General features: G+C 33.8%; 9 protein-coding genes and 3 long non-coding RNA genes across 35 annotated transcripts; 5 read left to right on the top strand and 7 right to left on the bottom strand.

The window, feature by feature from the left end:
- The first annotated feature begins 5,418 nt into the window (after positions 1–5,418).
- Positions 5,419–9,398, top strand: LOC110824082 (uncharacterized). Of its 2 annotated transcripts, none has more exons than XR_002541491.2 (3): positions 5,419–5,556; positions 6,066–6,837; positions 9,256–9,398. It is a non-coding gene; the product is annotated as an uncharacterized LOC110824082 (long non-coding RNA). The 2 variants fall into 2 exon arrangements; XR_002541490.2 differs by lacking the exon at positions 9,256–9,398 and adding an exon at positions 7,309–7,517.
- A 504-nt stretch (positions 9,399–9,902) lies between these two features.
- Positions 9,903–10,335, top strand: LOC148268715 (uncharacterized). The gene is made up of 2 exons (XR_015816913.1): positions 9,903–10,041; positions 10,155–10,335. It is a non-coding gene; the product is annotated as an uncharacterized LOC148268715 (long non-coding RNA).
- A 541-nt stretch (positions 10,336–10,876) lies between these two features.
- On the bottom strand, positions 10,877–17,424 carry LOC148268714 (uncharacterized). Of its 2 annotated transcripts, none has more exons than XR_015816912.1 (3): positions 15,970–17,424; positions 12,881–15,863; positions 10,877–12,656 (listed from the first exon to the last, which is right to left on the bottom strand). It is a non-coding gene; the product is annotated as an uncharacterized LOC148268714 (long non-coding RNA). The 2 variants fall into 2 exon arrangements; XR_015816911.1 differs by having other exon boundaries at positions 10,877–15,656; positions 15,739–15,863.
- A 733-nt stretch (positions 17,425–18,157) lies between these two features.
- Positions 18,158–24,070, top strand: LOC110824048 (uncharacterized). 3 transcript variants are annotated; one of them, XM_088213033.1, is made up of 8 exons: positions 18,158–18,567; positions 18,735–18,815; positions 19,087–19,146; positions 19,624–19,683; positions 23,297–23,339; positions 23,430–23,501; positions 23,587–23,688; positions 23,775–24,070. In XM_088213033.1, exons 1-7 carry the CDS (start codon positions 18,220–18,222, stop codon positions 23,640–23,642), a joined length of 720 nt encoding a protein of 239 aa, XP_088069159.1. In that variant the 5' UTR covers positions 18,158–18,219; the 3' UTR covers positions 23,643–23,688; positions 23,775–24,070. The 3 variants fall into 3 exon arrangements, with proteins under 3 accessions (XP_088069159.1, XP_021910257.1, XP_021910256.1); XM_022054564.2 differs by having other exon boundaries at positions 18,165–18,567; positions 19,624–19,667; XM_022054565.2 differs by lacking the exon at positions 23,297–23,339 and having other exon boundaries at positions 18,160–18,567.
- A 1,181-nt stretch (positions 24,071–25,251) lies between these two features.
- AAPT1 (aminoalcoholphosphotransferase 1) lies at positions 25,252–33,211 on the bottom strand. Its single transcript, XM_022054561.2, has 20 exons — positions 33,088–33,211; positions 31,537–31,732; positions 31,093–31,102; positions 30,957–31,007; positions 30,596–30,673; positions 30,406–30,481; positions 30,288–30,310; positions 30,114–30,214; positions 29,686–29,780; positions 29,453–29,521; positions 28,183–28,252; positions 27,884–27,947; positions 27,761–27,801; positions 27,591–27,675; positions 27,127–27,189; positions 26,878–26,936; positions 26,675–26,727; positions 26,320–26,392; positions 26,009–26,051; positions 25,252–25,851 (listed from the first exon to the last, which is right to left on the bottom strand). Exons 2-19 carry the CDS (start codon positions 31,671–31,673, stop codon positions 26,030–26,032), a joined length of 1,170 nt encoding a protein of 389 aa, XP_021910253.1. The 5' UTR covers positions 31,674–31,732; positions 33,088–33,211; the 3' UTR covers positions 25,252–25,851; positions 26,009–26,029.
- A 1,702-nt stretch (positions 33,212–34,913) lies between these two features.
- ARP1 (RNA-binding (RRM/RBD/RNP motifs) family protein) lies at positions 34,914–37,481 on the bottom strand. 4 transcript variants are annotated; one of them, XM_088213031.1, is made up of 6 exons: positions 36,885–37,478; positions 36,587–36,731; positions 36,360–36,483; positions 36,225–36,267; positions 35,446–35,680; positions 34,914–35,174 (listed from the first exon to the last, which is right to left on the bottom strand). In XM_088213031.1, the coding sequence occupies exons 1-6, from the start codon at positions 37,065–37,067 to the stop codon at positions 35,149–35,151; spliced, it is 756 nt and encodes a 251-aa protein (XP_088069157.1). In that variant the 5' UTR covers positions 37,068–37,478; the 3' UTR covers positions 34,914–35,148. The 4 variants fall into 4 exon arrangements, with proteins under 4 accessions (XP_088069157.1, XP_021910465.1, XP_021910466.1 ...); XM_022054773.2 differs by having other exon boundaries at positions 34,914–35,148; XM_022054774.2 differs by having other exon boundaries at positions 34,914–35,168; positions 36,885–37,477.
- Positions 37,482–49,889: 12,408 nt separating this feature from the next.
- On the bottom strand, positions 49,890–55,688 carry LOC110824235 (nuclear transcription factor Y subunit B-1-like). Its single transcript, XM_022054811.2, has 7 exons — positions 55,443–55,688; positions 54,858–55,087; positions 54,157–54,286; positions 53,832–53,837; positions 53,659–53,742; positions 53,455–53,493; positions 49,890–50,229 (listed from the first exon to the last, which is right to left on the bottom strand). Exons 2-7 carry the CDS (start codon positions 55,073–55,075, stop codon positions 50,182–50,184), a joined length of 525 nt encoding a protein of 174 aa, XP_021910503.1. The 5' UTR covers positions 55,076–55,087; positions 55,443–55,688; the 3' UTR covers positions 49,890–50,181.
- A 979-nt stretch (positions 55,689–56,667) lies between these two features.
- LOC110824162 (D-aminoacid aminotransferase-like PLP-dependent enzymes superfamily protein) lies at positions 56,668–62,742 on the bottom strand. 6 transcript variants are annotated; one of them, XM_088213029.1, is made up of 8 exons: positions 62,589–62,742; positions 61,984–62,470; positions 61,388–61,505; positions 60,564–60,685; positions 59,870–59,955; positions 57,594–57,703; positions 57,431–57,463; positions 56,668–57,189 (listed from the first exon to the last, which is right to left on the bottom strand). In XM_088213029.1, the coding sequence occupies exons 1-8, from the start codon at positions 62,677–62,679 to the stop codon at positions 57,133–57,135; spliced, it is 1,104 nt and encodes a 367-aa protein (XP_088069155.1). In that variant the 5' UTR covers positions 62,680–62,742; the 3' UTR covers positions 56,668–57,132. The 6 variants fall into 6 exon arrangements, 1 of the variants encoding a protein (XP_088069155.1); XR_015816910.1 differs by lacking the exon at positions 56,668–57,189 and adding an exon at positions 60,295–60,353 and having other exon boundaries at positions 57,442–57,463; positions 58,729–59,955; XR_015816906.1 differs by lacking the exon at positions 56,668–57,189 and adding an exon at positions 58,729–59,473 and having other exon boundaries at positions 57,443–57,463.
- A 7,262-nt stretch (positions 62,743–70,004) lies between these two features.
- Positions 70,005–71,309, top strand: LOC148268713 (uncharacterized). Its single transcript, XM_088214640.1, has 2 exons — positions 70,005–70,995; positions 71,084–71,309. The coding sequence occupies exons 1-2, from the start codon at positions 70,049–70,051 to the stop codon at positions 71,307–71,309; spliced, it is 1,173 nt and encodes a 390-aa protein (XP_088070766.1). The 5' UTR covers positions 70,005–70,048.
- A 1,135-nt stretch (positions 71,310–72,444) lies between these two features.
- On the bottom strand, positions 72,445–82,398 carry LOC110824246 (sporulation RMD1-like protein, putative (DUF155)). Its single transcript, XM_088213028.1, has 7 exons — positions 81,972–82,398; positions 81,468–81,576; positions 79,906–80,065; positions 77,710–77,858; positions 77,473–77,624; positions 72,845–72,959; positions 72,445–72,741 (listed from the first exon to the last, which is right to left on the bottom strand). The coding sequence occupies exons 1-7, from the start codon at positions 82,352–82,354 to the stop codon at positions 72,613–72,615; spliced, it is 1,197 nt and encodes a 398-aa protein (XP_088069154.1). The 5' UTR covers positions 82,355–82,398; the 3' UTR covers positions 72,445–72,612.
- Positions 82,399–82,830: 432 nt separating this feature from the next.
- On the top strand, positions 82,831–87,892 carry LOC110823958 (Pentatricopeptide repeat (PPR) superfamily protein). 12 transcript variants are annotated; one of them, XM_088213025.1, is made up of 6 exons: positions 82,831–85,564; positions 85,659–85,793; positions 85,954–86,045; positions 86,214–86,358; positions 86,754–86,875; positions 87,471–87,892. In XM_088213025.1, exon 1 carries the CDS (start codon positions 82,898–82,900, stop codon positions 85,493–85,495), a length of 2,598 nt encoding a protein of 865 aa, XP_088069151.1. In that variant the 5' UTR covers positions 82,831–82,897; the 3' UTR covers positions 85,496–85,564; positions 85,659–85,793; positions 85,954–86,045; positions 86,214–86,358; positions 86,754–86,875; positions 87,471–87,892. The 12 variants fall into 12 exon arrangements, with proteins under 12 accessions (XP_088069151.1, XP_088069150.1, XP_088069147.1 ...); XM_088213024.1 differs by having other exon boundaries at positions 86,184–86,358; XM_088213021.1 differs by having other exon boundaries at positions 86,134–86,358.
- Positions 87,893–88,585: 693 nt separating this feature from the next.
- Positions 88,586–92,008, bottom strand: LOC110823959 (ethylene-responsive transcription factor RAP2-7-like). The gene is made up of 9 exons (XM_022054468.2): positions 90,929–92,008; positions 90,800–90,825; positions 90,648–90,678; positions 90,447–90,534; positions 90,140–90,285; positions 89,770–89,852; positions 89,563–89,678; positions 89,079–89,174; positions 88,586–88,965 (listed from the first exon to the last, which is right to left on the bottom strand). Exons 1-9 carry the CDS (start codon positions 91,516–91,518, stop codon positions 88,747–88,749), a joined length of 1,395 nt encoding a protein of 464 aa, XP_021910160.2. The 5' UTR covers positions 91,519–92,008; the 3' UTR covers positions 88,586–88,746.
- Positions 92,009–111,170: the final 19,162 nt, after the last annotated feature.

Genomic DNA, 111,170 nt, shown 5'->3' with positions numbered 1-111,170 from the left:
CCCCGTCCGGTATAAGCGCCAAATGACCAAGTCTCCATACCCCGTCTGGTATGAGACAACGTTCACGTTAGGGTTCCCTATGAACCCGGTCCGTCCACCATCTCTTAGGATATCTAGTGAGGTTGTCATCTCATCCATTTATCAAATCACATCCCATTCCTATTTGTTCTTAGTCTCCATCACCAAATCAAACATAAATACATAAACAAGTAACGTGCATCCAATAATGCAATCATATCTTAGATTTTCAAAATCAAACGGTAGTGAAGTAAGCAGTGATACATACGTTTAAAATCATATAATAGATAAATCAAATACCATAATGCATCTAAATTGTAAAATAAATCAAACAGGAATCGACAGAGAATAATGTCCGGTTCGGGCTCCATTAGCAATCTGTAATTAATTATGTATACCTATTTAATTTGTACAAAATACAGTATTAAAATTTATTCAAACTTCAATTCCATGATAGAAAATAGGGTGAGGGGTCCTTACTTGATTCGACGTCGAAAACTAAATTGTCACTGCACCTACGAGCGGTTCCTCGGTTCCCTAAATTTTTTTTCGGGAACTGAAATGCGCTTACGGTATATACACATGTCCCAAATAACCCAAAAATTAGACACAGGGCCCACTCGGTCAATTTCAAAATTCTGGCACGGCGGCTCCGCCATGCTCCGGCGATGACACTGCCGCTTGTGATGGCGATCCACCTCGGATTGGCTGTTTTCGGCAGAATTCAGCCAAACTTACATCGGTTCCCGTGAGAAAACACACTTAGGGCCATCGGTGGGCCAAAAAATGTAAAAAATCAAAACTCACCAACAGTGTGGCTCTCCGGTGTGACGGCTCATTCGGTTCACGTTGCGGTTAGGTGTTTTGCTCCGGGCAACCTGTAGAGGAGAAAACGGTGATCACAATGGTGAAAAAATCACATCGAACGGAAATCGAAAAGGGCCTCATCGGAGGCAAAAATCGAAACACCCTGCAGCGGCGCCGTTGAGCTTCAACGACGTTTTCTGGCCAATTGGCTGATGCTTTCGCTCCGATTTGGCCATAGGTGGGTTTAAAATCAAATTCTGAGCAAATGGTATAATTTTTACCTCGTTTGGCAGCCGAAAATTGCTCTGATACGGCGGCGGGTGGCGGCGGTCAGCTCCCCGGTGGCTGGGCTATCTTCTCCGGCGAGGGACTCTAGCGGCTAGGGTTAGGGTTTGGGTGCGAATGGGGTTATTTATACCCATCCGCTTTTGATCTGAGCCGTCTAAAATTTTTAATCTGGACCGTCCGATCGCGATTAAATAGGGAGTGAATCTGGGCTGTTCATCGCGATTCAATCTGGGTCGTCCGTGCGCGCAGGAACGGATCTCAGCCGTTCGATCCCGCGCACGCGGATCACGTACGTGGCTCCCTCTCGCATGGCCTCCCGCGTCAGTGTCTATGCCACTTGGCGCGTCCTGGTTGGTCGGGGCTGCTGACCGGGCAGCTGACATGACACAACTTTTCTAAATTATATTTTGACTCTATGGTTTCCAATTTTTCTTTTAAAAATACCCTTATAACCTAAATTTTTACCCAATTTTTCCAAAATTATTTTCAATTAAATCCCTAAATAATTTTTACCTTTTATTATTATTATTATTATTATTTTCAATAAAATAAAATAAAATAATGAAAATAGTTGAGTGTTACAAAACTACTGGAAGTATATCTAAAAATATAAAATTATTTCAAAAGTAGCACATTTTTCACGGGACATGATAAAACATATACTCATAGTAAAGTTAATTTCAACTTTAAGAATACTAAATATTGATATAACTTTCACTATATACAAATAACAAGAGGAGATCATCAAACATAAATTGAGATAATGCTAGTATGCAAATATAATGCGAAATAAATCATTTTTGGTTAAACATAGAACCTAAAAATAAGATAAATTTGTAATATTAATCCTTTATCTCATTTATATAAAAGAATAACATATCTTCCAATTTTACAAGAACATTTCTTGAGTGATTTGGTAGATGGTGAAACAAATTAGTTTTCCAAAACGTTGATGTTCTACCCTAACTAATAATTTCAAATACCTCACTTATATAATGTGAATTCAATTTTCTTTTAATCTCTTCTCTAATATAAGACGAAATGAAAAGATTGCTAGTATTTTCACCACTTGTTATAAGAAAAACGAACAACATCTTAGAAAATGTGGTTGAATTAAAATTCAAATAAGGTGTTGTTTCTTGAAACAACATATTAATTATTGTTTTCAACGGATTATTAGGAGAGGAGAATAGCAACATTTCATTGAAAAAACTTTAGCAATGCCTTTTTGGATGCTCACAATAAATTATTACAACACGAGGAGAATAATGTAGAAAAAATTTTATCGATCATAACCCATGTATTGAACAAAAAAATATTATAGTATGAATTTTACTTCTATCTCACAAACACGGAACAAACTCACGCATACTATAACAAGTGTGTCTTTTTCCAACTTTGTTAAAATTTATATTTCGTAATTATATTTCTACTAAGATAAATAAAATTAATGTTTTGGTTTCATATTTCTAATGATTCGTAATAAATCTTTTTAAGTTATTACATTTATTAGTTTTTTTTTTTTATATATATACATATAATTAATATAGAATTTAACATACTTATTAGAATGCGTTATATACTAAATAATTTAACGAAAACATATTCATCACTAAACTTTATTATAATAATTATATAATAAGCAGTGTATATATAGAATATATTTATTATAAGAAAAGAAAGGAGGGGAGGGGAGGGAAGTGGAAGAATTAATATTGTAGCAAAAGTGAAGCATGTGTATAGTGAAAATAATGTTTAAGGCGGCACGCTCAAGGCATGCTGGATAGAGAGGAATTCATCATTTGGGACAGATAAACAAATGTTTGTAAGGAATGTTTTTGCGAGTTTTGTCTCATTATTTATTGTGCTTTTAAAATTTTGGACTTACAATAATCATTATGTCCCTTTGTCCTCCGTATTATTTGCTATTTCTTTTAATAATTAATCTCATCTTACCCTAATTTTTTAAATATTTATTGGGATTATAAGCTGCTTCAATGAATCTAAATCTAATCAACACATTCTATAAATATAATATCATGTGGAGGACATATATTCATATTCAAATCTTTATTTACAATTTTAAAATAATTACATTTATTCTATGAATGCCAAAGAGAATAATTTTTGAAGGTGCTCATGATGGACTACATTTCTCACCCAACCCATTTCATGTCTTCACATGTTAAGCTTCCAATTACCTACTAATACGCAAGTATGTGTACATATAATTACATATATTTGAAATTCGGTGTATGCCAACAAAAAATTGTATTTAATAAGTTATTCTAAATACGAATTGCATTTAGTTTCAATCAAAATAATTATAGTTCGATTATTAATCTTACGATATTAGAATTGAAAATTTTGATTCATACGAGTTCGAATTAAAATAATTTTAAAAATTAAAAATTATATATATTATAATATTTCTTAAATGAATTGAAAAATTATCAAAAAAAAAAAAAAGAAATTCATCACTCCAACAACCTTCATCCTCTTTTTATACGTGCGAAACGCTAAAATTGAAAAATTATAAACGGCATAATCCACAATTAGTAGTTTATCTCCTTCCTCTTTCGCATAAACTATAATAAATAATGATATGGTTGAACTGAGCCTAAAATTTATATATTTTTTTTTATACGAAACGTTAAAATTTATAAATTTTTCTGCTCTCTTCATATCTAATACTAACAGGCAACAATAGTTTTCATTATTTTTTCTCATGATAAATTATCGTTCTCTTTCAAGTACACCTATATAGTCGAGTAGCAAGAAACGATTATATGAATTCTAATACCAGCCTTTCTACATGCACTTAAACCTCTCGTGTACTAAAAGATAAACAAATCTTTTAAACTTTTCATGCAATAAGTTTTCTAATTAAAATAAAAAATAAATTCATTTATCGATATAGAATTAAATAAAAAAAATTCAATACAAATTAAATCGAATTAATAATTTAAGTTAACTCTATATCGATACATACTTTAATAAATAAAAAAATTATAAATTAATATTTATAAGAATTAAAGTAATTAATTGTTAAACTATAAATACTGAATTATTGTAAAAGTTACAAATACTAAATGTGAAAAAAATAGTCAAACTATAAATGATTAAATTGTACTATATTCTCATAAAAATGGTGTGCCTAATAAGTTACAAATGGTCAAATTAGATTTGTGGAAAAATTTTACAAGGAGAATGTTAAAAATTTGAAATTTGTATGTGGTTTTTGTTTTTATTGTAGTTTGAATTTTCAAGAGTGGGTAATGATTCATTCATATTATATGTGTTTGCTTCCCTTTTGTGCTTGAGAAGATTACATTAAAATTCTTGGTATAAAGAGAAATGATGATGATGGTTTCAAATTTTTTAGAATGGAGCAAGTATCATTTCTCTATCAAGTTGTTACCAAGATTGTCATTGGGATTGCCCTAAAAAGCTTAATTCATTTATTATAATCAAATTTTTGTTGGGTAATTGTTGTGAAATTAAAAGAAATTAAACATAGTAACCACAAGATCTCATTTAAGAAAAGACATTCCAATTGACTCGTCAAAGTTACTAATTCTATCAAAATATAGACTAACACACACACACATATATATATAATAATAATAATTACATGATTAAAAATAATGGTTGGTGTGATTTACCATTTTATTTTTTTATCAATACCATAAAAATATTGTTAAGTGTCACCTTAAAATTTTAGTCACTTCATAATTTTTAAATAAAGTTTACATTTTTAAGTTTATTTCAAGAGTAACTTTACGATTTCAGAAGTAAAATTTGTAAACAAAAAATATCAACTTTCAAATCAGTCTCATATTTTAAATGAGAGATTTAATCAATCCAAATTTCATTTGATTAAATAAAAATAATTCATAAATTATTAATCTTATCGTTGATGCATCATCGCTTGCTGTTAATATTTCATTTCGCCATAAATCATCATAAATCAAGTTAAGCATTTAGTGTTTATTAATTATTGAAAAGATTCAACTTTTAAATGTCAACTCAACGTTTTATATCCAGAAAAAAACATCTCTAGAAATTTTTGTAGGAGATTAAACAAAATATTTTCAGATAAACGTGAAATTGATGGGCGCTCTGTTCATAATGATTGACAACCGGAGATTCAGCGGAAAAAAAAACATATGGCCCATGAGCACGAAGAAGAAGACGAAGAGTAATTCGATGGGCCGTGGGTTCTCGTCTTCTTGAATCTTATTTTTCAATTGCACAACCAACCTTCGCCTTTTACCATAATTACGAAATTACCCTTTCTTGACACTTCCTCTTTCTTCTTCATTTAATTTTCTCTTTCTAAACGGGATTTACAAATTATCCGGTTTGCCGGAATCGAAGCCGTATTTTGAAGCGATGAAGAAGGAGTCCACAGGAAACTCGGTAGTTTAAAAGACGCTTAAGGTTAGTAGAGTTTACGTGTTGCTGGCTGGACTATTTTATTTATTCAGCTGTTATGTCGAAATCGGATTTTCTTTTTGATGTTTCGCGCCAATTGGATATCCCCCTCTGTCGGTAATATTAGTTGTTTCTTGTTGGTCTGAAAATTTTTTAAGTGTATGGTGATTGATCGTTCATTCCTTCGTATCTGGAGTGATTTAATCGATATTGAGGATATTATTTTACCTAAACATTTCTGTCTATAATAGACTTTCTATCGACTATGAATAAGATTTTCTATCGACCTAGACAGACGAAAATGTATTTGATTATTTGTATCCTTGAATGAGTTTTGATTGTTGTTATGAATTCTGATTGGGTTTTGTTGGAAGCTGGATAGAAAAGAAAGTTAAGCTCATAAACTTTGAATTTATTTAGTAGATAATTATTTCATCATGCACTACTCAGAGGCATTAGCAGCAGCAGCACCAGGAACATTACTACTACTTGTTTGCTTTCTCATTCTCGTGCAGTTTAGCAAAGTAACCCTGTGGATTCTTCTCGAAATCCTCCCTGACAATTCGAATTTCCCCTCCCGTACCCGGAGCTACCATTGTCGCAGGCGAGCTAGCATCATTGCCCTTCTCATTCTCGTGCAGTTGGGCAAAATAAGCCTGTGGATTCTTCTCGAAATCCTCCCTGACAATTCTAACTTCACCTCCGGTACCCGGAGCAACCATTGTCTCAGGAGAGCTACCATCAACGCCCTTTTTGACTCCTTTGCTGTCCATCTTCAAGATATGTTGTTCTGCTTTCTGATATTAGAAAAGGTTAAAATGAAGAATTGAAAATAGTCTAATGGTGAAGATTTGCGGGGATGTTGTTAGTTATTTATAGGTGGGATTCAAATAGGGTAACGTAATATCTTCTCGTAAATGAGGTGAAGTCTTGCATGGATTAAGACGGAGATTATTGACTAATTAATTTTATATGGTGGTTTTTCAAGACTAATTGCTCGAGGAACAATGAGATAACATGAGTAAATTTATCTTCTCTTGAATGTATTATCTTGTTTAATTTCACAATTAATGTAGCTCGAGAAGGAAGGCGAAGCAAGGAGAGAAGCGAGCAGAAGAGACGAGCGACATGATTAATCCGGTGGGTCCGAATAAGAGATTACAGAAAACAAGGGTTTTCTTGATGGTGATTAAAGAGGAGAGAAGCAAGAATGGACTAGAAAGCTGACGCCCAACAATGTAGAAGCTGAGGGGGGAGAACGGTGGACGAACGAACAAGGTTTGGCATGTATGTGTCTCTCTGACTCTCCCCCTTCTCTTTCTATCCCTTCAACCCTTCAAATTCATTATACTTTCCATCTCTAACGCGCTCAATAAAAGACAGAAAAATGAATTTCTTTCAGAGCTTTTACTGGTTCCTTTGACATCTAGGTCCTTAGTGTGTCTAACTACTTGTCATTCTCCAGAAGAACTCTACATGTTTAGCTTCTTTTATTCTAAATTCTGTCAAAGTTACCCTGTTATGTTCTCGTGCTTATTCTTATTATGCAGTGTGTGTTTTGCTTTGAAAAACAAGTTGTTTCTCTAGCTTAATTCGTAGCTCTGGAGTTTGAATAATGATAGAAGAGCATGGTTGGTATATGGGCTCACTCCAGAATGAAAGTTGCAAATTTTTATTGTTCTTACTATGACCTGTCAAAAATTGCATTTGTTCTCTTTCTTTCTGTTTAATTTGGCATATGGATTTGCTTGCTTGCAGCTTGCGCATGGTTTGGTAGGTTTCACAATTGGCTGTTTATGGAGGCATGGGAGTATGACATGTTGTTTTGATATCAAGAAAAAACTTATCTTGTATAATGAGTATACATTAATTTACTAAACTGTATCATGCAGGTAGCATCCTTGCATGGCTGCACACACATGTTAAATTTGTTGTCATGTTAATAAACGATGGATCAAATTGACTCAGTTTGTAAGTGGATTTAAAATACCACCTAACCCAATATTAATCCACCCAAAATATTCAATTTATCCCTAACATACATGTCTTTCAATAATCTTGAATATATCAACAAATTAGAAATAAGTTAAATTTATAGTTCTTCCTTTAAATGAATATCTTCTTAGATTGCTGGAATACAATAAGATTAAGCTCTAGGTCTATGTGTGAAATCATTGGGTGAGGCTATTTTTCACTATCAAATTAGAAGAAGCAATCACAACCATTACCATTAAATGGTAATATGTAAACATATATTTTAAGACAAAGTATGGTTTGATATACTTGTGTTACATGAGCGAGTTATCTTGAAGCCCAAAATATATTTCAAGTTACCAAGATCTTTCAGCTTGAAAAGAGAAGAAACATAACCTTTTACCAATTAATATGACCAATTGGATGGTCTTATGATGACAGTGTCATCAATATACACTAGAAGGACCCAAAGGAATCCCCAAAACCCTTAATGAACAAAGAGTAGTCAGCTTTGGATTGAGCAAATCCAGAATGCACAAGGGCTTGAGAACTTAGAATTCTACAAATGAGAGGTCTATCAAGAAACATGCTTTCCTTTTCCATGATAATCAGGAGGACTTCGTCAAATAAATCTCCATTAAAAAATGTCAATTGAGTAAGATGCCAATTTTTAGATGTTGCTAATGATAAAAAAATTTAACAGTAACTATCTTAGCAATTGGAAAAAAGGTTCTCATGAAATTAATACCTTCTTGTTGGGTATATCCCTTAATTACTAAATCAGCTTTCTGGTGATCAAAGGTTCCATCATATATATAGATCATTCTTTTACTTTCTATGTTTAAATGTTATGCAATGAAGTTCTGATTTAGGGTTTAGGAAACTTACCTTCTTGTTGGAATTCCTCCCCTCTTCTTCCTTTCTGATCTTTTTTCTTTTCCTCTTAAGGTTTCAAAGTCTTTTAGTTTTAAAGTCAATTAGACAGCTACCATTTCTCCAAAACTGATGAGAGAAACACCATTTATCAGCCACACAAAACATAGACAACCGATTATCAGAAACATAATTCATTTCTGCAAGTAGAAGCACATAATATCTAATTAGCAAGCCCACTGACCATTTGGGGAAAATATAACTTCTTAAAACCTCACAATTATCACGCAGATTACCCGTGGCCTAAACCCACATTGATCATTCATTATCAGATTGTCTGTTAGGCAAACTGGTACAGCAAACATGAGTAAAATAAAGAATACAATTGAGTCCACCTCTCACCTTGAAAGCTTAAATGAAAAATCATGTGAAAACATCACCAGTCAAGATTATTTGTATTTGCACAATATGCTTTCAATTTATACCAATAAAACACTAAAGTTTAGGATCATGCACTGCACCGATGTTGCTCCATAAAATGGAACAGTCGAAAAACCAAGAGATGAAGAAAATGAAGAAAGAATCCACATAATACTCGTGGTTTAAGAGACGCTTGAGGTTAGTAGTTTGCACGTGTTGCTGCTGGACTATAATTTTTATTATTTAGCTGTTCTGTCAAAATAGTTTTCTTTTCCATAGTTCTCACCAATTTAGATATCCTCATCCTTCCATAACATGTATTTGATTGTTGTTATGAATTTTTATTTGGTTTTGGCCGGAGCTGGATAAAAAAAATGGTTAAACTCATAAACGTTCCATTTATTTAGTAGATAATTTATTACATCATGCACTACTCAGGAACATTAACAGCAGCACCAACAACATTATCACTTCTTGTTTGCTTTCTCATTCTCGCGCTGCTGAGCAAAATAAGCCCCTGGATTCTTCTCGAAATCCTCCCTGACAATTCGAACTTCACCTCCAGCCCCCGGAGCGACCATTGTTGCAGGCGAGCTGCCAGTTCCAGGATTTGAGTTGTGGGCACCTCCACCGCCCTTTTGGCCACCTCCTCCTTTGCTGTCCATCTTCAAGATATGCTGTTTTGCTTTCAGATATTTGAAAGGGCTAGAAAGAAGAATTGAAAATAGTCTAGTGGTGATGATTTACAGTGCTGTAGTTGGTTATTTATAGGTGGGATTCAAAGTAGGGTATGATATAATATCTTCTCGTAAAGGAGGTGAAGTCATGCATGGATTAAAACGGAGGTTATTGACTAATTAATTGTATATGGTGGTTTTCAAGACTAGTTACTCGAGGAACAATGAGATTATATGGATAAATTTATCTTCTCGTGAATATATTATCTTGTTTAATTTCACAATTAATGTAGCACCAGAAGGGAAGGCCACGCGAGCAGAGAAGCAAGCAGAAGAGACGAGCGACATGATTGATCCTGTCCGCGCAAATTCATTTCACTTTCCTATCTCTAATCGCCTTTTCCCACTCATTATACTACTGCTCGTCTTGATGGGGCAGTGAAAAGCTTAAACTTATTTGGTGAATCTCCGTAGTCATCAAATAAAAGGCAGAACAATGAATTTCAATCAGAGTTTTTGCTGGTTCCTTTTGACATCTATGTTTTTGGTATGTTTAACCACTTGTTATTCTCCAGAAAAACTCTACATATTAAGCTTTCTTTATTCTAAAGTCCGTCAAATTTACTCTGTTCTGTTCTTGTGCTTATTCTTATTATGCAGTGGGTGTTTTGCATTGAAAAACAAGTTCTTTCTCTGTCTTAATTCTAGTAGCTCTTGGGTTTGGGTTTGGGTTTGGATAATGATAGAAGAGCGTGGTTGGAATATGGGCTCACTCCAGAACGGAAGTTGCAATTTTATTGTTCTTACTATTCCTTTCCGAAAACTGCATTTTCTTTTTTTTTTTTTTCTTCTGGTTAATTTGGAACGCAGATTTGCTTGCTTGCAGCTTAGACATGGTTTGGTTTGTTTCACAATGGGCTCTTTATAGAGGTACGGGAGTATGACAGGTGGTTTTGATATCAAGAAAAAACTTATTTTGTATGACGAATGTACATTAATTTGCAGCCAATTAGATTAATTGAAATATTTTTCTTTCTTATGATTTTCCCGTAAATATAAAATTAACTGTATTTGATTCCCTCAAAAGAATTCTGCAACATTTCCATAATGTAAAAATCAGAATATTTGTTGACTATCAAGATTTCTAGGAATGTTAATTCAAATTTTTGATAACACCCTACACAATGTGTCTTTATGTGTGTCTCCGCTTTTGCGTGTGTGTAGTATGTTGGCTTAAAAATAAAGTAGAAGACTATTAAGAATATATATTTAAGATGAGAAAAGAGTCTGAACTTCATTCACACGTTAAAGTAAAACAAATAATCTTTATATAGGCTGTACAGGTAACTAACAAAAAAGAACATGGAGTAAAAAAACTGCAGATATCTTATTACCCACTAACAACAGATTTATAAGAACGGATTTTGACTCATTCAATTTTGGTAACTAATTTTTAATCATTTTCTACATGCCCCCTTCATTCAAAATCATATATGTCTAATTGTTGCCGAAAATAGTCACGTTTGAGTTGAGATAAAGACTTCGTAAATAAGTCTGCAACTTGATTATCTGTACCACATAATTCTAGTACTATTTCTCCACATAATGCGTGTTTCTATATGCTTCATTCTGTCATGGAAAGCTGGATTTTTTGTCATTGCAATCGTACCTTTGTTATCACAAAAAATGGTAGTTGTTGCTACTTGTTCTTGGCCCAAATCAACAAGAATTCTTCTAAGCCATACTGCTTGACAAGCTGATGATGTTGCAGCAATGTATTCAGCATCTGAAGATGATAATACAATAGTATCCTGCTTTTTTGAGCTCCAAGAGACAGCACCAAAACTTAGGCTAAAGCTGTAGCCTGATATACTTTTTCTATCATCCAAGGAACCTACTCAATCACTATCAATATAATTAAATAATTTGAAATATGATATTTTAGAGTACCAAATTCTAAAGTTAGTAGTTCTAGCAACATATCGCAGGATTCTTTTAGCTGCTCCAAGGTGATGTTTTATTGGATTATGCATAAATCTGAATAGAATACTAACAGAAAATACAATGTCGGGTCGACTGTGTGTCAAATAATTTAATATGCCTATCGACATTTGAAAATAGGTTGCATCAATCTTTCCTGTGTCATCTTTAGCTTGCAATTTTTCATTTGAATTCTTTAGAGTGGAAGTCTTGTTGCAGCTCACCATGTTGAACCTGTTGAATAGATTAATTGCATACTTTTGCTGCATAATAAAAATTCCATCTACTCCCTGTTTTGCCTCAAGCCCAAGAAATATTGCAACACGCCCAAATCTGTCATTTCAAATTTTTGCATCATAGAGGATTTAAAATTAGCAAGAAGACGTTCACTTGACCCGAAATAAATCATGTCATCAATATAGAGACAGATGACAAAAAAATCAGATTTTTCTTCTTTCTTTAAATATAAAGTGGGCTCATTATCACTTCTTTTCAACCCATTTTCACGAAAATAACCGTCTATCATACTATACCATGCTTGCGGAGCTTGCGTAAACCCATACAATGCTTTTTTTAACTTAAAGACTTCATTTTCATAGCCGGCTACAACAAAGCCTTCAGGTTGAGAAACATAAACTTCCTCTTTCAAGTCTCCATTTAAGAAAACAGATTTCACATCAAATTGAAAAACTGGAAGAGATAAATGAGCAGCTAAAGCAAACAATACTCTTATTAATTCGAAGCGAGCAATCGATGAGAATGTTTCTTCAAAATCAACGCCTTATTGCTGAGCATATCCGTTTGCTACAAGTTGAGCCTTATGCTTTTGTATACTTCCATCAGCTTGGTACTTAATTTTAAACACCCATTTAAGTCCGATAATATATTTTCCTTTAAGTAAATCAACCAATTGCCAGGTTTAATTTTTCTGGATTGCAGCAATCTTTTCATTCATAGCATTGGACCATTTTTGTATTTGTGCAGCTTCGTCGTAAAATTCTGGATATGAAAGACACAGAGCAAAAGAACCAGATGCATAAATTTTCCTCAAGTACCTGAATTTCCTTGGAAGAGTTTCACTTGATGAAGAGGAGTCAGAGTTGACTAGACTTGAGGAATTTGAGTTGACTGTGGGAGATGAACTTGTTGAATTTGAAGATGAAGAATCAGCAGCAATATCTTCTACAATTGACATTTGATCATGCTTTTGAGCACTTCTCCAATCCCATTCTGCTTCTTTGTTAAAGAATATATTTCTACTGATAATAATGTATAGCCTATACGCTTTTGACTAAGAGTTATAACCAACAAAAAATATATTTTGTAGTTTTCTCATCAAGTTTATAGCGAGTTTGAGAATTAATTAAAGCATAGGCTATACAATCAAAAAATTTTAAGTGACTTACATGTGGTTTCCTTCCATTCTATGCTTCATATGGTGTTTTGTTCATAACAACCCTTGTTGGAGAGATATTCAAAATATATACTGTTGGTGTAACTGCTTCAGCCCAAAAGGAATTTGAGAGACCTTTGGCTTTTAACAAACTTCTAACAATTTCCACCATAGTTTGATTCTTCCGTTCAACAACACCGTTTTGCTCCAGTGTATATGATGCAATAAGTTCTCTGCGAATGCCGCATTCTTCAGAAAAATATTAAATTCAGTAAAAATAAACTCATCTCTTCTATCAGTCCGAATGCACTTGATTTTCTACCAAGGTCTTAAATTTTATAAAAGTAAAAAGAGTTTCAGATGTAGATTGAAGAAAATAAACCCAATATTCATACTTCTGTAATCATCAATCAACAATAAAAAATACCAACTTCCATCAAATGATTCGGTATTTATGGGTCCACATAAATCCGCATGCACCAATTGAAGACAACTACCAGCTCTCCATGATTTTTCTACAGAAAAAGATTTTCTGCTTTGTTTTCCCAAAACACAGATGCCATAATGTAGACTCACTAATTTTTCTAACAACAAAAGCAGAATCATTAACTTGAGAACCTTCAAGTGAAAATATTTTATTTTGTGCCATGTGAACATTTACTATGACATGACCTGATTTCTTATCTTCAACACTAACGAATCATTATCAAACAAGATTCTATACCTATTATTCATCAATTGCCAAACACTTAACAAATTATAAACCAAACTAGGAACAAATTGCACATTAGTTAAAAATTTAATGTAACCATAGTTTGTCTTGATAATAATTGTACATTTACTTTCAACTTTAATCACCTTATCATCACCCAGTTGAACTGTTGATTTTTCTGCTTCATCAAATTCTCTAAATAATAATTTTAAATATGATATATGGTTTGAACATCCACTGTCCAAAAACCAAACAGCATCAACAATATTTTTATCAAAAAATTGAGCCATAAATAACATACTTTCTTCTTCTTCTGCAACACTAGCATGTTTTCATTCATCCATTTGTTTGGTCCAGCAATCAGCCTCTTTGTAACCAATTTTTTTCACAATAATAGCACTTAATATGACTATAGTTCTGCTTGAACTGTCTTTGTTCACCAGCTGGTCCTCTCCATCCTCAATTTCCAATACGATCTCTGCCGCGATAATCACCACGAGAACTACCTCTATTTGAGGCTTTGTAATCTGATTTACTATGAGAGAACTCCTTTCACTTGAAAAGCTTTTTCTTCATTTTTTAGTAGTTATCTATTCAATCTATCTTCATGAGGTTGCAAAGAACTCATTAAATCATCAAAAGAATAATCAGATAAATTTTTTGACTACTCTGTTGCAGCAACCATATTGATCAAATTTAGGAGTTAAACTCCTCAATAATTTTAAACTCACAATCTCATAAGTAATTCTTTCACCATATGCCCTCATTTGAGCGACAATTATAGAGGCTATCGACAAAAAAAGTTTGAACAAATTCAGATGTACTCATTTAAAGTATTTCAAAGGTTTTTTGAAGTGACTAAAGTTTGATAGTAATTACTTTTGATGACCTTGAAATTTTATTTTGAGAATTTGTCAAGCTTCCTTAGAAGTAATTGCTACCGACAGAAAATATCATCTGTAACTGCTTGTTGAAAAAAGAATAGAGCTCTTGCATCTTTTTTTTTTGTTTTCTCGAAGCCTTTGCTCATCATTTGGGTCATTGTACCCATTTTACACCAGCTCCTATACTTCTTGAGATACAAATAAAGTTCTTATTTTTATGCTCCAAAATTTGTAACTCTCACCATTGAACAGAGGAATTAAAGGTTTAAATGAGATTGTTGTAATATTTACTGCTGTTTTTTTTTTTTTGAGGTTTGCGTGAACCACTCTGGTGTATTAAGTTTTTTTTTTTTGTTTTGCACTCTCTCAACAGCACAAAATAATGGCTCTGATAGCAAATATGTTTCCTTAAAAATAAATTAGAAAACTATTAAGAGTATTAATTTAAGATGAGAAAAGAGTCTGATATTCATTCACACGTTAAAATAAAACAAAAAAACCTTTATATAGGTTATACAGGTAACTAACAAAAGATAATATGGAGTAAAAAACTGTAGATATCCTATTACCCACTAACAACAAATTTATAAGAACTGACTTTAACTCATTCAATTTTGGTAACCGATTTTTAATCATTTTCTACATAGTATGCATGTGCTTCCACATTTCTGTTTGTGTTTATGTATATACGTGTATGTGTATGTGTATCTTTCTATCTGTCAATCTATATGTGTTTGTAATGATATGTTTATGTCATGTATATGCAAACATGGTCACATTCGTGTATGTTACATAAATAAGTTTATGCACATGTAAATTGGTATTATGCTGGTAGCATGCATGCATGTCTGCGCACACAGTTTAAATCATATGCATGTGTCTGAACATGTTATGTATGCTATGTGCATGACTAATTATTTATTTATTGTAAGGGATAAATTTTGAAAGATCACAAGATATAACATTCACATGCCTATAATAATATGACTCCATACAAATTTTCCGGGAATATTTTGAGAATGGCATAATCCAAGTATCCTCCTCTTATTAATTATTGAAAAGAGTCCCAAAGCTTGGATGAAACCAAGTGGCGGCCTTGTAACTGGTTGCAGGTTTTGTTTTTTCATGTCTTTTCTAAACTTTCCCTTTGAAATGCGATTGGAAGGAACTTAAACGTATCTCCATTCATATAACTGGATGAGCAAAATCTCAATTCATATAACTAGAAGTATAGAAAGGCTTGCATAGGTAAATATACAATAAAATGTCACATACCAGTTGTAGCTTATATAAGCAGGGAATGGTACGCTATAACATTCTTCAAAGGCATTCAGTGATATGTAATTGTAAGATACCATGCGCCTCACGAGTTCAATTATACAGCCACCATCTCTCCAAAACTGTTGACATTTATAAGCCACACAAAATATAGACAACCCATTGTCAGAAACATAATTTATTTCTGCAAGAAAAAACATATAATATCTAATTAGTAAGCGCACTGACCATTTGGAGAAATTATAAATTTCCAAAACCTCAATTATCACGTAGATTACAAGGACTCTAAACCCATATTGATCATTCATTATCAGATTGTCAGTTAGGGCAAACTAATACAGCAAACATGAGTATTGTTACCACCAAGATATAGCACTCAACTCAAGAAAGAATACAGATGAGGTCACTACTCACGTTTTTTTATCGACCCCCCCATTAGGTATGTTTTCAGGGTATGAGCTTCCAGTAAGCTAGCGAGCTAGCTTACTTCAAGTCTATTTAGAATCTCTCTATGCTATGCACTTTCTGGCTGACTTTTTGTGCACGCCAGACGTGCTCGCTAAAGAGTAGGAAATCCGTGCATAATATCTATATCTGAAGTTTTAAAGAGAGCGGAAGTCGTGCTTCACACCCGTGCAGCACTTCCTCCCCTTCAAGCTAGTTTCAGAGAAAAAACAAATTAGCCAAAATTAAAAGAAAAATCATGTGAAATAATGAATTTATCACATAAAACTGCTAAATAATGTTTCATGGTATAGCTGCTGAAGAGCGGGACAGATAGTCAAGCATTTGAAGCAGCTTACCAACAAAGGCTGTAAAGAAGTGGCATACATATATCAATGCAAAACCCTCAGTAGGTCCATTTATAACTGGTAGTGTTTGTGTATTTGTGAAATAGTTGGATCAACAAAAGTAAGTATTAGCTTTTAAATAAATTCTAAACACCATCATAATACAAACAAATAAATAAACAGAGACAATTAGAAAGTTTGCCAAAAGAAATAAGATCAGAAACAGGCGTTCTGTCTCTAATTTTCAATGAAAAGGCTAAAATATGAACAAAAAAAGTTCATCTGAAAAGAGGTCTCTGAAACATCACCAATCAGGATTATCTGTAGTTGCGTTATATACTTTCAGTTTATACAAATAAAACATCAAAGAAAACTAAGTTTAGGATCACTAACTGCTCCCATTATGCTCCTGAAAATGGAACAATAGAAAAACCCAGAGATGAAGATGAAGATGAAGAAGAAAGACTCCGCAGAGTACTCGTCTAATTGACGCTTGAGGTTAGTAGAGCGCACGTGTTGCTGGCTGGAATATATTTTACTTATTTAGCTGTTCTCTAAAAATAGGATTTTCTTTTCGATCTTTCTCGCCTATTTAGACCAACTAGTTTTTAGGTGCCTGTTGATTGATCGTTCATCCTTTCCTACGTGGAGTTAGGTTCAGAGTTCCAAGACTTTCTATAGACTGAATAAGATTTTGTATTAACCTAGATAGATAAAGCATGTATTTGATTATTTGAATCCCTGAATGAATTTTATTGTTGTCATGAATTCTGATTTTTGAGCTGGATAGAAAAGAAAGTCAAAACTCATAAACGTTCGATTTATTTAGTAGATAATTTATTACATCAGGGACTACTCAGAAACATTAACAGCAGCACCAACAACATTATTACTTCTTGTTTGCTTTCTCATTCTCGCGCTGCTGAGCAAAATAAGCCCCTGGATTCTTCTCGAAATCCTCCCTGACAATTCGAACTTCACCTCCAGCCCCCGGAGCAACCATTGTTGCAGGCGAGCTGCCAGTTCCAGGATTTGAGTTGTGGGCACCACCACCGCCCTTTTGGCCACCTCCTCCTTTGCTGTCCATCTTCAAGATATGCTGTTTTGCTTTCAGATATTTGAAAGGGCTAGAAAGAAGAATTGAAAATAGTCAAGTGATGATGATTTAGAGCGCTGTAGTTGGTTATTTATAGGTGGGATTCAAAGTAGGGTATAATGTAATATCTTCTCGTAAATGAGGTGAAGTCATGCATGGATTAAAACGGAGGTTATTGACTAATTAATTGTATACGGTGGTTTTCAAGACTAATTACTCAGAGTAACAACGAAGATAATATGAATAAATTTATCTTCTCGTGAATGTATTATCTTGTTTAACTTCACAATTAATGTAGCACCAGAAGGGAAGGCCATGAAAAGACAGAAGAAAGCAAAAGAGACGAGCGACATGATTGATCCAGTGTGCGCGAGTACAGGGGTTTCTTGTGGTACGTAACCCAAAGCACGCGGTTAAATTTTATGGGCTCAAAGTCTTCGAGTTTCAGCCCATAAAGATTTTATCTAATATTTTTCTTCCGTTAAAAATAGTTTCCATTAAAAAATTAAAATTAAAATTAAAAAACTAAAGAAAGTATAAACTGCTAAAAATATTCACAGACGGCTGGCGGTGGGAAGAGTCTCTTCCTCCATGAGTCTCCTTCACCTTCAAATCCATAACCAACCTCTTATTTACCAAACTACCTTTCTTCCTCCATCTTCCTCACTCTCCCCTCTCAACTTTCTCTCCCTTCAACCCTTCAAATCCGTTTCAATTTCTATCTCTACCCGACTTTTCCCACTCTCCGCCGTTTCTAAAGTCCAACCCTCAATTTCCACCAATGAAGACCAACAACAAAGTGAAGAAGACACCATGGAACTCGACTACTTGGCCCCCGACGGCGTCGTTTACCAGAAGACGCTCAGATTGGTCGAGTGCTCCATGTTCGCTGCTGTCACTGGCCTAGTCTACTTCTTGAGCAATTCTCTCGCAATCGAGGTTTTTTTTCATCCTTACCCCTTGATTTTTCTTTCTCGATTTTCGCTCAATTATATCGATTCTTTTCACTGCTTGTCTGTAATTATTTCTCTTCGTTGGTTCTATGTGTTGCAACTTTACTTGTATGCCTATTTTTATCACCACAAATCTTTTATTTTGTCCTACAGAATTACTTTGGATGTTTCTTTTCGTTTCCGATAGTAATATCCTCTATAAGATGGGGAATTGCAGCTGGGAGAAAAACCATGGTTAGTAACCCTCAATTACAGAACATAAGGGAATTTTAAGGTTTTTGAAGATTTTGCAGATCATTTCTTAATCCAAACTACGGAATTCAGTTTGAAAAGTATTAACAATTTGGATACATTTGGAACTGAATTTCGGAATTTGAACGGAAGTTTAAATCTCTTTTCTGCTCTTATTTTTTGCCTTAAATGTTTGATCCATTTTATACTCTTACTCATTATTCATTTCTACCCAGTATAGCGTAAAACATTGTTTTGGTCTTTCATTTTACAGGTAGCAACAGCTCTACTATTGTTCGTATTGTCTGGTCCTGTGAAAGCCTTAACTTATTTGGTGAGTTTCCATACTTGTCAAATAAAAAATAAACAAGGAAATTCTTTTACGCTTCTTGAGGGTTTCTTTGACACCTATAGCTTTAATTTATCTACCTACCTCTGTTGTTCTTCAGAAAAGGTCGACATCTTCAGCTTTTTATTCTAAACTCCGTCAAATTTACCCTGTTCTTGTGCTTATTCTTAATATGCAGTGGGTATTTTGCATGAAAAACAAGTGGCTTACTTATAATTCCAGTAGCTTTGCAGTTTGGATAATGATAGCAAGAGCATGTTGTTGTCGTGCTGCCAAATCCTATACAAATTAAATGTCTTTTCTATTCAATTTCATTTTTTATAGTTAGAACAATTGCACGAAGAAAGAGAAATTCACTCCAGAAAAATGTTGCAATGCATATTTTTCTTACTTTGCCCTTTCAAAACTTGCATGTTCTCTTTCTTTCTGGTTAATTTGGAATATGGGCTTCCTTGCTTGCAGCTTACACATGGTTTGGTTGGTTTCACAATGGGCTCTTTATGGAGGTACGGGAGTATGACGGTTTGTAGTTTTGATATCAAGAAAAAAGTTTATTTCATATAATGAGTATACGTTAATTTGGTATCCCTTGGTTGTTATTGGCAGACTCATGACTGATACTGTGAATTTATTAGTCACTTCAGCTTTTTCTGTTAAACAATAAAAGGAAATATCGCATCAGCATATACTTGTTACACAAAATAACCTTTCTAGATAATTTTATGGATTGTTGGCTGTTCGTAATTTATTGACAAATCAATTACCTTATTATTGGCCTCTGAATTCTTTGACTTCCCCAACAATCACAATACTGAATTTCTCCTTCATCCTAAAATTTTCCCCTACTTATGAACTCTTTTGAACTTTGCTAACATAAAGTTCTTCCATTTCTTCAGTATTTGAGAAACTTTGACTAGTTGGATCCTGTATTACTGATGTTATTCTAACGTATACAAGTGCTTAGAACTTTAGTTATTACCCCTTGGGTCATAATTCTCTTTTAGGTGGATTTGATTTATCGAATATAATTCTTCTCGCTTAAGATTTTCCCCTGAATATAAGATTACTGTATTTGATTCCCTCAAATTTGTTGTGCAACATTGCCATCATGTAACATCAGTGTTTGTTGACTATTAAGATTCCTAGGAATCTTAAATAAAATTTCTGATAATACCCTGTACAATGTGTCCACATGTGTTTATGCGTGTGTATGTAGTATGCATGTGCTACCACATATCTGTTTGTGTTTATGTATGTATATGTACGTGCATGCAGTACGTTTCTGCATGTTTATTTATATGTAGATATGTCTTTCTATCTATCAATATGTATGTTTGTGATAATATGTTTACTTACATGTATAGGCTAACATGGATATGTAGGTGTATATACTCATAAATAAATTTGTAAGTGCATGCACATGTAAATTGGTATTGTGTGTAACGGCTCCGGAAATTTAAATGGAATATATGTATTAAAAATGTCAATTGCGGAAGCGTAATAAAAATTTTGATTAACATCCCTTACACAATAATCAAAACGTATTCAAAACATGAAACAACAAACTAATTAAAAGAGATACTCGAGATAAGAACTATAAATATAGCTATGGAGTCTTTAGGCGTCCCCTTCGCCGTCTTCCTGCGGAACGGGTTCGGGAACAATGTCTTCCTGATCTAAAATGGTTAAATAAGGAATGAGTTACACCAGCCCAGTAAAGACATCACACTATCTCACCGCCACAGAAGTAAAGGTGGGTAGAAAACAAAAATGACCAATGGAGCATAATTTATAACGAACTCGTTTATTAACATAAAAACCTTTACTGTCCACTTATTTCGGCGAGATCCATGAAAATAACATATAAAAATAATAACCTTATAATATCATGAAATCATACACACTTTATAACATAACATATATCACACATTTACATTTCAATCATCAGGAAACAGATTTCCTCTTTTACCAGCCTACTAGTATCCCTGAGGATCCATAAAGGGTCTCCTCTACACGTGAACCATTAACATTTACAACCTGATTCTAGGGCCGTCCCCATACCCCGTCCGGTATGGGCGCCAAACCATGAACCTCAATACCCCGTCCGGTATGAGGGTGAAACGAGCCGTCCCCATACCCCGTCCTGTATGGGCGCCAAAACACATAAGGTCTCCATACCCCGTCCGGTATGAGAGACCACGTTCCCGGTAGGGTTCCCTACAGACCCGGTTCGTCCACTATCTCTCAGAATATCTAGTCAGGCTGTCCACAATATCCACATATCAATTCACATAACTTTTTTGCTTTTTTCCTTAATCTCAATCATCCAATCATACAAAACATGTAAACCAGTAATTGACACCAAATAAGACAATATAGTATCGGGTTCACCATAATACAAATCATAATAAAAGGAACCATAGTTCATGCATACGAGACCATAACATAATTACATCAAACATCATGCTGCATTTAATACTGGAAATTAAATCAAACAATAACAGACCAATACTGTATCAGACTCGGGCTCCATTGGCAACCTCAATCAATTATACATCTATAAAGTCACACAGTACAGTTTAATTATTTATTTAGCTTTAATATCATGATAGGAAATAGGGTGAGGGGTCCTTACTTGTTTCGGGGTCTGAAATCGACTGTACAGTGCGTCTACGGGCTGTCCCTAATTTCCCTGAATTTTTCCCAGAAAACTGAAAAGCACTACCGGTATCTGCACGTGACCCAAAAAAAATCCCAAATCAGACCTAGGGCCCCTTTCGGTCAATATTGGAATTCCGGCACGGCGGCTCCGCTGTGCTCCGGCAGCGATTTGCCTCGGGTTGGGCGTTTTCGGCCACACTTGCATTGGTCCCTGTGATAAAACAACCCTAGGGCTCTCGGTGGGCAAAAAAATCACGAAAAATCGAGACTTACCGGCGGCGGTGCTCTCGGGTGCGGCGGCTCCTCCAGCGTGAGTCGCGTTTTGATGTTTGGCTCCGATCAACCTGTAGAGAAAAGAACGGTGATCACAGTGGTATAAAATTTGCATCGAACGAAGGCCGGGAAGGGCCTCATCGGAGGTAAAAATCGAGGAGAGGCGCGGCGGCGCCGCTGGGCTTCGGCTGAGTTTTTCGGCTGTTTGGCCAGTGGTTTGGCTCCGGTTTGGCCATAGGCGGACTCAGCATCGAAAAACGAGTAAGGGGGAAAAAATTTACCTCAATCGGCGGTCGGAAACTTCCCTGGTGTGGCGGCGGGTGGCGGCGGCCGGCTCCTCCGGCATCTGGTTCTTCTTCTCCGGCGAGGCACTGACGGCTAGGGTTTTTGTGGTCAGGTGTGGGTGGGGTTATTTATACCCTTTGCCTTTTAATCTCAACCGTCCATCAAAATTAAATCTGGACCGTTCGATCGCGATTTAATTGGGATGCAATCTGGGCCGTCCGTGTGCGCGGGAACGGATCTGGGCCGTCCGATCTCGCGCACGCGGATCACCCACGTGGCACGTTCTCTAGTCAGCGTTGTCTTGCCACGCGGCGGGTCCTGGTTGGCCGAGGCTGCTGACCGGGCCGCTGACATGGCTGCTGAGGTGGGTGCTGACGTGGCACAATTTTTTTAAATTACGTTTTGACTCCCAGTTTTCATTTTTTTTTAGAAAACACCCCCAGAATTTAAAATTTCACCTATTTTTTCCAAAATCAATTTCAATTAAATCCAAATAATATTTTTACCCAATTTTATCATTATTATTATTTTTATTTTCATTAAATTAAATTAAATTAAATAAAAATCAAATAAATAAAATAATAAAATAAAATTTTATTTTACTTGGGTGTTACATTGTGACAGTAGCATTGCATGCATTTCATATCATATGCATATGTATTTGAATATGTTATGTTTATTATACATGTGAGTAATTATTTATTTATTGTAAGGGATAAATTTTGGAAGATTACAAGATACAACATTCACATGCCTGTGGTAGTATGACTCCATAACATTGTCCAATAATATTTTGAGTATGCCAATAATCTAAATAACCCTCGTCTTATTAGTTATCGAAAACAGTCCCAACTCTTTGATGAAATAAAGTGTCCTTGTAACTGATTGCTGGTTTTGTTTTTTCATGACTTCTCAGGTATGGAGTGAGTTGGAACCTTTCACTTTTCTTGTGCACAATTGTACTTCCTTTGCCTTGAATTTGTTTTTCTCTGTTTGAAGCATCTTTTTTCTGGATTTCTTTTGACTTCTTTAAGGTTTGAGAAGTGCAGGTTCGATCACTTGGTGCTATGGGCTATGTTTTGACATCATCTTTCCTAATAAGAGAAAACATACTTGCTTTGGTAATTTCTTGTCCTCTGTCCTAGGCTTTTGCTTGAACTAATATCAGGAATCAATCCTCCTTTAAATGTTTCAATATGCTTGTAGATCACTATAAACATTCACGCCTCTCTCTCGTATATCTTTGCTACGGTGGGCATTAATACAGTTCCATCCATGAGCTTCATATATACCATATTCGGGACTGTGGTATGTTTACCCTCCCCTACCTTCTTTCTCGTTTAGTCATCAATTTCATGCCAGTGTAACTTTCTGCATGTTCTGCTCTTAAACAGCTGTTGCTGAATAGCATCTTCTTTGTGTTCTTGCTGCACCTCTTGTATTCCGTGTTCCTTTCCAGACTTGGAATGAAATCTTCATTGAGAATGCCAGTTTGGCTGGAGAAGGCTCTATGATTCAGTCAGCTACAATCATCTCCATGTAACACTAGATTTTTCACGCAAGCCCAAAGTTTCAAAACCTGTCCTCCATTATATGCATTAAGGCATTTCCTTTATATGCTGTTAAACTTGCAGCAAAAGTGCCGCGAAGTGCCATTCATGAATGAAAAGTCGTAATTAGCTGTAAAGAACTCTTTTTGAGTTTTTATTACCTAACTAACATATGTTTGCACGTAAAATATATATGTACTTCTTGAAAATAAATTCAAGATTTAGAAAATGGTAACAAAAATATTACAGGTATTTCACGGGAATCAAACAGTTCAATATTTTGAAAAAATCAGAGGGAACTCAAGCCACAATTTATATCGATTTCAATCAAGATCCTCGTTTTACAATAAATGAAGGAACCAATTGAAATATGCCAAAAGTAATCATTGGAAGTTTAAGCACATCAATCCATTATTTCTTAAGCAAATGATTGCCAGACAATTTTAGTTTCATTCAAGATATACAGCTCAAATAGGAATCAGTCGAGCTTAGGATTTTCCTTCAAACGAAATTTTTTCTTATATTGCTGAAATACAGTAAAGAAAAAGCACCAACTACCGCGAGAAATCTTGGGTGATGCTTTTTATCTTGGGAGGCATAATCTCTTCTTCAATTTTCACTATCAAACTAAATGAACCAATTATAACCACTGACATTAAATGATAATATACTTTTTTTTTCAATAACAAAGGGTAATATTTATGTATATATATATATATATATTTTTCTAGACACAGTATAGTTTGATGTACCGTCTTCAGATCGGCAATTTCAGCATTTTCAGTTTAACTATTTCTTCGATAATTTAAGAATATTAGTTTGACCACACGAATGACCTAGATTTTGAAAATACTCAATGCAAACTCATATTATACTTCTCATTCATTATAAGAAAAACTAAAACACACAATTTTTTTAAAGCATAAATTTAAAGATGAAATAGAATTACAAATTATTTTTTTAAAAAAAAAAAAAGCTTTGAAAAAGTACGTTCTAAAACTAATAATTTTTCACATCATGCTTTTTAAATACAGACTGACTATATACATAAACTAACAGGGTTATATTATCTTACTAGTAGCAAAACCAGAGTATTGTAACTGTTAAAAGTTAAACCATATGGGACCAAACTATACTTCACTCTATATATATATTTTTTCATTACATTAATAGAAAAACCATCCCTCAAAGACATGGTAGCATTTTCCCCTAAAAAAATGCATGCATAATGTCAATATCCATTTGAAATTCCAGCCCCATGCTGTCATTTCCAAGATGGGAAAAATGCTGAATTTATCATCACCATCTGACCTCACAATCCTTGGCAATAAAAACAAATTGTTGGAATCATTGATTTTTAACAAGTCAGATCCATCTGTAATAAATCTCAATCACTGAGTTCAAAACAATCAAAATTTCAAGAGGGTTGAATTGCTCTGATATATTGGCCTGAGAGCAAGAGCACCGCATAACTCTTCTTGGCACCAAATCTATACTCTATAACAGTTTCAACACTAGAGCTCTTACAAATGTGATCTGACTTAGCAGTTGGTTGCTCTAACAGCCTACGTCCAGCACCCCATGAGCTGGTAAAAGCTCTATTGCCACTCTTAAGAATACATGCGCAAATCTCAACCCAAACTCCTAATAAAACCAGTAAGTCTCATCATCCCTCATCACATGCTTAATAACCAAGAAATCCACAGTTTGATAGTTTTCTTCTTTTTTTTCTCAATTAATGTCTGAAAACAGTCACCAACATATGACTGCCTATTCCACTACGAAACTGAATAAACTTACTATAATAGCGGATGAACTAGGTTGTTTTGAGTGGGCCACATACAAATCCATCATCAATGTTTCAATCAAAAAAGACATTCCCATGCCACCAGTCTTGCTTGATTTGATCCCGAGCAGCCAGCTGAAAAGAAAATCAAAATGGAGAAAGAAAATCTTTATAGAACTAAAATACCCATTTGACTTCATAAAAGTTGTGTAAGCATCAGGTAGTAAAATCCAGTATGCAGAAATTAAATAGTTCAACATAAATAAGGTAATGAAAAACAGAAATGACATACCTGAAAATAATGATAGAATTTTCAGGCTTCTTTCCTAGTTATTCTGTTATTTTAACAAGATTGTTAGTTAAAATCATCAACCTTCAGTTACAGCAGAAGCTTTTGCAAGTTTAACTTTATGCTTTAGTGCCATTTAGCATAGGGGGAACAATCAACCCATCCTATAATCACATTTCCTATGGTACTCTAAGTTACAGACCTCAAGGCACATGTATTTTCATAAAACCTGTGCTCTGATTCAATAGCAAAAGACTTGAGGCCATTGAAAAACTCATAGATAGAAGCTATTGATTGGCAGCAAACAGCCTCACCTGAAGCAATTAATTCCCAGCGCTGCTGTGATTTCATGTATGACAGACGTTGCGAAGTGTAAATACAATGAAACTGGTGTCCAGAGGAAGAGAATCATCAGCCAGTAAACATGAAATATAATATTTAAAAAAAATTATGCATCTCTAAGCTGAGACTGGGAAAACAAAAAGCGGTAGCAACTATACATAGTTGCATGAAATTTCTACGTTTTTCCTTCAAATGGAACTCAATGAGTTGTCTGGCCAAACATAGAAGCAGATAATTCTAATGAGGTTCAGGAATGTGCCTCACATAAGCCGATTCCCCAACATGAGCAAACATGCATGAAAATTACAAGGCAGAGGTTATGCACACCTGTGAATACACAGTAACCAAGAACCATCCAGAACTCATTAACCAAAGGCACCCTGCAACAAAAAGCAAACAAAACTAAATACAACACGAAAAAGACTTGACTGAAGGAGGGCTGACTGACATGATCATTTGATTATCTCAGCAAGTAAAATATGAGTAACATTTACCCCAAAAACAAAAAGTAAAGTTGAAGTACCACATACCCATCATTCAATTTGGCTGTGAGCACATTTGCAATGGCAAAGGGAAGATACAACAGTGACTGCAAAAATAGAATAAAAGCATTAGTTTTGGGGGGAACTTGAAAAGAAAAAGAACAGCTCTAAGCATTTAAAGAAACCATTTGCCATGATATGGACCATACAATCAATCTACGATGAGGGGAAAAAGGGCATGTCCAAATATTTAGGAGAAAAAAGAGCGAGTACTGTTTCAAATGAGATTCAACATACCATGCACATGTTAGTTTTCAATCCTTTTGGTTCATCACAGAGATGAGCCAAAATCATCCTCCCCTGCCAAAATAAACTTATAATAAGCAACAGTATGATAAGGAAATTGATTACTTGATTATATGTAAGTGATGCTTAGTACAAAGTATTAGACTAAGAACTGCAGCACTATCTACAACAACTGTGTAAGACGGGGAACAAATAAGGTAATACCTACTAAATATTACTAGAAGAAAATATGATTTATAGAAAAACGCACAACAAATTCAACTATATACAAATGTATGTTAACTAATAAAATAAGCACATCATTTGTCAGAAACATGAACCAACAACCCATCAGTGAAGCAAAACACTATTGCTTGACAAGACCAAAAGTCATTTTTCCATCTTTTATAAAATTGAAACTCAAAAAGTTAAGCTCAAATAAAAAGAAATCCAATCAAATAAAAATGATTGCTTACCACAAGAAACCCAAATGCAAGTCCAGTTCCCAATATAACTAAATGTGGGTAGTTCCTAATTAGATCTGATGGAGATAGGTAATCCCTGTGAAAAAAAGATTCATATAGGAGGCCTCCTTGCATATTGGGGGTTAGAAAAGAAAAATCTAATCACAGGGTTTCAATCATACCAAACTAGAACTCCTGCCAGAAGCACAGCAAAAGGATAAAGCTGATGAGAAGAGAATATCCATCAGTTGTCATACTGGGAAATAAGAATTATGTTTATAAACATCAGGAGGTCATGGAATTACCATAGCTAATGCCAGTAACATGCTTCCTTTTCTTGCCTGAACCACCTTATAGACATTGGACACACTGCCAAAAAAAGAAGAAGAAAATAAAGCACCTTACCACCACCAAAGCAATACAAATGAACTTATGTTCAAAGTAACTATTCGCAGAAAGAGGTTCCAGTACTTCCAACAGTCTATCATTGTTAGTCTAAAACTGATTGGACAAGTAAGAAATTTCATTATCTTTGGATATGAATTTGCCATACATGCCAAAATGAATTGAACTTCAACCATATAGCACATAGAAAACCACTTACTTGAATGTGACCGTAGGTGTAACACCCAATGCTATCATCAAATATAATACTGCCCTGTGGGTAGGTATTTCTGGAATCGATAAAAAAACAAAATGAAGTCAAATAAAATTGGACGGACAACTGGAACTTCCTGTTCGGATTAAGCAAATGTAAGGTCCAAATTAAAAACAACTAAAAAAAAGTTAAGAGAAATGCAAGTTTGAGTAATTCAACTATAGAGATACAATATCTCACACAATCAAACATCAAGAAGTTTAAGGTAATAAATCATCAGAGTACCAGGATAAACAAAGATGAAAAATTATGTTAAGCATTTGATGGTTTTGGGAAAATCTATGCTCATTGCTGCCAATTACAAGAGATCACATGGACTTCCTTTTACCATGTTTAGTAAAATGAATATGATGAAAAATTATACATCATAAAATGATGCATAGCCAGCTATATGCTTTCTTTAACAGTAAAATAAAACAATCTTACTTGTCATGAATTATAGCTATTAAGAATGAAGGATAGCAATAATCATATTAATGTTTAAGAACATAATTTTGTATAATCATGAAGGGTAATCATTTTTTCTTCTTATTGTTGAGGATGCACCATCACTCTTTACCTGACTTGATGACTAAAGAATAGTGGTTTCCAATACGAGGTAAGATAGACAAATGTGCTAAAAGCCAAGCCAAAGTAGGAGGTAAATACATTTTCCTCAACCTCGACGAGATTACTGTAACTTTCCCTTTAACGTTTGAAATGCGATTGGGGGAACTTAAGCAATTCATATAACTAGAAGAAGCAAAATCTCAATTTGTGTAACTAGAAGAAGCAAAATATAGGGCACATTTAGTTTGAAGAACTGATACCTTATGAAATAGAGGATAGTAAAGATAAATATACAACAAAATGCCACATATCATATATAACCTATATAAGGAAGGGTGCACTATAAAATTCTTGGAAGGCATTCAATGGTACACATTTGTAAGATACCATGCGCCTCGTAATTTCAATTAGACAGTCACTATTTCCCCAAAAATGATGAGAGAAACACCCTTTATCAGTCACGCAAAACATAGACAACCAATTATCAGAAATATAATCAATTTCTACAAGTAGGAACATACATATCTCATTAGCAAGCCACTGACCATTAGGAGAAACCTCACAATTATCACACAAATTAACAGTACACTAAACCCATATTATTCATTCATTATCATATGGTAGGTATGTCAGGTCCAACTAATACAGCAACCATGAGTATTCTTACCGCTAAGAAATGGCACCCAACTCAAGAAGGACAAGGACTTTCCAAATTCCTGAGCCCACCATTCAGCACCTTAGAAAGAAAAACAGAGGGCATCAGTACTACCAAAGAAAATAACAAAAATTAACGAAAAATCAAGTGAAGATAATGAATCCATCACATAAAAATGCTAAACAATGTTTCACAGTAGAGCTGCTCAAGAGGGAGACAGATAATAAAGCATTGAAGCAGCTTACCAACAAAGCCTGTAAAGAAGTGGCATACATATATTAATGCAAGACCCTCCGTAGGTCCATTGATTACTGGTAGGATTAGTGTATTTGTGAAATAGCTGGATCAGTAGAAGTAAATATTAGCCTGCAAATAATCTCCAAACCAGCATAATAAAGAAAAATAAATAAACAAAGACAATTAGAAAGTTTCCAAAGAAAATAAGAACAGAAACAGGAGTCCCAATCTCCAATTTTAAATGAACAGGCAAAATATGACAAGGGAAAAATCATCCAGAAAGCACAAGACAACCCCTCCATTTAGGTCTTGGAAGTGGGGAAAGAAAAAGAGGAATCTGAAACATCGCCAACAAGATTACTTCTATTTGCACTAAACTGCTTTCAGTTTATAAAAATTAAAAAATAAAAGAATAGTAAAGTTTAGGATCACTCACTGCTCCCATGTTGCTCCATAAAATGGAACAGCAGAAATAACCCAGAACCAGAAAGTATCTCTTCCACACATGGCAGTGCTCCCAAAGGCCATACTCTCAAACTGCCATCATGTGAAAGAAAGTAAACCACACCAGCCATAAAATAAGATAATATAGAAGATTATTAACACATACCGCACATGCAAGTGCATCACATCCTGCAATAAAATGAGAAAACCAAATATATGCTTGTCAGTATTTAGCATAAATTACAAAGTCAATAATGAATGACAGTCATGATAAAAGATATCACCATGGTCAAAAAGCTCCCCCAATGGGCTAGAAGAATTTGTTCTTCGTGCTTGCTTCCCGTCAACAGCATCAAAAGTCTAGCATGTAGTAGTTAAGAGCTCAAACAGGGCCATACCATAATACAAAATTAAGCAGAAACAGAAGCATAGAAATTAAACCAATTGAACAGCCAGATTAAAACAGATTGAAACCTGATATAAAAATAGAAGTAATCCATGCGCGAAATGAACCCACCTTGGGGGTGGCGAATCCAAATGAGGTGAATATATCTGAAACAGAAATGAACCAGAATCAGGTGAGTTGGTCTAAAGAACATATATAAATCACCACAAATGAATAGAATTCCGTTTTCAACTCTATTGCATAACCTAATACTGAATTCACATGTCCGTTTGTAGGCATTAGTCGATGAAATTATCTATCAGATTAAAATTGAAGAACTCATAATTAACAAACAATACCAAACACTCTCTTATCTTTTTCTTTTGTCATTTATTTTTACACTCATTCTCCACAAACACCAACATCAACTATCAAGAAATTTCCACTCACATAGCCAAGCAAAGCAGATGTAACCAAGAACATAAATCCCGTAAGTGTTATCTGGAAAACCAAAAGACATGAGAAGCAGTCAAGAAGAATAAATAGAAATGTTGCAAATTAAATTCAAAAGAAAGAATTGCCATACCATGTTTGGTCTGCAGAAGATTAAGCAGCAAATGCAAACAAGAAACACAGAATAATATCAGTAAATGTCAGAGGGAACTTCATGCAGTGAGAAACACACGAAAAACCAACCTACCAATGCTTACATGAACAAACCTTAACAAATAATCTCTACTCCAATCGTCAAGTTTGCTATTTTCAGATTCTAACATTTACATTCTAGCTCTCATGTCCAGTTAACAACATTTGGGGGGTCATCTATCCCACTTTTGATCATTTTCAGCAAACTGATGTTATAAACTCGGTAATGATTATTAGCTTAAATGGAATATCTGTGATTATATGGAATTAGAAACCATAAGCTAAGTGCCGATCAAAGTTACAGACCATCTGACAAGTGGATCAGTAATCAACTTTAACTTTTTAACATGATAGACTTTAGAGACCAAACCAATAGATTACTTACGGCATCCAAAGCGGGAAGAAATTGACACAGCGACTCCAAAAGGGTTGCAGCACGTATTTGGCCAGGTAAGAGTAATCCACGCCACTATACTTGTATCTATGCAGAGCTGCTACACCACGAGCGCCTATGTAACCCATTTTTTTTGCTGATCAAATCAAGTTCTTGCCACCAAATCCTTATGAAGGATAAGTAAAACCTGCTATAATTTAATAGCTATTATGTTATTCCACTGGTTGAAGCATCTCGCTAATGTCAGTATTTTCAACAAAAAAAGAAAATAAACATGAATCACTGACCGAAATCAATGCTTTAAGTTAGCAGAGATGACATGAAACAATAGATTTACTTTTTTTATCAAACGAATAGATTCCGAAGACTTAGGTAGGATATACACTTTTCTATCACTACCAAGAAAAGTATTTTGAAAAAAAGGAGAGACAACCTAATATAAAGTGATATAAAAAGAAAGGGTTACTATCAAACCAGAAAGAATGGACCTGGAAGTCAAAATACATCAATAAATCAGCCATGAAACTGGAAGCCAAGCAGAACTGACTACTAAATCAAGACTAGAAAAACAGAGAGAACGAGAATCTATTTGTTTATTTTCTTGTAATCTATTTTTCCTGATAAAAGATCTTAGATAAAATAAAATTTTGCTCTGATAGTAAGAGTACTCGAAGTAAAAATTATATAAAGGCTCTTTGAGTTGGCTTTTGAGTTAGTGCTCGCTTTTGTACAACTTTTTTAGTTATTTCTAGTACTAAAAAGTAAACAAATAATCATGGTATTCAAAGTACAAAACAAAATTCTCCTAGAAACTTAAAATAATATATAGGACGGAATAATATGCCTTGCATTTATCATAAGTTGACTTTTTTGCTTCTTTTGGTTCCTTGGGTGTCCATCCAGTACCATTGTTCATCAACAATAAGAAGATATGCGCAATATGTTTCTTTCTCTATTTATTTCCTTGTATTATAGAGGAAGCCTCGGCTTTCTCACTAGTTTTACAAAATGTACGAGTGATTCAAGAAACATAATGTTCAATTCACTTGACTTTGATCATTAAATTTCGTTTGCTAATAACATAAAGAAATTGAATTTTCTTTTATTCACTAACAAGCCCCGTTCTAGTTTTCATCTTCACAGCAAAATATTCAATTCAATGAAATATACTAATTCAATCAAATGTAACTAATAAAATGAAAATTAAAACAAATACCTAGACACATGTTTTAACCGGAATACATCAATCACCCCTCAAATGAAGCTGCCCAGTGGCAGCTCCTATAATTCGGGTGGACCTGCCGCTGGGTAGCTCCTCTCGAAATGAAGCTTCCCAGCGGCAACTTCTCTTAAATGGATGGAGGTGCCGCTGCGCAACCCATCAAATGGATCGACCCAGAAGAGCTCTCTAAAATGGGTCTCCCGCTGGGAAGCTACTTCCATGGAGACCGATCCATTCATGAATCGACCTCCGTCAATGAGAGATTTATGTTTTTTGCAACAAAAATTAAAAAGAAAAGAGGTAAATAAGGGATCAGTTACCTATTCCGGTGAGACAGGAAAGGGAAGATGGAGAGACGGAGCAGAAATTAGAAGACAAACGAAGACAACCATGGAGGGTGTTTGGCATTAGTTAATTTTAAACAAATGACGGATCTAAAAAATATTATTTTTTAAAAAAAAATAATAATTAAAATGGGTGTTGGGAATCCAAATTTATTTAAAAATAAAATTCCAAGGCTTTTTCGTAAAACGTGCAAGGTAAAATTAAGGAGGCAGTAATAAAAAGTTTTACTGCTAGTAATCGAATAACGGAAAATAAATTAGTAAAATTTATTTAAACATATTAATTAATTATGTTACGTATATTAAATTGATATATGTGTGTGTGTGTGTGTGTGTGTGTACGTACGTATGTATAATTTTTTAAGTTAATTTATATACTTAATTCATTTTTCAAAACAATTAATTATTAATTTAAAAAAAATTAAAACCTTAATCAAAATTTTCGATCAAATAATTAGTTGGTTTTAGGATTCGAGGCAGGCAAATTAGAAGATTGGTCTTTCAGTTTCTTAATCGGTTGAAGTGATTAATTGACGTAGATGTTTAATTTTAGACGATTATTTTAGATTAAGATATATATTAAAAGAAATAAGAATGGAATTTACCATGTCATAAGAATCTTGGACTACTAGTTGCAAAAAGCCCATATTTATTCACCGGTCAACCCAGACCGAGAAAGTCAAAATTTTAATAGACCAACATGTAGCTGGTTAATTTTCTCTTGGAAATTCAGTTTGGACAAAAACAAGTTTCCAATTGTTTTGTTCTTGTTGATTTGGGCTTTCAAGTTAGATATTTGAAATAAAGTATTTTACTAAAATTTAATATTATTATAAGTTTTTTCTGTAATATATTTAATTTAAATTATCCATCTTTTATAAACAAAACATAGAATAAACATTGATTAATTTTATTTATTAGATACGAAATAAATCGAATTTATAAAATAATATAAATATTTTTTTTCAAAAATATATATTTTTAACCATTCTATTTATTTTTAAAATTTATAATTTTTTAAAGTGTATAAAAGTACAAATCAAAAAATAATTTCTGCACTTTAAAGATTTATTTATTTCAAATATAGTACAAAACTTAAAATGAAACTCGAAAAATTTAGAGAGAAAAGAAAGATCGCGTTTAAACACAAACTGTAAAAACATCAAATAAACTCGCACTGTAAGTTGGATACTTGGTGGATTAGTTCAACCCATTTCCTGTGACTAAACTCATTCTTCGGTCACCAGATAGATAATCCATACACTTATGTATATAATTTATAATATGCCTTTCTATTTTGGGATTTAACGTTCCAAGACAAACACCCAGAGCCATCTCACTACGACTTCATTATTTCACATTTCATTTCACTACTAGCATATTTACTTCACCCAAATGAATATTATTAATACATAACCCATTTATATTTGATTCGTTTGAAACCCCTTGTAAATACACAGTTGAACATATACTTTTTTTATCAACACTAAATATAATGAGAGTATAGTCTTCTCTAAGGCACTACAACTTAACCTACGAAACACATACATATGCACACATATGTTTGGCATATATATATATATATATATATGCACACGAAGAGTGAGAGAGAGAGAGAGAGAGAGAGAGTGGTATGCAACAAAGTGCAAGTAAAGCCATAAAAAGCAAACCCATAAGAGATGGGCGTTATACATGATCTCTGTTACATGTCTGTGTGTTTTTTTTTTTTTTTTTTTTTGGCTCCAAATAATTGATCACAGCTAAGGTTGAGGTGTTAGAAAGATAAAGAGAATTAAAGAATCTTATCAAACACCCAAAAAAATAATAATAAATAATAAGAAAATTAATTTAATTAATTAAAAAAAGAAGAAGAAAAAATTGGAAAAGAAAATTAGCCACAACAGAAGATGAGATCTCAATAATAATAATAGACTTGATTGGTCTGAGCAGCCTCCATTGTCTCCCCCTTTGTTATTTAATTGTTTGCCGCCACCAGCAGCAGCCGCAGCCTTAATTAACCCACCACCTTCTTTATCCCTACTCCACAGCCAAACAAACTGTCTCTGTAATATCAGTTTATTTATTTAAGAAACTAATAATTAAATATTAAAAAAAAAAAAAAAAAAAAAGGGACATATTCTTTCCATGTGGGCATTTTATGTCAAGTAAGCCACATGGTCTCCCGAGATGACTGACAACTGGAAGTGGGCCAAACACTATCAGACAACCACGTGCCACGATGATTCTTCCCTCTCTCACTCTTTTTCTTTTTAGACAGTTAAAACTAGGTTTTAAACTATCATGTGATGCATTCACACCCAAGCAATCATGTACCTGCATTCGGATGAGGACCGATTGATGCAGGTTTTGACATGATGGTGGGCACGGCGGCCATGGGTCCCGCTGGTGATGAAGGGAAACTATGGACAGGTAACCCCATTGTCTGTGATTGATGGACGTGATACAGCGGGTACATCGGCATCAATGTATTCGCACCTACCATAGCTTGTCCCGGGTACACCTGAGAGAAATGCCCGTTTACGTAGGACCCACCAGTGTAGCTTAGTTTCTGTACACCACACAACACACGATATAATAATAACATTATTATTATTTCTAAACTTTTTTTCTCTAAATTGCTTAAAGGGAAAATTATAATTTTCCAAATATTTTATTTTACTCTTTATTTTTTTATTCAGTAAAAAAATTTCCAAAAAAATAAAATTAAGCTTTAGTTTCTTTCATCCTCAGACATTGGAAATGTGGCTGATGGGGGGCCAAAAAGGAATGAATGGCGCAGCGGCGAGTTTTTGGACCACTGACAACAAAACTTCAAATCCTATTCAATACATTTGGTCGATTAATTGAATCCTAGCCGTCTGATTTTTGATTCATTCAGTTAACGAACAAACCAACAGAAATCAGTGGTCCAGATTTGGGACCACTACTACATTCACACAAACATTATTGGGCCCCGATCTACTTAGACAATCAACTAATTAAAGTACTAATCAAAGTTCCAAAAAAAAAATTATAACAATTTAATTAATTAAAATTTTATAAAATTTATATTGAATTTCAATGCTTTGATTAATTTAATTAAATAAACTTACATGGTTGTAACTGATATCAGTCGCAATGTAAGTGGGAGAATACCTGAAACAGAGAAAGAGAACGCCTTGTGTAAGATACGGTACACCTTAAAACTGTGCACCTGAGGAAATAATCAACGGTCAAAATTGGCGTACCCATAAAAAGGAACGGGCTGATGATGCTGGTGGTGAAATGGCGTCGCCGGTGTCCCCGCCGGGTAATACCACTGAACGTGATTAGCTGCCGGTACTGACGTGGCCCTCGGTCCAACGTTGGATCCTTCAAGCAAAATCAAAGTTGTAAAACGTAGAAAAAGCCCTCATGATGCTGATAATTACGAAAACGCCATCAACGACATTTTTCTTTTTAAACTTTTATATACCTTGTTGAGGAGGAGTGGTGATCGAGGCGGACCTCGGGCGGCGGGCGCCCAGCGAAGCCAGATTACAGTTGGCTCGGCGACCGTTAATGATCGGTGCGGCGTCCTCGCAAGCCTTCTTGGCCGCTTCGGCATCTTTAAATGTAACCTTTTATTTTACAGAACAACAAAACCTTATCATGTTTTTCTCTGTGTGTGATATATATATATATATATAGAGAGAGAGAGAGAGAGAGAGAGAGAGAGAAAGAGATTTGACATAAATCTGGGTGTGTGTATATATGATCGAAAAGAGACATACGAAGCCGTAGCCCTTGGATCGACCGGTGAGCTTATCGGAAATGATGACGGCTTCGAGGATCTCGCCGAACTTCTCGAAGTGCTCTCTCATGGCTTCCTTGGGAGTTTCCCAAGCCAACCCGCCAACAAACACTTTCGTGAGCGTCGTGTCACCGAACTGACCCACGTGATTGCTCATCGTCATTTCACCCTTCCTGATGAACACTGTAAATCCAATCTCCTATACAAAGAAGCCAATATAATGTGTATATATATATATATAATTGTTTATGCGGTTCCGATAAACTCAACAAAAAACCCAGAAAAGGAAAGCTTATATATACGTGTATGATAGTGTAGAGATAGTGATGAGGAGTGGGTTTTGATGGGGGAGATTGAAAGTGAAGGGTGTTTCAATGGAGTTATACTGGAGGAGGGGTGATCGAGAATGGAGAGACTGAAGACTGGGAGAGAAGAGAGAGAGGATGGAAGAGGGAAGGGTGATATAAGGGGAGAGGAAGGAATCAAGAAATGGAGGAAAAGACAGAGACAGAGAGGCAGACAGATAGATTGGACTTTTGGTTTTAGGCCCAAGTTATCAACGTGATCACACGCCTCTCTCTCACATTATATATGCGTAACCCTATATATGTGTACGTATATATGTATCTATGCGTGTAGTCAATGAATTTCATAATGTGTAATTGATTTTTATGACATTTTTTGCTATAAGTCTGAATAAAGGTTAGATTTTATTATTATAAAAAATTAATCCATTAATAAAGCTTTCGAGATCTGAAAATTGGATGGTATACAAATTTTATAAATATAAATAATTATTTATTGTTGTATATTAAATAACTTATTTTTCAAATCTTATTAACTGTAATATCAACTTGTATATATATTTTTTTGTGAAAAATCAGTGTTAATTGGTCCTATTTTATATTATATTAAAATCTATTGAACTAAAATTGTGAATCTTGCGTTAAGGTTTTAATTTTTATAAATATTAATTGGGTAATTAATTATTTCAAAATTTAATATACAATGAACAAATAAATTTTAATTATATTAATTTATACCGTAAAGTTGTTTGGTCTAATTATGTAATCCGTCTATTTTCCTTCTTTGAGAAGATACGGTCCATATATAGCGTTATAATTTAAGGTATGGTGGTTTTCAATAAAACTATATCAATTTGAATTTATTAATTATATCAACAAATAAACTGCATATATAGATTGTTATTTATTCATATATAGCTGCCCATTATTTATCCTTTTTTTATTTATGTTATCATTTATTTAATTTACTATCACAAATAAACATACTAAATTTTTTCATGTACAAAATATGCATTTATAATTTATTCATACACACACACACACGCATATGTATCACGTATATAGCAAATATAAAATTTAGATTATGATGACTTCTTACGGTACATCATTTTAATAAATCATCATATTGTCACCATAATATCTATATTATCTATCATCATTTTTAATTGATTATTTTTTTTTGTATATATTATCCTATTAAAACACAATTATATTCATTTATCGTCACATTGTCATGATCACAATATATATTGATATTATTTACTATCAATTTTATTTATTAAATACAATGGATTTTCGTTTTTTGTTAAAAAAATTAATTATTAAAATAAGATTCACAAATTTTTAAATTAATTACTAGATAATTTAGAGGGTATTTCTTATTACTGAAATAAATATACTTAAATAGTAAATTTAAAGGATGTTTTAAGTTAATTAAAGCATCCATGTTATTTATCACACGATGTTTATATAAATACTAATAATTTTAATTAAGAGAAAATTAAAGACATAATTAAATAAAATTATGTCTTTAATCCAAATTCAACACGCGGGCAAAGAGTCTCAGCAATTGTCATTCCTAAATAGTTTTATGTTTTAATCAAGCATATATCAACGGATATATATATACATATATATGTGCTCTATTACACGTTAAAATTTCTTTTTTATTGAAATCAGAGGAGCGTGATGACACGGAGGTGAGAAGCGCGTCGGGTTGGGTGGAAAATTAGAAGAGTCGAAGCATGGAAGCACGTTAACGCCGGAAGGAAGGGACAGCTTAAAAGGCGTTACGTTAAAATGAAGAGAGTGGGGCCCGCAAACGGTAACAGAAATTTAAACGCAAACTACGTGCAATCCTATGAAAAAATTTGTTTTTGTCCCAATCGTCGTTCCAATACGACAACTGGCCCCACCCCGTATTGCATTTATGCTCTTCTCCTCTAATTTATTTATTTATTTTTTACCCAATAATCGAATATTCATCTCTCCCAAAATAAAAAAAAAAAGATAAACTTTACAGTTCTTATTAAATTTAATTTTTATAATATTTAAATATTTTTATTAATTACATTTCAAAATTTTCAAAAAATTAAAATAAATTGAGATGTGTATATATATATATATATAAGTCAATGAAATAATACGGGAAGGTCAAAGCCAAAGGTTAGAGTGAAGAGTGTAGTAGACAGCTGTACTTCTCCAACTTCCTCATTATTCAGATGCTAAGATCACGTGGGTCCCAAATTTTGATGTACTCAGGTGTGCATCGTCATCATCATCATCGCCCATGCACATACACCCCCAGAAACTCTTAGCTGTCTCTCTAACAAATTAATTGCATTAATAATTATAATCCCGTTCCGTAATTAATTATTACTAATTTTCTGACAAATTTTTTTGTTAAAATATATTAAGAAAAAATAATATTTTACTGAATATAAACAATGTACTTATATAAATCATATAATTAATTATCTATAAATGTGATATACAAAATTAAATATTTTGGTTAGGAACTGTTATAATTTTAAATGATAATCTTATGCTACCTTTATATTTTTATTTTTATTTTTTGAAAAATAAACTTTATGGTTAAAACTTAGTTATTTTATTTTGATATTTTTTGTATTCATTTTAAATTCAAATATTTGTTAACAAAAAAATTAATATGAGGAATCCACTGATTATTTTTCTTTAATCCTGCTCCAGTCATTAATCTTAGTTTAATTCGGTCAAATTTACATTAAATTAATATCCCTTGTATAATCATATTATTTAATATTATTTTAAGTCTATTTATAATTTATTCAAATAAATTATTATCATATTTTTTATTAATAACTTACCGTAAATTTGGACATTTTTCACTTGAATCAATTTAAGAAAATACTAAATGGACAGTAAAAGATTTATATTATTAATTTTCAATTAATTAATTAATTGAAGAGTTGGGATTAATCAACTAATTAAGAGAATCTAAGAAACTAAATATATGAATGTATTGAAAGGTGGCGTTTGGCTTCCAAGAAAATCATGGCATAAATCATGGAGACCTAAATTACCGGCCGAATTAGTTCCTTCAAGAAGATGGTCAAACCGCGTTGCTTTTTTTTTTTTTTTCTTCTCCTTTATCGAAAATAATTTTTCTTTTTTCCAAAAAGAAATGTAAACTTATTTCAAATAATTTTAAATTTTAATAATTTAATATGAGTTAAAGAGGTCAAGATATAGAAAACTATTTGTGAAATCCTGAAAGTTTTTTAAAGAGTAAACCGAGAGTTCCTCAAAAAAATTTTCAATCTATAAAAAATTACAAGTTCAGGTCAAATTGTATTATAATAAGTATTATTGTTTGAAAATTATTTGTGTTGTATTTGGTTAGTATATTTATACTAATTAACTGATGAATATATACATTTTTTATTTACAAAAGATCTTACTCCAAGTTCATCTGACTCGAAAATTCTTATTTTTTTATTAGCCTTACAAATTAGAATGTAACACTCCGAGTCCACGATGACTAAATTTATTTAATAATAATTTTAAAAAAATTTAATTTTAATTTTTTTAAAATTTTTAAAGAAATATATATTTTGGATGTATTTAAAAATTATGGTCAAATTGTAAATAAGAGAAGAGTATATTTGAAAAAAAAAAAATCAAAAAAGAGGGATCAAATCATAAAAAAGAAAAATGCGGCCACATGACGAACATGCTAGCATGGTTCCACGCAGGAAGCCATGAGGACGATATGCGTGCTAGGCCGATCGAATGGCTCAGGGCCTCACTTGCGCGCGTGAACAATCAAGATTGATTCCCTGAATAGGCTCGATTGAACAACTTGCATGCTTATAATCGGACGATCCATATCAATTTTCTCATTAGGCACGATCGAAAGGTTCTCGCCGCTCTTCGTGTTCCATACGGACGACTCAGATCGAAACCAATGAGGTATTTAAACCCCACTGCCCGGCTCCCTAAAACCTTAGTCGTCGAGACCACCGGATAAGAAGAAGAAGGGCGGCCAGAAAGCAAATCAATCGTCGAAGAAGGGGAAGCTGATCACCGTCGTCACCTCATTGTAGACCAAGTCAAATGATGAGTTTTTTTTTTCTTTTATTTGCTATGTCTTTCCATTTTACACCACTACAAACCCTTATTGTTGCCGAAAAACAGAGGAAAAAGCTGGAAATAGAGGGCGAAGCTCGGCTAAGCCGCTGCGCCCGAAACTGAAAAATTCCTCCAGTGAGTCCGAATCCCCTTCTTGTTTTCTTTCATTTTGGACCATTGATTACCTAACGTATTTTCAGTACAGGATAAAAGAATGAGAACCGTGACTACAAGGGAGAAGTGGCGGAGCCACCGCACTAAAAACCCTAAATCGACGGTAAGTTGTGGTTTTCCTCCTTTTTCCCACTAATAAAGCCACTTAACCCTAAATCGTGCAGATTTTCACCCATAACCGACCAAAACTAACATGACCGAGAGGAGGAGTCGTTGTTGAAGGTGGAGTTGGCATCATAGCACAGTGGCGTCACTGTGCCAGAATCCTAAACCGACCCCCAGAAGAATTTGATTGGCCGTTTTTTTACATATTTCTGTGATTTTTGACGTATGTTTTGGTTTTAGCAAAAAAAATCTAAGAAATACAAGAACCAGAAATCGTCGGAAAGTGTAGTGAAAATAGTAGTATTCTGGACATCGAATCAGGGTAAGAATCTCTCACTCTTTCTCTCATTATGGTTAAATTAAAGTATAATAAATAATAAATAAAAAATTATAAATGTTGGCGATCTTTTGATTAATTAAATACGGGTCTTTGATGGAGTCAGTAACCGGTTAGTGTATAATTGCCCTAAACTTATCTATGTTTATTGTTATATCGCTTTTATTTATTTACTGTTACTTCGTATACTTCAATTTACTGATGTTGATTGTCTTTCTTGTTTATTTAGTTTATTCAACCGTTTTTATAGTTATTTGTTAATCTAGTTTAGAAACGAATGTCTTACTCACATTCTCTTGAATTATTGAGTATCAATATACATCACCCATTAAAAGATTGCCCTATTGTCCTGTAATTTTATAATGTAAGTGCTATATGTATTTGGTGGCTAGAAACAAATGTCTTACTCACGTTCTCTTTAATTATTGAGTATCAATTTATATTACCCATTAAAAGATTGTCCTATTGTCCTGTAATTTTATAATGTAAGTGTTGTATGTATTTGGTGGCTAAATGGTAGTGGGGACTAGTATTTATGTGCAACGTGCTAAAAAAAATTAAGGAACTTACCGGATGTCATGAGAAAGGGTGCATGAACCTAGTAATAGGGTGAAACTTACCGTAGACATTACCCTCAATTGGACGGGGTTAAGGAATACCATACCAAAATGGGTTGGGAATTATTTGATTACGCTTATTATTGGATGAGATATTGAAACGATGGTGTGTTTGACGCCTATTACCGGATGAGGTATAAGGGCGGCCGGTTGATTTATAGAATGGTTAATTGGTTCATATGTAGTGAGAATCCCTATAAACCCCCAGCGACATTGGTAAGTAAGTAAAAGGTTAATTACTGTTGTTTTTTTAAAATGTGTAGTGTGTATTGCTATTCTGATTTGTTTCTTTATAAACAATATCTAGAAACTTAAAATGTGAGTAAGAAATACATGTTTTTAAGTTAAATAAATTTACTTATAAGAAAAAATAAGCTTCGTTGATTGTTTATGATTTCTACAAATTTTTGATTTTTTTTTGTATCGGTAGCAAAGTATTGATATTTTTACTGAGTTAACATAACTCACATTTTTTATCATTAATTCAAATAAGAACGATCAACATCCGGATCTTGAACAGTAAGAAAATTAGTAACCTCTCGTAAAATTAGTAACCTCTCGTTGTTTTTAGTTATGCATCAAAGATTGATCACATAGATTTTCAATTTACATTTTTATTTATTTTATGTTTTTTAAGAGTTATTCTCATAACTGTATTAAACATTTCAATTAAACTGTTGAATAAATGTGACTCAAAATTTTAGATTGCTTCCGCAAAATTTATAAATTTTAATATTATTATTTAGTTAATTGTTGGCTTTTATATAGAAGATTTCATTAATATTTAAGATTTGAATTTCTCCAATACCCCAATCTATAATTGTTGATAATTAATCTTATTTATTTTTATTTTATTAATTTTATTTTACTCTCTTGATAAAAATTAACTCTTTGTTGAAATCTTACTTTAAATTTAAAAAACTTCAATCATATTGTTATCTCAAGACTCCAAAAGATCAATGTAAACAAAAAGTATTTTGTGATAATTAATTGGAACATGTTTTATTGAGTTTCTAAAAACATCTTCATAAATTCTCTATTTTTGTAGAATATAATATACTCCAGATGAATTATTTTTACAATATATTGATTATTGGTTGTCAATTTTTTAGTTTATTTATATTATTTTTATGGGTTTAATACTTAACATAAATATTAAAATCCATTGCACAAGCATACCATATTGAAATGTTATTTAAATTTAGCAGCAAATTTAGTCCTCTACCACGAATTTAGCCATGGAAAGAATTTCCAAGATCTTATTTGAATTATTTAAAAATAAAATCAAAACATTTAGTCATTTTCTTAATTTAAATTGATTAATTTACTTTATCATAATTAAATTCTTTTAAACAAGGAAAAGAAAAAAAATAAAGTAGTACCCCGCTAGTACAGATTGTTCTCTTATTTAAATAGATATGATATAGTAATATAATTATTAAAATTGATATTAATCTATTTATAATATTTAATTTAATTTTAATTTATAAAATTATAATAATTAAATTAAATTAATTTTTTAAAAAATACTCTTAGTTGCACTAGTTTTAATACATTAAAAATTCCATCTAAAGTTTTTTTTTTTTTTTCATAAAAATTGAGAGTACATATATCTATATATATATATATATATATTACATATATATAATCGTGTCCCTCACGGGGCCTACGGAGATTCATGCTTATGGCAAGTTTTTTTTTTTTTTTTTTTTTTTTTTTTTTTGTAGAGTACGTATAATATATATATATTAAAAGTGGGAGCAAAAGCTTTCGATTTGGTGAGATGCCAGTGTAAGTGTCAGGAATGGTCAATGAAAGAGGTTTGACTGCCACTGTTCATCTTCCATGCTGTTACTATAAGGGAGTCCCATACTCCGAAAGTTCCGATGCTACCTTCCCTTAAATGAAACTATAAGTTATTTATTTTTAATTTTTTTTTATTTTGTTATAAGTATGTAATTAGATAACATAACATTTTTTACTAAAACTTAATAACTCGAAATTAAGTCTCTTCACCTACTCCATATATATATATATATATATATATATACAAACACTCACAAACTTATTTATGTGTATCCATATGTTTATCTAATCATATTATTGATCTTACATACTTTAGCTAGAAAAGCTTTCGTTAGATACTTAGAGTAATCAAGTCTGTTGTGATTGTCTATAATTCAATTGATAATAAAATATACTTTTTAATTATTTATGTTTTTTGAATATTTTTTTTAAATTAAATATTTAATGCACAAATCAATTCAAAAAATAAATTTAATTTTTTAAAATAAAAATATATATTTCATTAATTAAGTAATACATATATATTTATCATAATATAATTTTATAATAAAAATATGTAGTGACATAAAACCTGAGTTGGATCCACAATCTCTTAAAAAATAAAAAGACATATGAACTATTCAGGTAAATACTTCTTAATTAATCAATTAATTATAATAAAAAAATATTAATTTCTTTTTAATATATTATAAGACTATTTTACTTTTCAAGATATTTTTATGTCATAAGACAAAATTATCTCTTAAAATAATCTTATTTTTTAAGACATTATTATTTTTTACAGTATTTTTGCTTCTTAAAAATAATACATTACTTTCAGAATAATTTCACCTCCTACGATCATTTCATATGAAGTACTTAAAATTAAGAAAAAAAGTCAGAAATAACTCTCTTTATATAGATAATGTATCCAAGAATATTTGAAGTCTTCACTTTGCTAATTGTCAATTGCCAAAGAATAAAAATTTGGCTGCTTGTGTTTGTATCACTTAGCTTAACATGACCTAAACCTCCAACTACAACTAAGTATTTCAAGTTCAAAACATGTATTCATATTTTTTCCTTACTTGTTACTTATTTTTATTTTCTATCATTATTGATTGAATGTTAAATGATTGTATTGAAAAATTTTTACCACATAATTCTCACATCCTCTTTCGTACACATTTTTGGATAAAAAATCTTTCATCGTTCCTTGAATTCTAACAAATATTTGATGCAGAAACAGATTCATCTGACAAATTTAGGAGAATAACAACTTTCTTAGTAATAAGCTAAGGAAAAAAAAAAAAGCATTTAAACAATAAAATAGTAAGATATGCTTACAATTATGTTTCTCTTAAATAAACTATCATAAAAGTTGATTGTAATATGCAGAGAAGCTCCTGCTTTATACACCCATAAGGAAGAGAGTGAGTAAGAAGAGAGCATGGAGGGCTCTGTGCGTGTGCAATGTGGTGCAGGCCTTAAAAAAAGTGTAAAAACAAAAAGCAGGTTTTTAGGGTTTTGGGTTGTGAAAAAACAAAGGCCACGTGACGTGTACTCCCAGCGTGCACTGAATTTCAATTTCTTTCTCTGCAAATGGAACGTGGCCAGCTGTATGGCATGGGGGGCATTTTTGTAAATGCAGATTATATCTTGACCACCAAAACCAACCAGAATGACAGACAGAGATATTAATAATGTACTTTTACATAATTGGGTGCTGCCTCCTTTAAAGTAGAGAGCAGAGCATGGACTCTGATCAAGGGGTTTAAGTGGCATGAGCTGTACCCTCTCATGCTCTGAGTTGGCATTATGAAGAAAAAAAAGGAAAAATTCACTCATAATACCATGATTTCTAAATTCTAGATTTCATGTCAAGAGCATCGTGGTCAAATAATTAAGCTACTAATATTTTATTTAAATTTAATTAAGAATGTAAAATTTATTATTTTATACATTAATAATAAATTAAAAATATTAGATCCCTAATGTGATTAATATTTAATTTATTATTGTGTTGATAGTGTTATAATGAATAAATTAGAAGATGGTAAAAGAAATATTATATAATAATTATTTTTTAATAGAAATAATTACTATATATAAATATCCAATTTAACTTTTTGGAAATTAAAATTTTTTTCAAATATTATTATTTGCATTCTCTTCTCTTTTTGCATCATTGCAAAGGTGGAAAAGGAGTGCTAATATTAGTTAGGGAGAATATACTTTCTTATATGTTGAGCTTCTTATATATTAAGTCACCGCGGCACGTAATCTTTTTGAAAAATAAATTAATAATTCATTATGGGATGTCTTGAAAAATATTTAATGAATTTAATTGATAAATATGATATAAATAAGTACTACGTATACATATGTATATGATGACTTACTGTAAAATAAGAGCTGTTAGTTTTGTTTTTGTTAATGTTATTGGGATACATTAATTGAATTACAATCACCTCATTTCTCTTTGATTCATCACTAAGATGTATCTTCAGCAAGAGATGGTGGATTAGAATCATATAATTACTGTATGTATATCACGTAATTAATAAATATATTTATTTTTTTACTTAAAAAAATGCTTATGTATTAATTGCAACTAATTGATCAGATGCAAAAGATAATTGATGGAATATGTAATAATAATCGGATTAGGGGGTAATGCTTTGAATATACCAGGTTCATGCTCACTATGATTATGAGCTAAACTAATCAAAGAATATATATTAAGTATTCAACATTTGAACAGAAGATCTAGATAGGACAAATCAACCATAAATCATGATCATATAGGTGTTGAAAAATATATTCAACGAATTAGATTGAGATTTGAGTGCTATGTATTCAGCGCATGCTTAATTAATGAAGTTAGAAAAGAAGGGTAACTCAAGAGGAGCAAACTGTACCTATTCCTTCATATATATATATATATACACACACACACACACGCGCGTAATTTCTGAAAAAAAGAGTAAAAGAAAGAAAGAAAAAAAAAAAAAAACCATCATTTAATTCGTGCTAAATTAAGCTCAAATTGATGATATTTGGTGATTATACTTGTACAGAACAGAAACTTTTAATATTGAGAGAGAGGCCAAGTGGGTGGTGGGGGATTGAGCTGGCTGGCTCGTGCAGGCAAGAAATGATGGTCACGTCGTGGGTAGGATATGTAGAATGTATATTAGAGACACGTTGAATTACATGTATCACAGACTATTAACATATACATATATAATAATCTCTAGGCTTCTTACGTGAGTGTTATACGTATACACGTGTATGTACATAATAAGGCTTGAGACACAGACAGATAAGAGACCAACCAGAACATGATGTGACCACGCTACTCCTCTGTCTCTCACATACACACTCCATTTTTCTATTATCACACACCACGTTTATGCATCGTGTCAACGAGTCACCCCTCACGTGCGACTACTACTGGATGTGGGGGTGAATTGTACTGTCTAAGCTTCATATGCTACACATGTAAATATATATAGTTGATGGTTTTGAAAAGAGTTGAAAGCGTGTCCAGTACAAGTTAGAGACAACAGATAGCCACGATTGATATGTTTTGAGCGAATGTGTCTGTGTCGACAATCATTTATGGTGGTGGGGTTTGGTCGGTACCGTTGGATTAGTGTACTATACTAGCTGGTCTTGGCATGAGTTGCGGCAGTTATAGGTACTTGTAGTTTGTGTAGTAATTTACCTTTTGTTTTAGGACTCTGATTCCTAACTGGATGCCATTTGTTGACCACATTTCGCAATCTGGCAGAGCTCCCTTGCCAATGGAAATATGGTGCACCCTACAATATTTCTCAAGAGAAGATTCACATGTATATGAAACAGTGAACGTGCATATATATATATATATATATATATTCATATAATTCCACTGAACATAATTAAGTGATCATATATTTTTCCCCACCTTTGGCGGTCAAGGTTATTCAGCATCACATACAACGGTTATGCATGCATCAATTCTGTAAACAATCTGTTGAGAAACACTATCCATCGGTCATGCCTAAAAAAAAATCTGAGGTGTTCTCCCAAATATTTTACATGGCCATGGATTTAGAACTTTTTGATCAAGAGATTCTTGTAACAGTATTCTGTCCCCGGGAGATGCGAAGCAACAAAAGATCAACATTTTGGCTTATTGGGTAAAAATTAGAATTGCCAATTTACTCCACGAAGATCCAAAAGATGAGAACTAATTTGCACCGAGGCAAAAACTATATGATGTTTTCCGTTGTCTTTTTGTTTAAACACATTCAGGTTTTGCACTATCTCTTCTTTAAGTTATCTTTGAAGTAATAGGATATGACATGTCAGTTACAATCGAATTAAACAAAATTCTATGGTCATTCCAAACCTAACCTTGTTATTCGCTTTAATTTTTTATTTCAACCACACAAGATAAGTCTATTCCCTCATTTAAGCTGTACACCCACTTTGTACCCACTATCCTCACCCAATGGTTTCAAGTCTACGAGAATGATGACATTGGGATTGTACAGTTAATGATTAATAATAATGAAAAGTTCCCATAACTCTCAAAATCTACTTGCTGATCTAGAAAAACAATTGACTTGAAGATAAGAACTTTAAAAAACAGTTAAAAACCTATTTACAGATTGTGAAATTTACGGACGCAATTTTGCTAGAAAAAGGACAGAAATTGATTTAGCAATATAAGACTCAGAATTCGAAATAAAAAAAATCTTATGATTTCATATAGGCAAAGATGGGGGGAAGCAAGTCTACAAAAAACATTTGCGTGTTTCATGCTTATAGACATGCAATTATTTAAAAACTAAAAAAAAAAAGTCTAGATCATGGAAAATAATTTATTCTAGATGCTTAGGACGAGATTAGATTCAACTGCGTAGAGAGCTAGCCAATAATGCTACCTGCTTCAATTTCATCCACTTTCTGAGCCTTGGCTCTAGTGAGTAAGACCTAACCTTTTAATGCATGAGAAATCTAAGATGGACTTTAAGGACCAAAGGTGATAAATCAGCCATCGTGGCAAATTAATATTCTTGGAACCACACAGTAAGCAACCAGAACGGGTTAGTCAATCCGAAAAGGTGATTTTCTGGTAAACTCCCAGGTGTCCAAGGAAAAGACATACCTCATACCTCTAAAGTCTCATTGACTATGGAGGAGATAATTTTGCATTGCAAGTTCTCGAGCAATCCTATAGATAGAACACAATGAAAGTCCAGAAAATATATGAACACATACTAAGTCAGCTACCAGAAGGAAAATATATACCATAGGCCAGTCACCAGCGGCTCAGTTTTCATCCTCGACCCACATGCAGGATTATCTTCTACTGTTGAGACCCAAGCACTTTTGTTAAGTTTTGTCTTGCTGGTATTGTGGGTTGCAGCACTCTGATCAAATTTGGCTTGGGGAACAATTACAGTTTCTCCTCTCAACCTAGTTCCTTAGAATAGAGGCTATGGTGTCGATCATTTGTCAGCATTTGTCATTGACAACAAAACGGGGTTTAGATGTTTCAACAATAACATTCAGGTCCTCATCAAATTTAGCCTTCTTCAAATGATCAGAATATTCTACACTAGCAGAAACAAATTTACATTGTGACTACTCACTACAGCTTAGTTGCTGATGGGAGCATCCCAACAATTGGGGTGGGGGGGGGGGGGTAAGGCAACAAAGCTCCACAATATATAGCACTTGAATTGAAATCATATTGGTCCACCTAAATGATGCTACATGTGTTGGAATTAAACAATTTTACAGACCTAATATTCGTAAAATTGGTTGAAGACAAGCTAGAATCCCCTATTCATTGCCTGGCATGGTAGGAACAATAAGATGCTGTCCTTGTCCCTGCAAGATACGAACCCAAAGCAGCAAATCATCATTTTTCTGAAGAAAATCTAAAGTAATCATCATATCCAATTAGATGCAATTCTGATGCATTTCTTGCCAGTAATTTTTTGGCAAGAAATAGGAACAATTTCAAAAGAGAACCAGGAGATGCCAAACTCTACTGAGACAAGGTCAATGAACTTTTCTAAGCACTTTTAGCAGCATGATCACATCATGTCTTCGTCTAGTACTGGAGACGACTGGTTCCAAATCTTGATTTGTTTAACAATCATCTTAAATCTAGATAGAATTTAAGGTATGTTATCAATATTTTTATTTCCTTTTGGTAATATGTAACACTTCTTTCTAAATGAGCTGCACCCTCTTGGTGTGCCGTTCCTATTATTATAAATCTTTTTTCTCTTCCAAAAAAGGTGGAAATTTCAAGCAAAAGTACTAAAAAAAGGACAGCCTATGCTACACTTTGCACTAGCCTTGACAGAGTCTCCCAGATGCATCAGAACATGGAAAATTTTTAAATTTTCCAGTGACTGAGAACTGAGCTTATATTCAATCCACAAAATCTTCCGAACTAGCCACTAAAAGATCTTAGCCTCTTTCACTTTTATTTCAAAAAAAAAAAAAAAAAACAAAGAGATCCTAGCCTCTTTTGAAAATTTCCTGTCAGTCTACTAAAGTTTCTTTAAATGATAGCTGGTATCGTGAAATCTTGAAAATCAAACCTAATAGCAATCCCCATTCAAAGATTTAATACAAACTGTACAATCTGAAATGATATATCAAACTTTCCCCCACATTCAAAGATTCAATATAACCTGCAAACTCCGAAATGATATACTCAATCTTTAAATGATAGTCTACTAAAGTTTCTCTTACACAGGAATGATCCTTTTTTCTAAACATAACTTCTCTAAGACCATATGTTCTTTTTTTTTGGGGAAAAAATGAACAAAGGTGGCCTCTATTTACAGCATCTTTGAGACAATATTTTTCAAAGTACAGGGGAGTAAGGTGAACTTTACTACTAACTCTATTTAATAATTTTTAAAGAAATCTAACAAGGTAAAGTAGGGTTTATTAAACACTATTCTTAACCCTCAATGATCCAACAATCCAAATTGGAGGGTCGAGAAGCTTCATAATTCATTATACACAATATTTTTGGTAAAGTGACCTAATTACTTATTCTTTTCCTATTTGATAATATATATTTTTCATCTAAAGAAATACTTATTGTCATATTCATAAAATCTCTACCTTACTTTTGAAAACTTCCATTTGATCTTTTTACTATAGGTAACTTTCAGATAAAGGTTGGTTATGATTGTTAGGGTCAATTTATTTTATATTTGACTATTTGTTGGGTGGTTAAAAAAGAGAGGAACAGAAGAGTGTTCGAGGGGATTGATGGAGAGATGTCGAAAATTAGGAATAGATGGATTCACTATTTTGGTTCTTTAATTTTGAGTCATCATATTTATAGGATTGAGACTTTTGGGAATGTCATAAATACACTAACAGAGCTGTAAATATTTTGTAAATAGGTAGCATCCCTTTGGTACTGTTTATCTAATAAACATACTATCCTTTTTATTTTTTAAAAAATGATTATTAGGGTCCATTTGGCACGATTACTTCTTGAACTGTAAACTGCTAAAAGTGCTTTAAGAAAAGCTTTTAACAAACTTAAGAACGTGCTTTCACAACAAAACATAGTATTATATTTAATTAATTATGTTATAAAATTAATAGTAAATATTAAAAATAACAAAAAATTATAATTAATAATTATATTTTAAATTTAAAAATATTAAAATAATAAATTAGTGAAACATAGTCAATAAATATAAAAATACTTAAATTATAAATTAGCAAAACATAGCAAAAAACAAATTTGCTTCTACCTAAAAGAACTTCTGTTTTTTTAACATTTTGACGGACTTCTACTTCTTGGTAGCAGAAGTAAAAGCCCTGCTGGACATACACTTATCTTATTCAATTTTAAAAATCTTTATTTTATATTCTTCCTTAGGCTCCTAACCATAGTGTTTGAGAATAAGAAATTGATACAGTACAGCTCTCATAGACAATTTACCTTTAACCTTCATGGTCAAGTAATAGAAACAAAAACAAGTGCCTAACTAACCACCCAACATGTAAAACAGTTACAACTTCCTAATGTTCAAGCAAATCAACAAAACACATAAGGAATTGGAGTTAAAGTATATGCTTAACCTATCCATAACCATACACCATCCACTCTGCTGAGATCCGCCAACCATGACATACAACCACAACATGATTGAAATTGAAAATAAAGAACTTTAGCATCTGTTAATTTACATATTGTTTGTTTTCATAAGGAAAACAATTTTGAATGCATAAAAAAGTTTAAGTTGAGGGTAAGTATTAAAATCTCTATTTTTCTATTTTGTTTTCGTATTAATTTTACTCTCTCACAAAAGTCTTAGTTGATTATTCTTTTTATTTTATTTTTTCACATGTATAAAACATATGCATACACACACAGAGATTATTAGTTATAAGTGAAAATTTCAACATGTATGCATATTATATATACACATACATGTAAAAAGTAAGATTATTATGGGGAATGAGCCATATATATATTTGACAATGAAAATCATGTATACATGCCAATACACAAATGCTGGACTCAAGGGGGGGCACTGGTGATGGCCCCCTTTTGCCCCCTCTTAGTTCTGCCATTTTTTGTCATTTAAAGAAGCAATACATGATGATGTTCTAAATATCATTAAGAAATAGTCCAACACACAGGTGAACCAAAAAGCATATAGGACCAGTCTGCCTTGAGCTTAGGCGAACATGAGCAAATAGAAAGAAAGATATCTTTACATAACTTCATATTTCACAGAAATTCCACCAACACTCTTACTCCCTTGTGACAAGATAATAAGTTAAGCCTGAACTTAAAATACTTATTTAAGTCTCAATAAACCATGGTTGCTACTAGAAAGATACGATCAACATTGTATTTGATAATGCACCTCCCATGATAATGGAAATATAAGAATATGTGCATGTAGACACTTTATCTGGTCTGTAATAATATCTGAATTTTTTGGTGTTTGGTGGGTGTGTAATATGTACCTCCTCCATCCATGTGTGTGTGTGTGTGTGAGAGAGAGAGAGAGAGGCAGACAGACAAAGGAAAAGGGAAAGAAAGAGAGAAACACTTACTTGGTTATTGATGTAGTTCATAGATCCTTGAAGAGTGAACTGCAAAGCACATTCATCATCAGTCCAGAAAAGACAGTGACTAAGAAACTAAAAGAAGATAATGCATCATCAATGAAGAAAAGACAGTGAAGAAACTAAAAGTAGATAATGCTGATGTAAATCATTGGAGACAAAATAATCTGAAGCATGTCAATAAGATCACACCTGTGCATTTTGGCCAGGAAGACCTCCAACTGCATCCCTTTTAACAGAGCCATCTCCACCTCTAGCAGACCCCTTAGTATCACCCTGTCAAATTTTAAGATGAACAAATTTCAGTCTTAATGTGAAAAGAAGGCAATAAAGAGAAAAAAAGGGATATGTAGTAATATAACTACCTCCAACTGCGATAGCAGAATTATCCCCGAAAGATTGATGCCGCAGAAAAAGAAGACACATAGTCCGATTAGGTTTACAGAGATCAGGAAGTAATGAAATAAAGAAATCTCTTTGTTAGATAAAAACCTGAAGCAAACTAATTTGCTTCAATAATCACTGAAAGAGAGGAAACAGACAGTAGAATCAGAACCATATTCCCCTTTCCATAGTTAATATTTTCAACGAGTCAAAGATACTGAAGCCAAAAACGACCAACTCATCCTAGAAACTTAAGCATAAACCAAAACCAACAAGCAAATGAGCAGAAACTGAAAGATCACCAACCTCCCTGTATCTAGCCAGGTAAATCTTAAGTGGTTCAATATAATCCTCAAATCCCAATGTTGCCATTGCCCACAACAAATCATCGCCATTAATTGTCTTCCTCTTCTCCTTCTGACATTTGTCACTGGCCCTGCAAAAGAACCAACACGCCACGAAAAAGTAGGTTATATCTCAAATCAAAAAGCCAACTCCCGAAAAAACAACTAATATTCAGGAAAAGAATCAACCAATTCCGCGAAACACCAAACAACAATCATAAAGAACTTTGATTCTCAAGTAGTGTAATTTTTTTCTGAAGCTACATCCAGGGTATTGGATTTTTTTTTTTCTTTAGAAAAGGAATATCTATCAATATGAACATTAACTTCAAACACTTGGGTTAATAACAAAGTCCTCTATCCTAAAAAGACCAATCGCAAATTTTAGAATACTAGCAAAAGGAACCAAAAAACACCAGTTATTTACTTATTTATTTCACGAAAAGAATACATGTCTAATCTCTGGTGTCATATTCATATTCGCAAAAACTGCGGGCAAGTCCCAGAAACACCGAAAATCATATTAAACACCTCATAAAAGCAGCTAAACTTAACAATCCTTGCTTTCAATAAGCAGTAAGAATCACAATTCACCAATGGCACAGCATTTCACAACAGAGGAAATTAGAATAGAACATAGAGACCGAAGGAATTTCAACTTACTCGCTGGTAATGAAGCTGATGAACTCGGAGACGCATTCTTGAACAGTATCCTTAGCGTCCTTGGCGATCTTGCCGTTGGGAGGCAATGCCTTCTTCATGATCCGGCTTATATTGGCTATAGGCAGGTACCTGTCCTGCTCCCTTACACCTGAATGCGGGCTCTGCTCTCCGCCGCTCTCGTGGCTCCCTCCTGCCGGACTCGTCGGTGCGTCCGCCATCTCACTAAATCCCTACATTCCCCACTCCCACACAAACACGGCATTTCATACATAGTTACATCAAAACACACCGATAAACGCATTCAAATCATACGTCTCAGGCATATAAACACACAGATTAAAAAAAAAAAAAAAAGTCGATTGCATAGGAAAAAGAGACACGATTAGCGTTGTTGACACACAAATTTAACACAAGGAGGTAGCGAATTTCCACACATGTAAAGATAAACACAGACAATAAAACACACACATCTAATACAAGACATGAATTAACAGCGGATAAAAATGAAGAAGCGAGAGGAAGAAGAAATCGAAACCCTATAAGAGAGGGGAGATGAAGTTTTAAAAAGAAAGAGACAGTGATTACCCGTGAAAACAGAGAGAGAAGGAGGAAGAATTTGTATTTGGCGCGCGTTAGGGAGATGAAATTGTTTTTAGCGAGAGATGAAGATCTGACGATGGAGAAGAGAGGGAGGAGAGAAGCTGAAGAATGCGATGATGATGATGATGATGATGATGATGAAGAGAGAGAGATGGTGAGAGAGGGGTTATTTCTTTTTGGTTTTTGGAATTTTGTTTATCAAAACCGTTGGTTTGGAAACGAGTGGTCAGGAAGAGGTGTTGGCGAGTTATTTATACATGGTTGGAGTCCCCACACACACACACACACACACACACACACACACACACACACACACACACACACACACACACACACACACCCCTGTTCCGTTACCATCTCCAACCAATCACATTTTTCTTAATGGATTCTGCAAAAGTAGTTCAATTTATATTTGGACCACCAGTTCACCAAAATCTTATAAATTAATTCCAAGATTTTCAGGTCATGCTCGTAGTAATCATTAATATAACCTAGTGATTGTAAACAAATTATAAAAAAAAAAACAATATGAATTGAAATTATGCTAATCTTTTCAGATTTCAAATTTTTAACATTTCCGATAATTTTTTTTCCATTTATAACATAAATTTCCAAATAAATTCCAAAAATAAAGTCTGCTCTTTTCAATTACATGTCTCCAATAAATAAACTATGTTTTACCAGAGTTTATTCAGAAGTATATTTAATTTAATTATAAAAATTAAAAGTTAATTAAGTTTAAATAAATTTTAAATGATATTAAAGTAATAGGTATTAGATTATATTAATGTTCATATTTTTGTAGTGCATTTTTAAATAAATTTTACAAAAAAATTAGTGCCTGCATAGAAAATTTATGCCAAATTTGACGTGTTGTGATTTGGTTTTTCCTTATATTCAATATTGTAATTTTTTTTTATTATTTAATTCTCTTGGTTTAACATTAATCAAGTAATAAATACTCTAAGACAGAGTATGCAACATTTTTTAAATAAATTTAATAAACTATCAAAATCATTATAGGTTAAAAATTGTTTTTTATTAATTTAAATATTTATTTATAATTAACATTATCAAATCACCTATAAATAGAAAAATGTATAACAACTTTTTTGTAAAATTCAAGTGGAAACCTTTTAATTGTCTTTTAGGCAATAACCACAATGTTCAGTATCAAATCCATAAGATCAAAAATAAAGAATACACATGCTTACCAATTAAACCCAATAGCTCCCTTAACTGGACGAACTCTTGAAATGAATGCTATGTCAACAAAATTAAGCCTATAGTGAGTACATAACAGTATCTTATATACTTGTCCAGCACAGTATCCATAATGATGAGAATAGGGACAATATGAAAATTCCAGTAGATGAGTAGACTTTCAGAAACATACCGGCAAAAGATTTACATGAAATATCTTGAATTTCTCTTTGAATGGTAAACTTATCTTCCATCTATCCTTAATTTGGTCCCCTAATCACTAATCATCAATAACCTGGAATAAGGTTCAAACCTGCTATCCAGTCGGAAAACAGGTTCATATCCACCCTCACCTGGGAATAAGGTTCATGAAGATACAAGCTGTTTACTCCTCATTAGGGACAAACCTGCAGTGTATGGTTTTCGCATGGCAGCCAACAAAGATGGTTAAGACCAGACAAGCCATGGTCTGCTAACTGAAGTTGCTTAACAAATATCCTTCCTTTGCTGCTCTCTTTGTAATCTCCTTCTGCTCCCGAACCAACATACAAGGAAAAGAAGAAAAGTATCATCAGTGCTCTTTGTCATGTTTCCTGTGCTGAAGTGAGAACTAAAATCAGAACATGATAACATGTCATGCAAAGTGCCATGGCGGAGCTTTATTTTAAAGAGTAGTATTCATTCCTAAAAGCAATTATTCCTCATGATACAATGAATCAGAAATGCAATTGTTCAGTTTAGAGGACAGTTCAAGTAAGCAACGGCCTTACCTGGATTCTTTTTGTTACCATCCCAGCACCCTCCTGATTGTGATTCAACAAATGCAAAACATAAGAAAACAGCAAATTCTGAGCAACTCAAGATGGTGTATTATTGCACACAAGAAAAAAAAAAACTAGCCTTATTCGTAAGGCTAGAAAGAAAATCACACACCTTAAAACTCTTCTCCTCCCATGTTATTTCCTCCAAACATTTTGATTCCAACAAATTCCAAGATGTTGGAACCTTAATCATCTCCACATGCTGCAAAACTCTCAAGCTATCTGTATATTAATAACCCTACTTGTTCAGTATTGGTTGAGAAAAAGTAATAGGAATAGTCTTATGTTCTAACATTATGGCTCAACTGCATCAAAGTAGATCTAAATAGCATATTAAATGGGTTATTATCAATATATTGAAATTATAAAATTATAATATTTGCAGAGGTAGGGCTTCTTTGAGTGTCTATTTGGCAGTCAATAATAACTGAAGGACACTTAACGAGCTTGGACGGGTGCCATTTATTCATTTGGAAGTGACCCTAACCAAACGCACCACAGAAACTATAGGTAGATTTTCAATTTAGCCAATGGCCAGATCATCAATATGATAACCCACCGCATGCATTCATGGTATATTCTCTGCTCCAGGATTTGCTATGAATTGTTAGTGTCAAAATAATACATTTTGCCAAAGTGTAACAGAGAACGAAGAAGAATTATTATTTTTAAATAAAAAGTCTAGTTTACCACTAATTCACCAGCACTAAGAAGGTGTCATCTCATGTACAAAAGTATTTACATGTCACTTAGTATGATGTTAATAAAACCTCAAAATTCCTAAAAAAAAATTAATAGGATGCTCCATAACCAAAAAATCCAATATCTGAAATCATCTATCGCTAACTCTAATAAAATCCTCTTCCACCCTCCCGAAATAGAAATAATGCTGAATGAATTAATTATATATTTATTCGAAATTTTTCACTTTTTAGGGAATATTATGTAGTTTTATGTATTTAAGTATGGATAGTTAATGATTAAGGGATAAGGAAGTTAGACAAGGTAGTTAATAAATCCTGGAAATAACTTCTAGAGTAACTACCCTCCCATAGTAGTAAAATAGATTGCTGTCTCTTTTGATAGATTACGTATGAAGGAATTTATAAAAGTTTTTTGAGTACTTTTCTCACTCAAGGAGATCATTGGATTCTTTCTTAATCTACTCATATTTAATTCAAAATTAGGTAAAGGAAGAAAGACACATAAACATTCACAAATACCTACTGATCTTTATGTTCATTTACCCGTAACTTGATCTATCAGAAGGGAAATAACATCCTCTCGTGCTGCCTCCTCTGGTTGTTGTTCATTTAATCAACCTGTCATCTAGGATATAGAGGGCCTGTCGGGGTGTGGCTCGGGACTCCACCGGTGTGCCTTGGATTGGAATACGTGGGAGAGTCATTTGAGCTGGGAGACAATGAAAAATGGAACGGACTTTGCTAGCGGCAGGTAGTTTAAGTTTGTAACCAACAGATCCCATTTTTCTCAATGACCTTGCGAGGGCCTTAATAGAGTGAGCCAAGTTTCTGATTTGATCTAGCTGCGAGTGTCTGTTGCCTGTAAGGTTGCAGATGAACATAGACAGCTTCATGCAGACGGAAATTACAACCAATGCGGTGGGCATCAGCCGGTTGCTTATCCTGTTTTGTGCTCTTTAAAGGTGGAACTTTAGGATTTTGAAGCTATCTTCTCTGTCCTTGAGGTAGTCATTGAGAGTGAGAATAATGGAATCCACTGGACTGAGTGGGACATCAATACGGAATGGGCCACCAAGGGCCTCAAAATGGTGTATGGATGGTTATGTGATAGTGGTGTTCCACCAGAACTCCCCGAGCACTAACCAAGTAAACCAGCTTGTGGGAGTATTGTGACACAGGAAATGTAGATATGTTATGAGACATCTATTAACTACCTCTATCTGACCAACCATCTGCGGGTGCTAGGTTGTAGGTGAGGCCACGGAAGCTTCCTGTAGTTGGAACAGTTCTTGCAAAAAAAAATAAAAAACAGAGAAAAATTGAATCCTGGTCACTAATAATGGTGTCTGGCATGCTATCTAACTTAAAAATGGCCACTGTAATTGCTGAGTGGAAAGGATGGGTCAGTTCCAGGAAGTGAGTGTATTTGGGGAATATGTTTTTATCATAACTACCTAGACAATTTCAAACTTGCAACTGCCTTCTAACTGACATTGACAAGTGTCAGTCAGCTGGTGGCAGTGGTAAAATTATTTGTAGCAGCAAAAAAACACACAACATAAACACACTTCGTCCTACATAATCCGAAATAAACTGAAATCTGTTTCTTCCTACTCCAATAAACCATATTAAATGTGTACAGGTGTAACCAACTAGAAAAAATATGAGCACTAAAAGGTTTTACTTGTGATGAAGGCCTCCTCCCAGAATTCAAACTTTGACCACGATGGTGCGATCTCACGTATTGGAATTCCCTCGCTCAGACACACTCTGCAGAGCTTGGAAAGTTTCAGTAAATAAAAATTCTAACAATAATGTCAATAGTCTATTCTAGTCAACTTATGCTGATGAGGAGTATAAGAAGTCCTAAAAAAGGAAAAAGCATGTGGCAAGCAGCAGCTTCATTTTGCAAAAAGCAGCATGACAATCAAATCTGGAAGAAATGGGATTTTCTTTTTTTTTTTTTTAATATAAAATATTGAACTAGGATTTTACTAAAACTTCATTAATAAAAAGTTCTACTCCGATGAACCTAAAAATTGGCACCTTGTTTTGCTTCTTGACACTATGGCTTAAACTTGTATCAACCATGGATTACTAATGGATTACCTTCAATATGCATCATACGCATTTTCTGTATTCGTAATTGCAAAGATTCTTCAAAATTGCTTGAGAAGAAAAAACAATTAATCATAAACAAAATAATGTGAACTTAGTTGCAAAAGTAAAGCAATGAAATTCTTTATTCTCAAAGGGAAAAAAACCTTTATTATTGTTGTGAAAAATAACCTAATTGAATTTGATCATTTGCTGCTCATTGACCAAATCTTTTCAGTACTTAAGAAGAATAAACTTTAGAGTCCAGAAGTAGAGCATACTCAATGACCAATTCTCGAATAACACCCGGAAGCACCCCATCACTGATAGGAGCTGTTTGCACTTCAAAGGAATATGTACTGTTGCACTCATGTGAGTATCTTCCCTCAGCTTCACTGTTATCCTAAAAGCAAATTCCAAAAGCATTTTAAGATTAAAACTTAACAACAAACATGAGTGAATTACATGAACATTATTGCCACATAAATGACAACAAATACAATGCCTCATAAGTCCTGGGTCATCTCAAGACTTGCTAGGAGTAACAAGTCAATCTAGCTTTCCATTTGATACCAAAATCTACATGAATCAACATTATAGTTTATAATTTGAAAATGGCTACCAACATGACTGATAATAAATAGTTTCATCCATTGGAAATTTAGAAGGCTAAATTAAGGTACACTAAATTGTAATTCAGTAATCTTTGACACCAGTTTCTCCATTAATTTGAATGCACATTCAAATTTGACCATATTTCAAAACAAACAAATCTTGTTAGATGCCTTTGGATCATCACTATTTTTGAACTAATATTATAGACCCAAAAGAGAAACCACCTCATGTTGGAAATAAATGTTAAACTTAATTTTTCAAGACCAAAACAACTATGAAATGGTTACCAGCTCGTATAGAAGACTTAAATAAGCGTAAATAATTTTGTTACCAGAAGATTTCTCTGATAAAAGGAATAGAAGAAGAAAAACCTGTGCTTGTTAAATCTCATAATGAAGAACTACCAAAGAGGGCACACTTTGGACCTTGGAACTTTCAACTTGTCAATCTCAAAACACCTAAAAGAAAATCACAAACATCAATCACCCACCTTTTGACAAACGACGAAAAAGTTTGTTATGCAGCCTTCAAGTATGTGATCACCATCATTCGAAAGCAAAAGCTCAGTCACCAGAGGAGGTCTCAACTTCTCCAGAGGCTTCCTTAGCCTGTACAGAATACAGAATTCATCCTAATCACAATTCAGATAATGCACCAAAGCAAGAAGAACATTAAAGACACTCAAAACACTCCTAAAGTTTCCTAATAAAGAAAGCAAGGCAGATATTGAGATTACGAACATTAAACTTCACATTTAAGACAAAAAGAAGAACTTCCCACCATCTGATGGTAATCCAACTTAGCTAACTACTTGTGAGTAATTCTTATGTCCTCATTTGAATTCAAACCAGTATACCACATTCTTTTTTTATCTTAACAATCTAGTTTGACAGCTGAAAGGAAAATGCATGGATGAGCATGCTGCAGCAAGCCCAAAAGCGCATACCCATTACCACGCCAAACTAATGAATTGAACACTGTGGTCTGAATAAGTGACTCTCATGGAAGCACAGCTCGGGAAAAAAGTTTCTCTTTTTTTCTCAACAATTCAATTGACCAAAACCCTAGAAATGCAAAGAAACCAACCTTACCCAATCTGAATACTTGGCAACCGCAACCTCCCTACCATAACCCACCAAAGCCAAATGCGCCCCATTTCCTTCAACACCAAACAAACCAGGGACATAAGTTCCAATATGCACATTCACATCAAAAACCCTATCGACTCTTTCTCCATCCAGGTCCTGAACTCCATAGAATTTCTCCACATCGCAGCTGACAAGAGCCGTGACCGCCAATTCCTCGCCATCGCTCCTCCTGCTCTCTCTCAACGCAACTTTCAACGCCTTGCTCATTGAATCGTTTACCAAGCTTGGAATGCCCGATATCCATACAGATGGGTCTATCGAGAACGATGACAGCGAACAATGTGGTGTCGTCTCGTAGGGCTTGAATAAGAGTCGAGGTTTCGAGTTCAAGAGAATCCTTGCTGAATTCGCGAGTCTCCGGAGATGCCGTTCCCAGAACAAGAGGCATGAAGCATTGTCATGGGTTCGAGTAGTCGTGTAAGCACCTGTTCGAAGTGGATAAACTAGTGACTGAAACTGAATTCAGAACTTCGTTATGTTTATACTTTTATGAGTTTGGTATTCTAAGAAGAAAGGCACGAGGACTGCAGGAAGGAACCTTACCTGGATGTGACTCGAGGAAGGTGGCGACTGGAGGAGTGTCGGAGGAGCGCGAAACGACGCCGTTGCTGAATACGAGCCTGAAACTCGACATCTTTATTCTGGAAGGCCAAAAAGAACAAAAAAACGGAGTTGTAGTATTATAATTCAAAACTTAACAGCAATATGTTTGGGAAAAATTAAATTGTTCAATTTTTTTTTTTAATTTTTAGACTTAAAAAAAACTATAGTAAATGGTCAAAACTTAAAATGACTGTAATCATTTAAGAATTTTATATATTTATTATATTTGTAATTAAACATACTACTAAATTAATTAATTAAATTCTATGCCTGCTATATTAAGATATTTAATAAATTTATTATTAAAATTCACTTTTTATGGCAAAAGATAAAAATTTCTATTTACTACTGTTAACTGTCCTTCTCAGCCCACTGAACAGAAACTTCAAACATAACATCTCTTGTTACTTATTATAACAAAATTTATTTTTGTTTCAATTTGCAGACATATATATATATATATATTTATATTTTAGTCTTCAACAAAATGCTCTTTAAAAAAAAAAAAAAAGATATTTATAGGCCGTAAGTGTAATCTCTATGTTAAAAGGGCTGAAAGAGTTCAGCCCAATTGCCCAAGCCCATGGGTAGGAAAGAAATGGATTGCTTGCGACAAAAATAGGTGACATGTCTAAAATGTGTGCTTGTGTATATATATGTATGAATTTGTGTAATAGGTTAATAATGATTTTGTTGAGATGTATTTGTGGTGTAGATAGTGTAGATACACTATTATTTCGGAAAACGTATAAATACCTTGTTTTAACCTTCAAACTCTCTAAACTATATATTTTTCATTCTTATAATCCTAAAATTTATCTTTCATCGTCATTGCATTCTTCCTTTATGTGTCCATTAGTTTTTTTTTTCATCATTTTATGCTTGCTTCATAGATCTTTTTAAGTTTTAGTTGAGAGAAGAAGAAAAAAGGTTTTCTCACCATTAGAGAGAAGACACAAGTGCTTATTGCATGGTATCATAGTACTTAGATAGAGAGTGAGCATTAAAATCATACAGCTACTCAACCAAATGCATTATTTTTAAGTGCAATCATCTTAAATCTCTCGAATCTGAGTAGTTCATACTACAACGGAGTGAATAAAAGCCCTCGTGCACTCCTAGTCACTCAAAATTAATTGAAGCGAACAATTATCATACCTAGGTCATATAAATGAAAAGAGTATTGTGAATCAAGAATAAAATAGGTTTGTTGATATGAGCTTGAGAGAACCAACAGATCCTTCAGATCCTTTGATGGAGCATTGGTTATGATATAACGACGTCGTTATCACTTGGATCCATAATACCCTATTTGTTGATAGAAAGTGCATGACATTTTATCTAACATAATGCATTAGCTACGGCTCAAGCTAAAGTAGAGGCTTGTGCAGCAAAATGCACCAAAAATCTATATGGTAAAGCAGGAAATCAACCAATCTCATAGAAATCCAAGGTTTTTAGGGGTTTATTTTTCAAAACTAAAGGGTTCATTTGATGAATAGAAGAATTATGAGCTGATGTCAAATTGCATATGTGGGGGACTTAATACAATAGTTGATTATCAACAAATAGATTGTTTGATGAAGTTTTTGATGGGTTTTGATGAATCAAGCATAGACCCGATGAGTGTAAATAAGTGTACAAAATCAAATACAATACAAAGGGTACACTTGATGGGTAAAAAACTAGACTTATAGACAAGGGTTAATTTCAAAGAAGGGATTAAATTACTTTGAAATATTTTCTCTGGCGGTAAAAATTGTATATGTATGATTACTTCTTTCCTTAACAGTAGTTCATGGATGGTATCTTAGATAATCTAATGTCAGGAATGCATCTATACATGGTGATCTGAATAAGGAACTATGCATAGAGACATCACTTGCATATCCTGGTTAGATAACATAAAAGATATGTAGATTAATGAAGAGGTTATATGAATTTAAGCAAGTTTTAAGACAATATTATGTTAAATTCTTAAACTTAATTGTCAAACAAGGATTCACATAATGCAAATCTAATTATAGTTTATTGGTGAGAATGAATATGAGAGACTTTACAGCAGTACTAGTATATGTAGATAACATAATTGTGGTCAATTAAACAGTAATCAAATGATTGGTAAATTGAAATAAATCATGAATAAGTAATTCAAAATTAAAGATCTTAGAAACTTGAAGTACTTTTTGGGCATTAAAGTAGCTAGGATGAAAGGGAGGATTCGCAATTATCATAGGAGACATGCATTATATTTGCTGAAGGATATTAGAATATTAAGAGGAAAAATATCAAAGGTTCTCTTAGATCAAAACGTTAAGTTATCAAAAGAAGGTGGTGAACCTATCACTAATCCAACCATGTAAAGAAGACTCATTAGGAAATTGTTGTATTGAACCATAACAAAACTAGATATAGCCTACTCTTTACAACTGATAAGCCCTGTACGAACACGAAATATATGGATTGAGTTGCCCATGTTGTAGACCCAAGACATAGTAAAAAAGAATAGGAAAAACATGAACCAGTCAACCTAGAAAAATCTGCCCAGTTAAGGATTTTTAATTGTTGTGGAATTATTGTGATTTCTTTTTTATTTTGTTTCAATTATGTAAGCGTAGAAGTAGGAGTTTTGGTTCTTTCTTCTTGTATTTAAATGTAGTGCAAATGAATTAAAAAGGCAAATCAATTTTTTCCAAAAAGAAACCCAAACAGCGTTGTTTCTCACTGTAATTAGAAACACCCAACCTCTTGTTTGTTCTTCTTACTCTGATCGGGACCTATTAACAACTTCTGAACAATTTAAGGAAAAGCTTACAGATAAGTCTTTAAATGCAGTATACACGGATCAAGGCATATTAAATGCGTTTATTGGAGATAGATTATTCTATCCTCGTTCAACAGAGTTAAAATTAAATTACTATAGTAATAGTGATTAGGTAGGATGTTTGGGCACAAGAATGTTAGTCACAAGATATTGTATTTTTCTTGATGTCTCTTTAATCTTCTAAAAATCAAAGAACCAACAAACGGTCTTAAGATCATTAATTGAAGCATAATACAAAGCCATGACAAGTATGTGTTGTGAATTGACATGGATTTACTGGTTGCTTTTGGGATTAATAATTCAAGACTTACAACATTATATTGTGATAATAAGACCGCAAGACATATAATGATCAATGTGGTATTTTATGAAAGAACAGAGCATGTTGAACTTGACTATTACCTGGTATAAAAGAAGGTTTAGGTGTTAGGTTCCAGTCAGATTGAAGTTAGAAATCAGAAAGCTTTTCTTCTTAAGGTGAGAAAATTACTTGAATTTTCTTGAAAAACATGGTCCGCCCCTTTTATTCAAGAACTGTAGCTTTTAAATACAAAAAAATGAAACAACACGCTTCCTACTTTTAAGGAACTGATAAGGATAAAAATCAAAAGAAAATGATAAAGGAAAAATGTAGTTACTGCGGACGTGGAGAGTTGAGGATGGTGGCTTGACCGAGACAATATGCATATTTTCCTTTCTTCTTTTGATCTGCGGTGTGTGGGTTTATCATTGCCTCTCCTTTTTTTAGAACCTTGTCCTTAAGGTTCAGGTGGCCTTGGTCTCTCCATTTAGCCAGGTTTTGTAGACTCGATATCTTCTTCCTCTTTGTGGCCTTCTAGAAGCAATAGTTGGGGTCGACGACATCTGTTCCCAAATGTAAATTTTTCGTCATAGTGGAAGCACAACCCTTATGCTCGTCGGCGTTGTGCTTCTTTCCAGGATAATCAATTGGGCGCAGCAGCTATCGTTGTTAGGGCTCGTGTGGCTTGATCAGGTAGGGAAGATACTTGCTGATCGGGTTGAGTCTACCCTGCCCATCTCAGCTTATCTTAATGGCCCAGCTGCTCCTCATGTATGTGAGCCAGACTTATTGCATCTTTTAGCGTTCTGGGCTTAAACATCCTTATGTCATCTACGATTTCGAGCTTGAGTCCACCAATGAAAGTACCTACGAGGGCCTTTTGGGTCCAACCCTGAACCCAATTACCCAACCTTTTAAATTCTTTTTGATAGTCTCTCAGCGAGCTCAATTGGCATATTTTGGATAAGACCTCATCAAAATCTTCATACTCCATCAATCTAAAATGGGCCTAGAGTTCTTTAGTGAACCTGGCCCAAGTCACCACTCGGTCGTCTTCCCTGTACGCCCTTTGCAACCATTGCCACCATTAATTAGCCTCCCCTCCAAGGTGGAAGGCGGTTAATAAGACTTTATGGTGGTCAGTGGTGCCTTGGAATTGAAAAAACTGCTCGACCCTATTGAACCACTCGGTGGGTTCATCGCCGGCATATGTCAGGAAGTCCAGTTTAACCAGCTTCGAGTAAAACCCCTTGTTACCTCGTGTTTGGTTATTCGTCTTCTTTTCTTTTGTTAAGTCGTATTGGTCCCAGTCACCCTAGAGAGTGGCTTATGGAGCCCTCACGGCTCGACATAATGGTGTCTGAAAGGCGCAACAAGTTCTCTTCAATCAACCGCAGCTTATTGGCTATTCCCACTTCCAAACGACTCATACTATCCTGCAAGCCACCCAGCCCGACCTCAAGTTTTTCAATCCATGTTTTGTTCGACGCCATGAAGGTCTATGTAGCTGATATTTAAACCTCGCTTTGATACCAATGTTAGGTCTCAGTCATATTGAAGTTAGAAATTAGAAAGCTTTTCTTCTTAAGATGAGAAAATTACCTGAACTTTTGTGAAAAATATGGTCTACCCCTTTTATTCTAGAATTGCAGCTCTTAAATACAAAAAAATGAAACAACACATTTCCTATCTCTAAGGAATTGATAAGGATAAAAATCAAAAGAAAAGGATGAAAGAAAAATGCAATTATTGTGAACGTGGGGAGTTGAGGATGGTGGCTTGACGGAGTCGACAGTATGCATGTTTTTCTTTCTTCCCTTGATCTGCAGTGTGTGGATTTATCATCAGATTAGGAGCATTGTTATAAGGCATTTGAGAAGTAAATAATAGTTTACAATCATGTTTACCAAAACATTATCAAATGGACTATTTAGCCAACATATGATCGAGATGAGAGCAGAAAATGTCGACTCTCTCTCTTAATGGACAATGTAAAAAAGGTTAAAAAGATCATGAGCCATATCATCCAAGCCCATAGGTAGTAAAGAGATGGACTACACAAAAAAGATGACACACTTAAATTGAGTGCATTTGTATATATGTATGTATAGGTGTGTTAGGTTAATAATGATTTTCCTAAAGTGTATTTATAGTGTTGGTACACCAATATTTTGGGGGATGTAGAAATATTTTGTCTTTATTTTTCATTCTTACAATCTTAGGTTTCTCTCTCGTTGCTGCTACACTTCGTTTTTCCTTTGTGTGTTCCTCAATTTTCTTTTCACATCTTGTACTTGCTTCACAAATCCTAGTAGATCTAGATCGAGAGAAGAAAAAAGAATGATTCCTTGCACTATATCATATTCTTCTTATTTATTACAGCTAAATCTATTTATGTTTTAATTTACAAACATACATATATGTTAAATTTTTAACAAAATTCGAGTTACAATTATGATTAGTTCAATTTTTTAAAAAAAATAATAACTAAGCCTTTTTATAAATATGTTTTTTAAATTGATCATGATGCGAATATTAAATAAAAAGCATATAACAAAAATATATGATTATATTAAAAAAAAAAGAAGAACAATTAAGTAACTATGAAGCAAAATTACATAACAATTTCTATCCTATGATCTTTATCTATTGCAGCTAAATTTATTTTTATTTTAATTTATGAACATACACACATATTAAATTTTTAACAAAGTTCAAGTTATAGTTATAATTAACTCAATTTTCTTTAAAAATAATAAGCAAACCTTTTTATAAATATTTTTTAAATAGGTAATGATGAGAATATTAAATAAAAATAGATATAAAAAATATTCGATTATGTTAAAAAATAAAAAAAAGAAGAACAATTAAGTAATTATGAAGCGGAAGAACATACAAATCTCTATTTTTATCTATTGCAGCTAAATTTGTTTCCGCTTTAATTTATAAATATACATATTTGTTAAATTTTCAACAACGGTAGAGTTATAATTATGATTGGCTCAATTTTCTTTAAAAAAATAATTAAGTGTTTTTATAAATATATTTCTTAAATCAGTCATGACGCGAATATTAGATAAAAATATAGATAACATAAATATATGATTATGTTAAAAAATAATTGAAAAAAAAAATAATTAAATAACTATGAAGCATAAGAACATAAAAATCTTTATCCTATGATTCTTATCTATTGTAACTAATTTTTTTTCTGTTTTAATTTATAAATATACGTACTTATTAAATTTTCAACAAAATCTGAGTTATAATCACGATTATAGCTCAATTTTTTAAAAAAAAAATGATCGAGCTTTTTTATAAATATATTTCTTAAATTGGTCATAATACGAATATCACACAAAAAAGTAGATAACATAAATATGTAATTATATTAAAAAATAATAAAGAAAGAATAATTAAGTAATTATGAAGCATAAGAACATAAAAATTTTTATCCTGTTATTGTAGCTAAATTTATTTCCGTTTTAATTTATGAATATACAATTAAATTTTCAACAAAGTCGGAATTATAATTATGATTAGTTCAATTTTTTTAAAAAAAATAACCGAATTTTTTTATAAATATATTTCTTAAATTGGTCATAATGTGAATATTAGATAAAAAAAAACAGATAACATTAATATAAGATTATGTTAAAAAAATAAAAATAAAAGCAATTAAGTAAGAAAAGGAAGAACATAAAAATATATAGGAATTCAACATGTAGTTAAGTGAATATAAAATATATATATATATGATGTTTTTATTTTTATTTTTATTTTTTTTCCAATTTTATGTTAGATCAAGATGGAACAACTTATTTATTATTTCTTAGAAATAATTAACTAAGTAACCAAAGGTATCATGATCCGATATCTCCAAAAAAGAAATCTAATTTAAATTATGATACATTTAGTAGTACAACTACTAGCGTGGTGGACTGCCATTTTACTCTACCAATAAAACATAGCCAAATCAGCACAGTCAAAATATTAAAAAGAAAAACAAATGTCCTCACCCAATCATAACTGTACCGTCCTGAATAGTCAAAAAGTCAAACAGAGAAAAAACATGTAAGACCGTTATCTTCCCCGAGCTTAACACAGAAACTCCAGCAATAACTTCCATTTCTGCAATCAGTGTAACAAAAATGGTGTCTCTTCGAAACAACACTTACTTCATTGCCAAAAGTTACAACCTAAAATGAAACCTCCTCACCTCTATAAACAAACCCATCACACCATTTCATCAAATATTACTTCTCTCCAAAAACCATGGCCGCCGGTTCCTCCTCCTCCACCACCCCAACTTCATCCTCAATCTCTATAACACAGCAGGAGTTCAACATGTTCCACAACATTGACCGTCAGCTCTTCATGAGGCTAATCCTCGGTCTGGGGCGTGAGCAGGGCCAAGCCATGCAGATCGTGGCTCTATTCATCTGGCTCGAGCAGGCTGGCAAGGCTCGAAACCTGGTGGCCAACCTGGTGCCAATACCCGACACGCTGCTCAACTCCATAGCCGACGAAGCTGTTCTAATCTTAAACTGCATCGAGAACGAAAACTACGTTTCGTTCGCCATGAAAAACAGCAATAATAACAACGTGAAGGATGAAGGTATCCCGCTGATCCAGTCCATGACGACAAAACCAGGACTTTCTCTGAAGTTCTTGCACGACAATCGATTCGCCGTACTTCGGGGGGTCACAAGAAACTTGAACGAGGTTTGCGTGAGAGCATTCAGAGACATAGTTCTCAAAACGTCGCCTTTGACGATGTACCAGTATCATCATCATAATGAAGCCGACCACATGAAGATGATGATGAAGAATCAACTGAATCCTTACTACGGTCCTGTTATGAGTCCGATGTTTCCACCAGTTCAGTTTGGCCACTATGGTCAACATCATCAGAGCAACATTAATGGGTTATATGGGTTTAATAATAATTATATGGGGATGAATATGATGATGAACGGCAGTGGTGTTCCACATGATCAACTCTTGAGAGGAAATGGCGATATGAGTTTGAAAGCTTATGAGCTTGAAGCCATGAAAGAGCTAGTTAATGAGGAGATTGGAGATATGTTGAATCGGATAAAAATGAAGGTAAATGATGATGAAGACCAAGAAGAGTTGCCACAGGATGAACGAACTGTTTTCTTAACATTCTCGAAAGGATACCCTACTTCAGAAGAGGAAGTTAGAGAATTCTTCACCCGGTAACTCTTCTCTAATCATCTTTATGCGTTTGTTTACATAAAGTAAAATGATTTTATCACTTACTAATTGGGTGAAAATGAAATGAAGGAATTTTGCGGAGTGCATAGAGACAATTGTCATGCAAGAGGTGGATGATGAGACGCAGCCGCTGTATGCGAGACTGGTGCTGGAATCTGCAGCGAGAATGGATGATGTACTTCAGGGAGCGCCAAAGAGGAAGTTCTCCATCAATGGGAAGCATGTTTGGGCCAGAAAATTTGTGCGTAAAACTTTCAAGCCGCCATCTTTGGCTTCTACTGCACTTTCTCAATAGCCAGCACCATCGCCTCTTTAAAATTTTAATTTAATTTTAAATTCAATAAATGATATTATTATTTGCTAATGAATTGGAGTTTTCTAGTTAATTATTTTGGTGGAATAATTTCTTTGAATTTCCATCGCTGGGAAGTTTAGAATCCTGCAGAGACCGAACATCATTTTATGTAATGTGGATGTTTTTAAGATATTTCTGTTGTGAAATGTTTATGCATTTAAAAATTATATCTCTATTTTATAAAAATTTATAAACAGATCTAAATGTTGTTAGACATATGTGATTCGATTGGTAAATGTTAGAGATTGAGAAAAATAAGTTTTGTTGATTAGCCTTTAAAATTTGTTAGAATGTCATTTTATATAATGTGGGTCTATGCATCTAAAAATTATATCTCTATTTTATAAAGTTTTCAAACCCAATATGAGTATGTTAGATATTGAATAGGTGAATATGATGAATATATTAGAGATGAGAGAAATGAGGTTTATCTTTGTTTTATTAAAGTTTGCAAATATATATTAATATGTTAGATACTTATAACTCGATTTAGATATTAATAAGTTAGATATTTATAATTCAGATTTATGAATGTAAAATAATATTTTTTAAAAAAAAATATTTCTTTTTTACTTAGGCAGATGCGCTACCAAGTTGCACTACATTCCTTTCAATTGGTTTTTAGTATCATTGTAGAGAATTCTTATTTTGTTTTCCATCCACATTCTTATTTTCTTTATTGATATACAAAATTTTTTTGCTTATTTTTTTAAATATTATATAACAAACATATATAATAAATAATAAATTAATATTTTTTGTGAAAATTCACTCTATTCGATTTTCAGATACTATTTTAAGAAAATAAAAAATTTATCTATCTAAAATCATAATTATTAATACGAATCTTTTTTCAGATAATAAAAAAATCAATCTTTTGTTGCAATAAATACAGAAATTATGCAACAATCGAAATCAAATTGTTTTATAACTAGATGATATCAATAAACTTCTATAAAATGATTTTACGATATTAAACTTTAATTTAACCTTACGAAAAAAGATGTACGCATTCTGTTGATATTTGATATTGCATGCATGCATAGCCAGCTTTTGACATCGTTGACTCAAGAAGTAAAAGAATAAACAAGATAACCATACAATGTTAGGAGCGGGTGATCCTATTCCAATCATAAGATGATCTGAAATTATTTACAAGGAAAATTGACTAGCATTAATTATATGACTCATACACTGGTTTCACTATAAAAATATACAGATTTCAAAAGTTGGTGTAAGCGGGTTACAAAGACCTTTGGATAAGGTCATAGAGCGAGATGGCAATTTCAGCACTGATTAGTATAATGATGAGCCACTCCAGAAAATCTGATTTCCTATTTTGAAGAATCTCCTGAAGAAATCGAATGTTGTGCTGCAATCAAAAAAGACACATTCATTAGTTTGGGAGGTCATTTATTCTTGAAATAATTAGAAAGGAAAAGAGAGGTAATTCCAATAAAATTGAGAAATTGTACCTCTACAAACTTCAATTTAAAATCAAGGCTTGCAAACCTCTGTGTCAATTCAAATTCATCTCTAAGGTACTCCCATATCTGTGCGTATTTGGCATCTTTCCAGGCAATATCTGATCTGCAAAACATAACTTTGGTTAGATAAGATCAGATACTTGAACCTGAAACAACTATCTGAGAGGGGGGAGAGAGAGAAGGAGAGAATTAGTTGAAGAACTTAGAACAATGAATTCGGTTAAATAGCTGAAATAACCATGTCAATATCTAGGTACTTTTCTGAGATTAATAACTCCTATTAAAAAAGTAATTTTTGTATCAGAGACTGCACCACCAATTTCCATCAAATCAAGCGAATATGCTCAGGAACATCTCTATTCTATTAGAAGCTCATACAACATCAATAAAGAGTTGGGACTAGTACATGAGAAAATATATGACCGTGTTATCATGTTCTGAGCCACATGGCTACTGGAGTGAATGAAACATGGCTGATGAGGTGACGAAACGATTGAGACATGGCTGCTAGAAGAAAGATGTTACTGTTCTATTTAGTTATCTACTTTATTTATTAATATAATTAGATATTATGAAAAGTGTTACTAGGATGTGGGATAGTTATTTATAACTACAGAAGCTTATTGTTCTTATGAGCAGTTATGTTTTCTTGTACAAAAATAGAATACCAGTTTGAAACAGATATACAGAAAATCTATCAAGAAATATCTTTAGTACTTTAAACTTTAAGTGAATATTGGGTTCTCTCTTAAGTCGTCCACACTATTCAAAAAATCCATCAAAAAATCTCTTTAGTGCTTTAAACGTTTAAGTGAATATTGGGTTCTCTCTTAGCAAGTCCACACTATTAATCTATTTAGACTTTTAAGTGAATATTGGGTTCTCTCCCAGTAAGTCCCCACTATTAATCTATCCCATAGCAAGATCCTAAGGACCATACCATTTGGTATGAGAGCCTACTATTATGGATGATCTATGAACTCTGCAGCGTACTAAAAAGTTGAGAAAATTTTCTAGTGGCACCAGAGAGGATTTGAAAGAGGAATGTCTTGAGCAGGAGCAAGCTAGAGCAAAACAACAACCATTAACAACAAAATCTGGGGAGCAATTCCTCAAACATCAGTCCAAATTTCAAAAAGAGCAGAGAAGGTAGAGTTCATAGGGGAAGATGAGAATGGCAGCCCGCAAATCATTTAGAAAACTGAGGAGACGTTGATATTAAAAGCAATGATAGAGGAAAATAGAACAAGCACAGACACGGACAGACAGTGATGCTCAATTGTGGTTGGAGATGAAAGCTGCTAATGAGGGTGCTGATCTCATGGAAGAGCACAAGCAGATTGGTGCCCTTGACCCCGAGAAATAGTATTATTATGCACAAAGATATCAAAGGGATACCACCCGAAAACACAAAATTACAAGTCGATCAGGTGGTTCATGACAGTTCTAATATCTTCCCAATCCACCATATCATGACCAATCAAAATAAAATCAAAAGTATGAAACCATCTATCCCTAATATTTTTTCTTAAAATAAAAGTGTGAATATATATTAATAGAGTACTAATGGGGGTACCACCCATTTACAAATTTACAAAGTTGTTAGGGTGTCAATAACATCCCCAAAATCCTCATCTCTAATAATGTCATGACCCAAAACAATGTATCCAAAATAATTAAACCATAAGTCTCTTAGTCCATTAGTATCCATCTCTATATCCTCAAAAGCTCTCCTATTCATTTCTTTCAAATGACCCAAAAAATGGTTAAAGAGATGATCTTAACAATACTCTTTTTCACGCCAATCCCATCCAAGCCCATATCTCATAAAAAAACCGAGCCTGAAACGACCCAATTGATACCGAGCAGTCTATAAATCTGGCACCATAGTTCATAGACAACCTGGCTGTGAAGAAGCAGGTGGCAGCATGATTCTTCAGCCCTCTTACACATAAAACACCCATTAACTACAATCTGTCCTCTAGTCTTCAGCTTATCAAGTGTCAATATACTTTCTCTACTAACCTCCCACGCGAAGAAAGCAATTCCAGACGGAACTCTGGATTTCCAAATCTGTATTGAAGGGAAGAGGGGTGTGTTGTCCTGCCCAGCCCCCACCATCTGCCTATAAAACAATTTTACCATGAATTCACCCTTTTTGGACAGTTTCCATTGAACCTGGTCTGCATCATCACTTATACGACATTGTGAGACCAGCCTCAATATTTCTTCATAATCAAATACCTCCCAATCATTTAGATTTCTACAAACATTCACTGTCCAAGAGCATCATCCATTTTCCATCACATACGCCTCCTCAACTGTCATATTTTTAGATTGTGCAATGGCATATCTTCTAGAAAATCTGGTTTTCAAACATCCCCCTCCAGCCACTCATCATGCCAAAACTTGATGCAGTTGCCCCTACCCAATTTCCAGCTGATACACTCCTTAAATCTCGGTTAGCCCTGTTTGATATTCTTCCATAATGCCAAACCATGGCCCCTACTGTCATGGCTTCCCTCCCCTGCTAACTCAAAACCGCACCATTTAGCTTCTATGACCTTTCTCCACAATCTACCCTCTTCCTTTAGGAATCTCCACAGCCACTTGCCTTAAAGAGCCCTGTTCATATCCACCAAAGACCGAATATTCAAATCACCCTTGTTAAGAGGTTTCTTAATTTCTGGCCACCTCACCAAGTGATACCTTCTTTTCTCAATTCCATCTCCCCATAAAAAATGACATTGATTTGATTCCAATCTTTTTGCAATGCTGACCGGTATAGTTAGAGTGGTAAGATAGTAAATGAGAAGGTTAGCGTTTTGATGAGAGTGTACCTTCCACCTTTTGATAAGAAGTTTGTATTCCAAGTCGCAAAACGGTTCTCGGACATTTCAACCACCGGCTCCCAAGTTTGTTTATCTTTGTATCTTGCCCCTAACGGCGTCCCTAAGTATTTTATAGGAAGCTGCGCAGTTCTGCACCCAAGGATCCTATCCAAACTGTTTTCATCTCCCATACTCCCAATCTTTACTAATTCATATTTATTTAGAATAATATTGAGTCCCGAAACGCCTTGGAAGCAGAGGAGGATGCACTTGAGGTGCATTAAGTATTGCTTTTCAGGTTGACAAAATAATGTGTCATCCGCAAAAATAAGTGCGACACCTCAATGGAATTATCACATTTGCCCACCTGCACACCTTTAAACAGCTGCACTTCTTGTGTCCTCTCCATAAACCATTCAAAGCTTCCATCACAACAATGAACACCAATGGGGAAAGTGGGTCCCCTTGTCGCAACAAACCATTTCAATAATTTTGTTAGGATATGAAGTAATAGGAAATATGACAGGCTGGGAGAATTTCCCAGAGGAATCAGTTAAATCTAATATAACCATAAGCTTCCTCTTCCAATCGGGGATAATTCCAGTAATGGTGAGATTATGCATGTATGCCCATGTGCCTTCCCTTAGATCAGCGTTCCTTCCTGATTCCTTTGTCAGTGTTGGATTTTCTTTTCCTACTAAATATAGTCAGCAAGGGATTATGGCTGGAGAAAGAGGCTGATTAATTTGATGGTGAAGAAAGAGAGGTAGAACCAGTCCTAGTGATGTAGAGGAGGCCAAAATCTCCATACCTACTATCATAAGGATTCAGTCTTCACAAGCAATGCACATGGAGAGCTTCTTAGACTGTTCTTTAAAAGAATTTTCTATATTGAGATTTTGGTGCTTTGTCATTGTTTGCCTCCTGCAGATAGAAGATGGAGAAAGAATCTGCAATGAGAGAGTTGGGTGTAAAGGCATTTACATACATCTGCCTTGGTGATTGGGCAAGTTGGGCAATTCATTCTTTTCCCTGGGTCTAATTGTTCCATGGCTGACAGATTTGAGTGCAAATCCATGCATAACTAGTTTGCAAAGCCTAGGTTGGAAATTTGCTCCCATGCATGCAATTTTATTAAAAGGGGACTGCCCATGCAATTTCATGGTCTAAGGGAATCTAAATGTGGTCCAGCAAATTTCTTATCAACTACACTACAAAGAGTGGTCAAACGAGCATCTCTTCACCGGGCTTCCTACCATTGGAATGTTCTAGAACCAGGATCAAAGCAGCAGGCTACTAAAAGTACACTCAGTCCTCAAGCACCTTTTTGAGGGATGTGTACTATTATGAACCACATAACTGCTGGAATTTCGATTGCCACATGGCTGCTGGAAGAAAATTGTTATTATTGTAGCTATCTAATTACCTAGTTTATTTGATGACAAATTAGTTAATAGGAAAAGTCCAAAAGTAATTTCTAGAATGTGGAGTGGTTACTTCCAACAGTGGAAGTAATTACTTTAGTAGCAATTGTGTTTTCTTGTATAAAAACAAAATAACAATATGAATAAGATATGCAAAAAATTTGTCTTTTTTCTGAGTACTTTAAACTCCAGGAAGATCGATGTGTTCTCTTTAAATAAAACCATACTGTTAATCTACCTCATTACAAGATCTTAAGTAACGATCATAACATATTGTATGTCTTCTCATCACAATGCTGCAATAAGAAAATCATTAGATTTCATAAAATTCACCTTCTCAGTAAGGATGCGAAATTATTACCTCTCAAAAAGTCCAAGCTTAAGAATCACATCAGCAAGATTAGAATTTGCCTTCCCTACCAACTGAAAGAGTTTCTTCCTATCCATGGTAAAAGTTCCAGTTTTTTCCATCCCGCGATTTATGTCAGTAAATTCTGCAACCATTCCATCAACCTAAGAGAAGAAAGAAATTCATGAGAATAGAAAAGCAGAAACAAATTATGCATCCAGAAAGTAACTCAGATCAGATCATAAGTACCTGGCGCCCATAATAGTCAAGGGCAATACTTTGGCCAAGAACACTGCCGATGGTGCGGATTCCATCAATATTCAAGAACTGTAATGTGATGTAATCCAATCCACCTTGCATCCATGTGTTTAGAGTCGGTTTCTCTCTTACCTCATATTCTGCAAATAACCACAAATCAAGTTCAACTAGGCTTAATCTTCTTCTTTGGGAAAGCTAGAAGTTTAACGGCTTTCAAAAGAAACAACGGAGAACAGTAAGAGGAAGATGAGCAGAAACACTGGCACACATTGCTCCAGCCAAATGCCAAGGCAATTTTTTTTTTTTTTTTAAATATACCAAATGCCAAGGCAATTAGAACTCTCTAATAAAAAGTTAACCAGAAATATAACATTGGTTTGCGAACAGTTAATAAGAGCAAGTTGACATGTCCATTCACAAAAAAACTTCCCAATTTAATATGTTTAAGCAGGTAAATCCAGATAAAGGAATAGCAACTATATTGCAGATCACCTTCCCCACCCCTCCCCCCACCACCCAAACCGAACCCAGAGTGGGTAAAATTTTGCAGATCCAAATCCTGCTGACTGCATATTGGGTGAGCCGGGGATGTGGTAGGAAATTAAAAAAAGAGACAAATTACCAAATTTGTTAGATATTTGTTACAATTTGGTTCTTAATTTTTTTTCGTTACAATTTGTTCCGTAACATTTTTTATTTATTTCAAACGTCTAATTTCCTTCTATTTCCTAATAGAAAAAGCTAAAATGATCAGAACATGTTTGGATGCTTAAAAAAATAACTCAAAAAAAAAGATACCCCCCCCCTCTCCAACCGAACCTATGGTGGTAAGATTACGCAGGTCCAAATCCTGCTGACTGCATATTGGGTGAACCGGGGAGGAGGGAGGAGATGAAAAAAATGACAAATGACCAAATTAATTCCGGACTTTGATACTTGTTTCAATTTGGTCCTTGATTTTTTTTCATTACAATTTGATCCCTAGCATTTTTAATTTGTTTCAAATGTCTAATTTCCTTCCATTTCCATACAGAAAAAGCTAAAATGATTAGGTCGTCTTTGGATGTTTAAAAAAATAACTCAAAAAATAATTTTGACTGATTAATAAACTAATAACAATAAAAAATATTTTTAATATTATTAATTTATTAATCATTAATTTAATTAATTAGTTAAAGTCAGTTTTCTAATTTGTTTTTTGAAGTATTCAAACATGGCCTACCCATTTTACCTTTTTACTCGGCATTTGAAACAAATAAAGAACGGCAGGGTCCAGATTGTAACAAAAAAACATTAAGAACCAAATTATAATAAATGTCAAACATCATGACTAACTTAATAATTTCTAGAAAATAATATGTTCAAAGACAATGCGTTAAAAGGAAGTGGATATCAATGGAAAAACAAAAGCATCACACAATAGATTCTCATTCTCCTTAAATTTGGATAACCATAATAAACAAAAGGTTCACTTGGAATTTAACAAAGCATATGAGACAGACAAATAAGCCAAACCTAGTAAGCACAATAGCTGAACATGTAACTAAACTGCAACATGTCAGACTAAAGGAAAAATGAAAAGCCTATCTGCTATCAAGATCCCCCTGTCATATAGCAATTTTGATAGAGTATCTATGCATCCATATTTAAGTTTCACCAATCTATCTAAGTAAAATAAAAAATCTTATGTGATTCTATTGTTGCATTACTGACATAGGACTAGCTACTTTAGATAGAAACTATTGCAAGATAATTGATAGCAAATAAAAGGGAGATACTAGAGAAAGATAGACGGAAACAAGGGATTCAGTAAAAAGACAAGGAGATAGGAAAGACAAGTAAAGAAAAAAGAGAGATTAAGATGAGACTGAACAGAAACTTAAGTAACTCTCAACTCTTACTTGCCTACTCTTTGTTATTAGGCTTCATATAGATGCTAATTATAAATCATAAAGAAATATCGAAGTAAAACTAAATGTAGATGGCTCCAGGTATCTCCCTGAAGAAACGATTTGCTTTAGCCTGTAAAGAGCCTGAAATTTTCATCCCATATATGATGAGGACACTTGAAGGACTGACTTAAATAGCCGAAGACACCATCTCCTCAACAACATCACATATTTAAGTGACTCTAAATGGTATGAAAAGAAAGACTTCATGGTGAAGCAAACAAGGATACAAACTCACCATCCTTTCTCATTTCAGGAAGCAATCCTGACGCATGCTTTTCTACAATTTTCAGATACTCATCAACCTCATGTTCACGAATGTTAAACAAGACAATGGAGCCATATTGAAAAACAACCATGTAATAGCAGTCACTTCCACTTATGTAACCACCCATACCCTGAAACAAGGCATGTAAGATTGCCTTCAGTATGAATTTTATTTGATCAGCAAATGATGAAAAGTATATAAATAGGAAAAGAGCAGATTTCATTAGACAAAAATTGCACAGTTATGTCAAACAAAATTAACACTACTCCATTTCCAGACATAATTCAACAATATATCTAAAAGGAAAACAAAACAACTAAAGAAAATAAGACACAATTTCTTCCAGTCAGATGTAGCGTAGACAGCCATTGCCCCATCCCTTAAATCAGTTATAAGTTTCTTTAATGGGTAGTCAAATCTGCGAATACTGTCATCAAGAAACTTGACTAGCTAACTAGGAAACTGGAACACAAACTTGAGGAGACTACTGTGTTCTGCAGTTGTCTCTTTTATCTTATCAGTTTTCACTTTGGCCAGAAAAACTAGTATACAAGTTTGATGGTTGTAAATTGTGACATAAATTTCCAGAATTGATAAGCACCAAACTTTTTTGAGATCATTTTAAATATCCATATAATAAAGAAAAGGAGATACAAATTTTATGACATACATCCATGTGAAAATGGAACTAACCAAAATTTTCACACATGTATATATTTTACACAAGAAGGGCATTCAATCAAGTACAAATGTCGAGTCACCAAACGAAAATAGAAGCAACAGACAATTGGACATCCTAGACTCTTGTGTTCCTTTCAGAATCATGTGCAAAATGCAAACTCTCACTCAACAAATTATACTAATACTCACTGCTAAATGCAAACTCTCTCTTCTCTGACTGCAAAATTGCCAAGAAAAAAAATATACTAAGATACCGAGAAAAAAAATAAAGACTTATTTAGAAGTAAAAAGTAATTAAACTTTATTTAGATATAGATTTTTGTCTTAATTGAAAGATAAAAATTCTAATTTATTTATTTTTCTACTAAGATGAAATTGCAATTCGACTCAAATTTCAATTCTAGTGAATGTGAATGAGAATATCATACAAGTAAGATAAATATTTAAATGAAATATTGTTTTAATTCCTAAATTATTTTTGGGTCCAATATAGATTCATATGAAAAAAAACATACAAATCCAACATTGCATATTGAGAATACGAGTGAATTTAGTTCAATTCTACATTAAATATGTAAACTATCACTAAATTAGACATTTCAAATAATTAAGATCTAGAAAAAGAATGAAAATAAAATATATTTGAACTAAACAGAGTGTCAGAATTAGGTTGAGTAACAAAATGCTGACATTATACAAGAACATATTGATAATGCTGCTGATATCAGCAAGCCAATTAAGTATCATTAAACTTTGACATACATACTAATGTACATGGTGGTGATTAAACTTAATCCTAATCAAAAGAACTCTAAACAAAAATCCTTGAATGGAAAAAGTTTTTAACTTACATTTGGACTGGAATGATCACCGAACTTAAGAACAACATAGTTAGTCATACGTGATGTTGGCGGGATAAAATTCTGCCTGTTCTGTTCCACTAAGCTTTTCAAATCCACACTACACCAGAATATAACCACCCAGATAAGTAACTCTTCATAGACTAATATAGCACAGAAATATTACCTATTAGAGACTTTTGCTTTCAACTCTTCCACCATTTCCACAAAAGATTCAGTAAAATATATGCCAAGTACACGATCTTCGGGTCTCTAGTCTAAGGCATGTGCATTAAGATTTTGGGGATTTTCATTTGTAGAGTTCACTAAATACAATTTTCCAACTTATTTCAATTTTTCTGCTTCTCAGCAAACAGCCAAACACTAAGTCGACTTTAATAATCTCCTTTTATTTCACACTTTCCATCACATTATCCTCAATATTCATGATTAGTTTATTTCCGAAAGTTGAAAAATAAAATATATTCATGAGAAAATATTAAACGAAGACCAAACCTAGTAGAGAAGAAATAAGCTCGAACATGAATAGAAGGCTTATTGTCCTCCTCCAAGCTGCCATAATTACCATCTCCAACCTCCGAGCACGACACCGTTTCATTCCAGTCCACGGCGTGCTGCTGTTGAGCTGAAGAAGTAGTAGAAAAAGCAGAAATGCACCTTACCACTATCAGAGAACCAAAATCCGGGTCAACCTTCCGGGTTGTGGTAAAAGCGGTAACAGACAAAGGAGAGAGAACTAGGGTTTTGGAGAGAGAGCGCAGCTGCGATGATAGTGGAACTGGAAGCGGCGGCTTCTGCTTCGGAATTGCGTGGGAAAGGATTGTGCGGAAGGGGGCGTGGCGGATGGTCTTCAAGTGGGCGTCTATGCTGCGCCACATCTTCAGTTGAGAAAGCTAGGAGTCAGAAACTGCAAAAGCGTAAGACGACATATTTATGTTTTTTTATTTTTCTAAAAAAAAAGGAAATTACTTTTTATATTTATATTTTTCACTTGAATAAATTTTATAATTTTTTAAATCTTATTTGAAGGCAACTTTTTAAAAACTTAATAAAAATAAATGGATTAACCGATAAATTTGAAATTAAAATAATAAAATGTTTGATTTTTTTGAAGAACTTTGAAATTACAAGAACAAGACTGATATACCTTAAATTTGTTCTATTAAAGCTTAATTTTCAATCAAATAATATAGTAAATTATCTTTCTGGGTAAAAAAATTGTCAAATCTGAAAAATTACGAAAAAAATAATTTAATCAAAATTAAAAATAAAAACTAATTTGAACAAAATAAATTTGAAATTAAAATGATCGAAACGACGACGTCTGGTGATTCTTAATTGAAATAGTTCCGATCGGGCTTCATCTCCATAGGGTTTAAAGACGTTTGCAGGGTTTTTGGTCTGATTCGTCGTCTCTAACAATGAGGTCTTCGCTCGCCTCTTCACGGATCCTTCCGTTCACTCTCTGTTCAATAAAGAACGCTAAATATAAATGCTCTTTACCGGACGTTCCTAGTATACCCATATCGGAAGAATCAAAAATTTCTGCGAATCTCGACCCAAACACCGCCTTTCTCGAGAAATCGGCCCCAGAATCCGATGCACACGGAGACCGAGCTGCCCCAAGTTCCTTTTCCGAACCAATATCAGAAGACGAATGTTTGACGCAAACCCATGTCATCAACACTCTGCTAAGTCGCAAAAATCATCCCGAATCGGCTTTGAGGTACTTCCGTCGCGTCGAAAAGAGGCGTGGGTTTGTCAAAGGCGTTGATTCATTTTGTGTTTTGCTTCACATCTTGGCGAGTTTCCCACGGACACATGAGCAAGCCAAGAAATTGCTTAACGGGTACGTGTTGGGTGATTCAGATCCCCTGCCTAGTATTTTAGTCGATCGCTTGGTGGAATGTGCTAAAAGCTTTGGCTTTGAATCTGATTCGCGTGTGTTTAATTTCTTGTTGAATAGTTATATTAGAGCTAAACGTATAGATGATGCTGTAGATTGTTTTAATGGAATGATAGAACACGGTATAGTTCCTTGCCTGCCATTTATAAATATTCTTTTGACGGCATTAGTTAGGAATAATTTAATTGATGAAGCTCGAGAGTTGTATGAAAAGATGGTTTCCAGAGGCGGTAACAGGGATCATGTTACAGTACATCTGATGATGCGTGCGTGTTTGATAGAAAAGAAGCCTGAGCAGGCGGAGGAATATTTTAAAGAGGCAAAGGCTAGAGGTGTAGAACTTGATGCATGGGCGTATAGTATTGTTATCCAGGCTGCTTGCCAGAGAGGAAATTTGAGTATGACTTTTAGATTGTTGAGGGAAATGAAAGAAATGGGATGGGTTCCTTCTGAGTGTACATTTACTAGCGTCATTGCAGCTTGTGTGAAGCAGGGAAACATGGTAGAAGCATTAAGGCTCAAGGATGAGATGCTGAGTTGCGGGAAGCCTATTAATGTGGTGGTCGCGACCAATTTGATAAAGGGTTACTGCAAGAACAGTGATCAGACAAGTGGTTTGGATTTGTTCAGTAAGATGAAGGAGGAGGGGCCTCGTCCAAACAAGGTTACGTATTCAGTTTTAATTGAATGGTATTGTCAGAATGGGAACATGGAAAAGGCATATGAGCTTTACCTGGAAATGAAATTCATGGGTATCCAACCAGATGTCTTCCACATCCATTCCTTGGTACAAGGATTCTTAAAGGCTCAGAAACTCGAAGATGCAACAAAGCTGTTTGATGAGGCCATTCAGTGCGGTGTTGCCAACATTTTCATTTATAATGGTTTTTTGTCATGGTTTTGTAAGGAGGGTAAGTTAAGTGAAGCTAGCAGTTTGTGGGAAAAGATGGTGAGCAGGGGAGTGCAACCTAATATGGTTTCATACAACAACATGATTCTTGCTTTCTGCAAAATGAAAGATATGGATAAGTCATACTGTTTATTTTTGGAGATGCTTGAAAATGGTTTAAATCCAACTGCTGTCACATATTCTCTTATGATTGATGGGTATTTTAAAAGTGGTGATCTTGAGCGTGCCTTAAATGTCCTAGATCTAATGCACGGGGCAAATATTGCTCCTACTGACTACACCTTCAATACAATTATCAATGGTTTTTGTAAAGCCGGTCGAACATCTGAGGCGAAGGATAAGTTGAAGGAGTTTGTTGAAATGGGTTTTGTTCCCATTTGTATGACTTACAATACTATTATAGATGGTTACATAAAAGAGGGTGCCATCAATTCTGCTTTGACAGTTTATGGAGAGATGTGTGAGAATGGACTTTCTCCAAATGTAGTCACATACACCAGCCTTATTAATGGGTTCTGCAAAACTAAGAACATTGGTCTTGCTCTGAAAATGAGGAATGAAATGAGAAACAAGGGTCTTGAACTTGATATTACTGCATATGGTGCTCTAATTGATGGATTTTGCAAGAAGAGAGACATGGAAAGTGCACGCCAACTTTTCACTGAACTCCTTGATGTTGGGTTATCTCCAAATACTGCTGTTTACAATAGCATGATTAGTTGCTTCCGGAATTTAAATAACATGGAAGCAGCTCTGGAAATGCATAAGAAAATGATAAACGAGGGGATTCCTTGTGATTTACATACATATACTACATTAATTGATGGATTCCTAAAGGAGGGTAAACTACTCTCTGCATCAGAACTCTACTCAGAAATGCTTGCCAAGGGTATACTGCCTGATGCTGTCACATATACTGTACTGATAAATGGTTTTTGTGGGAAACGTCAGCTAGAGAATGCATGCAAGATCTTGGAAGAGATGGATGGGAAGAGCATGACTCCGAATGTTCTGATTTATACTGCATTAATTGCTGGGTATTTTAGGGAAGGGAATCTGCAGGAGGCCTTCAGACTGCGTGATGAGATGCTTGACAGAGGTCTTCAACCTGATGATACTACTTATGTTATACTTGCAAGTGGAAAAGTTAGAGGGGAAAATTTACTTTCTGGAGCTGCATTTCCTGAACCTAAAATCAATTAAGTATTTGTTTTGATGTAATTTGAGCTTTATTTTGGTCCTTTTATTTAGGGCCAAAAGGCATTGCTAAAGGTACTTTTCCCGCATTCCTGCTATTTTTCATCTATCAGCCTAATTTTCCAACCAGAAGGCATTTCCTATTGTAACTTATAAATTTGTTTTGCAGGACTGAGGTCATTAACTCATATTGGCATTTTTTCTCGCGATGAGAAACTATGTAGATGCTGACATTCATAAGTTGACTTGAAAAATTCAAGGATGAGCCTCAAAAAGGTGCATGCAGAACAAGGCCATTTTCATGGTTAGTTCTTAATGGTATCTTTTCCACTTCTGCTTTGGGTGTGCTGTCCACATCTACTAGTGCTTATGATTGCTAAAAAGATGAACCTTTTTATTTCAAAAGAAAAATGTTGTTAAAAAGAAAGCATTAACAATGTTGAATTGTATTTGTACATGATTAGGGTGTGAAGGAAAAGATGCCCAGGAAACTGCATATTATATAGGTGATAGAAGAAAAATTGCACCTAATGTGGGTCATCCAAGTAATTTTGAGGTAAATACCTTCTATTAAATCTGAGCCCCTTGAGGAGTGATTGCTACCTTTAGTTAATTTACCATTTTGAAATGCGATGAAGCACCAGGTCCTGCTACTGCTGTTGTAGCTCCTTGTTGTCTTTTTTACCCCTCCCAGGACCAGTTGTAATTCATCAGGATCGAACAGGAATTTCAAAGGCCAGAATAGTAGCTGTTGCAAATTAAGTTAACACCTGTCACCAGAAAAGGACTTCAAGCTCATGCCTTTCATCTTAAAGTAAATAATCTATCCTATGGGACTTGGTATCGTTGTATCACATATCCTCCTGGAGGTCAGTGATGGTGCATCCTTCTTTTATTTGATGTGTAGTGTCTACCACTCTTTACCAATTTCATGTCTTCTATGATATATATATATATGTATATGTAGTATTGCATTGAATGCCTTGATTTTATCTTTCAGAAGCTTATTAGAAAAAAAAAATGTATGACAATCCTGTACTAAGAGGAATTTGAATCAACTTAAAAGTTCATTCTAGTTGGTTGTCTATGTACTTAGTTGTGTCTATATATCTGCGCTAATGAGCAAACACATATATTCCTGCTGGATCATGCCAATAAAGACTCTGATCATGGTCGCATAATCTTTGAATGCCAATCTCTATTCACAACCTGCAGGATCTTCTCTCTGCCATAATTCACAAGTGATTACCTTCTTGTTTACCAGGTTGTGTTCATTTTTCTTAAAACTCGTGTCAGCCAACATTATACCTCAATGTTATTGGTCTGCAGAGTTGCAATGAGAGCAAATGAAGGAAATCTATTATGCAGGCTGCTTTTGGTTGGATGGTTAGTACTTTTACCATTCTCTTCGAGGGTGTGGAGTTCGAGTTTTAAACTGCACACCTCTTGTCGTATGATAACTGATAAAAAAAATTCTTTTGCATCTTCTCTTTTCAGTGTGTCTGGAGATAAAAAACAAACTATATGCATTGTCTGCTATAATGAGTTGGATATACTCCCGCATGGTTCATTTCCTGTTTTATTTCTTTACCTAATTATTGGAATGCTATTACGTTGCATTTGGTTATAACCAATTATCTTCTCATTTAATTCCTAGATTTTGTTAGCTAACATGTAGAAGATAATCATAATTTACAAACTTGGACATTTGATGTGTAATTAAGCTGACTTATTTTCTATCTTCAATTCTATAACCATATATTTGTATTTTCACCTGTCAGAAAAGAATTACAAAAAAATATGGAATTGTCTTAGAATTAGACTGTTGTTTTCGTGTAAATAGGAAATAATAATTGTTAAACTAAAATGTCTCATTTTTACTCTATTCTTATTTCTATCTTAGTATTGTGATCTATTATATAGACACTGTTAAAGTTGGTACCCAATTCGGTGTGCTTGACGTCCCTCATCTTTCTTGTAGCTTGCAGAGTATTTAACTGAAGGAGAAAAATTATATTCCCCGGAGGCCCTTTGTGCAATATGCGGAGGAATGCAATGGGTTTCTTCCTTGGTGCAATGATTTTTGCTATTGATGCTTCACTCCCTCTATGCAGATTGGAAATCGGTATGTTTGTTTTGGGATACGGGAATGAGATACAACACCTTGGAGTAGCTTTAGTTGATAGGCTTTTCTGATTGTGAGGGTAAGTTAGTGATATTTTTGTAGTTCCTTGATTGAAATTGAGGAGTCTAGATCTGAACTACTAAAACTATTTGGATTTAGAAATATGAAGCTTCAACCATCTGTACTGTGGGTGAAAAGAACTGTTGGAAGCTGAAGCAAGGAGGTCTTAGGGCATGGGTTTAGTTGGCATCCCAAGTACTTATCTGTTTCTACTCTAATGATCTTGCCAGTTATAGATTTTTTTTTTTTTTTTTTTTCTAATTTTATAAAGTGAAAATTCATAAAATTTTATAATTAGATGATAATTGTACACTAATAACCACACAATTAGAGTTTTATACTCTAGAGGTGAAAGTAACAAGCATATAGCCAAAGGATTGATTGTTGGACTAAACCAGCAATTGGTGTCAAATTTCTCTCACATTTGAACAATTTCATATGATACAAAAAATCTGATGATTGTGATGTAACAAGACAACACCCAACGGAGGTTGATTGCAACTTTGTCCACCAATATCTTCTTCCACTTATATATATATATATATATATATATATGTATGTATGTATAACTTTGATAAGGTTCCTCATTCTACTGGTGGGTTGATTTATTTTTTAATAATCAAGTGCTAAGTTGATTATTATTTGTAATCATTATGATTATTACTTGCTTATTACAAAATATTTATTTTGTTTAAAAATATAATAAGTTTGTTGAGAGCTAACTCAATTTGATTGTTGTAGTTTTAGAAGGTTTAAATTGTAACCTGATTTTAAAAAAGAGTGATACAGATAAGTCTTAAATATTTGTACTAAACTTCAAATAAAAATCATATAGAAATTGTGCAACTCTTGTTGACCTAAATTATCATGGAATTTCAAATAATATGTGCAAAAAATAGTTCCTCATAAAATACCAACTATATATGGGTCTATATATGCTTCAAAACTTAATATATATATATATATATATGTATATAGACACTCTGAAGTAAATACAAGCTGCTACTTTACCATAAATTCTACCTCACCTAACTTTCTAAAATACAGCACCATTCATGCACCAAAACTGGAATTATGAGAATTTTTGATGGTTGACAAGGCAGAGATTTTGGGTAGGATTGTTATTGTTATAGTGTATCTTTTGTTGAAGGGTAGCAGTAGAAGAGAATCCTGATGATGCTGCTATATTCAAAATAGGCATTTGACCAACATTCCCATTGCTTTGCCATGTCCACGACAACGAAGATCTCATCGATGAAGCTGCTTCTATTGCCCTCTCTCCGGTTTGTTCCTGTCGAGTATGAAATTTGTTATTTTTATTTTTTAATTAACTGCAAAAGAAGAGAGAGAGAGAGAGAGAGAGAGGAAAAAGACTAGAATTAAAAATGAAATAAATTTAAGTACCCTGAGGTTTGGTGATGAAACAGGATACATCCCAGACAATAAAGTATTAGGATTTGGTTGTTGCCCACCAAGATATGCAGAAGCAGAAGTCTCAAGCTGTCCAAGAAGAAAAATTATGAGCAATCAATCATAACATATATGTTTATGCATATAAATTTTCACTCTAGGTTACTAAATTAACTAAAAAATTAATTTGTTTACCTTTAAACTTACATGTAGGAGCCCATTTAAGATACAATTAAAAAAAAAAACATAAAAAAAATTTAAAAAAAAAAAAAAAAAAAAAAAAAAACCCTAAGGTTTAAGGTTCAAGAAAGTCAAACCATACAGGCAAGCCTATATTTTTCTTTGGATCAATCAAACTGTTGAGATTTGATTTTAGAAATTTAATTATTGAAAGTTGAGGTTTTCATAATTTTATACAGAAACCCATGTAGTTATAAAACACAAATAAACTCAAAAGAAATGTTAATTGGAACTTTACCAGTGACATCCCTTTCAAGGGTGTTTCACTGCTACAAGCCTGCAAATCCCCCACATTTTCTCTCCTACTTGGAGTAAGAGAAATTCCAAGGCTTAGGTCGAGGTTCTGGCCACTTCCTGCAACCAACTCATCGAATTTAAGACACCGAAAATTTATGAAAAGGAAATTGAATGAATGTAGCATATATAAGAAAACCAATTTTACTACCTCCATTAATTTTGAAGTTACTTTGCTCAAAATTGGTTACTGCTTCTCTTCCATTACACTTAGTGGCTGCCATGTCGTAAGCACTGAATTCAAAAACCGGAATTACAGTTTTAAATTCAAAACCAATCTTGATTCTAGGATTCATTTCAGAAGAATTAATATGGTTAATTACAAACAACTTCTTAACATTTCTCAATAAATGTCAAGTTGTATTTTAGTATGTATTATATTATATTCACTTGATTGTTAAATGATAAAATATTAGCTAGAATTAACAGAAATCATAAGAAACCAAACTAGACTAGAAAACAAAGGTGTCTTAGATTGCTAAGGACTAAAATAAAATAACTTCAGTTTCATGGATTCTTACTTCTTTCCAAGGAATTGTCCAATTCTAGCCTCCCAACGGCCGCATTTATGCAGTGTCACACCTCGGAATCTTGAACTTCCTCGGGAAAACCCGGTGCTCTGTCTACGGAGAATGTGAACAAATTCTTCTTTACTCAAGTGTCTCATCTGCACGTCAGATTCAATTACAATAAGAATTCCAGAAAATCTTACTTGGACTAATAATTACTCTTTGTTATATGTTGTTTACCTGTCTCCGATTCAATTACAACAAGAACTCCAGCAAATCTAATTTGGACTAATAATTACTCTTGTTATATGTTGTTTACCTGTTTGATCTCGTCTTTGTAGTCGGATAAACTGAAATTGATATCGGCATCATCTCCTCGGAATTTGATAGCAGCTCGATCATATGCTCTGGAAAAATTATAATAACAAAAAAGCTCAGATTCTGAATTGTTATTCCAAGATTTTCAGTCGAATTTTTTTGCATTTAAGTAATTAATTTGACAAGAAAATGAACTCCTTACCTTGCTGCAGCATGAGCAGTGTCAAACCCACCTGCAGAAAGAGAAGAAAAAAAAAAAACCTCTTCATTTTTCTGATCTGAATAACCATGAAGAAGTTCTAGCAAAAAAATCAAATGAAAAATATAAATCATCCGAAAGAAATCATAATTTACCTAAATAAACTTGCTTCCCACAATCCCTGTACACACCAATTTAAGTAAAAGCATTAGATAATTGAAAAATAAATAAATAATGTATAATATATATGTATGTATAGGTGAATATATTTTTATGTGTATTACCATATATGTGATTCCCAGCGACCTGTTCGCCGGTAGAAGGTGACTCCTCTGTACTGAGAGCTTCTAGACCTTGGCCCTCTTCTGCTTTTCTTCACCTTTTGAGGCACAATTTTCTGCCCTTCAATTGCCTCCGCGCTACCCTTAGCACATGATAAATTGAGCCATTGACGGTCAAGCCTTACCGAACTCCCTACCCCGAACCCGAACTCTACTCCAGGACCACTTTTTTCTCCGGCGACCGGAAAAAGTTGCTGGGTAACAGAATCCGGTGACGGATATTTCTCGTCTCTGTCGTCATCATCGTCAACTCCTCTCTTGATCAAGATGTCAAAAATGAAAGCGGAGCCGGTGTTGTTGGAGTAGTCCTCGTCACCGGCATTGGTCGGAGCTTCGTCGAGGGAGTTGATTATGGAGGAGTTGGAGGTGCCGGAATATTCTTCCTCCATTTGTGTCCTGACCGAACCTGCTCTAGCTTCAGCAGTTAACTTGTACGGCTCTGCTAACACCGTCATCGTCTTCTCGTCCTCCCGATGATTATCACAGGAGGAAGATTCACTCGCGACAAGCACATCAAGATTGAGATCCAACATGATACTTCCTATATATATATGTAATATATGTCCTTTTTCTTTTTCCTGATTTCTTTCTGGTTGATCTTTCAGAGAATAAATAACAATTCTGTTGGTGATCTAAAAAGCATTTACGCCTGGATAAATAATAAATTAAAAACCAGAGAAATCCAGTTGAATAGATATGGTATTTTATGAAGGAAGCAAAAGAGAAAATGGATTTCTCAGCAGTTGATTAATTCTCCGTTGAAGAATAGAGAGATGAGAGGCGAGCCAGAAGAGAATAACGATTTGTTTCCTACCTGAGAAAATAGAGAGCGACAGAGAGAGAGAGAGAGAGAGAAAGAAAGTTTGCTATGGAAATTTATGGAGCAGAGAAGGTCTGTAGGATTACACAGAGAGAGAGAGAGAGAGAGAGGTTGAAGAAGGACAAGTTTGGTGTGGTGTAAGAGTAACTGGCAGAGAAAAGGGAGAGCTAAAAAGGAAAAGAAAAGAGACGGAGACGTGTGAGCAGTGAAGGAGGTTTACACTTGATTCCGGGGCAGTCATTATTCTACTTCCTCCATTTCCATACAATATAAAATTAAAACTTAATTAAAAATTAAAACCTTAAATATTTTTCAATTAAGATTAAAAAAAATTGATATAATTATTAATTTAGTAATTAATATTCTTAAATTAAATTAAAACACACTCTTAAGATTACCCAAATAGAGAAAAATTTAACCCTTTACATTACATTAATCATGAAAAATTAATATATGATTGTTAGATAATATTAATTAATGGGTAATAAGTAAAGTCCATTCGAAATCAAGTGACTCTTTTGCTAAAAACATCACGAGAGATGATTAAATTAGTGGCTTCTTTTTTACCATTTTTGGGGAAAAAAAATCCTAATTATGTTTTTTTTTTTTTTACTTTTCATACCAATTCCTCTCAATTTTATCATATTTGAGTTGAAACTTTATTTAATGTATTTTTACAAAATATATATTATAATTAAAAAATCAAAATAATTAAATTATCATAATTTATCATTAGAATTTTCTACTATTAAATTTTAAACAAAAAATTTGAATTGTTAATTTATAATATATCAAATTCAATATTAAAAATTTATTTGTGAAAGTAAAATTAATATTTTGGTAAAAAAAAAATATGATTGCTATTAATAAATAAAAACAAAAAAATTGTAATTATGAGTCATAACTCCTTGAGCATGAGTAATCACAATTTCCAATGGAATTAATGAGTTGGTGATCCAAATATATTTTTTTTAGCCCACCAAATAATCTGTTTTATAAATTAAAATATTTATACCAAATGTAATAATAAAATTAATATTTTTATTACAATAAAATTTTAACAAAGTCTCATCCATATTTTGGGTTATAAAGATATGGAATTTAAAATTTCATAGTTTTCATTTGGTATAACTCATCCTCATACAATATAAGAAGACATTTACTTATTAGCTTCTCTATGAATCTACACAAAAGCAAGAACGAAAAATGAATATAATATAAGGGCTAATTAAAATGAAAAAAAATATAATTGCTTGGCAATTCACATACATACATACGTACGTACATACATATATATATATATATATATGTGTGTGTGTGTGTGTGTCTACTATAAAGCATATAAACCGATCAAATTTCTTTAAAGACTTATGGAGTACCCTTTCTTTAAATTAAGAGACCCCACAAAAAAAATTATTGATTTGAAAAAAGCTTCGAGATTTGAATATTTCCATTATTGTTGGGTAGCACCAACAAAAAAAAAAAAAGAAAAAGAAAATCTACAAATTGGTCTCTAAGTATTTTCTTAAAAGATGTTTGTCAACATAGGCTGCCAAACAACAAAATTTTCATTGTTATACAATCTACTAAAATTTTTGAATAAAAAATTGCACCAATATATATTACGTATTATAATATTATATCTATATAATAATTATTTTTTTATTAGATTAATTGGTATGGTGTACCCATAATCGAATTTTTTTCTAAATTTACTTGACAACTCTTAATAAAAACGCAATAATTTGGGGTTCAGGTTCTCAAGGCCGATAATTTTTTAATTTAGAATCACATAATATCAATAATTTTTTGATCTATAACTTTATTAGATAGAAAAATCTTTTAAATCACATCAAAATTTTCAAACCGGATCTCTTAGGGTATATGGGGGATGAAAATTCTATCTAATTCTATAAGAAGTTTTAGTTGATGATATATCTCTTATAAGCTATTTGTAAGCATACATCCCTATGGAGTGGTTAAATCATTTTTTATGACGATCAAGATGATTTTTGAAAGTGGAATGAATTTGCTAACTTTCTCCTATAACCCACTTGTTTGGATATTGCCCATATCCGTGTGCATACCAACACTTTAGATAAGCATATTTAGTTCCAATCAAGTAATGAGTCTTTCATGATCACATCCGTTTATTCCAGTCTCATGATACTAGTGGTGATCTCGTTAAGAATAACGATGGACATTACTAATTAACTATTATTATTAGAACTATCACATTTAATTATTTGTTTTTAAATTTTGAGTACCAGTTACCAATTTTACTAAGTAAATTTTTTATTTTGATATAATCCTAAATTCTTAAATTATAATTCAACTTTTATCTTGTATTGTTAAATTGAGTTTAGTTTAAATTTTAATTTAATAAAATGATATTAAATATAAAATTAAAATTAAAAAATAACAAAATCAAAATCAAATTTAAGTTATAGTATCGTCATTGCTAATTTACTAACAAGTGGAAATACAAAATTTAGTTGTAAACTTGAATATATATATAATTTAATATAGTTATGTATTAACTATATAAATTATGATTGAGTTTACATGTTAAATAATTAAAATTTAAAAAAAAAAAATTGAAAAGAATTGTATAGACTTGAACAAAATTCAATGTTACAGCTTTACGAATACGAATACAGTACTAGCTTTATTTTGAATTGATTAAATGCATATAAAATGTGTAAATATGTAATTCCGATCTCATCAACTTGCTACATAGAGAACTTCTAACTCCTAAATATTAAAAAGGCTTCTAAAAGTTTTTAATAACTCGATTCCAAGTGACAAGTAAAACAATCATGTATTAATGAAATAATATATATATATCAATCATTATAAGAGAAACATATTATAATAAAAACTTTATTAGATATTCGCAAAAATATTTTTATATATGTATTCATAAAATGAACATTAAATAAATATAGTATCTTTTTAAATAATTAAATATTTAATTATACTAAATGTCAGTTTATTCATAAGAAATAACTAATTCTTCAATTAAATTTAATGTTTAATTTTCTTACAGTTAAATTTTAATTTTTTTTTGTAAATTATCTATCTGATATAAATTATTTATCTCATATATATAAAAAAAAAAAAAGAATTTGATGTACAAAAATTAGTATGACGATATTTTGATGGTTAATCAAAAATAATATTTCAACATACTAAATGCATCATTTTCTCTCGAAATAATAAATTTTATTTTCTTTTAAAAATTCAATCAAGTTTTTACTATTCGTCTACAAAATATTTTGTGTGCATTTAGAAGAAAAAGAAAACAAATAAACAAACATGTATTTGAAATGTTAAACAATTGTTACAAAACTTATACTTTGTAGTTTATTATTTTAAGGTTGGCATTTGTCCAACATTAGGGACATATACGTATACATATACATACATACATACCTAAATATATAAATATACATAGTCGACAGAACGTTGCAGATTAAACTTTGTAGTTGACCAAATGTCTACAACTATTATTATTATTATTATTTTTTTTTTTAAAAAAAAGAAAAAAACATTAAACTTTTACTTGAGATTCACATGGGAAATTTTTTGTCAACATCTATCCATCTTTTCGGTGAGGCCAAACAAAAATTTCAACCAAAAAGCTCCTCTTGTAGATCAAAATATCATGAATTTTACTTCCATTTTTGGTCGGTCACCAAATATTGCAGACACAAACAAAATCGACTGTGTAAACATATTAAATACATTATTAATTCTATTGTGTATACATTTTAAGCTGTATATATTCCATTCATGTTTTATATAATAAATTATTTAGACATCTCAATATAAGCAAACTTAATAATTTTAAATTAAAAACTAAAAGATAATAATATAGAATTTAACTCAACCGATCTTTTAAATGTCACTGAGTCTTTTAATTTAAATTTTAATTACATGAAATATAAATATAATATTATAAAAATTTAAATAAAAATAATATAAATTCGAAGGCAAAGTATAAAACACGTGTGAAATCACCAATTCGCCATCACAAACCGGCACGTGGCAATCAAACAAGACGAGTGGTTATGATCGTACTTGGTACTCTCATGTATCTTACAGGCGTTTAATCATGTAATCTTCCCTCTATCATTGTGCCTCGTAACAGTTGTTGACTGTGCCGTAAATAGACATTTCCAATAAAACGACACCGACCCGTCAATTTCTTTTGTCCCAATTTTCTTAAATGGCGATATAATTGGGTGGGGCCCCACAAGAAAATGTTCATCAAATCCAACGGCTGGGGATGCGTTATCTCCGCAAGTGGGTCCCAAAAAAATCTCAACGTGTATTTCTTTTTATACATCACAATCGTACTTGTGATTTATTTCTTTTTATAAAAATATCATGAAATTATTTTTTGGTTTTTCTTTTTTTTTTTTTCTTCTTTTTTGCCCTTTCCCATTTTAGGAGTAGAAGATGAATCACGGGGGAAAAAGACAAAGAAACCGACGAGAAAGTGTTATTATACGGATTTGTCCTTTCCTTAAAAATTCACAAATATTTTCCTTTATTAAAAAAAAAAAGGATAGAGAAAGTTTGCGGTGTATTACGTTCGCACTAAAAGTCCGTATACGCGAATTACCACAAGATTTTGCTTCGAGTAAATCGTATGAGTTTTTTTTTTTTTTTTTAATTGAGAGTGATATATTACACTTGATTTTTTGAAAATTTCAAAATTTAAAATTTGACGTGCATGATAAGCAATTGATCGTACGTACGGTGGAGGGTGGTTGCACGTGTGGGAAAATACAAATATTAGGGTGTGAGTACATAGACGGTGGTAGTTTTCTGGATCACGTGTGTGGTATTGTTAGTAGAGAACTGCCTCTTCTCCTCTCTCAAAAGGCAAACTGGTTCTCTTTAGTCTCCATAATAGATATCTGCCTGGAGTTTAATTTTGGGACCACGAGTATTTCATCAACTAGTATGGTCCTGGAAATTACATTTTTACCCTCACCCTATGAAATTACATGTTCACCCTCATTTAAACGATAAGACAATTCAAAAAAATAAATAAATAAATAAATAAATTGAAATTCCTATATTCTATCTCAAACAACAATTAATTAATTAACTAATTAATTAAAATTAAATCCCTCCTAATGAAAGATTCCATTATAATTAATTGACAATCGCCATGGGTTATTTGTTTGATATGAAGAAATGCATTAACTGTAGTTTGGACTTTGGGTATGAGGATTGAATAATCTTATAAATCTTAACTTTAATAATCTAATTTTTGACACTTGTAACACAAATGTCATGAATACATGACACTAATGTAGAATCAATTCAAAATGGTCAAACCCACAATGAATAATCCGGTTACATTATTTTTTTTTAATTCAAACACTTGTTAAATTTTTATAATTTATATATATATACACACACACACACATATATATATATATATATTCACTTTTAATGTTGTATATGATAAAGTTTCAGATAAGTGCGATTTAGTATCTAGTAAAATTAATATGCACATTATAACATTTTTGTCAACTAAAAGACGGATAATATTCTCGGCTTTTTGCTTAAATTTATTTTTTTTAATAAAAAAATTGACATAATATTACATTTAGCTCAAAATTTATTTTGTTTCCTACTCCAATTGTACATTTTATGTAGCGCCCGGGAAATTGAAGAAGAAGAGAAGAAAAAAAAAAAAAAAGGGGGGGCTACGTCAACAGCCATGTCAGCAGACCCAGTCAGCAGTCCCGGCCAACCGGGACCTGCCACGTGGCAAGACCACGTCGATCCGGGACGGGCCACGTTGGCGATCCGCGTGCGCGCGATCGGACGGCCCAGATCAATCGCGCGCACGGACGACCCAGATTTAATCGCACGGACGACCCAGATTTAATAAAAAACGGACAGCCCAGATTAAATCAAAATGGACGGCTAAGATCAAAAGGCAAAAGGATATAAATAGAACCCCCACACCAGACCACAAAACCCTAGCCGCCTGCCCTCGCCGGAGAAGACGAACCAGAGCCGGCCGCCGCCACCCGCCGCCGCACCGGGGAGATTTTCGACCGCCGATCGAGGTAAATTTCATATCCCCGACTCGTTTTTCCACGCTGATTTCCCCAGTGGCCAAATCGGAGCCAAAATCCTGGCCAAACGGCCGAAAAACACGGCCGAAAGCCAGCGGCGCCGCCGCGCCCCTCCTCGGTTTTTGCCTCCGATGAGGCCCTTCCCGGCCTCCGTTTAATGTAATTTTTATATCACCGTGATCACCATTCTTTTCTCTACAGGTTGATCGGAGCCGAATCACCAAAACACGAACTTCACCAGAGAGTCGCCGCACCCGAGAGCACCGCCGCCGGTAAGCTTCGGTTTTCCGTAAATTTTCGGCCCCCCGAGGGCCGTAGGGTTGTTTTATCACAGGAACCAATGCGAGTGTGGCCGAATTCGACCGAAAACGGCCAACCCGAGGTGAACCGCCGCCACTTGCGGCGGTGCCGTCGCCAGAGCACGGCGGAGCCGCCGTGCCGGAGTTGCGATATTCGCCGAAAGGGGCCCTAGGCCTAATTTGGGATTTTTTGGAACACGTGCAGGTACCAGTAGTGCGTTTCAGTTTCCCGGAAAAAATTCAAGAAAAATTAGGGACAGCCTGCAAGCGCACTGTGAAGCCGTGTTCGGACTCCGAAACGAGTAAGGACCCCTCACCCTATTTCCTATCACGGTTTTAAAGTTCAATAAATGATAAAACGATATTTCATGAATCAACGAATGTGTGAAATTGCTTAAGGTCGCTAATGGAGCCCGAGTCTAGTGTGTTTGTCGGTTAACTGTTATTTGGCCTGTTTTACAGTTTTAAATGCAGCATGAGGTTTGATGTTTTCATTTTATAGTTTCGTGTGCATATTTTACTATTTTACTGATTATGGATTGAATGATTGGGATATTGATACTGTATGTTATCTGTTTGGCAGAAATTATCGTCTTGCTTGTTTGTATGTGTATTGATAATGCTGACTGAGCGAAAAAGAGAATAAAAGATTATGTAAATGGGTAATTGTATAATGTGGTCAGCTTGACTAGATATCCTGGGAGATGGTGGACAGACCGGGTCCGTAGGGAACCCTACCGGGATTGTGGTCTCCCATACCGGACGGGGTATGGAGATCTTATGTGTTTTGGCGCCCATACCGGACGGGGTATGGGGACGGCCCTGGAATATGATTTCAAGTGTTAAGGGTTAACGGGTAGCGGGACCCCTATGGATCCCCATGGATACTAGTGGGCTGGTAAATGAGGAAAATATATTGTGTAACGATTGTATTACGAAAGGCTTGATAAGTATTACGTTATACAGTTTATATATGATTTCATGATGATGATGATGTTATTGTTTTCGTATATTGACTTATGAATTTCACCGAGGTAAGTGAATGGTAAAGATTTTATTATTGATAAAAGGTTTTGTTGTAAATTATGCTCCATTGGTCTTTTTGTGTTTTCTACCCACCTTTACCTCCGTGACGGTGAGATATCGTAATGTCTTTACTGGGCTAGTGTAGCTCATTCCTTATTTAATCATTTCAGATTAGGAAGACCTTGTTCCCGAGCCAGTTCCGCAGGAGGACGACGAATGGGACGCCTAAAGACTCCATAGCCATATATGTAGCTTTTACTTTCAAGTTTCTCCTTTAGGTAGTTTGATCTTTTATATTGTGAGCACGTTTTTGGTTTTAGTGTAAAGGATATTAATCAAATTTTTGATTTCACTTCCGCATTTGATATTTTTAATATACATTCCATTCTAAATTTCCGGGGTTGTTACATTTTAATTATGGTATATGTAAATTAAATTAGTAAAAAAATTATGTTTGATCTATAATTAAATTAATTTTTTCATGTTTTTAATTTTATAACTGTAAACTTTATATTTATAATTGTTAAGGAATGATTTATTGAAATCATCTAATTCAAATTATATATAAAATTAGTTTCAAATTAGATTTCTATTTTTTATTTAATTTTCACATTAATTTTTGTCTTCTATTTTTATTCATATCATATAGGATTAAACTTTAGACCGAACTCAAGGTAAGTGTATATTATTTGGTTCAAACCAAGCAACTCAAACTGAAAAATATTTTAGTTAATCTTAGTTATTAAGCCTAAAATATTCTTTCGATTCGAAAAGTAAAACTAAATTCTTCTTACTTGGTTTCAATTTTATATGGATAATTTTAAACCTATTATATAACACCCGGACCCAAAATTTAGGCCCGAAATAATTAAATCATAATAATAATGTGAATTATAAAAAATTTAATTTTTATTTTTAAATGAATTTTTTTTAAAAAAATTACGTTTTGGATGTATTTCAAAATATTTTCAAAAATTAGAGTTAAAATAAAAATAAGAGATGACTTATATGAAAAGTAATATGAAAAATTGGAGAAAAAGTGAAAATAATAAAAATTTGGTCATGTGGACCGCCACGTCAGCAGCGCGGCTGGTCGCCATACACCGCATGGTAGACGCGCGAGAAGCCACGTGGGTGATCCGCCTGCCAGCAGATCCAATGGCCCAGATCTCATCCCGTGGGCACAGATGGCTATATCTGTTTCTTCTTCAGACGCGATCGAATGGCTAGATTTAATCCGATTGTGTGACCCAGATTAATTTTTCAAATAAGAGTGATCCAACGGTTGAGAGTGGGCCACGTGTCTCTACATGAACGGCCTAGATCGATACGGGGAGGGTATTTAAACGTCGATTCCCAAAAAACTCTAACCTTAGCCGCATTTAACTTCGCCGGAGAAGAAGAAGAATGGCGACCAGAATGAAAACCGACCGTCATTGCTGCCGCACCAAAGCCACCGCCGGCACCGGGGAGGTAATTTTTTTTTTTGCCTTTCATTTCAGAATTTGATTTCAAGCTTTCCCATACCTGTATCGGTGTTAAGTGTTAACATTCTTACTGGGCTAGTATAAATCACCTCCTTTATTTAACCATTTCAGATCAGAAAAATCAAGATTTGGATTCTAAACAGCAGGAAAGTTAGCGACTAAAAGTTACTTCAACTATTACCTATCTTGGAGTGAAAATATCACTATAAATTTTGTAACAATATTGCGTACACGCTCAAAGCATGATGTAATATGGGTAATTATTGACTAACTTACCAAGGCCTCTCATTTCTTGGCCATCAGAGTGACCGACCCATTGGACAAGTTAGCTAGAATCTATATATGAGAGATAGTCAGACAATATAGAGATCTGGTGACAGTGGTATCAGACAAAGACCCTAGGTTCACCTTTTAGGTTTTGATAAGTTTTCATAAAGTAATGAAAATGAAACTGTCATTTAGCACTGGATTTCACGCTCAAACATATGGACAATCAAAACGAACCATTCGTACACTAGAGGATATGTTGAAGACTTGTGTTCTAGATTTCGAATGGCATTTGGATGATCACCTATCCCTGATAGAGTTCGCCTACAATAACAATTATTAAGTAAGTATTAGTATGGCTTCGTATGAGACATTGTATAGCGGACCCTGTGGATTGCCGATCTGTTGGGAAGAGGTGGATGATAGAAAATTGATTGACTCAGACATTGTAGATGAGACCACAGTGAAGATAGTTAAAATTAGAAAGAACATCCATACAGCTAAGAATCGGCAGAAAAGTTATGTAGACACTCGAATGAGAGATTTAAAATTTAAGAAGGGCGATCGAGTATTCTTTAAGGTCACCCCCTTTAAGGGTATCAGCTGGTTTGGATAGAGGGTGAAGTTATCATCTCCGGTTCATCGGACCGTTTAAGATTTTAGAAATGATTGGAATATCTTCATACATACTAGCACTACCTCCAAAATTATCCAGAGTCCATAATGTATTCCATGTATCTATACTACGCAAATACAATCTGAACCCCTCATATGTCTTGTCTTATGAGCTACTTCTACTTTAAAAGGATCTATCCTACGAGGAGGTAACGGTTGGTATTTTGGACCGAAAGATCAGAGTGCTTCGAAATAGAGAAATTTTTTTTCGTTAAACTCCAATGGCAGAATCACTCGAAGGACGAGGCCATTTGGGAGCTACAATCAGACTTTAGGGCTCAGTACCCTCAATTATCTGGCTAATGAGAGAGCGATAAATTTGAGAGACCAAATTTTCTTAAGGGGGGACAATCATAATACCCAGGTCCGAAAGTTAGGCCAGGGATAATTAAATCATAATAATAATATAAATTAGAAAAAAAATTACTCTTATTTTTAATTGAATGTTTGAAGAAAATTGTGTTTTGGATGTATTTAAAAATATTTTCAAAAATAAGAGATAAAGTAGAAATATGGGAGAATCTATTTGAAAATAAATATAAAAAACTATAGTAAAAGTGAAAATAACTAAAATTTGGCCACGTGGATCACCACATCAGCAGTGTGGCTGATCGTCGTGCACCGCCTGGCAGACACGCAGACACGTGTCCATGCGAGAAGCCACGCGAGTTATTCGCATGCCAGCAGGTCCAATGGTCCAGATCTCCTCCCGCGTGCACGGATTGTCCAGATCTATTTTCTCTTCAGGTGTGATTGAATGACCAGATTTAATATGATCATACAACTCATATTAATTCTCCAAATAAGAGCAATCCAACAATTGAGAGTGGGCCACGTGTCTCTGTACGGATGATCCAGATCGACACGGGGAGGGTATTTAAATGTCGCTTCTCGAAAAATCCTATCCCAAGCTGCACCTGACCTCGCCAGAGAAGAAGAAAAAGGGCAGCCAAAAGAAAAATCGACCGTCGTCGTCGCCATCCTACAGCCGTCGTTAACACTAAGGAGGTAAGTTTATTTTTCTCATTTCGTTTCAAAATTTGATTTCAAGCCTCCACACACCCATATCGGCGCCAAAAAGCCAAAAAGGAAGACAAAAACCAAGAGCGGAGCTCAGTCGAGCTATCGCAGTCGCAACCCAAAAACTGCTTTGATGAGTCTGATCCCGTTTTCTGTTCCCTTCAATCTTTCTACCGTTGTCTCTAATTTTTTTCTAGTGTAGGTCGACTAAAGAAAATCCCCGGCCGTGAAAGAGGAACGAGGGAGTCGCCACATTGGAACCCCTTCCCCCTCTCCCCCCCCCCCCCCACCCCACCGGTAATGCTTCAGTTTTTCCTTTTTTCAGCCAATAGAGGTCGTCTAACTTCATTTTTTAGAGGTTTTCGCACAAAATCGGTCGAAACCAGCCAAAACCAGCCATACCGAGAGGAGACACTGTCGTAGACGGCAGAGCACCGAAGCACAACGGCGGTGTCGTGCTGAAACCATAAACCGACTGAAAAATTTTAAAATCCTTATTTTTGGCCTTTTTAGGTATTTCAGAACATGTGACGAGTATTTTTTATTTTCACATAAAAAATTCAAGAAATCTGAGAACCGCCAGGAGGTACAGTGAAAAAGGTGGTATTTCAAACACTGACATGAAGTAAGAATCTCTCACCATTTTCTCCTGTTACACTTAATTGAAGAATCTCTCACCATTTTCTAATTGTGAATATTAGAAACCCTTAATTTATTTAAATACAGGTCACCAGTGAAGCCAGTAATTGATCAATATGAAATTGTTTATTTTACCTATATTATTTATTTGTTGCTAGAATATAATTGTTTGCTTACCACATGCACTTTAATTCACTGGTTTATTTACCTTCTCAATTCATTGATTTACTTAACCATTTAATCTTATCTGTTAATTGATTTAAAATAATTTTCCTGATAATATTTTTCTTAATTGTTAAAATATCAATTTATACTGTCTATTTAAAATTTATTTTATTGATCTGTAAATGTGTAATGAGATGGTTGTGTGTAATTGATAGTTGACTGATGATATGAATATGTGTATAAAAGGCTTATCAGGTATCATAAAAAAGGGTGTACAGACCCGATACATTGAGAAAAACTTTACCATGAACATTACCTCAGTCGAACTAGGCTGAGAAGTTTCATACCGATACATAGAGAAAAACTTTACCATGAACATTACCTCAGTCGAACTAGGCTGAGAAGTTTCATACTGGAAGGGTTTACGGAGTAACTGTTCACTCTCATACCGAACGGGGTATTAAGGTGGTGGTAGTTTGACACCTATTACCGGAGAAGTATAGGGACGACCAGTTAATTGATAGATTGGATATTTGATCCACGCATAGGAGGAATCCCTATGGACCCCTAGAGATACTGGTAAGTATGTAAAAAAGGTAAAATTTTACTTCTATTGTCCTTAGAATATATAATAAATTGTTATCTTGATTTCTGCCTTTACAACTCGAATTTTAAAACTAAAAAGACAGGTATTAAACTTTTATTTTTACATTAAATGAATTTATTTAAAAAGAAAAATAGCTCTATTAGTTATTTTATGATTTTTACCAATATTTGATTTTCTGTATCGGTATTAAGTGTTGACATTCTTACTAAATTAGTGTAGCTCACCCCTCCTTATTTAACAATTTCATATCAGAAAGACCAATATTTAAATCATAAATAACAGAAAAGTTAGCAACTAAAGGTTGTCTCTCACATCCCATCAGAGTTGTCCAGCGGAGGTTGGTCTTATAGGATTTTAGTTATATTTCTATTTTTCTTATTTTAATTTCCTTAAATAGAAATTTCCGTAACTCTATTGGACATTCTAATTTACTGCGTAAGAAATATAAACTCCAAACTCTTAATTGCTTCCGCTACTTTTTTATTAATTTAATTTTTTCATTTCAATTAAATTTTGGGCCTTTACATATTACATGTGAAATTTTGAATATTTAATATGTAATTTTCTAAAAGAAATATATATGTTATAGTATAATCATAAAAATATTTAAATTAAAAAATAAATAAGAGTTCAACAGGACACCACAAAAAAAAAATAGTAATTCAATAGTTTAAGAAAGTCACAAAAACATTTAACATAAATTTGATTTCAAATTATGATCAAATAGGAAAAAAATATTATGCGAATATATTTTTGATGATCCACATCTCAGGATCAGATGCTGATAAGCACATTAAACTATATATGTGATTGAGATCTCTCACAATTCAAGTACAACAATGCAATTACTAGGGATATATTCTATAAAGATTTGTTGAACAAGTCGAATAGCAATTTAATAGTAATTCTAAAAAAATTTTAGAGAGATTAACTTAATATGTAAATTGTGTATGGTAATTGGGTATGGTATTTTTGGTTTGATAGCTAAGTGGTGATCTTGAAGTGAATTATTATTTTTGAGAATATAAAAATTTTTGAAGATTGATTTAATCAAAGAGGTAACCTTAATTAGATTAGGATCCCCAATGTATATTTTTTCTTTTTAGCAAAAATTATAAAAATTTTATTGGTGAATAGCCTTTTTTGGACCACATGAATTGAATAAATCAATTATTGTTTGTTTTTGTTTTTTCCCTTTTAGGGGTATTTTAATAATAATATGCTCAAATTTGCCAACTACCAAAATTGTGAACACCATCAATGATGGGAGAGAGAGAGAGAGAGAAACCTTAATGGAGACAGACAAGGTCATGTCAACGGTCACATACATATAAACACAGACAGCCCAATCAATTCCAATCAACAAAAAGTTAGATTACCTTGATGATCAAATCTGAGCCATCCATTATTGCCAAAAGAAGAAGGAAGATAAATTATTGATTGGTTGAAAAAGCCAAAATTTTTTGAAATTTCAAGAAAATAAATAAGAGAATATTATATTATCTCATAAATTCAACCCTAATTATGAATAAACTTTCCTATTATGGTCATCTAAACCTTAAAATATCTACCTTTTTTTTTATATATTCCATTTCCTATTTTAGGAAGGAAGCATAGAGAAGATTTGCCACTAATATCAAAAATGGGAATCTTTTATTTTATTTTAAAAAGTGATAATGATTTATGCACATCAATAATGACAACTTTTACTTGTCTTATAAAATTAAAAACTTTACTTGAATTGTAAAATCAATTCCAACAACAACATGAATAATTCTCTTATTTTGATTTATCAACTATTTGAATTGAATTGAATTGAATTGGGTTCTATGCCACCTTACAAATTTTGAGTCCTAAAATTGGAATAATTGCTTTTTGGGAAGGAAGAGGATGATGTCTTGTCAATTCTTTCTTTCTTTCTTTTTTTTTTTTTGGAGGAATTTGTCAATTTCTTAGTTTAGAGAAAAGATTTACATGGTTTAAATCAATTATGTAGTTACATAATTTCATAATTCTGATTAGTTTAAGCTAAGAAATAGACATATAAATATGTTTATACATAACTTAATGAGATTGAGTCATATATAACAGAATATTTGGTTAAGCTAAAAACAAAAATAAACTTTTATATTTAAAATTAAATTGAGTTTAAAACAATTGTAATAAAAAAAAAAAACTACTTTAAATATATTCAATTAAATTTTGCTACATTAAGCACATCATTAGCCGCCACGTACAAAGTTTTTAGGGGAAAATGATAAGAAATGGTGACTCGATCACAAAGAACATTTTCATTTTGTGCTCCTCCACTTGCTTTTGAAAGTTTATATATTAACATACAACACGCTGAGTGCTACACAAAAATGTGATTATTACAACAAAAAAAAAAATGTGCTCAAGAATAATTTGATGCTTATTGTTTTAAAAAAATTATTCATGAAATTAAATAATTAAAATAAAGTGATGAAAAATCTACACCAACTAGGACAGTCTCATTCAATTTCAATATTTAATGGAATAAAATATTTATGAAAATTAAATATATGAATTAAAATATTCAATACTAATTTAATGGAGCTGTCCAAATTAATGAAATTTATGAAAAAGAATTATTTTAATCTAGTTTTATTTTAAAAAAAGAAAAAAAAAAGAACCAAAAACCGAACATGAGCTATAATTTCATATTTTCTTATCAAAAAATAATTTGTTATAATTAATGTAACAGCCCCGAAAATTCATAATGGAAATTATATTAAAAATATCAAATGCGGAAGCGAAGTCAAAATTTGAATAATATCCCTTACACCAAAACCAAAAACGTGCTCACAAAGTATAAAAGATCAAACTACCTAAGGGAGAAAACTTGAAAGTAAAAACTACGAATGTGACTATGGAGTCTTTAGGCGTCCCCTTCGTCGTCCTCCTGCGGAACCGGCTCGGGAACGATGTCCTCTTGATCTGAAATGATTAAATAAGGAATGAGCTACACTAGCCCAGTAAAGACATCACGATATCTCACCGTCACGGAGGTAAATGTGGGTAGAAAACACAAAAAAACCAATGGAGCATAATTTACAACAAATCCCTTTATCGATAATAAAACTTTTACCATTCCCTTACCTCGGTGAAATTCACAAAACAATATATGAAAGCAATAACATCATCATCATCATGAAAACATATATATGAACTGTATAACATAATACCTATCACACTTTTCGTAATTTAATCGTTAACAATATATTTTCCTAATTCACCAGCCCACTAGTATCCATGGGGATCCATAGGGGTCTCGCTACCCGTTAATCCTTAACACTTGAAATCATATTCCAGGGCCGTCCCCATACCCCGTCCGGTATGGACGCCAAACCATAGACCTCATTACCCCGTCCGGTATGAGGGTGAAACGGGCCGTCCTCATACCCCGTCCGGTATGAGGGTGAAACGGGCCGTCCCCATACCCCGTCCGGTATGGGCGCCAAAACACATAAGATCTACATACCCCATCCGGTATGGGAGACCACAATCCCGGTAGGATTCCCTACGGACCCGGTCCGTCCACCATCTCCTAGGATATCTAGTCAGGCTGAACACATTATACAATTTCTATTCACATAATCTTTCATTCTCCTTTTCCCTCAGTCAGCATTATCAATCACATACAAACAAGCAAAACGATAATTTATGCCAAACAGACAACATATAGCATCAATATCCCGGTCATTCAATCCATAATCAATAAAACAGTAAAATATGCACACGAAACTATAAAATGAAAACATCGAACCTCATGCTGCATTTAAAACTGTAAAACAGGCCAAATAACAGTTAACCGACAAACACACTAGACTCGGGCTCCATTAGCGACCTTAAGTAATTTCACACATTCGTTGATTCATGAAAAACCGTTTTATTATTTATTGGACTTTAAAACCGTGATAGGAAATAGGGTGAGGGGTCCTTACTCGTTTCGGGGTCCGAACACGGCTTCACAGTGCGCTTGCAGGCTATCCCTAATTTTCCCTGAATTTTCCTCGGGGAACTGAAACGCACTACTGGTACCAGCACGTGTTCCAAAAAAATCCCAAATTAGGCCCAGGGCCCCTTTCGGCCCAAATCGCAACTCCGGCATGGCAGCTCCGCCGTGCTCCGTAAAAGGCGCCGCCGCTGGCGGCGGCGATTCGCCTCGGGTTGGCTGTTTTTGGCCGTTTCTGGCCGAATTCGGCCACACTCGCATCGGTTCTTGCGAGAAAACAACCCTAGGGCTCTCGGGGGGCCAAAAAATCACGGAAAAATGGAGCTTACCGGCGGTGGCGCTCTCGGGTGCGGCGGCTCTCCGGTGAGGTTCGTGTTTTGGTGATTCGGCTCTGGTCAACCTGTAGATAAAAGAATGGTGATCACGGTGATATAAAAATTGCATCAAACGGAGGCCGGGAAGGGCCTCATCGGAGGCAAAAATCGAGAAGGGGCGCTGCGGCGCCGCTGGGCCTCGGCCGTGTATTCCGGCCGTTTGGCCGGGATTTTGGCTCCGATTTGGCCACAGGAGGAATCAGCGTGGAAAAACGAGTCGGGGGTACGAAATTTAGCTCGATCGGCGGTCGGAAATTCCTCCGGTGCGGCGGCGGGTGGCGGCGGCCGGCTTCTGGTTCGTCTTCTCCGGCGAGCGGCAGGCGGCTAGGGTTTGTGGTCTGGTATGGGGGGTCTATTTATAACCCTTTGCCTTTTGATCTCAGCCGTCCATTTTGTTTTAATCTGGGCCGTCTAATCGCACGCTTGATCTGGGCCGTCCGATCGCGCCTACGCGGATCGTCAACGTGGCCCTTTTTGGAACGACGTGGTCTTGCCACGTGGCAGGTCCCGGTTGGCCGGGACTGCTGACCGGGCCTGCTGACGTGGCTGCCGAGGTGGCTTTTCTCTTCTTTTTTTTTTTTTCGGCCCCTTTCCGGGCGCTACAACTCTCCCCCCCATAAAGAAATTTGGTCCCCAAATTTGCCTCATTACTCTTGATCAAACAGATGAGGATATTGGGCCCTAAATTCTTATTCCAGTTCCCAAGTCGCCTCCCTGGGCGTGTGGTTCTGCCACATGACTTTTACAAATGATATTTCCCGGTTGCAGAGTATTCTGCTTTCTCGGTCCGTGATACTGACCGGTACTTCTTCATAAGACAAGTCCTCTCGAAGTGAAAGCGGTTCCTAAGCCAAGACATGAGAAGGGTCCGGATTGTACTTACGTAGCTAGATACATGAAACACATTATGAACCCGGGAGAGCTCAGGAGGCAGTGCAAGTCTGTAGGCAGTGGTACCAATCTTGTCTAAGATTTCAAAGGGTCCAATATATCTGGGGTTTAATTTTCCCCTCCTGCCGAACCTACTAATTCCCTTGAAGGGGGTGACTTTAAGAAACACCCGGTCGCCTTTCTCAAAGGCCAGGTCTCTCCTCTGGGTATCAGCATAACTCTTCTGCATACTCTGAGCTGTCTGGATGTTCTTCTTGATCTTAACTATCTTGGACGTGGTTTCTTCTACCAAATCCGGGCCAAACAATCTTCTATCGCCCACTTCTTCCCAACAGATCGGCGACCTGCACGGACGCCCGTATAGCGCCTCGTATGGGGCCATGCCGATGCTTGCTTGGTAACTGTTGTTGTAAGCAAACTCTATCAGGGGTAGGTGGTCGTCCCAATGGCCTCCGGAGTCAAGGACACAAGCTCGGAGCATATCATCCAGCGTACGAATTGTCCTCTCTGATTGTCCATCGGTTTGGGGGTGGAAAGCAGTACTAAGAGACAGCTTTGTTCCCATAGCTTGTTGGAAACTATTCCAAAACCGAGAAGTGAATCTGGGATCCCTGTCGGATACCACTGTTACTGGAACTCCATGCAGTCTGACTACTTCCCGGATATACATTCTTGCCAACTTGTCCAAAGGATCAATCATTCTGGGCCGTCCGTGCGTTTAAATCTGGGCCGTCCGATCGCACGCTTGATCTGGGCCGTCCGATCGCGCCTACGCGGATCGCCAACGTGGCCCTTTTTGGAACGATGTGGTCTTGCCACGTGGCAGGTCCCGGTTGGCCGGGACTGCTGACGTGGCTGCCGACGTGGCTTTTCTCTTTTTTTTTTTTTTTTTTTTCGGCCCCTATCCGGGCGCTACAATTAATCAATTTTATAATTTATCCTTAAATTAATCAAATTTAATATTTATTTTAAAAAATATATTAAACTTAATATTAAAAGAATAATAATTTTAATAATATAAACTAATTTATTAATTTTTATTTAATAATAAACTTGAACCTCATAATTATCTGAATCATAATTTAAGATATACTTTTTTTAATTTCTGACTCTTATATATAAATTTAAGATTCACTTACATATTATAACGTACCCACTTTACTTAAATCTTAAATCGGTTAATTTCAGCTCTTATTACCATAAGGGTGTGGATTCAAAATTCCTTTGGAACCATTAAAGAAAAGACTTTGGCAGTGGTAAAGACAAAAATAACAATGATTTCAATACATTATGAAAAATAGTTTTGGCCACAATTTTATAAGTGGACCACTAAATTAAGTTGGTTGAAACACTAGTTTAGTGCTCTAATTTATAGATTTAACTAGTGGTTTAAGAATTTATAAGTTAATACATTAATGATAAAATTATTTAAATTATATATTAATATTATATAAATAGTGTTAGATGATATGGGATCCAAATTATATCGTATAGTTGTAATACCCAAATTAATTTTAATGTAATTTTAAATTAATTTATAAATATAATTTTTTAATTTTTTAATTTAATATAAAAATAAAATAAATTAATTGAATGATGAAATTGAAAAAAATTTTGAAAAAAATGGGTGAAATTTTAGTTTCTGTGAGTATTTTTAAAAGAAAAATTAGAAATTGAGAGTTAAAACGCAATTTAAAAAAATTGTGCTACGTAAAATGTTCAGTCAACAGTCTCGATGAACCAGAACGCGTCGCTTGGCAAGGGAAGTTGATGCAGTGTCACGTGAGCGATCTCCGTGCCCGTGATCGGACAGTCCAGATTCGCTCCCACCC

The sequence above is a fragment of the Carica papaya genome, chromosome 2 (assembly GCF_054855325.1).
Source record: "Carica papaya isolate Zhongbai chromosome 2, ASM5485532v1, whole genome shotgun sequence".
Taxonomy (NCBI): Eukaryota; Viridiplantae; Streptophyta; class Magnoliopsida; order Brassicales; family Caricaceae; genus Carica; species Carica papaya.
The sequence above is the reverse complement of the archived record's forward strand: the minus strand, read 5'-3'. Positions and strand labels throughout refer to the sequence as shown.

What these genes read in the sequence shown, in the direction of transcription:
- LOC148268713 (XM_088214640.1), top strand. Translation starts at nt 70,049, where the DNA reads ATGGCCGCCGGTTCCTCCTCCTCCACCACCCCAACTTCATCCTCAATC. An exon ending in GTTAGAGAATTCTTCACCCG is followed by an intron (nt 70,996 to 71,083) that starts GTAACTCTTCTC and finishes AATGAAATGAAG; the next exon opens with GAATTTTGCGGAGTGCATAG.
- ARP1 (XM_088213031.1), bottom strand. Translation starts at nt 37,067, where the DNA reads ATGACGATGAGCAATCACGTGGGTCAGTTCGGTGACACGACGCTCACG. An exon ending in CTGATATCAGTTACAACCAT is followed by an intron (nt 35,681 to 36,224) that starts GTAAGTTTATTT and finishes TGTGGTGTACAG; the next exon opens with AAACTAAGCTACACTGGTGG. An exon ending in CGGTCCTCATCCGAATGCAG is followed by an intron (nt 35,175 to 35,445) that starts GTACATGATTGC and finishes CTGATATTACAG; the next exon opens with AGACAGTTTGTTTGGCTGTG.
- LOC110824235 (XM_022054811.2), bottom strand. Translation starts at nt 55,075, where the DNA reads ATGGCGGACGCACCGACGAGTCCGGCAGGAGGGAGCCACGAGAGCGGC. An exon ending in TTCCTGGCCAAAATGCACAG is followed by an intron (nt 53,494 to 53,658) that starts GTGTGATCTTAT and finishes TGTGCTTTGCAG; the next exon opens with TTCACTCTTCAAGGATCTAT. An exon ending in TGAACTACATCAATAACCAA is followed by an intron (nt 50,230 to 53,454) that starts GTAAGTGTTTCT and finishes CGTATCTTGCAG; the next exon opens with GGACAAGGACAGCATCTTAT.
- LOC110823958 (XM_088213025.1), top strand. Translation starts at nt 82,898, where the DNA reads ATGAGGTCTTCGCTCGCCTCTTCACGGATCCTTCCGTTCACTCTCTGT.
- LOC110824162 (XM_088213029.1), bottom strand. Translation starts at nt 62,679, where the DNA reads ATGTCGAGTTTCAGGCTCGTATTCAGCAACGGCGTCGTTTCGCGCTCC. An exon ending in CTTCCTCGAGTCACATCCAG is followed by an intron (nt 62,471 to 62,588) that starts GTAAGGTTCCTT and finishes CACTTCGAACAG; the next exon opens with GTGCTTACACGACTACTCGA. An exon ending in TGGTAACAAAAAGAATCCAG is followed by an intron (nt 57,190 to 57,430) that starts GTAAGGCCGTTG and finishes GTTCGGGAGCAG; the next exon opens with AAGGAGATTACAAAGAGAGC.
- LOC110824048 (XM_022054564.2), top strand. Translation starts at nt 18,220, where the DNA reads ATGAGTCTCCTTCACCTTCAAATCCATAACCAACCTCTTATTTACCAA. An exon ending in CAGCTGGGAGAAAAACCATG is followed by an intron (nt 18,816 to 19,086) that starts GTTAGTAACCCT and finishes TTCATTTTACAG; the next exon opens with GTAGCAACAGCTCTACTATT. An exon ending in TGAAAGCCTTAACTTATTTG is followed by an intron (nt 19,147 to 19,623) that starts GTGAGTTTCCAT and finishes CCTTGCTTGCAG; the next exon opens with CTTACACATGGTTTGGTTGG.
- LOC110824246 (XM_088213028.1), bottom strand. Translation starts at nt 82,354, where the DNA reads ATGTGGCGCAGCATAGACGCCCACTTGAAGACCATCCGCCACGCCCCC. An exon ending in GTGATCATTCCAGTCCAAAT is followed by an intron (nt 80,066 to 81,467) that starts GTAAGTTAAAAA and finishes GCCTTGTTTCAG; the next exon opens with GGTATGGGTGGTTACATAAG. An exon ending in TTAAATTGAAGTTTGTAGAG is followed by an intron (nt 72,742 to 72,844) that starts GTACAATTTCTC and finishes TTTTGATTGCAG; the next exon opens with CACAACATTCGATTTCTTCA.
- LOC110823959 (XM_022054468.2), bottom strand. Translation starts at nt 91,518, where the DNA reads ATGTTGGATCTCAATCTTGATGTGCTTGTCGCGAGTGAATCTTCCTCC. An exon ending in ACTGCTCATGCTGCAGCAAG is followed by an intron (nt 90,535 to 90,647) that starts GTAAGGAGTTCA and finishes TAATTTTTCCAG; the next exon opens with AGCATATGATCGAGCTGCTA. An exon ending in ACAAAGACGAGATCAAACAG is followed by an intron (nt 90,286 to 90,446) that starts GTAAACAACATA and finishes TCTGACGTGCAG; the next exon opens with ATGAGACACTTGAGTAAAGA.
- AAPT1 (XM_022054561.2), bottom strand. Translation starts at nt 31,673, where the DNA reads ATGGGTTACATAGGCGCTCGTGGTGTAGCAGCTCTGCATAGATACAAG. An exon ending in TTGGGTGCCATTTCTTAGCG is followed by an intron (nt 28,253 to 29,452) that starts GTAAGAATACTC and finishes TATCGATTCCAG; the next exon opens with AAATACCTACCCACAGGGCA. An exon ending in ACAGCCAAATTGAATGATGG is followed by an intron (nt 26,728 to 26,877) that starts GTATGTGGTACT and finishes TTTTTGTTGCAG; the next exon opens with GGTGCCTTTGGTTAATGAGT.